We start from the raw sequence: 144,179 nt of genomic DNA on the forward strand, positions 1-144,179 counted from the left end.
CTCTGCCCCTCCCCCACTCAGGTTCTGTTTCTGACTTTCAAAACTAAACACTAAAAAAAAAAGAATTTGCTTTTCATCTTGTTACATAGAAATGACAAAAAAAATAAATGAATGACTTTAATCATGGAGTATGTTTTGGTTTTCTATATAGAGTTCAGGGCAGGGGAGGTGGAGGGAGAGTGGAAGAGAAGTACTGGATTTTGAGATCATGTGAATCACCAAATTCTCTTTTTTAATCTTAGTCTTAAAAAATTCAGGAGGCCACTGAAATCCTTCTTACCTGGGGGTGGGGAATGGGATTTACAAATGCTACCTCTATCTGCTAATGTCATTTCCTCCTCCCCTTTAAAAAAAGTCAGATCCCTTTCTATTGTTCCTTGTATTCATCCTATACCAGAGTTCTCTCACTAATACCCCAAGAGATAAAGAAAAACTGAAGAGGAAAAAAATGACTTTTATCTAGCTGCTACTTCATAATTCCCTGTGGTTATTTATTTATATATTAGTTTTGTTGGGGGAACAGATTGTCCTAGGCATCTAGACTAGCATTTAATTTCATGGTTGGGTTAAATGTTTGTTTTACTCAAATCTCTAAGAATGCTGTTTTATAAGACTAAAGAAACACATTTCCTCTAAATCTTGTAAACCATTTTCCCCAAAATATCAGCTTCTAAGGTGTTTCTTTCCAGTTGTTTCTGCATATTTATTTTCTTGTTGCAAGCCTCTCAGTTGAGACTGGAATTCACAGCATCTCCCCACAGTTTCTTCAATAACATTCATTAAGATACTCTTTTGTCTCATCATGCAGATCATTAATGAAGCTGTTAACTAACACCAGAGTTTCACTGATTCCTGGGGCACGGCCACCAGACACCTCTGTAATGTCACACATCGCCTTTATCCTTGGTTTCTATGTCACTAGACCTCAGCTTTGAGCCAGTATAGAATGCCAGAGTTCAAATCCAATCCAATTTGAATTCATTTTGCAAGTAAGACTTTATTAGATACTGTATTAAGTGCTTTACTGAAATTAGGTTATGTTACATCTTCATTTTCTCTCTCTCTTTTATTAATCATGAAATTCCCACTGCCTTTTTTAAAAAAAGAAAAAGAAAAGAAAAAAAAAAGTAATTAGGTTTGCCCATCTTGATTCAATCTTAAAATCCAGGCTGCTTACTGCCCCTGGTTCCATTATAACCTAAATGCTTCCAGATGCTAACTGTCAGGCTCCCTCCTCTTGCATCTCTATGAAATCAGTGCCGGATCAACTTCTATCAAAACTTCACACCTCCTTAAGCCTCAGTTGTTTTTAGACTGAAAGTCCCACCTGATTAACAATGCTTGGCACTGGAAGTCTCCCCAGAGACATCGAATAATGTGGTTTTCAAAGTGCTTTTCAGGAACTTCTGTTTCCCCAAAGATGCCTTAGCGACCACAAGGGAATGATAAAGCAGAAGCTCAGAGGAGAGGGTTCCATCCCTGCTTTCACGAAAGCAACAGTTTTCGTGTGCCTTATGTATTAGTGTCCCATGCAGGGTTACCTCTAGTTCTTATGGAGCCTTTGTGCAAATTAGAAAATGTCACCCTTCCTCTGGGTGCAACAGAGTGACCATGGTTTTTACAATATTTGATTTCCAAATGGAGGCTCTGCTGCTACGAGTTACTTTGGAGAATGTTTAACCTAGGCCAACTTCTTATTATACCAAGACAAAGACAAAACCGAGACCGACTTTTCATCATTCTACAGCAAGGCAGTGCATTCGGCTCCTTCCATCTTGATTATGTAAATATTTTTGTAATTTTTAGTGGATAGGCAGTGCACTGCTGCCTTGACCACACATTCATGCTCCCAGATAAACGAATTCATTCAGCACATATTTATTGAACATTCACAAAGTCCATGAAACGTATATTCTAGAGGAAGAAGACAAGTAAAAAACAAAATCATACATAAATGAAATGTCAGGTGGTATAATGAATTACAAAGGAAAATGAGGCAGAATAGGGGAGTGCTATTTCAGGTATCCCATAGAACAGTAATCTCAGAGTGGAGAATTTGTCTTTTAATTCTTAATTTTTCTATGTTACAAAGTCAAAAAAAAAGCAAACATATTCCCCTTCTTCACTTAGTGTTCATAATATACTGCAATAATAAAATATATACAAAGCATACAATGATTTTTTATTCATTCAATAAATTTTACTGAGTAGACACTGAAAGGAATACATGTAAACGAATAAGATGTGCAATAAAAACGTATTTCCTGTCCTCAAGGAGCTTGGTGTCTAGTGATAGATTTCTATACATTTAAACATTCCAATGCATTCCTATACATTTAACCAACTGCAACGTATTTCATATTGAAATAATTGTTCAAAGGTCTTTTGCAATGAATTTGAAACAAATATATTGTATTAGTCAACATATCGACTAGTAGTATATTGGATATATAATACAAATATATTGTGTTAGGGCTCTCCAGAGAAACAGAACCAATAAAATGTGTGTGTAGATAATAAATATTTATACATCTATCTATATATATATACTTTAACATATATTAAATATAATTGTATTAATATTTATAGATATTATATATAATGTTATAAGCATATTTAAATATATAAATATATATTATATATGGGATGAATCTATATATTATACATGTAAGAGACAATATTTATCATATATAAATATTTATCATACAATATTTATCATATATAAAATATATGTGGTATATGCACATGTGTTTATATGCATATATGTAATATATATGCCGTATATGTTGTACATATACATGTATATATAACATATATGTGTGTGCACATTTATGTGTATATATAAAACTTGTGTGCATATACACAGATAACATATATGTGTACATATACACACATATATATAACGTGTGTGTACATATACATGTATATATATAACGTGTGTACGTATACGTGTGTGTACATGTATGTGTATATATATGTATATATATGACATGTATACGTACACACACACACATACACACACAGATTTATTGTAACAAATTGGCTCATGCAATCATGGGAGCTGGCAAGTCCAAAATCTGCAGGGTAGAGTGCAGGGACTGGATGATGTCTGCTAGCAGAACACTCTATCTTCCTCATGATAGATCAGTCTTTTTCTCTTAAGGTCTTCAACTGGTTGAATGAGGCCCACACACATTATGGAGGGTAATCCGCTTTGCTCAGAGTCTTAATATAAATGTTAATCTCATCTGAAAAGTACCTTTACAGCAACATCTAGATTAGTAATTGACCAAATTATCTGGTTAATGTAACCTAGTCAAGTTGACAACATGATATTCACCATCAGACATCTTCCTACCATTTTGTTTGTGGTGCTCAATAGATGCTCGGTAAACAGTTTTAGCACTGGCCTCAGCAAGTGACAGGTTTGTGGACAGTGTAAGTTGTAGCCCGTAGCCAAATGATGGGAATGGAGAAAGGGTCTGATATGTTTCAAGAGAAGGCACTGTCCAGGAGCTCAGTACTTCCCAGTCACTAACTTGCTTAGGACATGCCTGGAAATCTTGTTAAATGCAGATTCTGATTTCGTAGGCCTGAAGTAAGGTCCAAGAGTGTCATTGTTGATAAGGGATGCTGATACCATTGGTCCATGGTCCACACTTAGGGCAGCAAATCAGTAGAATTTTCAAAGCTCTAATTTTGGCAAGATGGATGGGATATAGCCTGGGTTCTATAGTGGAAGAGGGGCCCTCTGAATTAGGATTTCAGAGGTAACAACACTTCTCTGTAGTGTCTGTTTGAAGATAGTGGTTATCAGACTGTTATGTCTCATAGTAACCTGGGGAGCTTATAAAATGTAGATACTCTGTGTCCAGAGCTTGTGACTAAGTGTGTCTAGTTTAAGGCCAGGACTCCCTGTTAACAATAATAATCCTAGAAGATTTTGGTGCAGATATGGGACTACCTTTGAGAAACACTGGTTTAAAATTTTAAGACTCAGAAAAAAACCACAAGTATATTTTTTTGGAAAAATCTTTGAGTCATTTGCAATCATGTTTGGTAGAAAAAAAAGTGGAAGGGTGGAAAATAGATTTTGGCTACTTTAGAGTTTTACTGAGGATGAGAGGATACAGAGCCCTGGGGAAACATCAGTCTAAAGCTAGATATATGGAAAAATTTCCTAGCCAGACTGGATGTTGATTCCTTTTCCACTCCATGGCTTACTCAGGGCAAGGACAAGGAATGGTCCCCAAGACTTAGATACAGAAAGTCTCTGGTTGTACTGGTTGTAGTACTCAGGATTAGATCTAGCTGTGATATAATGGTTAATGGTTATTTCTAGCTGAAATAATGGTTACTGAGATCTTTTTTTCTCTCATAGGAGAGAAAAGGAAGGAGAAAAAGGAAGTCTGGCAGTAAGTTGTAGTATGGTGTGGCTGGGATGGGGACTCCAGAAAACTCAGGAGCACAGACTTCTTCTATCCTTAACATATTGCCTCATGGTGCAGTATGGCTGATAGAGAACCAGCCATCACTTCCCCATGTGAAGCAAGAGAGTGGAAGGATTGAAGAAGGGTATATATTTTTGCTTTTAAGAAGACTCACCAAAAGTCCCATATAGTATTTATGTTATAGTTATTTATAGTTTATGTTATAGTATGTGTACGTTTCAATGACTGTAATTATTCAAATGGCCAGTTTAGCTGGAGTATGGGAAATATCTCCCTGTCTTCTACCTTATTTTGGTATTTTCTGCTAAAACTCTAGTATTCTTTCACAAAAGTAAAGGGAAGAATGAACATCGGGAGGCAGCTACAAGTCTTTGCTATAGGAGTTGCTAGAGGTTAATCAGCCCGTAGAGATGCCAGAGGGGTGGGTAGAAGTAAGGAGGTAATTAATGAATCACCTAGGATGGAATAATATATAAAAAGGGATTCTGCAGCTAATTTTGCAGTCATTCTGGCCTTTATTCATTTATTCAAAAAATGCTGATGGAATTCCTTCACCATGCCATGCCCTGTACTTACTGTTCAGTGATACAACCATGAATAAGGTACGGTCCCTGTCATTCAGGAGCTTCATTTCTAGTGAGAATTACTGATAAATTCACAGGCTATTACAGTGTGTCAGTTGCAACATTAGTGCTAAACAATGGTGTGAAAGTGGTCCCTTGGAGTAATATTTAACCTGGTGTTGGGGATCAAGGTTAATGTTCTAGGTGAGGTGAGGGGTACACTGAGAGCTGGGGGGTGAAGAGGAGTTAGTAGGAGTGTGTGCATATGTATGTGTGTCTGTGCTTTTGTGTGTCTTTGTGTGTGTCCGTGTGTTTGTGTGTGTGCACACATGTACATACCTGGGGCTGTTCCAGAAGCAGAGAGGTGCCTTGCACTGAACGTGGAAAGATGCTAAAGGGACCCAGTATGACAAGCTGCGAAGAAAGTTGGCCAGATCCTGAACTGCAATATGCATGTGCATCTAAACCAAACGGTAAGCCAGGGAGTGTGTGTGCTCCTGTGTGCAAGCATGCTCACCTAGGTGCTTTCATAGAAAGGTGAGGTTTAGCTTGGGGTAAGGCTCAGACACACAGTTATTTGCACGATGAAGTAGGTAATCATATTTTCAACATTCTCTGTACAAAATAAAATAAGAAGATGATAAAAGACTTTTCATACATAAGGGATCATGGTCCTGTGATTGTGACAGTACAGTAAAGGGTCAGTGTAGGGAGATAGAGCAAAATCCAAACCTGCAACCTTGTGCACTTTTTTTTTTAATCTTTATTTTATTATTTGTGAGAGAGTGAGAGAGAGACAGAGTGAGAGCAGGGGAGGAACAGAGAGAGAGGGAGACACAGAATCCGAGGCAGGCTCCAGGCTCTGAGCTGTCAGCACAGAGCCCGACGCAGGGCTCGAACTCACAAACCGCGAGATCATGACCTGAGCTGAAGTCAGATGCTTAACCGACTGAGCCACCCGAGCGCCCCATGCACTTTAACATGTATGCATGCAAAAAGGCTAGAGTAGTTCTTTTAGGGTCATTTTTCCAAAAATGGAATTTTACATTCAAAAGAGCAGGAAGAGCTATTGAAATCAAGGATTAATTTCTTTTTAACGAAACCAAATTTGAAAAGTTAAAAATTTGGTGAAAAGTGCTTTAATCATTGAGGTCTCTCTGGTCCACTGGAGTGGATTCATCACAAATCCTAAAAACCTCTGATGGAACTATAGCAAACTGATAAAATTTATCCACAACCCCAAAGATGCTGTCATAATTAAGCGGTTTTTGTTTCTCCTAATGGAGTTTGATGGTCTTAGTTTATCAGCAACCTTTGAATTGAATTAACAACACGAAACTAATTAATCCTGGTATACCCTAGCAATCCACTTAGAAGTGGCATGCAAAATTCAATTAAGTCCCTTTGCCTTTTATGAAGCATGCACACTCGAGAAGCTTCGGTTTACAGCTGAGAATTAGGTAACAAACAAACAAAAAAAGAGCTTGTCATGTTTTTCAAACCCAACTTTTGAAATTAGACAATGGGTTTTAGAATTCTCCCCTGATTTGGAAAGTTGGAATCTAAAAGAACAGAACAAAAACCCTCCCTCCCTGAGCTAATCAGCCCTTTCCTCTCTCGCCTTTCCTTAGATCAGAAGAGAAAGATGATGGTATGTGCCTCTGCCTCGCTGGCCCTAGTTTGTCACCAGAACCTTATACTTCGGGCTGTTTCTTGAATGCTTTTTGCAAACTCTTCTTTTCCTGGCTTCTGGCATGCTCTGTGCTGTCAGTCTTATTGATTAAAACCCTTAGTGGATTTCGAGACCTTCTCACCCTGTATTGTCACAGATCTACTTAAAATGGATTTTCTCTCTTTGCCAGACCTGCATTTCTCAGTTGGTCGAGCAGATGCAAAGCAGGTGGTTCTGAGATTTCAAATAGAAGCTGTTTCTAGTTACTGGGGAATCAATGGTGGCATTATAACTTCTTTTGTTTTCTTGTCTTTTAACATTTTTATTTATCTAAAAAATCTTTATACCTTTCAGTGTATATGGTTAATTCAAATAAGCAGCATTTATTGCTGTTAATAAAAGAGTATTTGGAAGGGGTAACAATCTGGGCTTTGAACATCTGAGGCCCAATGTGAGAAAGATGTGATAATACACTACAAAACAGAAAATGTGTTGTGTGGCCTACTAGGTGCCTGCTAGGTGCCCATCTTTATTTTCCTTTTCCCCTTCCCAACAGTCCTTGGCACTGGAAAAAAATTCATGGAATCTGGTAAATTTGACTTTAGGTTTAGAACCCATGACGTAGGAAAAGTTCGATCATTTCTTCCCCCCGCCACACTGAATGGTTTAGGAACTAACAGTGAGCAAGATAGAATCTAATGGTCCTAACAGAGTGAACCTCAGGACTTTCATTTGGAGTGATGGGATAAAGGCACTCTTCTTCTCTTTTTTTTTTCTCTAGATGAAATATGCAAGGTTAAGTATGCAAATAGCAGGCTCAGAACTTCTCATGCCATTTTGCACCAAGAGAGTGGCTTCTGGCAAAGCTCATATGTGAAAGAGTCCAGAGACCACAGACTACAGAGAGATTTGCAGAGATTTTTCAGAGGACATGCTGAACCTCTGGGTCAAACTGTACTTGAAGCCAGAGCTATCTCTGGACCTTTCCATTTTGGTGAAATAATACATTTTTCCCTTTATGTTTTTAAAAATGTTTATTTTATTTTGAGTGAGAGAGATACAGAGAGGGAGCATGCATGCACAAGTGGGAGAGAGGCAGAGAGAAAAGAAGACAGAGAATCCCAAGCAGGCTCCACGCTGTCAGCCCAGAGCCCGATGCAGGGTTCAGTCTCACAAACTGTGAGATCATGACCTGAGCAGAAATCAAGAGTTGGATGCTTAACCGACTGAGCCATCCAGGCACCCCAAAACAATACATTTTTTAAATGCTTCAGCTGGTTAGGGTCATATTTTATGTTACCTGAAATGGAAAACATTCTAACAATATGGGTCAGCTTTTGCTACATAGCAAAACAGACCAAGATCCAATGGCTTATTAAAAATAAATAAAATAATTTATTAATATGGTACGACTGCCTAAGAGTTGGTTAAGGTCAGTTGATCCAGGCTTAGTTCTGCTGGGCTACTCTGCTGATATTTCCTGGGCTTGTTCATGAGCCTACCATGGGCCAGCTAGCTTGTTCATTCTTCTGAGGATAAACTGGAACTGTGTTTGAGTCTGAGGATGGCTGAGGCCACTTGCTGGCATTTCTCCATTCTCTGAGTTTCTCATTCCCTCGGGACTAGAGGACTAAAAAGCTAGCATAGTTTTGGTGGGGTGTGTGTGTGTGTGTGTGTGTGTGTGTGTGTATGTATGTATGTATTGGCCAAAGCAGATCACATGACAAAACCTAGGGTCAAGAGGTGAGAAAATAGACTTGACCTCATTAGGGAGGAAGTGCAAAGTCACATGATAAAGGGCAGGGAAAGAGGAGTGAAAAATTGGGGCCAGTAGTACAATCTGCCACACTGATACATGATTCATTTATTGCTATCTTGATAGCTCAAGATGGTGAGAAAACTATGTTGTAAAACTATATAAAAAGTTGTTATGCCAGATGTGGCAACCATTTCACAGCTACTCTATGTTAGGTAATCTATACCTATATTTGTGGCGATTTTTCTTTCGGTGAAAAAGCAAATTTAATTTTGAGTTCTGCCTTGGCTTCTATATAAGCTGGTCTCTGTTCAGATGTGAATTAATCATACTCTAGATTTAAAATTTTTATTTTCCCTGTATATGCTATTGATTTAGTGATTGTAAAAACTTTTTTTGTAAAAATGACACTTTTATGTATTTGTGGAGCTCACAGCACACCTTTACATATGTACCTATTTGATTTGTTTTACTGGGAAAAGGCACAGATATTGAAAGTCTTGGAATGAACTTTCACCTTCCTCATTTAGTTTATACTCAATATTCTGCTGACATTATGAGTGAAACACTAACAACAACAACAACAATAGTAGTTGATGCTTATATCATAGCTGTTATGGGCCAGACACTGTCCTAAAGTGCTCTACATAAATGACATCATTTAATCTCACAACAGCCTTATGAAGTGCAATTATTATCCTCATTATACAGACAAGGAAGCTGAGGTACAAAGTTAGATACCTGGTAAATGACACATCTGGGATTCAAGCACAGTTTGTTTCCAGATTTCATAATCTTAATATGATCAGAAATGGCAACTGAAACACTTACTTTTCTCACCCAAATTAGTAACCACCGTCATTAAAGTGATTATTAGAAAATACAAGGCAGAGTGTGTTTTCAAGCATCCATACCACAAATTATACTTCCAATTGAATGCTGTCTTTCAAACATGGGGAGGCAGTCTCCTTAGTCCTAGTTTGCTGCCTGTGGGCACAACATTTTTACATTTTCCTTGAAGGAGATATCACTCTCCCAGACATACATTTGGGTATGCTTGTTAAAAGTCATTCACATTACTTTGTAGTCACGTGCTCGTATTTCATTAAGGTCAAAAGATGACATCTAGAAAAACAAGAGATGACAGAAGAAAAATATTAACTTTATTGAACTAATGAGATGATATGGTGAGCTGAGGGATGTGATAGCAAAACAAGAGTTTCAGAGTATTTCTTAGAGTCCCTAGCTATAGGTCAGTGATAAATATGTCAGTTACAAGACTGGGCCTCATCTGCATTTCGCCGTGAAAGATTGCATTTTCAAAGGACTCTTTTTAGGTGTTACTCTCTTTGATTTATATTCCATAATGTCTAAGTAGGTGGCTTGATAGAAGAGTTGGAAGTTTGCCTCAAACACCTATCATTTTGAAGCCTGTTGCATGAACAGTCTCTAAAAGCAAGTACCGTTATCCTGTGTACCTTCATAATAAGGACATTTTGACATTTGCCTAATAAACTATTGATAAGTGCATTGAGAGATTAAAAGAGCTATGTCACTGCTATTATCGAACTTTAAGCATCTTGTAGTTCATTTTTTTAATGTCCCCTATTATTGTCCTTCTTTAGGTCATAGAAATGATGAGAATTCTCTATGTTCATTAGAATTTGTATCTAACATGGTCTTTGAGCTTTTGGGGCTTCTGTGGAAAGTACCAATTATCAAAGAGAAGTTCAGGACTTTATATGAAATGTTTATTTTCTTTCTCATAACATTTTTAGAGATCCCCCTCTTCCTCACTCCAGAATAAGGATTATATCAAGAGATTTTATTTATTTATTTATTTATTTATTTTCAACATTTATTTATTTTTGGGACAGAGAGAGACAGAGCATGAACGGGGGAGGGGCAGAGAGAGAGGGAGACACAGAATCGGAAACAGGCTCCAGGCTCTGAGCCATCAGCCCAGAGCCCGACGCGGGGCTCGAACTCACGGACCGCAAGATCGTGACCTGGCTGAAATCGGACGCTTAACCGACTGCGCCACCCAGGCGCCCCTCAAGAGATTTTGAAATATAGCTTTCCATCATGATTATTCTTTCAGCTATATCACAGTTCTATATATCATAGTTATTGTTACAACTATGACCAAACTTCCCTTCTAGAAGCTTCCCATTTTTCTCTTAAGCACATTTTACAAATCGTTTTAAGGAACCACCCCCATTTCCTTGTGGAAAACCGTATTCTGCTCCACAGTTGCAATTTACCATATTCAGCCTCTACTTGGGTTTTACCACCATAAAACCCAGGTCCTGGGGATTTAAATTACAGATTTATGTGTCTTCTTATTCATTCTGATTTCCTTTTTTTTTTTTTTTTTTTTTTTTTTTTTTTTTTTTTTTACTGCCTCTAAGCAATTGCCTACCTTGTTCAATGGTACATTTATTACTATGTCTTCTTTTATTATGGACTCACCTTCCCTCACTTTTAGACATTCCACCCCCCCAACCTTTTTTTTTTTAAATCAAGATCCAAAGAATTCTCCTAAAAATGTGAGGAAGAATAAAATCCTCTGGAGATTGAGTGTATACAGGAATTCACCTAATTAATAAATGCAACTTTAAAAATTATAGATGACATGGGAAAATGAAAAAGATTGTTTTCTGTGATAAAATATCCTCTCCCCTCTGACCCCTGTCCTGCCAGGTATATGAGAGTATAAAACAGAAGAAAGAAAGTAGCCCTCTCATCTCAACACTGTCATCTTGTTATTGCCATTTTAGGTTGTAGGTTTGACTCGGACACTGGCAGTCGTCATTATGAAATATGTGGATTAGAGAGAGAGTGACAAGAGCCGGTGAAAAGATTCTGGGTGCATCAAGGAGAGGGGCTTCTAAAAGCTCTGCTGCTCACTAAAAAAGGCTTTTGTTAAAATGGAAATCTCCAGTCATCTTTGAAATAATTGATTGGCAAATACAATGAGTGACCTAGCTGAACCAGAAAGAACTTGAAAAGTACCAACAACAAAATTATATCCTTTTAGCCAAATATGTTTTCTTTTCACTGAAATATGATTGACTCATAATAATGCTAATTATGCCTAATTATCATCTCAATTATTTTATCCTCACAAGAACATTTCATCATTGTGGTGTTTATCAGTTATCTAATAATAATTTATATTCTTTCCACTCTTTTCAAAGAAAAGTTGCATTGGTTTAAACACACTACCATAGTTTGGTGAGATATATAATTATTAATATTGGCTTTTATTCGATTGTAGGCCTTTGATGAGTTAGAACAGAATTTCTCTAAACTCTTCTACAATAGGTTCTATCCAGAGACGAGTTTAAATAGCATAACTGGGCCTCTGTGGGAAGGCCACCTGTGGCTTGACTCGTTAATTGGGAGAACTGAATTATCTTTTTATGGGATGAAAGTGACCAAGGGCCTAATACAGAAGCAATAAGAAGAAAGCATCAAGCCACTACTATAGCCTCAGAATTGCTAAAAAACAAACAAACAACCCAAAAAACAGAAAAAAACCCTCAAAACTTACAGACTATTAAAAGGGAGAATTGCACCTTAACATCTCTGTCATGTGTTCAGCTGGTCAGCCTTTGAACATCTCCAGACTCAAGGTTAAGTCAGTTGACTGAAATAGCGCTTCCCCTCCGTGGAGAGTCCTTTTCTCTGAATAGAAATGCTTCTGGCTCTTAGTTCCAGCTCTACCTCTTGGTGCCACACAGGACACATCCAAAACCTCTTCGACATGACAGGTCTTCAACTTTAATAATGATACTTAACATTTGTAAAGCATTTGCTCGTGGACAAAGTGGTTTCACATACATTATCACATTTAATCCTATCAGCGGCCCTGTGACATAAGCATAGTTAACCTCCAATTCACTGAACATTTTTCTTCTGCTGCTGTCTCATCTTCACTTTCCTCCAAACCTGTCTCACTCAACTTTTGAGTCTTTGAAAGTCCTTCTGTTCTGGCTGGTGCCCTCTGAATTCTTTCTCTCTTTGCTGCTTTTCTTTGTTTAAAAGCATAACTCTGAGAACTGGATGTCCTGCTTTATGCTTAGTGGTCACGAACTGTGATTTTACCTACTAGGTCAAAGACTGTTCTCTAAGACAACATGATACTGCATTTGTGTTTTCGGCAATACCCTCTTATGAAGGATCGATCTGGGCTTGACCTAAACCAGAACTTTTAAGAGGTTTAATCATGTGGCTGCTAAGTCACCTTTTCCCATCCTGTACTTGTGAAGGCTTTTTGTTTTTCTTTTCTTTTGGTTTTAATTCTAAAACAGCACCCATTCATTTCCATGGGATCTGGAGTGAATGGACTGTCCACACTGGACAAGGGCAAGTATAACCTGAGTTCAGGTTTCTCTTGTATCACTAATTAGTTGTCTTTCCATTTCAAGTAACAGCAACCTCATCCTTCCAGTTGCTTAAGCCCAAAAACTAGAAATCAGACTTGACTCCTTTCTCAAAATTCCTACCAGTCTCATCTTCAAACATTCCTAGAAACTGATCATTTCTCACCACCTCCATCATAACCTCCCAGCTTCAGACACCATCCGTTCCTGTCTGGGTTGCCATAACAGCCTCCTGTAGTCTCCCCACTTCCATGTTTGCCTCTCTGTGGTCTATTTTCTTTTTCTTTTTTCTTTTCTTTTCTTTTCTTTTCTTTTCTTTTCTTTTCTTTTCTTTTCTTTTCTTTTTTCTCTTCTTTTCCTTTCTTTTCTTCTCTTTTCAAGAGAGACCCAGAGAGAGAGAGAGAGAGAGAGAGAGAGAGAGAGAGATTGAGATTGAATCTTAAGCAGGCTCTACATTCAGCACAGATCCTGGGATCAAGAATCAGATGCTCAACTGACTGAGCCACCCAGGTGCCCCTCTTCAGTCTATTTTTTATACAACAGCTGGAGTGAGCCTTTTAAATCATGTCAGAACATATTATTCCTCTACTCAAAATTCTCCAGTGTCTTATCATTTAATTCAGAGCAAAAGGTAAAATATTTACCATGCCTCCAAGGGTCCCACAAAAACTGTTCCTTGCCTCCCACTCCCATGCTTCCTTCTTTGTCCCCACTGACTTTCTACCTTGGTCATTCCATCTGGCCCTGGCCTCCTTGTCCTCCTCAAACTCACTAAGCCTGGTTTTCCTTCAGGACCTTTCCACTCATTGCCTCTACGTGAAACCCTCTTATTTTGCTTTCAGATCTCTGCTCAAAGAGGAGCCTTATTAGAGGACCCTTCTCAGACCTAGCTGTATAGAACAGTACCCCCAATCCTCCACAGCCCACTTGATTTTTCTCTGTAGCACTTTTCACTGCCTGCCACATTACATTGTTAAAAGATAAATGGAGGCATATTAAAATTTTTAAGAGTTTATTTGAGCAAAATTATTTCGCTTGGGGCAGTGCCTAACCAAAAGTGTGTGAGGGTGCTCTACCAACAGGTGCTGAGGGAAAGACATATAGAGAAAGTGTGCACCCAAAGAAGGATGTTACTGAATTTGCTATAGCTTATTGTCTGGCTAGCTGTCTTGACTGGTTGTCCTCAGGTTTTGATTTCTTAACTTTGAGGAATTTACAGGCTTAGCTTTTTGGTTGCTTACATTAGTTGCCCCAGCATTACAGCCACCTCAGTCTAATGGCTTCTTGTTTAATTAATTTAGCAACATATTCACTTGGTTTCATTACTTACTGTCTGTCTTCCTCAATTAGAATGGAATCTCCTTATGGCCAAATCTGTTTTGTTTACGGTTGAAGCCCAACATCTAGTATTATGCTTGGTATTTAACAGGCACACAACAAATCACTGTCAAATGAAAGAATTTTCAGAATATTGTTACCTTTCTGACTTTGGCTTCCTCCTTTGTTGAAAAAAAAAAGCATTTGTATTAATTTCCTGGGGTAACAAAGTACCACAAACTTGGTGGCTTAGACAACTGGATTTATTCTCTCAAAGATCTTGACACCAGAAGTCCAAACATCAAAGTGTCAGGAGGGTTGATTTCTTCTGGAGGATCTGAGGGAGAATCCTTTCTGTGTTTCCCTCCCAGCTTCTAGTGGCTACTGACAAGTTTGGTGTCTTTTGACTTGTAGATGCATCACTCTATCTTTGTGTCCATCTTCACATCACCCTCCCTGAGACTTATCCCCTTCTCTTCTAAGAACACTTTTGTCGTTGGATTTAGATTCATCCTGATCCAAGTTGATCATGTCTCACGATCTTTAACTTAATTACATCTGCGAAGACCCTCTTTTCCAAATAAAGTCACATTAACAAATTCTGGGTGGACATATCTTTTGGGGAGCCACCATTCAATCTGCTACAGCACTATTGTGAGGACTACACAAAATAAGTTTTACGAAAGCTCTTCATATAATTTAATGTAGTATTCAGAAGTGAGTCATTATGTTAAAACATTTCATCCTCTCAGATCTGATCTACTGTTCTAGTCTATTGAAATATGTTTCAATACTAATTTTACCATCCAGGGTATCCATTGGCCTTCCTAACTCCAAGTCATTAGTAAACTTGCAAAATATGTTTTCTATATATTCATCCCAGTTATTGATTTAAGAGACATACTGGATGGAACAGAGCCGTAGAGAGAGCAGTGAGGTCTGAAAGCAGACTGCTCATCTAGATTGGTGTGGGTGGGTTAATCAGTACCTTTTGGGTCTAGGGCTTTATCCAGTTATGATTCTTCAAGGTACTTCCATTTGTCTATTTCTCCATATTATCCACAGTACTTTATGATATTCTGTTGACTGGTTTGTAGAAATATAGAGATAGCTGACCCATCCCATTTAACTTATTTATTTGTTGATTTATTCATCCACTTATTCAACTAGGAATCATTGAGTGCCTACTAGGTGCCAGGCATTGAGGAATTGGCAGTGAATACAAGAGACGCTGTCCCTATTTTAATGGAGCTCATCATCACTCATCTCCTGGTTTAGTAACTTGATTCAGCATAAAAACTGTGTGTATGTATTGGGTGAAGGAGAATGGAAATGAAGTCAGTTAGTCATGACTTTTTGCAGCCCATGCTAGCCATCACTGTTCCTTTTATAAGGTGTTTCAGACCATCCCAGTTAACTGGTCTGTCTGGATTCCAGCTTTCTTCTTACCGTGTTTGAAAATTTGATGTGCATTTGTTGTCCTCCTGTCTCAGAGTTTGTATTTAGCTCTCTGATTTTTCAGATTCTATGAAGGTTGGTCAGTCCTCTTGGACATTTCTCTTGGTTCTCTGGGGCACAGTTGATGCAAGGCAGCAGACCCTGGATGCCCTTTATTATAGCCCTAATATAAATATTATTTTAAAGATAACAACGACAGCTGTAATTTATTTAGCAATTCCACCGTGCTAAATGCCTAACGAATATTATCTTTTTTTTTAATCTTCACAAATTTCTCCTATGAAAGACGCATTTACCTCTGCTTATAGAACAAGAAGCTGTGACAGTGAGGGGTTAAGTCGTTTGCTCAAGGTTACACAGCCAGTGACTGTCAGAGCCAAGTTCAAACCCAAGGCTCAGATTCTTTCACCACTGAGCTATCCTGCCCCCATTCTTTACCTTTGATCTCAGAGCTCTTTCACTCCCTCCTACTGTTCTTTTTTACTGATCTATGCTCCACCCCTTTCAGTTTGGAAATCCCTCACTTTTACAGAGCCGCTGTGTTCTTCCTCTTGGTTATCCATCGAATTAGACCACCAGCCCAAGGCAGAAAGCTGCTTATCCCTGTCAACTTCATGTTCTGAATAAAACTATAAAAGCTTCCTTTGTTGTCCCTCACATTTTTCTCATCAAGCCTCAGTTCACTTGGGGCTTTCGCCTTTCTGACATACTTCTTATAAGTCCATGCCTCTTTCATCTGGTTAAGAGCCCTTCTTACCATCTTTTGAATATTTCCATTTGAAAACCTGAGTGTCTCAGAGAATTGGCTTCTTTAGGTACTTCTTTTCTTCCTGATGGGATTTATTTGCAATTGTATGTCAGAATTACTTTTTTTTTTTAACTTCCCACTTTTCTTGAGTAATCTCCTTTTTAGCAATTTATAGTCACAGCATCACCAGCCAAAAAAAGGTGTAGATATGTACCTTGGGTCGAGCACTCTGTTCAGTACAGAAGTCTATGAATCTGGTCCCTCAGTCTCTTCAGGAGGTATTATAATGTGTATGGCATCATATGCTGACATACAGACTAAGTGTCAAATGTGTGTTTAATCATGAAGATGCTGGGGGAGAATAGATGTGGGCTGGAGCAGTAGGAGAAGCTTCATAGAACAGGAAGGACTGGAAGGATAATAATAGAGTATATATAACATAAACCCACTTAATCCTTCCCATAATGCATTGAGTTAAGTATTTAGAGTGTATTCATGTTCCAGATAAGACAGTGGAGGGTACTGAAAGGCTAAAAAAATTGTCCAAGGACACACAGCTTGTAAGTGTCTAAGCCAGGATTTGAACTTCATGAGTATGACTCTAGAATTTAAATTCTTAACTGCCAGCTTTTCTGGGAAGCTTCTCGATAAGGAAAGAGGAGGGAATAAGGCCCACCAGAGGAGGAATGTTCAGGACTTATTTGGGGCAACATTGAGAAGAAGAGTTTTGGTGAAGGATCTTTACTTTTAATTAGAGGAAAAGGATGAGGGTTATGAAAGCATTGTACCTTAATACCCATATTGTAAACCAACTGATCCACAATGTACTCGGAGAAAACAACATGGGATCTCACTGAAGCCGAGTTCTGATAACATGACTAGAGTTATTCTATGGAAAAAAAAAATCAGAGTGGCAAATGACAGCAAGCAGTGTCAATAGATGCCCCTTGCAACTAATCAAATGCATTCAATGTGAAAAATCGTTAGAGTACATTTTGACATCTTGGGCCATTCTTATGCTCACAGATAGCTGTATTGTTAACAACATTGTCATTGAAAAGGAAGAAAAATGACACACGTAACAGGTAAAAATAAAACCATGTGAATGGTGTGGAATTTCTCAGAAAAATGAATTTGGAGAAAAATCAAAGATACCTGTTCCAGCATTCAGTTATTAAACACCTTGAATATAAAAAAAGATGACTTTGAATGTCAGTTCGCTACCTTGTCAGCTGGTTGGACCTACCCCCAATAGGCAACTCTGAAAATACTACTCTTCTTGTGATCTGTCCCATGTTTTTCATAGAGCATTAAGTTGCTTTCTAAGGATTTCTAAATACTGGGTTGCTGACTGGGCATGATTATTAACAATCAAAGAGTCCTGTTCACAAGTGGAAGGGCTGCAGTCCTGGGAATCTGGCTAACTTCCAATTGGGTAATTACATACAGAGAATCTTGTTGAATCCCCGTTGGAGCTCTAGTTATGAAAGCAACTTATAGGGTGATTTGTAATTGTTCCTGTGGCTGGAAAAATAGTGCAATGCACGGAAAATAAAACTAGCAGTAGCCTCCACTGGAAGGAGAGAAAGCAAACTGTCATGCCTACTGAGGAAAGCTAAAGGTCACCCTTAAAGTAAGCAGCAAAGAAAAAGAAAATGATTACTGACACAACCAAAATATAATGCAGATGAGTCCTTTTTTTTTTACGCTTTTTTTTTAACATTTATTTATTTTTGAGAGACTGAGAGAGACAGAGAACATGAATGGGAGGGGCAGAGAGGGTGACACAGAATCTGAAGCAGACTCCAGGCCCTGAACCTGATACGGGCTCGAACCTGTGAACCGTGTGATCATGCCCTGAGCCAAAGTCCGACACTTAACCAACTGAACCACCCAGGCGCCCCACAGATGAGTCCTTTTAACTCTTAGTTTTGCCAAATGTAGTGAGCTACCAAATTATAGAAATATATCAGAGAATGTTTGGGGGCAACAAAGTATTTGCTTTTGAATCATTTATACTAGAGATATTGTTTGTTAAGAGTCAGTTGGAGTCTGAGTCCTCTTAATTATATTAGGGAAAAAGGCATTTTCTTTTATAAATTATGTCATCCTAAATAAACATTGCATCAGGTAGATAAGGATGCAAATAACTTTTTTTTGTTATTAAAAGATTTGATAATTTGCATTACCAGATCCCAAACTCAATTGTATACAGGAATTACCTAGGAAACTTACAAAATTCCATATTCCTAGGTCCCATACATGACCTACTTAGTCAGCAGTTGGGAGTAAGATTTGGTAATCTCTTTATTTTAAAAGCCCCATCTGGTGATTGTGATGTGCAGCCAGGTTTGAGAACTTCTGATGAACTTGACTCAGCTTTTAGACAACTGCTTTCCTTACGAACTAGATGTTTTTAAAAATACCTTTGATGAAAAGAATGCTGGTGACCAGGATAACTTCCCAGTCTAAGGAGAACCAGGAGTCCTAGCAGTAAGTGCTAGGAGCAAGGACATCTGGAACCACAACCTTCTCTTTTAACATGGCCTTAAAGTCATTGATGAAGATAGAAATATTTTTTAAAATATCTGTATCTGATTATTATCATATAATGATCATTAACCATTGAGAAACCCTGTTCTTAAATGCATTTCATAGCAGCTTATTGAAAATGTGCTATTGTCAGGGTGCCTGGGCAGCTCAGTCAGTTCAGCATCTGACTCTTGATTTCAGCTCCGGTAGTGATCTCACAGTTCATGGGGTTGAGACCCACCTTGGACTCTGCACTGACAACATGGAGCCTGCTTGGGATTCTCTCTCTCTCCCTGTCTCTCTGCCTCTCCCCCACTCATGCTCCCTCTCTTAAAAATAAATAAATAAACATTAAAAAAAAGATATAGAAAATATGCTACAGTCTTTTAAAAAAAACAAGAGTAGGTAAAGAATTGCAACATTTTCTGTCAAAGTCTCAATGGGGAAACGAAGTAAAAGTTTATCTATTTTTCTTTCAGGGTACATTGTGTTTTGCTTCCACACTTATAGTATATTTATAGAAGTGATGAAAGCTACCTACCTTAAATTGACTTTGTTTATGAAGAAAGTTTATTTTTTTTGTGGTGTGGAGAAACTCTAGTGTCTTAGTCTGAACCATTGCCGTCTCAATTCATCAGGCCACCTATAACTCAAAACAGTTGTATTCATCAGATTTTGCCAGTTTATTGGCAATGGAAAAGAAAAGTTTATTCATCTTGTTGGATTATGTGATCTCTAAGGTCCTTTCCATCTCTAAAATTCTATTATTCTTTTCTATCCCAATGATAGACAAAGTACAGAAATTCATCACATCTCTCTGGTGTAATAGAAATGAGTAGAATCCACAAGTATTTTAACCCTAAAGTTTTGGTCTTTCTCTTATATTTCACTGCTGATGAACCGTATACAACCTTAATTTTTTTATGATTCAAGAGTGGAAATTCATCAATAGTAGTGGATACAATCAATATGAAGGTGCTGACTGGTGGTAGAAATAAGAGACACATTATTATTCTCTTGGGTCTTATTCCTAGCTGCTGATGAATAAACTTTGATATTATATAAGATCCTCTAGGATATTAAATTATATGAAACCTATGGAATATCAAATAGTTGTGGCTCTATTTTTGGTACTCCTGTATTTTTTCATGTATCTATTATTTATCTCACTATTTTGCATTTTGGGAGGCATGTGTCTGTCTTACCACCTAGACCATAGTTCTTTACATTCCCCAGACATAGTACAGTGCTTAGTGCATTTTTAGTTGGCATGTGATATGATGTCTTTTGAATATTAAATGAGTTCATCTGCTTTCAAATAACTGCTAAACATTTTTAAATGAAGTCCCCAAAACAAAAATCCTTTGTTCCTCCCTCTTTTTATGCTCCTCCAAGCCAAAACATTCACAAAGTTATAATGACTTCTGTCTCCTTAAAAGTTTTTCAGAATGTCTCTTTTCCCTTTACATCACAAGAACCAAATGCCCATCTTCCTTCAGCTAGACTATTTCGCAAGCCTCTTAACTGGTTTCTAGCTTCTAGTCTTTCTCCTCTCCAGTCTGTAGTGCATCCAGTTACCTAACATATGCTCCCCTATGTAAACCCTTTGTCTAGCCTATGAGACTGTTTATCACCTGATTCCTGCCAACTGTCTGTCTTCATTTAGTGTCCATCTCCCACATGAGCGGTTTGCAACAAACTACTTCCCTTTCCCTAAATACTCTGTGCCTCTGGTGCCTCCATGCCAGGGCTAGAAACAGACACAGATAGTAAACAAATAAATGGGCATGGCTGTGTTCCAATAAAATTGTATTTACAAAAGTAGGCAGGGGCTAGGTTTGACCCAGGAGCTATAGTTTGTTGACTTCTACTTTGTGCCTTTGTATTTGTTGTTCCTTCTGCCTGAACTGCCCTTCCATTCTTATTGCACACCTCATTGTCTACACCTCCAATGCCATTTTGAACTTCTAATTTTTCAAATGTTTACTTAAGCACTCTTCCTGTGGGAAGCCATCCTGAATAATGCTCACTCCTAGAACATGTGATGCATACAGTTGATACTCATTATTCATGGTAGTTACATTCTATAAAGTTGCCTCAAACATTGAATTAGAGAAATCTGAACCATTGCTCCTAGGGGAAATACAGCATTAGGTTCCTGTGAGCCTGAGATCACAACATTTTCACCAACCAATCAACATGTAACCTTGTTTTATGGGTGGTTTTTGTCAATAACACCATATTTAATATAGATTGTTGGTTCATTAACAGTGAACTAATGGCCAGCATCAGTGTAACTCATGCCTGAATGAAGTTTATCTGACATGCTTATTTTCCCTGTAAGGCACCTAACAGCCTTCTTGCACGTAGGAACACTAGATAACACTGTAGCATTTGGGGGACTTTTAAACATCAAAATCACCAACAAAAGCACAAAAACATGAAAAATATGGCACTAAATTGACCACAAAAAGGACAATTACTTGCAGTTTGAGAGTGGAAACAAGAAGACAGAGAGTTCTACCGTCAAATGTGCCTATCAGGCAACTCAGATTTTTCATAGCTCTGCACATGTCTGTGAATGGCCACAAAAGCACCATGAGTATTGATTTTGGGGTTACACATACATTTTAGTGAATAGGGAAATTCAAAAATACAAAATTGGTGAGTAAAGAGGATTGACTATGTCTCCATAACAGAATTAAAAGAATAGATGGCTAGATCCTTGTGAACTTGTTGATTTGTTTTCTTCTTCCTGTCATCATAGCCTTAGAGCTTAAATTAAAATTTGAATATTTGTATGAAGGAAGGAAGGAAGGAATATTTGTATGAATTGAATGAAATATATTCTGCTCAATGTTTTCAGTACAGGCTCTGTATATGTAGGAAAACATTAAAAAATTTTTTTTTCAGGATTTACTAAGTGATTAGTAATTCAACTGCAGTACATAGGGAATGATGTTGCTTTTTTCTTATTTAATGTCTTCATTAATGATTTTCAACAGGCAGTAAACAATAAATTAATGAAATCTGCAGATAATACTAAATTAAGAGGTGCTGAAAGTACCAGGAAGAGTACTGCTATAACATAAATGTACTCAGAGAAGTTAAAAATATGAAGCAAATCAGGAATGAGGCAACTAGAAAAATACAATGCAGAAAACCTAGCCAAGCAAATTTTAAATGTCCCAGAAACCTAGACACTTCTGCTTATTGATTTTAAATGACCTGTGTATTTATTAATTTAACATTTATTGAGTGTCTATTATGTGCCTGGCTAGTGCTCTGTTCTGGGGATATTAAAGTGAATAAGACATCAAGAGCCCTGCCTGATGGAGTATATGTTCCAGTGGGGAGAAAGAAAAGAGGGGTGAATAGTCAAGAATCTCTAAGTTTAGTGGGGAGGTGATATTAAAGTTGAAACATGAAGGATGAGTGAAGAGTAAGGAGGAGAAATACTACAGAGAGAGAAAACTCAAAGGCAGAAGCCCAGAGGGGGAAAATGGGTGTGGCAGGATACAAGGACAGAAAAGGAGGATGGCTGGAGCTTACCTTTGGGGTGGCCTGGAGGGCAGAGATGATTTAAAACCAGTGAAAGACCAGGCAAGGCACAGGTTATGTGGTGCCCTGTGGGCATTGCAAAAGAAATTGGATTTTATTCTAGGTGCCAAGGGAAACCATTGAAGAGTTCTGAGAAAAGGGAGAAACATTTGACTCATATTACCCGATTGAAGTAGGGCACATATATAGCAAGGAATTGAATTAGGAGGTTGTGGCAGCAATTCCAACAAGAGAAGATGGTGGCTTGGACCAAGACCTAGAGAGGGAAAGGTGGGGAAGGATGAGAATCTGTTTGGGATACTTGCTAATGGATTGGCTGAGAGTGGAGAAAGGATAGAATGATAGGATTCAAGGATGAGTCCTACGTTTTTTACTTGAGTGACTGGCAGGTTTCAGCAACCAGGAGCTGGAGCTACCGACTGAATTAGCGTAGAAATTGATCCATTGTCGGGGCGCCTGGGTGGCGCAGTCGGTTAAGCGTCCGACTTCAGCCAGGTCACGATCTCGCGGTCCGGGAGTTCGAGCCCCGCGTCGGGCTCTGGGCTGATGGCTCAGAGCCTGGAGCCTGTTTCCGATTCTGTGTCTCCCTCTCTCTCTGCCCCTCCCCCGTTCATGCTCTGTCTCTCTCTGTCCCAAAAATAAATAAACGTTGAAAAAATAAAAAATAAAAAAAAAAAAAAAAAAAAAAAGAAATTGATCCATTGTAGATATATTCGATGTGTGGTGTGTATTAGACATTTAAATAAGATTTCATTGTGATTTTAGTTTGCATTTTCCTCACGACTAAGGCTGTAGAGTGTTTTTTCTTGTGCTTGTTGCCCATTCATATATTTTCCTTTATAAAGTTTTTGTTTAAGACTTTTGCCCATCTTTTTGGGGTTATTTTGCTAATATTTATTAATGATTTTTGCCTCTATAGCCATAGGGAAGTTGGTCTATAGTCTTCTTTAATTGAATGTCTTTGTCTGGTTTTGGTATCAGGGTACTACTGGCCTACAATTTACTTATTAGTTTTCATAATGTATCTTTTGATGAGAAGGTTTTAATTTTAATGATTTCCATTATATACTTTTTTTTATGATTAGTGCTTTCAGGTTCCTAAGAAATCTTTGCCTGTCTTAATGTCACAAAAATATTCCCCCTTTATTAGAAGCTTTATGATTTTAGATTTTTTTTATCTACTCAAATGTATATTTGAAGATGGTATAAGGTTTAGGTCAGGATTTATTTATTTATTTATTTATTTATTTATTTATTTATTTATTTATTTATCAAACAGCCATTTTTCCCAGCACCATTTGTTGAAGACTTTTTTCCATTAAACTGCTCTATTGCCTTGGTTGAATATCAGTTGAACATATAAATATGGTTCTATTTCTGGATTCTGTATATTGTTCTTTTGAACTGCTTAAACTTCCACACACCCAAATCTCATTGTCCAGATTATCATAGATTTATAGTTAATCTTAAAGTTAGGGAGTATAAGGCTTTCAACTTTTTTTTTTTTTTTTTTAAGATTGTTTTGGTTGTTCTAAGTCCTTTGCACTTCTATAAAGATTTTAGAATCAGGGGCGCATGGGTGGCTCGGTCGGTTAAGCCTCTGACTTCGGCTCAGGTCATGATCTCGTGGTTCGTGAGTTCAAGCCCCACGTTGGGCTCTGTGCTGACAGCTCGGAGCCTGGAGCCTGTTTCCAATTCTGTGTCTCCCTCTCTCTCTCTGACCCTCCCCCGTTCATGCTCTGTCTCTCTCTGTCTCAAAAATAAATAAACGTTTAAAAAAAATTAAAAAAAAAGATTTTAGAATCAGTTGTCTGTCAATGTCTGTGGAAAGATCTGCTGGGATATTTATTTGAATTGTGTTAATTTAGTAAGTGTCATGTAACAATATTGAATCTTCTAATCATGAACATTGTAAATTTTTTATTTTGAACCTTTTTTCCCCAGCAACATTTTGTAATATCTTGCATTAATTTTCTTACATTTTCCCTAAGTGTTTTATATTTTTGATGCTATTTTACATGGTATTTAAAAATTTTCATTTTTAATTGTTAGTTACTGTGTATATATTTTATATTGATCTTATATTCTGAAATATCATTAAATTCAGTTATTAATTCTAATAGTTTATGACTTTTTAGGTTTGCTGAGGCTTTCTACATAGTCATGTCATCTGCGAACAAAAATTTTATTTGTTACTATTCTCTAGATAACCTTTATGTTTTTTGGTCCTGTTACCAATACAGTATCTCATAGAAGTAGTGAGGCTTACTTTATTTTTCACAGTAGTTGAAAATGGTTCAGTCTTTCACCACACAGTATGATCTCAGCTGTAGGTTTTTTGTATATTATCTTTATTAGATTGAAAAAGTTTTCTTCTAGGGCACCTGGGTGGCTCAGTCGGTTAAGCATCTGACTTCGGCTCAGGTCATGATCTCACCGTTTGTCAGTTTGAGCCCCACGTCGGGCTCTGTGCTGACAGCTCAGAGCCTGGTGTCTGCTTCAGATTCTGTGTCTCCCTCTCTCTGCTTCTCCCCTGCTTGTGCTCTGTCTCTCTCTCTCTCTGTCAAAAATAAATAATGTTTTTTTAATGTTTACTTATTTTTGAGAGAGAGACAGAGACAGAGACAGAGCATGAGTTGAGGAGGGGCAGAGAGAGAGAGGGAGACACAGAAGCCGAAGCAGGCTCCAGGCCCTGAGCTGTGAGCACAGAGCCCGATGCGGGGCCCGAACTCACGAACCGTGAGATCATGACCTGAGCCGAAGTCAGACGCTTAACCGACTGAGCCACCCAGGCGACCCTAAAAAAATTTTTTTTTAAAAGAAAAAGTTTTCTTCTATTTCTAGCATACTGAAAATTTTTGTCATGAATGGGTGCTGAATTTTAACCAGTGTTTTTCTGCAGTTACTTTGTGATTATATGATATTTTTCTTTTATCTGTTAATGTGGTGAATTTCCTTGATTAATTTTCAAATATTAAGCCAATTTTGCTTTCCAGTAACAAATCACCCTTCATATATCCTTTTTAAATATTGCTAGGATCAATTTGCTAATATTTTAATGATTCTTGCTTCTATGTTCATGAGGGAAATTGGTTTGTAGAATTCTTTTTTTATGATGTCTTTGAATTTGGACTTAGGGAATACTGACGTCATAGAACAAGTTGGGATAGGTTTCTTTTCTTCTATTTTCTGAAAAGTTTTTGAGAAATTGATGTTATTTCTTCCTTAGATCCATCTGAGCTTAGATTTTACTTTTTTATTGTGGTTAAAGCCACATAACATAAATACCATCTGAATCATTTTTGAGTGCACAGCTCAGTGGTGCTAAATACAGTCATGTTGTTGTGCATCTGTCACCACCATCTTTCACTATAACTCTTTTCATCTTGTAAAATTGAAGCTATACTTATTTAAAAAATAACTTCCCTTTCTCCCTTCCCCCAAACTCCTGGCAACTGCTGTTGTATTTCATCTTTATGATTTTGATTACTCTAAGTACTTTATATAAGTGAAATCATATACTCTATGTCATTTGTGACTGGATTATTTCACGTAGTGTAATGTCCTCAAGGTTCATCTATATTGTAGCACATGTCAGAATTTCCTTCCTTTGTAAGGCTGAATACTATTCCATTGTATGAATATATCACATTTTGCTTGTTCATTCATCTGTGGGTGGACACTTAGGTTACATACACATTTTAGCCACTGTGAATAATGCCGTTATGAAAATGGGTGTACAAATATCATCTCAAGACCCTGCTTTCAATTTTTCTGGGTATATACCCAGAAGTAGAATTACTGGATTATTTGGTAATTTTGTGGTTTTTATTTATTGATTTTTATTAAGTTTTTTAAAATTTCAGTACAGTTAACACAGAATGTTGTATCAGTTTCAGGTGTACAATACAGTGATTCAATAGTTCTATTCATTATTCAGTGTTCATCATGAGTGTGCTGTTAATCCCCATCACGTATTTCACCCATCCTCCCCCATCTGACTCCTCTCTGGTAACCATCAGTTTGTCCTCTATACTTAAGAGTCTCTTTCTTGCTTTGTCTCTCTCTCTCTGTCCTTTATTTTTTTTTTCCTTTGCTCATTTGTTGTGTTGCTTAAATTCCACATATGAGTGAAATCATATGGTATTTGTCTTTCTCTGAGTGGCTTACTTTGGTTAGCATTATACTCTCTAGCTCCATCCATGTTGTTGCAAATGGCAAAATTTCATTCTTTTTATGGCTGAATAATATTCCATTATGTATGTGTACCACAGCTTCTTTATCCATTCATCGGTCAAGAGACAGTTGGGCTGCTTCCATAATTTGCCTACTGTAAATAATGCTGCAGTTAACACAGAGGTGCATGTATCTCTTTGAATTAGTGTTTTTGTATTTTTTTGGTAAATTTCCAGTAGTGTGATTACTCGGTTGTAGGGTAGTTCCATTTTTAACTTTTTGAGGAACCTCCATACTGTTATCCACAGTGGTTGTACCAGTTTGCATTCCCACCAATAGCTCATCAGGGTTTCTGTTTCTCCACATCCTCTCCAACACTTGTTGTTTCTTATGTTTTTGATTGTAGCCATTCAGATAGGTGTGAGGTAACATCTCACTGTAGTTTTGATTTGCATTTCCCTGATAATGAGTGATATTGAGCATCTTTTCATGTGTCTGTTGACCATCTGGATGCCTTTAGAGAAATGTCTGTTCATTTCTTCTGCCTGTTTTTATTTATTTATTTATTTATTTATTTATTTATATTAAATATAATTTACTGTCAAATTAGTTTCCATACAATACCCAGGGCTCATCCCAACAGGTGCCCTCCTCAATGCCCATCACCCACTTTCCCCTCTTCCCCACCCCCCCTCAACTCTCAGTTTGTTCTCCATATTTAAGAGTCTCTTATGGTTTGCCTCCTTACCTCTCTGTTTCTAACTGTTTTTTTCCCCTTCCCTTCCCCCATGGTCTTCCGTTAACTTTCTCAAGATCCACATATGAGTGAAAACATATGGTATCTGTCTTTCTCTGCCTGACTTATTTCACTTAGCATAATACCCTCCAGTTCCATCCACGTTGCTGCAAATGGCAGGATTTCATTCATTCTCATTGCCAAGTAGTATTCCATTGTATATATAAACCACATCTTCTTTATCCATTCATCAGATGATGGACATTTAGACTCTTTCCATAATTTGGCTATTGTTGAAAGTGCGGCTATAAACATTGGGGTACAAGTGCCCCTATACATCAGCACTCCTGTATCCTTTGGGTAAATTCCTAACAGTGCTATTGCTGGGTCATGGGGTAGATCTATTTTTAATTTTTTGAGTAACCTCCACACTGTTTTCCAGAGAGGCTGCACCAGTTTGCGTTCCCACCAACAGTGCAGGAGGGTTCCCATTTCTCCACATCCTCTCCAGCATCTGTAGTCTCCTGATTTGTTCATTTTGGCCACTCTGACCAGCCTGAGGTGGTATCTCAGTGTGGTTTTGATTTGTATTTCCCTGATGAGGAGTGATGTTGAGCATCTTTTCATGTGCCTGTTGGCCATCTGGATGTCTTCTTTAGAAAAGTGTCTATTCATGTCTTCTACCCATTTCTTCACTGGATTATTTGTTTTTCGGGTGTGGAGTTTGGTGAGTTCTTTATAGATTTTGGATACTAGCCCTTTATCCAATATGTCATTTGCAAATATCTTTTCCCATTCAATCGGTTGCCTTTTAGTTTTGTTGATTGTTTCCTTTGCAGTTCTTCTGCCCATTTTTAAATTGGATTATTTGGGGATTTTTTGCATGTTGAATTGTGTAGGTTCTTTATATATTTTGGATACTGACACTTTATCAGACATGTCATTTGCAAATCTCTTCTCCCATTCCATAGGCTGTCTTTTAGTTTCATTGATTGTTTCTTTTGCTGTGCAGAACCTTTTTATTTTGATGTAGTCTCAATAGTTTATTTTTGCTTTTGTTTCCTTTGCCTCAGGAGACATATCTAGAAAAAAGTTGCTACACCACTGTCAGAGAAATTACTGCCTGTGCTCTCTTCAATGATGTTTACAGTTTCAGGTCTCACATTTATATCCTTAATCCATTTTGAATTTATCTTTGTGTGTGGTATAAGCCAGTGGTCCAATTTCATTCTTTTGCATGTAGCTATCTATTTGTCCCTACACCCCTTGAAGAGGCTTTTCCCCACTGCATATTCTTTCCTCCATTGTCAAAGATTAATTAAACCATATAAATGTGGGGTTGTTTCTGGGTTTTCTATTCTAGTTCACTGAATAGAAATGTGTCAGTTTTTATGCTAGTACCATACTGTTTTCATTACTACAGATTTGTAGTATAACTTGAAATCTAGAATTGTGATACTTCCAGCTCTGTTTTTCTTTTTCCAGATTGTTTGGCTATTTCGGGTCTTCTGTGGTTCCATATAAATTTTGAGATTGTTCTAGTTCTGTGAAAAATTTGACATTTTGATAAGGATTGCATTAAATCTGTAGATTGCTTTGGGTAGTACGGACATTTTAACAATATTTGTTCTTCCAGTCCATGAACATGGAATATCTTTCTACTTATTTATGTCATCTTCAATATCTTTCATCAATGTTTTATAGTTTTGGAGAACAGGTCTTTCACCTCCTTGGTTAAGTATATTCTTACGTATTTTATTATCTTCAGTGCAACTGCAAATGGGATTACTTTTTTAATTCCTCTTTTTGTTGTCTTATTATTAGTATGCAAAAATGCTACAGATTTCTATACATTGATTTTTTTTATCCTGCTACCTTCCTGAACTTATTTATCAGTTTTAGTAATTTTTTGGTGGAGTCTTTAGGGTTTTCTATATATAGTATCATGTCTGCAAATAGTGAAAGTTTTACTTATTCCTTACCAATTTAAATACCTTTATTCCTGATTGCTGTGGCTGGTAATTCTATTTCTGCTTTTTTGAGGGAATGCCATACTGTTTTCCACAGAGGCTTTACCATTTTACATTCCCACCAACAAAGCCCACATCTGTCATTACTTATTGTTTTCTGTTTTTTAGATGGTAGCCATCTTAATAGGTGTGAAGTAGAATCTCATTGTAGTTTTCATTTGCATTTCCCTAGTGATTAGTGATGTTGAGCATCTTTTCATGTGCTTATTGGCCATTCCTGTATATTATTTGGGAAAACGTCTGTTCAAATCCTTTTCTCATTTTTGAATCAGGATGTTTTTTGTTGTTGAGTTTTAGAAGATGTATTTAGAATATCCATGTATTTTGGATATTAAGCCTTTATTAGACAGATGATACAGAAATATTTCCTCCCTTTCTTTGGATTAACTTTTTATTCTGTTGATCATGTCTTTAGATGCACAAAGTTTAAAAATTGTCACGAAATTCAATTTGTCTATTTTTCTTTTGTTGCCTATGCCTTTAGTGTTATATTAAAGAAATCTTGCCAAATCCAGTGTCATGAGACTCTTGTCCGATGTTTTCTTCTAAGAGTTTCATTATTTTAGGTCTTATATTTTGGTCTTGATTCATTTTAAGTTAATTTTTGTATATAGTGTTAGGTAAGGGTTCAACCTCAATTTTTTGCGTGTGGATATCCCCCTTCCAGCACCATTTGTTAAAAAGACCGTTGTTTCTGAATTGAATGGTCTTGGCACCCTTGTCAAAAATTATTTGATCATATGTGTAAGGGTTTATTTCTGAACTCTCTCTTCTATTCCATTGATTTATATGTCTGTCTTTATGCCAGTACCACACTGTTTTGATTACTATAGCTTTGTAGTCAGTTTTGAAATCAACAAGTGTGAGTACTGCAGTTTTTGTTGTTCAATATTATTTAGGCTGTTTTGAGTCACTTGAAATTCCATATGTATTTTAGAATATTTTCTATTTCTGTCAAAAATGTCACTTGGATTTTGATAGGGATTGTGTTGAATTTGTAGATCACTTTGGGTAGTATTTACATCTTACCCAATATCACGTTTTCCAATTCATGAATATGGGGTGTGTTTCAATTCATTTCTGTGTTCTCTAATTTCTTTCAGCTGTGTTTTTAGTTTTCATTCTTCATGTCTTTCATTTCCTTGGTTAAGTTATTTTCTCAGTATTTTATTCTTTTAGATACTATTGTAAATTGTTGTTATAGTTTCTTTTTAAGATTGTTCATTGTTTGTGTAGAGAAATGCAACTGATTTTTGAATGTTGACTCTGTATGCTGCTACTTTGCTTAATTCATTTATTAGTTCTAACAGTTTTTTGTAGGATCTTTAGGGTTTTATACACATAAAATCATATTATTTTCAAACAGATAATTTTACTTCTTCATTTTCACTTTGGAAGCCTTTTATTTGTTTTTTTATTGCCTACTTGCTCTGGCTAGAACTTCTAACACTATTTTGAATAGAAGTGGTAAAAGCAGGCATCTTCATCTTGTTTCTAATCTTAGGGGAGAAACTTTCAGTCCCTCACCATTGAAGATGATGTTTGCTGTGGGTTTTTCATAAATGGCATTTCTTATGTTGAGGTAGTTTCTTTCTTTTATTAATTTTTTGGCTGTTTTTATGATGAAAAGGTTTTGAAATTTTTCAAATGCTTTTTCTGTATCATTGAGACAATCCTATTTTTTTTCATCTTAAATTTCTTTTCTTTCTTTTTTTTTTAAAAATTTTTTTTTAACGTTTATTTATTTTTGAAACAGAGAGAGACAGAGCATGAACGGGGGAGGGTCAGAGAGAGAGAGGGAGACACAGAATCGGAAACAGGCTCCAGGCTCTGAGCTGTCAGCACAGAGCCCGACGTGGGGCTCCAACTCACGGACCGCGAGATCATGACCTGAGCCGAAGTCGTCCGCCCAACTGACTGAGCCACCAAGGCGCCCCTCTTCTTAAATTTCATGATGTGATATATTACATTGGTTGATTTTTGTATGTGGAATAATCCTTGTATACCACAAATTCTACTTGGTCATGGTCTATAATCCCTTTAATATACTGCTGAATTCAGTTTGTTAATATTTTTTTGAGTATTCTTGCATCAATATTCAAAAGGGATATTGGTCTGTAGACTTCTTGTAGTGTCTTTGTCTGGTTTTGGTATCAGGATAATTTTGTCCTCATCAAATGAATTAGGAATTACTCCTTCATCTTCAGTTTTTTGGAGAAATTTGAGAGGAGGTCTTAGTTCTTCTTTAAATGTTTGCTAAAATTAACCAGTGAAACCAGCAGGTCCAGGGCTTTTCTTGGGAAATTTTTGATTGCTGATTCAACAGTTATAGGTGTATTCAGATTTTCTATTTCTTTGTGAATTGTCTTTGTTGGTTTTATGTTTCTATGAATTTACACATCTTATCGAGGTTATCCAATCCTTTCATCCCTGATTTTAATAATTTGAGTCTTCTTTTTTTCTTAGTCCATCTAGCTAAAGGTTTGTCAAGTTTTTTGACCTTTTTGAAGAATCAACTTTTACTTTCATTGATATTTTCTTTTTTTTATAGTTTACTTATTTTTTGACAGAGGGAAGGGGAGGGAGAGAGGGAGAGAGGAGGGAGAGAGAGAGGGGAGGAGAGAGAGAGAGAGAAAGAGAATCCCAAGCAGGCTCCGCACTGTCAGTGAAGAGCCCATTGTTGGGCTAGAACTCACAAACCATGAGATCATGACCTGAGCTGAAATCAAGAGTGGAATGCTTAATCTGCTAAGCCACCCAGGTGCCCCTTCATTGATATTTTCTATATTTTTCTATTCCCTGTTTCATTTATCTTTGCTCTAATCTTTATTATTTTCTCCTTCTGCTAGCTTTGGGTTTAGTTTGTTCTTGTTTTTCTTGTTTTTTTTAAGTTGTAAAGTTAGATTATTTATTTGAGATCTTTTGTTTTTTTAATGTAAGCATTTATAGCCATAATTTTTTTTTCCTTTATCACTGCTTTTACTACATTCCATGCACTTTGCTATACTGTGTCTTCTTTTTAATTTGTCTGTAAGTATTTTCCAATTTCCCTTGTGATTTCTTCTTTGGTTCATTGGTTGCTTAAAAGTGTGTTGTTTAATTTCCACAATTTTGTGAATTTTCCACTTTTTCTTTTCTTATTGACTTGTAGCTTCATCCTCTTGTGGTCAGAGAAGATACTTTGTGTTAGATCTATCTATTTATTTTTTTCTATTCAGTTATCTATCTATTGGTACTTAATTTGTGGGTTACATTATGGTTTATCCTGAAAAAAGTTCGTGTGTATTTGAGAAGAATGTATATTCTCTTGTTGGGTATTGTGGCCTGTGCATATCTATTAGATCTAGTTGATTTACTGTGTTGTTATAGGTCCTCTCTTTCCTTACTTAACCTTCTGTCTGGTGTTCTATTCATTATTGTGAGTGGGGTATTGAAGTCTCCAACTCTTATGGTGGAACACTCTGTTTCTTCCTTAAATTATGTCAGTTTTGACTTCATGTATTTAAGGTCTGTCATTAAATGTATAAATGTTGTATCTTCCTGCTATATTGGAATTTTTATTAATATATAATGTCCTTCTTTGTCTCACGTAATCTTTTTTATTCCAAGTTGTTTTGTCTGATACTAGTATTGTTGCTCTCTTTTAGTTTCTATTAGTGTGGAATATCTTTTTCTGTGCTTTCACTTTCAACCTGTTTGTGGCCTTGGATCTCAAGTGAGTCTCTTGTAGGCAGCTTGTAGTTGGATCATGTGATTTTACTCATTCTGCCAATCTCTGTAGTTGATTGGAGAATAGGAACTCACCAAATTCCTACTGTGCGGTCACTGGGCTTGGCCCTGGCAATAAAGCTATAAATAAGATAGATAGTCTTTGACCTCAGGGAGTTTATGTGTTCTTTGACATATACAGATACTAAAAAATAATTAAACAATTAACTTCTCATTTTGTACAAATCCTACTAAGGATAATATATAAGGGAATGAGACTCAGAATGACTGCTTGAGATTAAAATCAGACTTTTAAGCCCTAATTAATTTTTTAAATCTAGAGCTGACAAAAAATAATAGTGTAAGTGTTCATCTCTCTATGGCTTTACTTATGTATAATTTTTCAACATGTCACTCTTTCTCCTTATGAATAAAATATATTCAGAAGCCATGTAAATGTTCAGAAATAGACCACAATGGATATGCCAATAATGATAACTTTTCTTAGAAACATATAGTATTAACCTGTTTAATACTCAATTTTATCATGAGACACTTTGTATTTTACTTAGGACTAGATTATAGATATTAGAGGTGGAAAAAGCAGAGTTGGCCACAAAATATCAGTCCTCCCTACTTAAGAAAATGTCTAAATCTCCAGGAGCCACTTTGAATTCCTCCTTTTGGTGTACCACTTTAGAATGATTGCATCAGGTCTCCAGTTGTGTGGGGCAGAGATAAGCACTCCTAAATGTAGGTGACGGAAGGTAGCTATGGTGGGATAGGCTACTTGCCAAAGCTGTGTGATTATCTTGAGAAGTTCAGCAGCTGGCCACCCACAACTTGTCTGATTACTTCCTTCTCCACAATTTTGATTTTGAGTTCTTTTAGATAAAAGTCAGCTTAATTTTTTTAAGTCTCTGAACTTTGATTATATAAATGAATTTAAGTGGATTCAATATCGACAACCTCATTATGCACTATATCAAATCCATTAATAAATTAACGATAATTCAACTTGCTTCTGTGTAATGGAATTTTTTGCTAGAGGTGTTGTAATTGGAAGAACACCACCAATTGCTTGTTATTTAATCTAGTGATTTGTACAGATTTTTTAAAAATACATATTCTAGGAAACCAATTAGCATTAGTTGGGAGTTTCATTTCTCAATTCATTTTTGGACTCTAATAATTAAACACAGCTACCTGAAATAGCTGGTAATGAGCTGAAACATGATGAAAATATAAGCTAATAATTGACTCATCAACTCATGACACAAACTGTTGAGTTAACATATTTTTTAAGAATTTGAAAAAGTTCTCTTTGGAGGAAGAGGGTAAAGGGTGGTCATAGCCATGGATAAGAAACTTTAATTTTCTTTTTCAACATAAACTTTGTGAATGGCTTAAGGTTCAAAAAGTCTAAAATTCAAAAATGGATTTCAATAACGGTGGCGTGTGCTGGAAGCCTGTGTTGTAACAACGCAGACAGATTTTGTCAGGTCCTGCGATTCTATCACAAAAGCCCATGTCCTGCAAAGGAGGGCAGGTTTCCATGTTTCTCTTTTCGTCAGCTCTTTGCATTGTTGACTGATTCACTGTAGTGCTGTTGTCAGTATTTTATCAATAGTCACATAGATCTCATGACTGGCATTTTGCCTTTTTAAAACCATCCCCTTTGCTGTTATAGAGAATTGGGACCTCGAAGCCTGGTGGGAATAGCTGGTCTCCTTTTTATTATTATTTATGAATTCATCAGAAAAGATTATTGACCTCTAATTAAAGGCAGAAAATTACTCCTGGAGTAACTTGCTGAAGGTCAGTTTCTTTGCAAAGAACTTTCTGTGTGTCTCTATGTGCCTTGTGTTACCACTGTTATAAATAAAGCAGCATTCGACCTATTTGTAAAAATAGGTGGAGATGACTAATTATTATATTAGTTCTTGCTTTTAGTATTGAATTTCAATTAAACTTTCCTAATGCTTTTCCTGTTCTTGGTATGTTTCTCTTCTAAGGGTGAGAAAAACGACTCTGTACTAAAAGCAATTAGAAAGCTCCACTTTTTTCTTGAGAAAGGTAATATGTATATTTTTGGTCTAAGAGAATTAAAATGGCACGAATACTTTGATGCTCAATTTCTTAACAAAAGAGAAAGTCTTTCTCCAATTATAGGAGGTTCTAGGAAAAGCATTTGTCTATTTTGGATTAGGAAATCAAAGTGAATCAAAATACTGTAATAATCAAAAGAAATAATCAAAAGAAATAGCCTCACTTGAGATTTTGCCACAGTGAATAGATATTTAAATATTTAACAACTCTTTTTATCTTTACCTGTTCACAAGTTATAAACAGGGAGTTGGAATGAAATGAAAAAAAGCTGCCTATTAACTTTGAAATTAAAGTAGGTATTATGCCCAGGTTTTGAATAACTTCCCCTCTTGTCTATCTTAGTCTTGGGGTTAAGTCAGTTGTGTGCCTGAAGAACTGTTCAGCACGCTATGGTGACGCTGTCTATTCACTCATATTCTTAGATTTTGAGCAGGTTTTGAATTTATCAACTCTGAAAAAGTATCTTGGAGGTGATTTCTGGAATCTTGTATTAAATTTAATAAGTAAATATGAAAATAAAATCTCTCCCTTAACCGTTTAGAGTAGAGGTTCTCAAATGTGAGTGATTCGGGCAATGTCTGGAGACATGTTGGCTTTACAAAGATGGGGGGTGAAAGTGCTATTAGCACCCAGTTGGTAGAAGACAGAGATGCTACTACTGAACATCCTCCGATGCACAAGCTGGCCCGCCAAAACAAATGGCCCAAAATTCATAGTGTAGGGTTGAGAAATCCTAATTTAGAAAAATAGGATGCAATGTTGTCTAAAGGTAAGATTGACTCAACACTAAGATTTCTCATTGGGAAATACAAAACAAAATAATAATGACATAATTTTTTCACCCATTTGAATAGTAGAAATCAGAGGAAATGATAACACCCACTTCTGGAAACATGGTGGGAAGAAGCACACTCATGTGTTGCTGGTGAGAGTAATCTGGCAGTACCTATTAGCGATAAAAGCACAATTTTCTTTTCCCTCAGTAATCTCTCATTTGATAGTACCAATATACAAACATCCAGCCTTTTTGTTGTGGTTGAAAAGTACTGGGAAAAAACTTAAATATTAATTAATAGGGAGATGATTGGTGAGGCATCTATGATATGGAGTGTTATGCACTTATTAAAAAATAAAATGTTAGATTTATATCTAATGACCAAGAAGGATATCCATGATATTTTATTAGGTAAAAATTTTCAGTTTTATAGTAACATGTCTATTATGAGCTCCTTTTTAAAACAAACAAACAAAACTAGCAAATACCCTCTATATATTTGTAAATTTTTAGTGAGCATGTGGAAAACTATTTAGCAACTCTTTAACTTGGTTATTTCATCGAAGGAGATAAAAATGAAGATGGGTGGAGGTTATTTATTTATTTTTTTAAGTTTATTTGTTCATTTTGAGAGAGAGGGAGAAAGGGAGGGAGCATGGGTTGGGTAAGGGCAGAGAGAGAGGGAGAGAGATTTCAAAGCAGGCCCCGCACTGTCAGCACAGAGCCCAGTGCAGGGCTCGAACTCATGAACTGTGAGATCATGACCTACATGGCTAGAGGTTATTAACTTTTCCCTTTTTCTACTTGCCTTTCTATCCAATTTAAATTTTAACGTTGCTTTTGTAATTTACAAACTATTTGACGAAGAAAACCTTAAGAAAAGTTCATATTACTCTTCAGTGACTACTTTATGTCTAGTATCATTGTCTTGTGAACCTCATCGAAATTTACACCTCAGTTAGTCTAATTACAAGAATGATACTGGGTTTTGGTTTGGGTTTTTTTGTGTGGTGGTGGTGTTTTGGTCAGCAAATAATTATGCTGAAATTTAAGGTATTATAAAATGCGTATATATGAATATTTTCTGTATACATGGCAAATATTTTGTTGTCACTTATATATAAATTCTGTATGATAAGTTGCCTGTATTAAGAAAATCTTGACGTGATATCATAATGATAGTGTGTAATGAAGAGGAACAGTTGGGAACTGCAGAGCCGCTCCCTGGCTTGGACCCATGGGCCAGCCATTCGGAGTTGCCCAGCCATTCGGAGCTGTTGAAGAAAGGGCACTGTTGTTTCCCTTGATGTCAGCCTCAAAGGTTAGAAACCTTTCCTGAATCTTTTATTATCTCTACATTATGGATAGTTTTAGTGTCTCAATAACAGAAGTTCTTGAAGGTGTAACTTGATTATTTACATTTTGAGAATAGTGGTGAATTACTTTCTTTTCTTGAAAATTACATGTGAACACTTTGATGCATAAATTATGGTTAAAATATGGCATCGACTAACCATCCAGAAATGGAAAGAACAGTGAAAAAATTAAGGATCAACACCCTCTTCAGACTTTAATTATAATGTGTACTGAAGCTACAACAGGAAAGTCTTAACTGACCCTGTTACTTTGTTCCCACTCTCTCCCACAAAATCCACCAACATTACGAAGTATGTATTACATTTGACCATAGTCTAACCAGTTCATAGGTATTAAATATTTTAATTTTCATGACAATATAATGAGACATATGTTATTTTTTTCATCTTATATATAAGACAACAGACACAGAAAAGTTAAACAACTTGCCCAAAGTCACACAGTTTCTACGTGAGCAAGTCAGAATTCTGGCTAGGGAAGAATTATCCCAGAGATGGTGAAAGTGTGGTGGAAAGCCAGGATTGTGGAAATTGAGGATGTTAGTGTTTTCTCCTGAAAATGATTTTTGTATAGACAAGCACATCATAATTCAACAAATTCCTAGCTTTAGCAATAGGTAATTTGGTAAAGAGGACTATCATGGATTAATTTGAGATTTGGTATCATCTACTGTGGACATTAGCATTTGGTATTTTGCTAAGAACTGCTCACAATTTTAAGTAATAGTGTTTATTTTGGCTCAGAGAATAAATAACTAATGTAATTTCCTTCAACTTCTCCTCTTCTTTAGAATGAATATGTATGTATGCATATACTCCTGTAATTTCCTTGGAGATCAGTTTATAGGCAACACAACCCCCTGTAGATAAAAATATTGAAAGTTTAAACTTTTTGGACCATGATCCAGCTTTTCTGGCCTGATGATCTTGTGTCTGTGGTTATAATGAATGCAGTTCTGTTATCATTTAATATCTCATGTATACATTCAACCGAATTGTGACACCAGTGTATCACAGAATATAGGGTATTGGATGAATAAAAATAAATAGTTTGAGAACACTTTCTCACATTTGAGGTTTAATTCTCTCTCTGCTGGGAGTGTTATATTGAGAAGGACATATTTTGCAGATCTTTCTGCCTTTATAATTCCAGTCCTCAATTTCTGTACTCCCTCCCTTTTATGATTTCCATGTTCCCATACAATTTTTCAACCATAAAGCCTGCTTCTATATGACTGGCTTTAGGGGGTTAATTTTGTATCTAAGTTTTCTTGTCACTGGTGAGTATTTTCCCTTTTCCTTTTATTGCATAGATTTTTCACATAGCACATAAACCACACATCCTAAAGTGAAAATGTTGTGTATAAAGTCCATTTTTAGGATGCTGAGTGTCTCCCCTGCCTGCTCCCTTTTTTTTTGCCCCAAGGAAGAGAGAATTCAAAACATGAAAAACTATAACAACTTATGCACTGTTCTTGATGAACAAACATTTGTATTGACAAGGTGAAAAAATACGTAAGTGTGAAGATCTTCAAGCAAGAAGATTTCTGACAGTTGAGCCTCTCAGAACTGGGAATAAACGAGTGGAAGGTGGTGGAGTCTTTGATTCCTTGAGATGGCTGTGACCAGACAGACAGCTGTAGGGTCACGCTCCCTGAAGGATAATTTTTCATGACGGCACCTACCATGATAGAGGATGGGTAGGTAGTCCTTCTTGGTGGTTTTCTAGAAATGAAATCCAAAAATATAACTAGCCTGAGCAAGAATCAGTATAACTGTATTAATTAATATGCCATGAGGTTCTCTCTAAGTGAGTGGTATCTTTGGGAACAATGTATCCTACCCATCCAGTGTACTTCCATTTTTTCTCATAATGATCTCTTACCTACTAGACATAGAGGGTGAACAAAGTTGAATAAGACATGGTCCCTGCTCTCCAGGGATACAGAATCAATTGATAATGGAGATGAGTATCCCCCATCCCCAGAACTAAGTCTAGAATAAGTCAGATCAATGTAAGAGCTCTTATGAAGTATACAAGTTATGTGAAATTGAAAGAAAAAAGGAGAGGATTGGTCACACTCAGGGATAGGCAATCTAGGAAGATCTCCTGGAAGAGGAGGTGTGTAAACAGGACCTTTAAAATGCATAGGACTTTGACAAGAAGAAAGAGTGGGATGCATGACATATGGGTACAGCTTAATTAAAGGGAGGATAATGCAAGTTGTGCAGTGACTACTTTCAGATGGTTGGAATAAAGGAAATCAAAGAGTCTGTAGTGAAAAGTAAATTTGGGATCTAGTCCCAGAAAACTTCGTACATTTTGATAACTTGAGTCTGAGACCCCTTTAAGGGAAGGAAATCTTGTTTCATAATGTATTACCTAGCACTCAGTAGATTCCCAGTGTATGTTTCTGAGTAAACATCCAGTTCCCTGCAACAGAAAGAGTTAATTCAAATCTGGTCCCGTGCTCAAGTTTATTTTGGCAATTTCACTTCCATCCATTGTCAGTGTGAATTTCCACCATTAATCCAGTTTTAGGCAGTATGTGTTCTGATTTTTACATCTTATGCAGAATGGAGCAGTACCTTGTGACACAGCATTACACACATAGTTGTAAATATGGAATGCATAGCATCTGACTGAAATAGGATTAGCACAGTCTGCCATTTGTTTGACCAATTTGAAGGAGACAAAACCCTTTTGTATCCAGCAGCGATATCCCCAAACACTATAACTCTTGGCATGAAAAAAAAAAAAAAAACTGACGAAAGAAGCCTTGGCTACTCCATCTTTTTTACCCTCTCCATCTTGGATGTTGGATTGAAGGGGAGGCAGCCTGTGAATAAGGCAAAACAAATCATGTCAGCATGATTGATGGAGGCTCTGCCTGGCACACCCCAGGTGATTGTGTTGGGTAGAAGAGTCATCAATTTGCTCCCCCAAAAGGGTGTGTGGTGGAGTCATAAATATTTCACAAAATGTGGGGTGGCATCTGCTTTCTTGTTTACTGAGAACAATGCCTGCTAGAATGTTCCTCCTTCAGACAGTTGTTACCAATTCTGATCTATGGAAGACTTATTTTCCTGCCGATGGGAAGTGTTGCTATTTCTTCTATTTTTCTTTGAGTTTTCATTTTTATTTTTGATAACTGCATATTCTCCAGAGGATGAACTATTTTTTATTATGCGTTTTGTGGGAGGCAAAAGAAAACATACATTCTTGGTTACTGGCTTGAAGTAGCAGTTTCTAAAGGGCAGAATGCTTTTTTCATGTATTGGTATTTTGTGATTCAGGGAAAGAGAAGTTGAGTTCTTACAACATCACAACCAAGAGAGAGATCGAGGTGCACTTAGGAATTCTGGTCGGACGCCTGTTATTGCTTGTACATTTTCATAATACTTTGTATTTTTTAATTTCTTTCATATGTGTAAACTTACCACAACAGCTCTGCAAGGAAGGATAGGAATTTTAATTTTTTTTTTTTTTTTTCAGAGAGGAGCAAACCAAGTCTCAGATGGCTCAGGTACTTGCCTAAGTTTCTACAGGTACTTAGTGGCAGAGCTAGAATTAGAATGGTGACCATCCTTATAAAATTCTTTAAATATACACAAAAAGGAATCTTTAAAATGCTGCCTCTCTTTGCCTGTTAATTATGTATGAAGCATTCAAAAGTTAATAAAGATTTAAGTCATGGTGGGCAGTAGATGTTAGGAGAAGCTAGGGCAGGAGCAGAGGAAGTGAGTGGTTTGCTTGTGGTTATGAAACAAGCCAGCAAGGGAAAGGCTGACGAGGCTGTGATTTTCTTGGCTCAGTGCAGTCGGGTCATGCTGCAGATGAAGTCTCTTCCCCTTAATCCACATAATGAAACTGTGGAGGTGACAGTGTGCTTGTAATCATCCGGTGGGTCTGTAGGTGAACTGTGCCATCCTTTCCCCACGGTCGTTGTGATGTACTAGAAATTCAGCTACACTGCCTAGTGAAGAATTCCATCCTTTGTTAAAAGTACTATAACTCTGAGTTATTGTGAGGCCGGGCTGCACTCAGTGCTGTTTCCAGTAGAGGTGCATTGTTACCGGGTTCCTGACTGTAAGCATTAGCAGTAAGTCCCCCCACCTCCCCACACAAAAAAAGGTCCAAATAAACACCAGAAATATTTTTGAAAAACAGCTGACCCTTGAACAGCACAAATTTGAACTGCATGGGCCCACTTGTATGCAGATTGTTTTTCAATAAATACAGAACAGTATGTAAACTTATTTTCTCTTCCTTATGATTTTCTTAATAACATTTTCTTTTCTCTAGCTTACTGTATTGTAAGAATACAGCATATGACCCATAACGCACAAGGTATGTGTTAATCGACCGTTTTTGTTATCAGTAAGGCTTCTGGTCAACAATAAGCTATTAGTAGTTGAGTTTTGAAGGAGTCAAAAGTTATCCATGCATGTTCGACTGCCCTGGGGGGTTGGCACCTCTAACCCCCACATTGTTTAAGGTCAACTGTATAATTTAATTAGATTTCTGCAGTAGCTGAACATTAAAATGGGTACAAACCTGAGGTTATTTTGATTTTAATGTTGCTTCCTCTCCAGGGTATTTAAAAACAAAATCAGTTTATATTTGTGATAGGATCGTGCTTTCTGTTTTCTCTTCTATTTATTTTTACAGATATTTAAACTAAGTGCTGTTTCCCCTAATTCCAGGGCCTGGGGCCCCCCAATTTTTTTTTGTTTGATAGAAAAAAAATTGAGGCATAATATAAAGGGAGATAGTGTAATATTATTTACAAATTTAATTCCATTTTAATTTTCTTCTGTCCTTTTGGTTACTGACATGTATCTGTCACCATTTAAACTTCGAGAAGGTGTTGAATTCTGTTTGCTGCCATTGGTGGAGGTGGCCTGAGGGGAGATGGGCTGGGGTCTGCCACCAGGACCTTGCTTGCAAAGGAATGTGAAACCTGTCGGTGTTTATTTCTAGTCGGGTTGTTTTCGTGTCTGGTATTAATAGGAATGTATTCAAAGTGATGAATGAGACTTGGGGACCAAGAAGCATGCCAGTCAGGGAGGCTTACTCTTGAGGGCAACAAGGAAAAGTGACTTGATTATTCACCCCACCCTCCTCACCACATTATAAACATAAACCAGCGCAGGGGGCCATGATGCTGATGGCCTGAGGACCATTGCAGAGTCCAGACATCCCTGGAAGTGCCAGGTTGATCTTCCAAACAATGTTGGGACACTTTGGGGGGATGTTCTGATTTGAGTTAGCCTCACTAGGCCAACCCCAGCTAGCTCTTGGGACCCGAAAGTTCTGCAAATTTTTCTTTCATTCTCTGAAATTAGGTTTCTTCTGAGTTTTCAGTTTGGGGCAAACTTTGGCTTCTTGAATACATTTTAGGAAATAATTAGACTTGTCTATGTAATTCATGTATATAGTGGTTTCTCTTTTGGTTCTAAGTCAATAATACAGTTGGTCTAGGTCATGGAAAGTAGAATCAGATGTATTTTTCACCTTGAAATCAGATTCTTGGGTCTGATAGGCAAATTCATTATTTATTCATTTATTTGTTCAGTCAGTCACTCAACAAATATTTATTGAGTGTTGATTACATGACCAACGTAAATCCATTATGTGTCCTAGGCATTGGGATACAAGAATGGATAATAATACAATAATAATAAGTGTGAGCATCTATAGAATGTTCCTGGGACCATTCTAATTGCTTTTTACATATTACCTTACAATAAATAAAATGTGATAGGAAGAGTGAACAGAGGCCAGACTGTGGAAGACATTAGAGAGTTTAGATTTTATTCTCTGTACTATAAAAAGTTTCAAGTATGGCTCTGAAAGTACCTGCTTTATATTTTGGAAAGGTTCCTCTGACTGCTACATGGAGAAGAGATTGCAGACTGCCCAGGGTGGAAGTAGGGACATTAAGCCGAAGGCTAAGGTAGTGGTCCAAGAAGAGATGATGGTGGCTTGGCCGAGGCTAGTAGTGGTTGGGGGGGGGGGACCTTCCGGATCTGGAGGGCCATGGGTCATAAAATGCCTGCTCTTTATTAACCCACTTTCAGGTAGAGGCTATTCACTTTCTTTACTCTAATGTATCTATGATAAGTTCCTGTTTTCAGTTTTTTTCTTATATTTACTTTTGCAAATATTTCAATTAAAGGCAATTTCCTCTATCTTGTGGGATTCAGGGCCAAAACTTTTTTTTTTTTAGAGCCTAAACAGAAGGTTTTGAATATTTCATGCAAAGTGTTATGATAGGGTCACATATCAATTAAGAATATATGTCTTGCCCTCAAGTAGTGGATAGTCTAATTGGGGAAATAAAGCACAAAGACAAAATAAAATGCAGTGCAGGAGGTAGAGAAGGAGATGAGTGCTTTAGGAGAAATATAGATAAAACAATAGGAGAGCTCAGAGGGTAGGGCAGTGCTTTCAAGAGGAAGAAATCAAAGTGACAAAGAGAAAGAGCATAAACTGGGTTTTGAAGGAAGGTAAGATTGAACATGAGGTAACAGGATATAATAATCAACTAATGCACAACAGTGCTATGGAATAAACCACCTCAGAACATTGTTCATTTACTCTCACTCATGTGTCTGTGGGTTGGCTGGGGATTGGTGATCTGGCCTTGGTCTGGCTGAAGCTGGGTTCAGGTCTACCACATGTATCTCCCATCCTACGTAGGTAGATAAGCGGGCCACCCAGAAGCACACATTTTTTTTCATAGTGATGGCAGAGGGCAAATTGCAAGCCCTGCCATGCAAGCACATTTAAACTTTCTCTAATACCAGATTTACTTATTTCCCATTAGTCAAAGCAATTTACATGTGTGAACCAAACGTGAATATGTGGGGACGTATCCTCTGCCCACAGTGGTAGGAAGACTATAGTAAATGTTTGCTGAACGGTAATTTAAATTATCCCAGAAGGGGCACCTGGGTGGTTCAATGGGTTGAGAGACCGACTTTGGCTCAGGTCTGATCTCGCTGTTCCTGGATTTGAGCCCTGCATTGGGCTCTGTGCTGACAGCTCAGAGCCTGGAGACCACTTTAGATTCAGTGTCTCCCTCTCTTTCTGACCTTCCCCCACTTGCACTCTGTGTGTCTTCCTCTCAAAAACAAATAAACATTAAAAAAATTTTTTTTAATATTCCCAAAAGAGTACAGAGCATTCCAGGCTGAGTGTGAGAGAAGAGGTACAGAGGTAAGAAAACTGAGAGTAAGCATTGGGAACAATGAATAGTTTACCTTAAGGTGAGCCATTGAGTATGTTTGCATATGTAGAGAAGAAGAGATTGAAAAGGCAGGATGGGCTATTGTTGAAGACCGTGTGAGCATAAAGTTATGGAAATGATTTTATATCCAGTGTCAGCTAATGAAAGAACAAAGTCAAGAGCTGAAAATAAGCCTTCTTGGAAATAGCTGTCACTTTTTGGATCTCAGGTCCTAGAGTTCAATACCGGCTCTTCAATTTACTGGCGAGAAATTCCTGTGGATTGAATTGTGTTCCCTAAAAAGATATGTTGAAATCCTAGATCTTTGCACCTGTGAATGTGACCCTATTTAGAAATAGAGACTTTACATATGTAATTAAGATGTAAATTAAGATGAGGTCATACTGGAGTAAGGTGGGCCCTTAATCCAATATAACTGATGTCCTTGTAAGAACAGAGGGAGACACACAAAGATAGATGCATACAGAGAGGAAAACATCACGTGAAGACATACATAGAGGGGAAATGGTCCTATGATTAAACGAACAGAGACTGGAGATATGTAGCTATCAGCCAAGGAACACCAAGGATTGCTTGGAAGCCACCAGAAGCTAGGAGAGAGGCATGGAACAGCTGCTGCCTCTAAGCCCCCAAGAAAGAATCAAACATAGCGATACCTTAGCTTTGGACTCTGGCCTTCTGAACTGTGAGAGAATAAATTTCTGGTATCTTAGGTCATCCAAGCTTGTGGTACTCTTGATAGAGCAGCCCTAGGATACTAATGAAAGCAAATCCAATTTTCAATTAATGATTTTTCTGTTTCACCTGAGGGTCATTTTACTTTTTTTTTTTTTTAATCAGGAAAAAAATTTTAATTTCATGAAATATGTAATATTTAATAAAATTATCAAATTTATCTAATAATTTAAAATCATTGTAATGACAAATCAACCCCATGCTAGTTTTGGGGTAAACAATGAAATCCATTATGTTTATTCTTACTAAAAAATAATCTTATACTCAATGTTTAGCTTCAAAACTACAAGGGGTCTAACATATGTTAAGTGATGTGAAATTGTTTAAACAATGAGATAGATGTATATGTGTTTGTGTATTTATCTAAGTATGTATATTTAGTTTCCTTAAAGTAAGAAAGAGAACCTTTCAATTATAAATTTTATGTAATATTACTGGAATATAGCTGCTATTTTCATTGGGAGTTTAAAAAAAATATTGTCATTTCACAAGTAGATATAATACAGTATGGGCATTTAGATATAATGATGACTGCTAAAATACATTAGGTCTTGTGCTTCATGATGTTTTTCAAAAATCAGATGGTGTTTGGGTTTATCCATCCTATTTTACCTTTTGGTTTTACTTGCTTATCACAGATTTCAAGATGGCAGACTGAGATTAACTGTGCCTACAGCAAAGTATAAAGCTATTTGGCCACACAGAGACTAAACCCACAGCCCTTTATCGGTTCAGATTTTCACTTGACCTCTTCACATGTTAACAAGAAGAGTGACAGTAGGCAGGAGAAGAACTTACAGGGCCTCTGTGGTGTATTTTTTTAGAGAAAAACTTAGAACATTTTTAATAAAAACAAAACTCTTTTCTTAAAAAAAAATTTTACCTGGAACTCCAAGGTATAAAACAAATGCAAACTGTGAACATGTTCCTTGGGCAGTTTAAGTCCTCACCAGTGGGAGAGGTTACTTCACAGTTTGGAGAACTCAAAGCAAATCCATGGAGGTTAGAGTTGTGAAGAGCGGTTTGCGTTAACCAACTGCTCAAGAGTAGCAGTGGGCCAGCTGCCACTTTGAGCAGCCCATAAGATCTGTGTCAGAAACGTTACATTCAAGATTTTGTTTAGCCATCACTCTTGTGCTAGAAGACTGGTGAGGAAACTGAGGCATAGAGAAGTTAAGTGACTTGCTCAGGATCAGAGCAGATGAGCTCTGAATCCTGTTCATTAAGCCCCTTTAAAATGGATATGATAAATGTCCACATTTTGGGTCAACATGTAGGGAATTGACTAGGTAACATAAACATTAGCACTTTTCACAATTAAAAAAAAATGTTTGCTGCCCTCTTATTATTAGGAGGAAAAGAACCAGAATCAGAATACCACAGATCCCAGTTTGAGAAAGTGTATTAAGACAGTGCTTCTCTAACTTTAAATGTCGACACAAATCACCTGGAGCTGGTCTGGGGTGGGCCCAAGATTCTAAATTTCTAACAAATTTCCAAGTGATGCTGATGCTGTTGATGCACATGCTCCAAAAGCCATCTCATGTGACTTCTGGTACTTTTACCAACACTACTACCAGCTGCCATATGTTCAGTACCATGGTGGTCATGTTGCTGGGCTAAGTGTTTGACATACCATAGTGGTCCTGTGTTGTTTTACCACGTAGCAGCCCTCTCTCATCTTGGGGCAGCAGTTTCCCAATTTTAGAGTGCTGAACCTGTCCAATTATTAGCTCATGTGAAACTGACTCTAGCATCATAACTCCAGGATGGAATACTTGACTTAGGCTATACCCATTAGTAACTGGTTTGGGGATAGAAAAGAGTCAAGCCATTAAGAGCCAATGATACTCAATCCTGTTTAATTTTTTTTTTCTGAGATAAGGAGAAAGCTAATCTTTTTTTCCAAGTTCTTTTGAAATTATTAAAGGTCTAGAGCTGCCACAGCCATCACATAATCTATCTAATAACAGAACCAATACATGAGGAAGTGCAGAGCCGAATGAAGAGACAAAGGCAAGTGGGTCATGGTGCCAGTGATTTGGCTCCTCCATCAAGCTGTACCTGAAGCCAAATTACCTCTTGCTTCTAGTCTAAAGATAAGAACAGACTGGTAGGGTGCACTGGGGCGTGCATGCCTGGGTGGCTCAGTTGGTTGAGTGTTGATTCTTGATTTCGGCTCAGGTCACCATCCCAGGGTTTGAACCCTGCATTGGGCTGCACGCTGAGTGTGATCCTGCTTAAGATCTCTCTCTCTCTCTCTCCCTCTGCCCCTCTCCCCGACTTGTGTGTGCTCTTTTTCTCTCTTTCTAAAATAAAATCAAAACAAAAAAAAAGTCTGGTGGAATATTTCTCCTATACTTAAATAATTTGGAAATACATTTTATTGTTTTGTCCTTACTGATAATATTGCTCACCAGAGTTCTTCAGCCAATTCATGTGTCTGTCCATCCATGATTATAAAGCTTTTGAGATAGTGAGATTTCCCTACAAGAAGATATAATTTCTTTCCTGTCTACAACTAGTGTAATAGAGAGCACATGCAAGTTGATGACTAATCGGTTGCTGACAGCTCTTGATGAAGAATCCTCACCCCAAGATGTGACCCATTTCTCTCTGTTAATTTCACTGTTTGCATTTGAGTTAGTCAAGAAAAGAAGGGTCTTCTACCAGCTGCCACCCACTTATTTCATCTATACATTTTTTTTCTTCTTAAAAATTAGCAATTTTCCTCATGAGGACACAGATCCATGCTTCATGATGTGTAGTCTCTCCTGAAAATATCCTCCATCCACAATACACTCCCATCTTCTTTACCTATTCACTGGCCTTTTCTCCTTTAGAGTGGGCTTGCTTACCCTACTTTCTGTAATTACTCTTTTCCTCTAATCCCTCATATGGCATTTGCACCATAGAAAGATGTACTTGTATGTTGTCTTATAAATTATCTTAATTGTTACAGATTTACTGAAACATACTTGAGATGGACAACTTTACCTTGTATTTATTCTGTATTCTCCTTTCCCTTTCTGCCTGGTAAAGTAAATAACAGGATGATCACTTGAAATGCAAAATGTAAACAAAAGTATGTAGTGGTTAAGAGGGCAGACTCTGGAAGTAGATGGAATGAAGTCAAACACTGGCCACGTCACCCATTGGCTTCAGGACCTAGGACAGGTTATTTAGCCATTTGGAACCTCAGTTTCCTCACCTATAAAATGGGACTAATTTGGGGCGCCTGGGTGGCGCAGTCGGTTGGGCGTCCGACTTCAGCCAGGTCACGATCTCGTGGTCCGTGAGTTCGAGCCCCGCGTCGGGCTCTGGGCTGATGGCTCAGAGCCTGGAGCCTGTTTCCGATTCTGTGTCTCCCTCTCTCTCTGCCCCTCCCCCGTTCATGCTCTGTCTCTCTGTGTCCCCAAAAAGTAAATAAACGTTGAAAAAAAAATTTTTAAATGGGACTAATTTTAGTACCTATTATCAGAAAGTCATTTTGAGGATCAAAGAGGTAAAAATAGTAACAGTTTAGATCAATACCTGATATGTGGCAGTTCAGTAACATCAGCTATTGTTATAGGTAGTGTTCTGTGATTAATTCGATTAATTAACCTTCCTTCCAGCTTTAAAGTTTTAAAATTTCTTCTTTTTCAGTGGTTTCCAGCCCTTAAAAAATAGAATTCTAAAATAGATTTGAAATGCTTTCTGGCTCGAAGATGACTCTTATCACCCCATGTTCCTTAAAAAATGTGTGTATATGTTTATACACGCCTACATACACAAATATTTTTTGTAGATCACAGTTAAAGATAATGTGGATTTTGTTCAAGAAAAAAATAGAAATAAAGTGTAACATTCTTGCACAAAGAAATAAGTTTGGAATGCATATAGCTGAAAGAAGGTGAAACAAAATTAACCATGCTCTTGTTGTTATGTTTAAGAATTAGTCTTATCACTTTCATCCCTTCCTAAGCACCTCATTTCATTCTCCCTGTAAATGTGTGAAGTCAGAATAGCAAGTACTATTTTTACTGTTTTTCACGGGTGAGGAAATTGACACAGAGCAGGAACTTGCCTGAGGTTCCATGTAAGTGGCCAGGTGAGTATCGTTCCAACTGCCTTTTGAGTCTTATTTTGTTTGGCATTGTTGTTCACAACACTCTTGTAGCTAAGTGTTAGCTAAGTCTTCTAACATCTCCACAAAATTAAAACCAACCGGGACTATACCAGGATTTGGACTGATGAAAATTTTAATGGAAGGCGAGGGCTCACGACTTAGAGAAACACTGATGATCCAGGAACTGCGTGTGGCCATCATTATTTCTAATGTGCACGCTGGCCACGTAGGTATCATTCTTCCCATTTTGTGAAGAGATGAAGAAACATGTTGTAAAAGAATCTAGTCAAGGAAGGTAGCAGAGCTGAGATTTGCACCCAGATTTGTAATTCTAAAGCCTGTCCACTTCCTCCTGCACAGTTCTGTTTCCCGTGCTTATAAAGAATCACTTAACTCCTATTATCAGCATTGCCTTATGCTTCAAAGGGATCATGAGAAGTGATGTGAAAAGATGAGGCAGGAGAAAAAAAAATCAGACCCTACTCCATAGAGACACAAACAGTGCTGCCAAGGAAACAGTTTTCACTTCTTTTTAACCTGTATGCTATTCAAAAATATATAAGGGACAAGGAAAATGAAACCTTTCTGTCTTTCATTTGAAATCTACATATGCAGCAAATTCCCTTTTGAATAGAATGTGATTAATTTAGTCTCTCATTTTGAGAAGTTAAAAAGTGCCATTTCTCTTGATTATTCAATGCTTCTGAATAACCAACAGCAGTATGCAAAGGGCAGAGAGAAAATGTGACTGTATCAGTCAGGTTCCTGTTAATAACATGGATGGCTCCAGAAGCAAGCACGTGGCAGTGCTCTGATGATTTATTTAGGCCTATGCCCCAGTTCTTCATTCTTCTTAGAGTCAAGAGTGCAGTCTAGTGGCATGAGAAGCAGATGTGAATCTCTACACGGTGTGACTGTGGGCAAGTCATTTCTGGCACCTTCAGGTCTGTTTTTTGCCTCTGAAATTATCTACATAATTATCCTTGCAAAGATTTTTTTTTTTTTTTGTGGGAGGGAGATTCATTAAGGAAATTACTACTCATTTAGAAAGTTGCTGCTCAGGCTCACTAAATGTTTCCCCAGTGGGTTTAATGAGCACACAGCCCTCCTCAAAGTGAATGGATCGCCCCTGTTTTCCTGGAGAAGAGTTTTGCTTTACTTCCACCTCACTCCTTGTCTGCGGTGCCCAGGACTAATGGTTTGGTGTCCTTCAGAAGAACATTGACCTATTTACCCAAACTTTAAAAAGAGCTTTGCTTCTGTAATGCCCTCCGGTTTATTCTGACTATTTTCTTCCAGTTCATCCTAGACTTGTGAACATGGGGGCTTTAGGAGCCAGCCCATACAAAGCAGCATTAATACGAGCCCCCTTTGTGTTTCTATAATCGTGGGTGATTATTCACTCTGTAATTTTCAGATATGATTAGTCAGGATAAACACTATTTTGTGCTGAATTGATTTATAAGGGCACAGAAGAGTGGCACACTAGACAGTTCAACGGTATTACCCACTGTTAAGTATTTTATAACCTCCTTGTTTCTCAAGTCATCAGTGAGCGCCAGGCACAAAATGCCAACGACAGCCTGACTTGTTCAGTAATCAGGCGGGTGGTTGAAGATGCCTGGTCAGAATCCTCAGTGAATATTTGACTGTGTGAACAAAATGATGAAGTAGACAGTGTTATTATATTGGAGCTGATGGATGGAAAGACTGGAACATTAGCAATTTGTCTTTTTTATTTTTTTTATCCCTGTTCACTGTTAAGTTCAGGCTTCAACCATACTCCATTCCATATTCTCCTCTTGAAAGAAAAAACACATGAATTATTCTGATTGACTAGGAACATTGGCTGATAGAATATTGTTCTTCTCTTCTATTTCTGGCCCTGCTTGCCCGTCACATAATGATCTCTGAAATCAAGGACTGGGCTGGCAAACACTATAAGCTGAGATTCCTCTGGTGGAAGCTCAGTGTGATAAAAATTTTTGCCTTCATCTTTTTATTGATTTGGGGGCCCTCCTGTAGTTGGCCCGAGGCTCTCACTAGGGGCTACAAAACCAAACCTCAGGTGGCTTTGCATACCCACAAAGTCAACTTTTAGGTATGTTTCCTCTAATTCTATCATTTCTTGACATTTCTCTTACCATATTCCAAAGTCTGTGTGAGGAAATATGAGTTCATTTATTCACGCATCCAACCCGTATTTTATTGAGAATTTCTATATGATGGTATCGATACAACCCTACCTATGGGATAATATCTCCAGTGGTAAGTAATAGGGATACTCTAATGAAGGGAAAGAAAAAGGCCTGGTCCTTGAGACTTAGACATCAGTGAAAACATACAGAAAGACAGTGTAGTGTATGTGTGTGTGTGTTTGTGTGTGTATTAGGAATGGACAGCAGGGAGAGAGACCAAAGGCCTATGGAAGCATTTATCAATTCATCTTTTCATTGAATAAATATGTGTTCTGCGTATTGTGGAAATAATGGTGACAGAGCCCCTACCTTCATTGTATTTTCATTAAGTTGAAGGAATAGTTTTGAAAACTCTACTTCAGAAAATTAATTGAAGTTATTCCAGTGATATTCCAGTATTTGATTTGTAATGGACAAAGGTCCAGGTCTTTGGAGGTCTTTGGGGCCAGAAAGTGGGAAGAAAGAAAGAAATGACTCTTTTCTTGAACCCCTTCTCTGAACCAGTGCCCTGCTAGTGTCTGTACTGTTGCCATCTTGCTCAGGGTATCCATGGTCATGTTGGGTAGGTTGGATCCTCAAATAATTTAACTTCTTCAAATGAAGAAGGAAAAGAAGAAGAACTACCCACATCCAAAAAGGATGTAGTAATTAATGAGTTCTTCTTGATCTTGGGGGCACATTAGAGCTTTTACAATCATTGGTGTCCAGGCTACACCCAGACCAAATAATTCCCACTCTCTGGGGGTGGAGCCCTAGCATCATTATTTTTTGAAGCTCCTAGCATGACTCCAGTATGCAGCTAATGTTGAGAACCACTATTTAAAATGACAGTTAATCTTACGTGGATCCTGAGAAACTTAACAGAAACCCTTTACATGGGGGAGGGGAAGGAAAAAAAAAAAGAGGTTAGAGTGGGAGAGAGCCAAACATAAGAGACTCTTAAAAACTGAGAACAAACTGAGGGTTGATGGGGGGTGGGAGGGAGGGGAGGGTAGGTGATGGGCATTGAAGAGGGCATCTTTTGGGATGAGCACTGGGTGTTGTATGGAAACCAATTTGACAATAAATTTCATATATTAAAAAAACAAAAACAAAAAAAACCCAAAAAATAAAATGACAGTTAAGGTATATGGCATGTATATTTCTTTTTTCAAGATTCAGAATTAAGGAATGTTAGGGCAGGTAGGAACCCTAAAATCACCCAATCTAATGGTTTAATTGTACAAAGGAGGAAACCACAGATGAGATAAGTAAGATGACTGACAAAATTCTTCCAGTTAATCAGGGACAGAGCTGGATGTCTTCCTTCAACTTTGACTTGTTGATTCCTAAAGAAAGGCTTGAATACAGTCACTTCCAAATAGCTAACATGAATGATTACTCTTGGAATTTCATTATACATTTTCTTGAATTTTCTTTTTCAATTGTGGGAGCCATTTCTAAACATATCACGATACACTAATATTTTAGTATTTTGATAGGTTTTTTGTTGAGGTGGTGATCTTTTCTTTTTCCAAAACAAAGAATATCCAGAAGGCGAGGCTAGAAAAGTAATTTAAATTTTATCAAGTTTTTGCATAACTGGTGTATCTTTGCTGTCTCAGAAAAGGACAAGGGAATCAGAGGTCAACTTGAAGCACCTCATTTATATGATAATTACCAGTAAGCAGTGGCCAGTGATTCGTGATACAAATCATTTGTTCCTCTGGGACTTGTATGTTTACTGGGCAGGAAGTATGTGATTATGTCGTACTAATTAGTTTCTAGGTGACAGAAAGAATGTAGCACAATTGAGACTAAGTTTGTTAATTGTGTGCTGTTTAGTTTCTTTATTTACTTGTTATGGAAGAGTTTTTAATTTAATTTTTAATCCACAGGAAATCTCAGGATGAGTACACACCTGGATGACTGGATACTAACCTTCATAGGATAACTCATAGTTTATGACATGCTTTACTATTCTAATCTTATGTAATCCTAACACCCGTCCTCGGAGGCACATATTCTTATTGCTGTAAAACTCTTTACAGATGAAAAAACTGAAGGCTGAGAAGTTTGAATAAGACTTGAAGATCCTACAAGTAAAAATGTACCATATTACTCAGTATTCACATCTCCTTTGGTTAATAATTATGAGGAATGTTGATGAACAGCCAGCAATGATCATTGTTTATCAGTATTTTCTCAACTACTAAGAAAAAGGCTATGAAGAAAGGAGATAGTAAGAAACTATTGTGTTAGGAATAAAACTATTAGGGCAGAATATAAATTTGGAGAGGTTATATTTTCACAGCAAGGGGGAAAGAGCTTCAGTGGGCAAGAGCTGAATTTAAAAACCGTGGAACACTATATGTAGTTCAGCGGAAAAGAGGTCTGAGAATAGGAAGAAGGTAAGAATAAGCTTGGAAACACGGACCCACAAAGAACAACAGCGGTGGATAGACAGGGAAGGACAGAAGAAAGTGAAAAATAATGAGCAAATGCAGTGAAAAAGAAGTCTGTCATTAAACCAAGGCAAGATGGGAAATTAGAATTAAAATGAAGAATAAGTTTGGTTACTGGTGATTTTTTTAACATTTCAGTGGTCCAGAAATATGCATTTGAAGGGTAAACAGAAAGTCGTTATCTGAAATGGAACAGAAAGAATGGGGAGGATCCTCTTCTACCTACAGCACAGTGTTTCCTGCATGTGTCTCCCAGGCATATGTTTCCTGAATATGTATGACAAAGCCTTTCTGACAAATAATACAGAGATCTGTATTGCCTGAAATATGGGAGAAATGCTAGCTAGCTAGCTAGCATGGAACCCAAAAGCCCTCAGATATGGGTGATGTGTTAAGAATATTATCTCTGAGACAGCAGATTTTGCTACACTTATAAAAAGCCTTGGGCAAAATGTAGATATCACAAGAACCTGAAACTGTCATTCTATAGGTGAAGCAGTCTGTGATCTAATAGACAGAGTGGGGCTGCCTTAGAAGATTAAACGTCACAAACTCAAAGGGCATCAAGTTTCATCTAATGCTTTTCTTAATCTCCTAATGCTTTCTTCAGGAATATTTTCATAAATTCACAATCAAAAAAGAGTTTGGGGCTGAGGGTATGCTATCTGTTGCTACCTGTTAGGTCTCCATTCAGTAAGCCTCTATCATCTTGGGCCCTCAAGTGGCCCATCAGGAGAATATCAGAAATATTAGTATTAGTCAAATTTCTCCAGAGAAACCAAACCAACAGGATGTATGTGTATGCACAGAGATTAATTTAAGGAATTGGCTCAGGTGATAATGGAGACTGGCAAGTCCAAAGTCTGCACTCAGGAGTAGATGTTGCAGGTGAAACCTGAAGGTCATCTGCTGGCAGAAATCCCTCTTGTTTAGATTTAGTCTTTTGTTCTATTCAGGCCTTCAGTTGATTGGATGAGGTCCATCCGTATTTACTCAAAGTCTGCCAATTTAAGTGTAAATCTCATCTATAAACACCTTCACAGAACCATCTAGAATAATGTTTTACCAAATAGCTGGGCTCTGTGGCCTAGGCAAGTTGACACATAATGTTAACTATCACAACTGGGCTGGTGAGATTTTCTATGTATTGACTTCTCCACTATCTGAATTCTCTTATTTAAGATCTATGAGGGGTGTGTATGTGTGTGTATGATTACTTTGTTCCCAAAGAAAAGGAAAACATCATTGGCTGACTGGAGAAATCAATACTAGAATTTAGCTTTTTATTGGTTTATGTGGGAAGCCCACTGATGAATGTGTAGGGTAGGACATAACTTTTGACATTAGCTTTGGATGGTGGTATCTACAGAAACTATATCGTATGACTATGTCAGCATTGAGATGTGTATTTTCATTTTAAAGGAACAATCTTCAGGTATGTATAATAACGGAGCGTTGTGAAATTCACAAGATGTCCCAAAGAATTGGACTTGAGTCTCCAAAAGAAGATTCCACTATCTTTGGTTTATAAGGCTATGCTGCCACTGCTACTACTGTTAATAATAATAATAATAATAATAATAATAATAATGGCTAACATTATGCCAAGTGCTTTGCATGCATGATAGTCATATAATCCACAAAACAGACATTCTCAGTCTATAAGTGAGGAGACCAAAGCACAGAATGGCTAAATAACCTGCGGAAGGTCAGGAAGCTAGAAAATTCTAGGAAGTCTTGAGTAAGGAGGACTTTCTCAGTCATGTCGGTTGCTCTTGAATCCAGTGCCTCGTTCCTCCTGACAATAGCCCTGGCAATGGCCATCCTGTTTCCACCCAACATCTCCAGCGACAGATTGCTGCCTACCATTTTTACAAATCAAGGAAGGATCCTGCCGAGACATCTGTGTGTCAGTGTGACCTACATTTCATTCTACACCCTCCAGCTGCAGCTGTGCCCTCCATGCTACTTGGCCATCATTTCACTCAGCTTTGGCTGGCAGCCCTCCTCATTCTGTTTGGCTGTTTCAAACCTTCACCGTGTTCCTCAAGTCCTGCTCCCCCTCATCCCTAGGCACTCAGGGACAATGATTGCATTGGCTGCCTCACTGAAGATGTAGGGGCAAGTGGGTGTGCTCTCACACAGCTTGCCTCCTCTCCCTCCCAAAGTCACCCCATCTTCATGTATCCCTCCTTACATCCTTGGTTACCTAAGGCCTTTACTCTAAACTCATCAGTTTAGGGTCGTGCAGGATATAGTAACATATTTTGTATGAGGGGGAAAAGGAGGATCCTTTTTACCCACTTTATGCTCAGGCTAAGTCTTAAACTTCCCAATATGGTCTTTTCAAACTTTGCCCACCCTAGTTTTGAATTTCCTGATTTCAAGGTTATTTATCCTATATTTTACTCACTCTTCAGATTTGATGCACAGGCTTTTAGTTTTTCCTTTATTCTAATTCTGGCTTCTCTCTCAGTCACAGTGTTGACTTGCCTTTAAAAATTCTTTCTTAGAATACCCATATTGGGCAAACACTCCAGTGGGGCATGCATTGTTGTGTTGGCTACATAATAATACTAGCTAACACTTACTGAGTGCTTACCATATAGCAGGTACTATTTTAAGCGCTTTATGGGGACCTCTTTATTAAAGATAACCTGTCTTGTATCACTAATTCCTTTAAGAACATGGATCCTTTTTTCAGAAAAACTTGTGCTGAGAATTACCCACATACCCTGTGCTCTGTTATCTATTAATGTGAAACAACAACAGTTTGGATTTTTTTTCTTTTAACTTCTCATGATTGTTTGCATTGACAGGCGCTTTTTTTGCTTTATCTGGCATCATACGGGACACTGAGGCAGCTGGAAATTTCAAAATAGCCTCATTCACATTGTTGGCAGTTGGTGCCAGCTACTGGCTTTGGCTGGGGCCTTCAATTCTCTTCCTCGTGGGCTTCTCCATGTGGCTACTTGGACTTCCAATGGTCTGGTGGTCTCAGAGGAGCTGGGATTTTTACATGGCAAGCTCAGGTGGCTTCCCTAAGAACTTAAGTTCTTAAGACTAGGCCTCAGAACTGGCATGGATTCAATTTCTCGGAATTCTATTTGTTAAAACAGATTACAGAACTTTCCCAGGTTCGTGGGAAGAAACAATACAAGGGCATGATATTGAGAGGCATAGTTCATTGCAAACCACCAAAGTTGTAGCCTACTGTGTACACACACAATTTTGTATAATAATTTTGTATATTATTTAATATAATAATTTTTGTATAATAATTTCAAGCAGTATGCACACCCCACAAAAGCCCCCAAGGTGTACATAGACCTCAGGTTAAGAATTCATGACCTAGGATCAAGAAGAGAATCCTTTTTACCCAGTTTAATGCAGAGAAGGCAGGGGACAGCTCTTACTGTAAAAGGAATTGCACACACTCAGAAACATTGGTGAAACCATGCATGGCATATTCCAGGGAGAGTGAGAGATCAGTTAACTGAAAATCTAGGAATTAAGGTTAGAGTCAGATTATGGAATATTTTCAAAGGCAGCCTGTGGAGCTTGAACTTCATTCAGTAGGCACTGGGGAGCTATTGCAAGTTGTTCTTTTTTTTTTTTTTTTTAACTGGTATAACAAGCACAAATGCTGAAATCATTTAGGAGAATTATAAGAATTAAGAAACAAGGAGAATGGTATAGAGGGAATTATGCTAAGGAGCTTTTTAAGGTTGTGGAGTTTTGACTCAGAAATCAGATTTAAAGTCAGGACTAACAAAATCACCCTAATAAAAAACAGAAGCAAAAAAATTTACTATAGAAAAGGGTTTTGTAGTTCATGATGTAGCAAATATGTAACAATATAGAAAGCATTCTATATCTAGTATTATTTAGGTGATTGGATTAGCAAAGAGCTCAGTCAGCCTTTATGGCTTCAATTGATATTTATAAAAAAGAGAGAGAGAGAGAAAGAAAAACAAGCAGGGAATTTTGGGAATTGCTTTCTACTCAGAGTTAATAGAGCTCTTGAGTGTGGCTGTAAAGGATAATGAGTCTAAGACTGAAACATTCTGATTTGGGTCCCTAAAAATTAATAAGACGAAGCCCATGGGGTCAGGGCAAACCTTGAATGTTAGTACATTACTTTCACTAAAGGACAATGTTACATCTACAGCAAAATCCCAAGGGACAGAAAACCATCGGTCATGGTCCAATTTCTGTTTGTCATCCCATAAAATTGAGAAGAGGATCTCTCTGTTTTGGGCCCTAAAATGATACCTGCAATACTATCAAGAGGACATGTACAAGGGATGAAGTGGGAGGGCTAAAGCTCATGTCTATTTCAGGGATGAAACTTGTTCTACAAACTTGAGTCTGCTTCTTGCGTTTTGAAGCCATCTCTGTTGGCCTTCTCTATCATCAAACCTTGACTCTCTCCCTACTTAAAAGCGGCTTTGCCAGGGGAGGGGATGAACTGGTGCTGAGCTGTCCACATTTACACTGGAGTTTCTAAGGTCTACTAGCCAACATTTGAGAGATTGGACAGGATAGGATTGGAGTGCCATCTACGTCTAGGGGTGTGGAACTCATCAAAGTCAAAGGGCAGCAGGGATTTCTCAATTCTGGTGTTTCTTAAACTTAAAAAGATTGCTGGTGTCTGGTATCTCACTCCAGAAATTTTCATTTAATTGGTCTGGGATGCAGTTTTGGAATGGGAAATTGTGTGTGTGTGTGTGTGTGTGTGTGTGTGTGTTGTTGATTTTTTAAAACTTTTTTTTTAACTTTATCCAGGAATAATTCATGAATATAATTGTATATATTTGAAGGATACGACATGATGATTTGATACACATATACATTGTAGAATGATTACCAAGATCAAGATAACTGCAAATGTGTGCCCTTTGACCTACATCACTGGAATGGGGAATTTTAACAACCTGTCCAGGCGATTCTAATAGGCAGCCATGCTTGGAAACCACTGCTTTATACTCTTTGCTTATTAGTATGGGGCCCTTACTTACTGAGCTACCCAGCCATGGCTCCAGTTGTAAGTTTTAAAGATACATGGGATAAACTCTTATCGGGCACCTCTCAGAAGATGTAGGATGATAATAATAAGTGCTGTATCTATATAAATTATTGGCATGGAAAACGAAGAGAATACTAGAATAACGTCTTAGAGGAATCTTGGTGTTCTGCTTTCCTAACAGGTCTCTGTGGTGCATGCCAGGCAAAAAACAACCTGGTAAATTTAGTGGCCACAACACTTGCCCTAAGAATGAAAGGAAAAGAAAAAAAAAATAAACACAGCTGTTAGATTTTCACTTAATGCTTCCTAGTTTTGGTGGGTTGTATGTTGTGTGCTCTTGTACTTGATCCCGGGAGTTCCATTCTCTCTTCTCAGCAGCACATTATCACTTCTGGATTTCTATCCTCTCCTTAGCTGTTTATAATTATCACTTTTACCTGTTGCAACGCGTAGCTTCTGGCCCTCGGTCTGCTAATTGTACTTTTAAGCTCTAATTCCATTCTGGCTGTTCTGCACTGAGTCGGGCCTTTCACCTCTCAAATCTGGGTTTTCAACACAGTACCCACCAGCTAGCATTTTATTCAAACAATCTCTCTCTCTTTCCCTTTCTCTCTCAATCCCTACTCCCTCCCCATATAATCCTATTTCATCTCTCTGTTTCTAACTTTCAACAATCCAAATACAGCCTCTGAGGCAAAAGTCACATTCAATAACTTTATGTTTCCATTCCCTATATTAGAGTACACTTTTTTTTTTCTCACTTCAACAGCAACAGCTTTTATGCTGACATAGCAGGAGCTTTGTTCTCAGTATGCAAAGAGCTGCAAATAAATGTGTCTGTGTATGTATATACATAGCAAGAGAGGGAAAGAGAGAGGGTCTATGAGCTAAAATATGGACAAAGATAAAGGTCTGTGCTGGGCTCGAAAACTAGTTAGACAATCTGTCTTGACTTGACTTGAAAACTTTTCGTATTGAATTGCCCTCTTGGGGACTGAATCTATTCAAATTGATCTTTTCTATGAGTGGGCACATCATTTTAGAAATGTTTCTGTGAAGATGTGCTGTTTTCATGCTTAGAGAAGCACACTGCGTGCTGAGTGAGACTGAAGGAAATGCCAGATTAATTCATTATTTCTGTGGCAATGTTCTTTTCCCAGGAAAGGACTGCTTTAATAAGGCAGGTGGCTATGTGTGCCATGGCGTGCCTGCCTCTGTAGGAAGCTTGGTAATCCTCTCCCTGGAAAACTCAGCTCTGGTGTTTGTTGTTCGAGGTTCTTGAATGTAATATTAGTTTACAGTCCCACTCCTGGCCATATTATATAAACAGTGGGGGAAGAATGACAATGGAAATTATAGCAGAGAATGCCTTACTTAAGCCTTTCAAAATGGACAGCGTTGTGCAGGGCTGTGGGTCTGTTTTCAGCACCCTGCCTGAGAGAGTGAATGGCTGCTGTTTCCAGCCAAATGCAGGCGACGTTGGGGCCACTTCAAACCATCAGCTTGACAATGTTATCAAGCGGCTGAGTCCCTGCTTCTGTCAGTAAGCCATCATTATTCCTCATGAGCCAACTGCAGGAGAGGGCCACCGCGACAAATACACTATTATGTTGCATTTTAATGTGTGCCAATCAGCTTAATTCCGGCCCTGACATTCGTCTCAGGTACTGCTCTTTTCCACAACAGATGCCTGTGTGCTTCCTTCAGTTGCAGTTCCCGAAGGCTTCTGAGAGAGCAGATAGGCACTGTGAGAGGTCACCTCCAAAGAAATAGAAAGGAACTCCATCCGTGGGACAGTTGAGCTTTTTCCAGTTAAGTTCCATGATATATTTCAAAGTCCTATTAACATTGGTGGCTGAGCAATCTGCATGTTCAATGGTATATCTGGAGATCAGATGCTGAGAATACCTATCCAGACATAACAACATCTGCTGTCAGAGTTCACCCAAGAGTCTGTTGATCTTTGGGGACTTAGAAGTCCTGTAAGGACTTAATTTTGTTCTTCAGGGAGGGGTGTAAAATGTGGATGTGATGTTTGCCATCGCTTGATATTTTACTCTTGGCTGAGGAGACCTCCAGAGGTTATTTCCTTTGAGCTTCCATACCTTGATCCAAGATGGCTGTTCCCTAGGCGCCATGGTGGCTGAATTGGCACTTCTCGGTTACAGTAATCTGTGTTCCCTGAAGAAGAGACAACTGGGTCCGTGAACATTTCAGCCAAAATTCTATCCCCCCTATCTGTGGGGAAATGGGGAAAATTTTTGTTAAAATATCTGAGTGTGATAATCACTGCATTTTAAAAGGTCTGAATGTACTTCAAAACAAGACTTAGACATACATACTTTGGTAAACTTCTTGTTTATCTCCAACTGTTGTCACATATATCTGAATCTTATAAAAAATCACCTTGAATTTCCTAAGCGAGTGGAACCTCCTTGGTGGTGTTCTAGGCAGCCTTATGTCAAAAATCTCTTAGCTCTTGCCCTATAAGGACATCTTTTTAGCCCAAAGTTCTCAAATGCTGTGATGATCTACAAAGAAAAGAGAAAAATATGGACAATGTGGTAAATTTTTCTTAAAGACAGATTTATTGAAACTAAAGTTCTGTTCTCTATTTTGGGATTATAAGGTTACTACTCATGGTTGAATTGTCTTTTCTTTATGAAATGACAATGACAACCCATGGTGGTTTATTTTTTAAATGTTCCAACTTGGCAGAGTGAAGTTTACCCTCTGTGGCAGGATAGTCAATCCATCTACTCAGCAAACTACATAAATTTTAAACAATTTTTATTTGTCCTAGTTCTTGAAATCCAGAAGTCTAGGAACCACTGTTTTACTAAATGAATCACAAATTTTTAAAATAAAGATTTGAAATGTCTGTGGATTCTTCCAGCTGTCAAATGATAACAAATCAAACCAAAACAAAAGGCCAGTTTTGTAGTGATGCAAGATGTAAATCTGTAAAAGAATCTCATTGGTTTTTTTTTCTGGTTAGCAATTCTCTACTCAGTAGCTTCTCTATCCTTGCTGTTCTCTTACCCATCGAGTATCTAGCTAGTAGATGTTGACTAGTTAATTTACATCAAGTACAGTTCTTATACTTGGTCACTAAATGCTTGCCTTTGTGTTATATGTAGTTTTAGCACCTTTTAAAATGCTCAGACTTTGACATAGACATCTGACATAGACTTCTAAAGTACCCAAATTACTAGCCTATTCTAAACTTTACTTTTTGAACACTGTGGCCAAGGTTTCAAACAAAGTTATAATGTGATTTTTTAATAATGGTTGTCTGTACTATCAACCTTCTACCTGGTATTACATAAGTCATTCATTTTTTTTTTTTTACCCTCTTCACCTATTTCTCCCATTTCCCACCCCCCACCTCTGGCAACCACCAATCCTTTTTTTGTATCTATGAGCTTGTTTTTGTTTGTTTTTGTTTTTAATATTCCACATATAAGAGAGAGAGATCGTACAGTATTTGTCTTTCTCTGACTTATTTCACTTAGCATAACACCCTCAAGGTCCATCCATGTTGTAGCAAATGGCAAGATTTCATTCTTTTTTATGGCTGAATAATATTCCTGTGTGTGTGTGTGTGTGTGTGTGTGTGTGTGTGTGTGTATGTGTGTGTGTGCTTATGTATCATAATTTCTTTATCCATTCATTCATCCGTGGACACTTAGGTTGTTTCAATATCTTTGCTATTATAATAGAACTGTAATGGACGTGGGGGTACATATATATTTTTGAGGTACTGTTTTCATTATCTTCGCATAAATACTCAGAAGTGGAATTGCTGGATCATATGGCAGTTCTGTTTTTACTTTTTGAGGGATCTCCAGACTGTCCCACCAATAGAGCATCAGTGTTCCTTTTTCTCCGCATCCTTGCCAACTCTTGTTATTTCTCGTCTTTTTGATGCTAGCCATTCTAATAGGTATGAAGTGGTATCTTATTGGGGTTTTGATTTCCATTTCCCTGATAATTAATGATGTTGAACATCTTTTCATGAACCTGTTGGCCATCTGTATGTTTTTTCTAGAAAAATATCTGTTCAGATCTCCTGCCCATTTTTTTAAATTAGATTGCTTGTGTTTTTGCTGTTGAGTTCTTTCTATGCTTTGGATATTAATATCTTAGCAGATTTGTGATTTATGAATATTTTTTCCGATTCACTAGATAACCTTTTTATTTTGTTGAGGTTTTCCTTTGTTGTTCATATGCATTTTAGTTTGATGTAGTTCTCCTTGTTTATTTTTGCTTTTGTTGCTTTTACTTTGGGTGTCAGATTAAAAAAAATAATCACCAAGATATATGTCAAGGAGCTTACCACCTTTGTGTTCTTCTAGAGGTTTTATGGTTTTAGGTCTTAAGTTAAAGTCTCTAATCCATTCTGGGATAATTTTTGTGTGTGGTGTAAGGTAGTGGTCTAGTTTCATTCTTTTGCATGTGGCTGTCTAGTTGTCCATCACCATTTATTGAAGATACTGTCCTTTCTCTATTGTATACTCTTGATTCCTTTGTCATAAATTAATTGACCACATATGTGTGGGTTTATTTTTGGGCTCTTAATTCTGTTCTGTTTATCTACATGTTTGTTTTCATACCAATACCATATTGTTTTAACTACTATATATTTGTACTAGACTTGAAATCAGGGAGGGGAGTGCCTCCAACTTTGTTCTTCTTTCTCAAAATTGCTTTAGCTATTTGGGGGTCTTTTGTAGTTCTCTATATATTTTAGTATTGTTTTTTTTTATTTCTGTGAAAAATTCCATTGAAATTTTGATAGCCATTGCATTGAATCTGTAAATTACATTGGGAAGTATGGACATTTTAACAATATTAATTATTTCAATCTATGAGCATGGAATATCTTTCCATTTATTTGTGTCCTCTTCAGTTTCTTTCCTAAATGTCTTGTGATTTTCAGGTCTTTTCAGCTCCTTAGTTAAATTTATAACTAGATAGAGAAGACATTCTCTTTTTTTTTTTTTTTTAACATTTTTATTTATTTTTGGGACAGAGAGAGACAGAGCGTGAATGGGGGAGGGGCACAGAGAGAGGGAGACACAGAATCGGAAACAGGCTCCAGGCTCTGAGCCATCAGCCCAGAGCCTGACGCGGGGCTCGAACTCACGGACCACGAGATCGTGACCTGGCTGAAGTCGGACGCTTAACCGACTGCGCCACCCAGGCGCCCCTAGAGAAGACATTCTTAATCTGCCCAGCATGATTACACGAGCTTCCATGATGTGAGATTCCATCCTGAATATTTGAATCACAAAGTTGGTTCTTTTGACAGATATGTCTTAAAGTCAGCCATTAGAAAGAATCACACAGATATTCTTTAACATTTTATATTTGTTATTCATTGCTGCATAACAAATTATAACAAACTTAGTGACTTAAAACAATACACGTTTATCATTTCAGAGTTTCTGTGTGTCAGGAATATGGGCATAGCTTAGCTAGGTCCTCTGTGTCAGGGTCTTTTATAGGCAGCCATCAAGGTATTGGTCAGGGTTGGGTCTCATCTGAAGGCTCACATTGTTGGCATAATTCTGTTTCTGGAGGGTTGTTAGAACAGGGCCGCAGTTCCTAGCTTATTCTTCCTTGCAATGTGAGCCTCCCCAAAATGGCTACTTGCTTCAACAAAGCAAGTAGCTGAGAAGGCAAAAAAGAATCAGCTAACAGGATAGAAGTCACACTTTCAGTAACATAATCATGAAAGTGGCATCCCATTCCTATGCCATAGTTTATTTGTTAAAAACAAGTCACAGGTCCCACCCACACTCAAGGGAAAGGAATTACATAAAGGCATGAATATCAAGAGGGGTAATTGGGGGCCATCTCAGTCTGTCTGCCACACATCCCTGAACTTTAGAGATATGAAGCCTAAGAGCCATACTTGGTTCTTTGTTTCCATCCCTTCTTAAAGAAAAGAGGGGCTTGAGTTCATTTGGGGGAAGTTAGTCTGAAAGGTCTATAGAATAGTATAATGGCATGTAATTTGGGGCGCCTGGGTGGCGCAGTCGGTTAGGCGTCCGACTTCAGCCAGGTCACGATCTCGCGGTCCGTGAGTTCGAGCCCCGCGTCAGGCTCTGGGCTGATGGCTCGGAGCCTGGAGCCTGTTTCTGATTCTGTGTCTCCCTCTCTCTCTGCCCCTCCCCGTTCATGCTCTGTCTCTCTCTGTCCCAAAAATAAAATAAACGTTGAAAAAAAAAAAAAAAGAATAGTATAATGGCATATAATTTTGCTACTTATGGTAAAGAATATCTTAAAATTAATGCAAATAAAGTATTATCAAGAAAAGTTCCTATCTGGCATTCCTTAATAACTGCATGATACTCATTTATGATTATCATTTTCTTTTCATTCCAGTCAATAATTGGGAAGTGTTTCTTGTGTTCTTTGTGATAAATGTGGTGTGGAATACAACCTAAGATTATGACAAGGTTTGCTCTCTTAAGAGATTTGTATTTAGAAGCAAGGGGTGGTTAGAGGGAACCAAACATACACCATTATACTGGAGAACAAAATAAAATTATACAAGCAAAGTGCTCAATGCATTTAATAACACCCCCAACTCTGTGGTACAGGAAACAGAGCGATCAGTGTTGGGTGAAGTTACTAAATGCTTTCTTGAGGGGAAGTAGAACTCAAAAGGTGAGTGGAGCTTGGATAGGAAGTAAGGAAGAAAGGAAAATATAAAGAAAAAATAAAGGAAAGTAGAAGAGTCTGGAACTCTTGGGAAGACTGAAGAAACTCTGCAGTGAAGTGAAAGGGAGCAATGAAAACTCAAGCCAAAGGGCTATGGGGAGTTTGGTGTCTGAAGGCTGTTGAAAGCTGGGGTGCAGGGAGTGACTTGACAGGCCCTGGAGAATCCCTCTGGATTCTTCAGCAGGGTAGAAGAAGTATTCAGGGGAGTCTGTTTGGTGGGTGTGTGCATGATGGATAATATAAAGAGAGCCTGGAAAAGAGGCTTGGGGTGACAAAAATCTGGGCTAGCCTGAGAGCCCAGTGGAAATGATAAATTAGAGCAATATTTATGATGAGGAAACCTACAGTTGCAGAGACTGATTAGACATACTGATAGCAGCAGAGTCTGTATTCACCGCTGGCCTTGGCCAGCCTCTTCTCTTCATTTGAAATGAATAGCATTTAGGCAGCTCAGGGCCTAATTAGGATTGCCATTGATCAGTTGATTGCACTATTTGGTATCTCTTGGCTTTGATTCCATGATCATTTGTTTATTAAAGAAAGGCTCAAATGTTCTATATGTTCCTCAAATCAAATTGTGTCTGTAATGACATGTAGGCTGCAACAGGACTTTTTGAGGTGTTCTACAAACCCATAGTTTCGATAGTGCTTAATAGGTTTTCTAAAAACAAACAAAAAACAACCAAACCATATGTGTGTTATGGAAAGGCCCATGATCAAGTAAGTTTGGGACACTATTTTAGAGTTCAGAAAGTTCAAAAGGCCCAATGTTAATGAACTACCAAGGGGAATGTGGGAGGAGCTATAATGAAGTGTTTCCCAAACTTCTTTGCTAATGGAATCGTGTGTGTGTGTGTGTGTGTGTGTGTGTGTGTGTGTGTGTGGCATGCATGCGCATCATCCTTGGGACTAGTATTCTATCCGACATGGTTGAGTAGATGTCAGGTTAACAAGTTTTCAGTGAAGTCAACAGCTTTTTAGGAATTAACTTTTTGGCTTATAGGTCATTAGGTTTCTTCTTGCTATAACTTCCTTTGGTGTTTCATATAGCTGCATTTTAGAGCTATTTCTTTCCCAACAGTACCTATGCCAGAAATTGGGCAAGAAGTAAGAGAGAAAAAGATAGAGGAAGAAAGAAAAGAAGGAGAGAAAGAGAAAAAAGAAAGAAAGAGAGAGGGAGGAAGGAAGGAAGGAGAAAGAAGAAGGAAGGGAGGGAGGTAGAAAGAGAGAGGGAGGGGAGGAGAAAGAGGGAGAGAGAAAGAAAGAAGAAAGAAAGAAACAAAACTACTTTGCTTGGTGTTTCTTGTAAGTGTTTTGAGAAAAAGGCCCAGGAAGGAAGATAATTCAAACTGAGATTGCTTACCTGCCTGAGATGTCAAGTTGCTCAGTTTTCAAAGATCCTTTGCTTTTTTTCTCTATCCTATACAACAGGCAGACCTGGGTTTAAAGCCTACCTGCATCATTCTCCTGCTGTGGAGCTTTGAATAAGTGACTCAACCTTTCAGCTTCCCCCATAGTTTTCTGTTGTTTTTTTTCTCCCCATTAATTTATATTTTTTCTACTCTGTGAACTTTGTTTCTTAGAACATTCCAGAGGAAGATCAAATAAACCTTTAAACTCATAGTTTGAAATGTATTTAAGTATTTAAAAGAAAAAACCTCCTTTGAACTATTTCCCTAAATTTGGATTCCAGATTACTGACTGTAGCATGCTAAGAGAAGCAGTTATAAGAGGTAGTGGTTTGTAAATAGATCACTGTTGGCCAGAGGTCTTCAGTTGTCTTACTTTAGTAAGCATTCTCACCTGCTTTTATCATTCAAAATGTCCTATTTTGTTTGCAAGGTCAGTGTCAGAGTAGAAAATGTTTTATGTGTCTGTGTCACATCATGTTTATGCTTCATTTACAAGGTTTCCAACATGATTTAGGTCATTTAACTTGTGGTCTATGTCTAGTCTCAGAGGATGGTGTGGGGAGAGGTGGAGAGAAACAGTTATTGGTAGGATACTAAAATGTTTATGGTTTCTAATTTCTATGTCCTAAATGAAAACTTGCTGCCCTGTAACAAGACCTACAAAATCCTTCAGGCCAAGCCCACATAATGTGGGTTGCCATTGTCATTGGAACTAGTTTTATTTTCCTCATTTGGGTCTTGCATAAATCTTTGAAAAACAGAGCTCATAAGTGGTATTCCTGTATGGTTTTGTTTGGAATGTAAGCATTTGAACATTATTCTAACCATGTTATAGTTGACAGTAGATGAGGATGACAATGGATGACTAGGAGTACTGTGCATAGAGAGTGGGTACTTGCATGTTGAATGTGAGCTCTGGGAGTGTAAATTCTCTATAAGACTCCTAGTTCAAGACTCTTTTTTTACATAGCCAGATTTGTTAATATCTAGAGAGAGCAGTCCTGACACATAGAAAGCTGAACCCAGTAAATAATAACTCCTATTATTATTATTTATTGACCACCTTCTGTGTGTGAGGTGGTAGAAACGCAGCAGGGAACAGCAGTGCTAAGTACAACACTGCTTTAGTTTCGAGAAAAACACAAAAATGCTATTCCCTCAAGACACACATACTAGGTTCTCACTCATCTTTCAAATACTGACTTTCAAGACGTCTAGCTGTCCCTGGGACTTACAGTTGATTGTGCATTTCTATGTCTTGTCATCATAGAAGTTTTAAAAAATATCAGCCACTCAAAGGACTAAGGTACTTTATCCATATCTTGTTTATTCATGCTATGCTTTTCCTCTTCCCATTCTTCTTGACTGTTATTGAGCTTAAATAGCAGTTAGTTGTCCGTTAATATTCTCTTGTTTAAGGTTTCCTTGTGCCTCCCATCCCTGACCTTTTAGTACGAGTTGAAATGCACCTTCACTTATAAATTTCTAATTTATTAAGTTCAAATTCTATCATCTTATGAGGCTACCTCTGAGAAACTTTCCCTGACCTCCCACCCACCCCAGATGGAGCCAACCACTCTCTCCACCATTCTCTGCCTCTATTATACTCCTATCACACGAATGGCATTTAATTATTTAGATGTTGAACTCACAGAGCACAGGAGCTGTATATTAATCATCTCTGTGTTGCTATCACATAGCACAGAGTCTGAATCATAAATATTAGTTGAAGTGGACTGAATAGGCACCAAAACCAAAACAAAACAAAAAACAACAACAAAAATAACACTGCCAGGAATAACAGATAGGAATGTATTTCTGTCTATTATTTCCCTTGTCTCCAAGTCACCATATACAAAGTTGGGAAGGGACCCAGGGAAGAGAAAACTCATTTGGGAAAGTCCAGTGAATGTAGCCACAGCTGTTAGAAGAGGGAAGATCTTTTTTTTTGCTTCTTTTAATAAATATTTACCAGGAAAACTTAATAGGCAACCGTTTTCAAAGGTTTGCACCAAAGTAGGAAATTTTCAGTGCATTTAGTGGCTTGTAAATATTTATTTTTTAATCATATGAAGACACAAGTTGTTGAATCTCACTGTGTATGCTGAAGAAATGCAGAATTTGCCCTTCTGACAACCTGCTGTGAATTTTAACAATATTTGAAATATTTTATTGCTAATTAGCCAATTTGATATTTGGCTGCTGCCTTGGGGAATTTACAATGACCTATTAACAGCTTAACATTAGGCCAATTAGGTAAAATTTTCAGCTTCCTGAAAATGCCTAACTATGTGATAGAAGGAAACTATGACATCATATTTGGGTAACTTTGGTTAACCAGTATCCTCCTCATTCCCACCTAGGGGATCTGGAGAAACTTCCCAAGAATCACAGGGAGCGTTCATAGCCCTCCATATGTGGCTGGGAGTGCAATGGTAGTAGTGGGCATTGGTGGCAGTTGAAGGGAGTGGTCTTACTTACTTCCGCCTATATAGCCTTCCTGCCTTTCTCTCCCTCCCTCTCTTCCTCTCCCTCCCTCTCTCCTTTTCCCTTCTTCTCTCCCTCTCTCTTCCCTCCTTCACCTTCCTTTTTCCTCTGCTGAATACCATGTTGTCCTGTAAATTTGCATGAAACTCAGGTCCTTCCTTGGCTTCTTAAAAAATTCCCTTGAACCAGAGTTTAGTAACTTCATTAAAGAGTCAGAAAAAGGGGTAGAGGAAGAAAGAGGATTTGGTTATGGAGGATGTGACAGTTTGCCTTCTTGTTGACTTCCCCCTGTAACTCATCTTCCTATGTTATATCCTCCAGAGTAACTGAGTTTTTCCATTTCCCTCATATAGAAAGTTCTATCTACATTCAGAGCTCAATATCTACTCTAAGTTGGCTTATCAAAAACTAGTTTCTGTTAGTTTTATTTAAAGGTATATTAAATGAGTTTTTTATTTTGGTGTAACTGTTCTTGGATTGAGGTGGGGCAGTGGTAGGGAGTGACCTGGACTATCAGAGTTCTTGAAGCAGCAATGCTTTTAGCTCTTCCCTATTCATTTTAGTATCTGCTTATTTATTTATTTATTTAATATTCTTGACACAACTGGTTGTGAGGACCAATGAATAGTATATTGGCTAGCATTCAACCAGAGGAGTGTGTGTGTGTGTGTGTGTGTGTGTGTGTGTGTGTGTGTAAGAGATTTATCATAAAGAATTGGCTTACATGAATGTAGAGGCTGGCTAAGCAAATCTGAAATCTGTAGAGTAGGAAGGTCATAGGTTGAAACTCTTGGCAAGGGCTGAAGCTGCTGTTCACAGACAGCTGCTTCTCTTTTTGGGAGAAACTTCAAACTTATTTAAAAAAAATTTATGGAATAGTTCTACCCATATTATTCAGGACTAAATCCTGAATATTTTTAGACTTTATGAAAGGTCAGTTGGTTAGGGGCTTTAATTACATCTGCAAAGTACCTTCACAGAAATACCTAAGTTGTGTTTGATAGAATAACTGGGGACTGTAACCTAAATAAGTTGTCATATTAAAAAAGTCATTACAGATGAATAAACTGAATAAAATGTTTACCAAGGAATGATGATTAGAATGCATTCTAACCAGTTAGCATCTAGTGCAACAATGATTTCAGGAGTAGATTCCTTAGTGCCCCTTACCCATTTAGCCCATTCCCCCTCCCACAACCCCTCCCGTAATTTGGATGTAAATTTTAAAAAAATAAAAAATAAAACAAGTTAATAAAAAAAAAGAATGCATTCTAACCAAATTTCTGATAGTTAAATAATGACAAAAAAGGAAACATACAGACCTGAGAAATCTCCTTCTAGCATATTAAAGTCTTAACTGAAGTACTTTTTCTAAGGAAGCATTTAAGAATATTGATGACAAGTGTATAAATTAGAGTTATTATGATTTGCACTGGCAAAACTATGCTTATTTTATTTATTACATTCCAGAGTTCTACCTAAATTTGTAATCATGGCCTGAGAAAGAAAGCACATGAGATTAACTCCTTTTTTAAATGGACCACTAAGATTTTTCATAATACAGAACTCATGAAATCAATAAATCCATTCACTCAATAAATATATAATATGAACACAGTATATGGCAGACACTGATTCTATGGATAAAATGGGAATAAAAATACAAATTAATCAAATACTGACAAAAATAATTCTCACAAACTATGATTGTTTCTCTGAGTCTGCAGCTCCTTCCCTTCTCTGGGATGTCAGAAACTTACCCAAGGACAGATGTTTAAGCTGGGATCCAAAGAATGGGCAGAAATTATTTGGGTAAAGATAAGGAGGGAGAGATTTCCAGGCAGAGGTAAAAACCTACTTGAAGAGCCTGACCAAGTCTGGGAAGGCTGGAACACAGAAAGTGAGGGGGAACGTGGCAAAGACAATGCTGTAGAAGTTGGCAGGAGCTGGCACCGTGAAAACCACAGTAAGAACCCTATTTTATCTTTATCTTCAGAGCAATGGAAGCCCTAAGGAATTTTAAGATTGTACACAAGGGAGTAACATAATCAATAGATAATTTGTAGCAGGACTTTGCACGATAAAAGTTCTTCTTTAGCCCCTAAGGCTGAGATAGCAGAAGTTCAGCATCTATATCTGTAAATCCTTTTGCCTTATCCATGGCAGGCATCACTAGTCGATCATGGCAATTTTTTGTCTCTGACTAAATGCAGACTTAGTCTCAGAACATTCCAGACAGCTAATACCAATCAATGTGATTCGGCACTTAGGACAGACCCTATTTTACCATTTTTTTTTCTTTTCTTAATAAAAAAACAAAAATTTTTGGGATAAGGTTGCCAGATAAAATACAGGACACCCAATTCCATTTGAATTTCACATACACAATTTTTTAGTATTAACTATATCCCATACTGTATTTGGGACATGCTTATACTAAAAAATTATTTCTTGTCTAGATGAAATTCATATTTAACTGGTTATTTACAAAATATGGCAATCCTCATTTGAGGGAATTAGTTGAAATAATATAAGTTGACAAAGCCCAGAGGACAGTACCAGCCCATAATAAATGCTTAATAGATGTTCATTTATTCAATCAGTTCATTTGTTCTGAAGGTATAACTTTAGAACAGCACAAAAGTATTGGTTTCTGACTTAGCTTGATTTTTACAATTTTACCTTAATAAGCTATAAGAAATAGTCAAAAGGTTCTGAAACTGCTAGTGGCACTCCCATAAGGGAGTGCAAAAACCCCATAGTCCATCTGCTCCACCCATTTCCACTTTTTGATTTAAAAAAAATGGTAAGAACATGTCAGTGCGTAGGAAGAATGCTCTAGAGTTAACCCAGCAACCTATAATAAACTACCTTGATAAAGATAAAAATAAATTAAATAGAAATTAAAAATTTTTTTCCCCAGTGTTTATTTATTTTGAGAGAGAGAGAGAGAGACAGAGCATGAGCGGGGAGGGGCAGAGAGAGAGGGAGACACCGAACCCAAAGCAGACTCCAGGCTCTGAGCTGTCAGCACAGAGCCTGATGCAGGGCTCCAACTCAGAGACCAGGAGGTCATGACCTGAGCTACCCAGGCACCCCGTAAATTAAATAGAAATTTTAAATTCAAAAGGAATAATGACAGTTATTTAAATCATGGCCAACTCTGGAAAGTTCTTGATACAATGAAAACAAATTACCCTTCCTCAATTTTGTGGTATTTCCAGTAATCTGCGAGTGATCATACACAGTAGGAGGTTTTCATCCCTGCCAAACGCTGTGTAGCAATCAGATATCTTAGAAGAATATTCAATTATATTCCTCAATAAACTCTAGGAGCTGCCTAGTTTTAGTTTATGAATGCCAAATTTTAGTGACTGCCAAATGATTTAGGAATTTACTAGAAAATAAACCTTGGCTATTTGTATAAACTAAAGCCTATGGAATGATGAGTAATTCACCCAAAAGAGCTAGAGCAGAGACCCGCAGTTGTTAGGGTTATTAGGTGGCACCATGTGACCCACACTTTGAGAAGCACTGATCTGGGCAGAAGTGCTGTCTTCTTCTAGCTTTCAAACTCTAAAGTAGATGATAGATATTACAATGTCTCAATCTATAAATTCAGTAAAACTTTATGAAATAGACACAACATTTTAAGACTTCTGGTTTTATCATCAGGAATGGGGGAAAATGTGAGTTAATAAAATATATGAAGCACTTGGACTGCCTGGGTCCAAAAAGCATTATTAAAGGCACATTATCTGTTATTCTCTAATTAATTCTAATATCTTAGTGTCTCTAAGCTGGAATTGGCATCACCTCTCTTCTGAAAGCGTTTATATTATCAGCTTAACCACCATCTTTCTTCATGGGATTTGTCCTGGGTTGACGATATTCGTATTATATTCAAGACTGATTCACTTGGAGCTCCTTTGCGGGCTCGCCCAGATTCTTTTCAATATAAGGGTCCTGTAATTAAGGCTGGGAGGTGTGGTTTTGACTGAGTGCCCCACAGATTGCTCATTAACATGCCATCTGAACAATTTAATAACCTTTTTAATTAATCCAAAATTGGCATGTCCCCCTTCAGGCTACAGTGCAGCTTTTGCAAGAGTTGGTCTCTTGGTAGTTCTCAATTTAGCTTATTATTTGAAAGCTAAATCTGCCCAGGCTAATGAGCGTGACCAATTCCTCTTACCAAGACCACATAGGAGTCTCCATCTGCACTTCACTAAAGGATGAGAGGGCCAGATGTCTTGGGGTGATATTCTGGTTCTTGATATTCTGGCTTTTTAAAGAAGTTCCCACCAGTCTAGAGATGAAAGAAAATAATTTATAGCGTAGTTGAAAATCACTTTTTACTTTCACTTTTGTTATTATTATTATTATTATTATTAATATTAATAGTATATCACTTTCAGGTTTGACATTTCAGAACCTTTAGTCTCAATTAGTCCTTCATACTTTGGTGCCAGATATAATTTAAAATAATTTAATCGTTTTTGGTAATTTGATATTCTGAAGCCTTAGTACTCCTGAAGAGAGAAAATTGCTGTCCTAATGGATTTGAAATATATTTTTGGCAAGGTTGAGCTTGTACTTACGTGTTTTTTTTTGAAACTTGGGAAGGTAGGACTTGGGGACACTCACCCTTTAAGGTCTGGAAAAGTGTGTGTGTGTGGGGGGGGTACGCACGTGCACATATGGGCATGTATTTTATCTGGCCACAGTTGCCAGCATTTTGAGCTTCTTTCCCTCAACCAAGTAATTACACTCTTAAAATGTGCCCCCATTGTTTCTGCAGGCCCATCAAGGAATGCCTTGCATAGGCTTGCCCTCTTCTTGCCTGTCAGTTGCATTCACCATGGTCTATCCTCTTCCTTCTCCATTTTCAGACTTACTTGTCCTGCCAGGGACAGATGCTCGCAGCTGCTATTGCTAAGGATCCCAGCCATTTCTTCATACAACAAACATTCATTGAGTACTTACATGTGCCAAGTGCGATGCTAGAAAACATAAAAATTCAGTGTCTTTGCTGGTGCTGCTATCTCCATACACTTATCAAAAGCTTATCTTTGCCAAGTTCTCTTTGTAGATCTTCAGCCTCGACCGAGGGGCAAAGTGCCCTCTCCCCACTAGCACCTGTTGGCACCAGCACTTTATTCTTTTTTAATTTTTTAAAATGTTCATTTACTTATTTTTGAGAGAGAGAGTGTGCGTGCGCACAAGTTGGGGAGGGGCAGAGAGAGAGGGAGACCCAGAATCCGAAGCAGGCTCCAGGCCCTGCGCTGTCAGCACAGAGCCTGACAGGGGCCTCGAATCCACAAACCACAGGATCATGACCTGAGCTGAAGTCAGACACTGAACCGACCGAGCCACCCAGGCACCCCTGGAACCAGCACTTTAAAGCAGCCTGGTTTATTCCTTCACTTTCATAAAAATCTCTTAACAATAGCCCCTGTATCTTACAAAACAGAGGAAGGTTTGCAATATAGGTAGGTTCTCCTGGTTATACTCACTCCATCAAAGACGCTAAGATTTTAGGACAAGATTTGCCTTCACTTTAAGCTCTTAGCATCCTTCTGGGTGGTCATCAGTGGAGAAGAAAACTTGTCCAGGACCACTGCCTCAGAATAGAAGCTTGACCTTATGATATGGCAGTGGGAGGTCCACCTCCCCGTCCCACACCAATCAGTTTGCATATACATATATAATATATAAGTATAAATATTTTGTATCTGGGAGCGTTGAGTCCTATCAGAATTTAGCACAGGCCCATGCACGACCATCTCCCACTTGACAGAAGCAGAAGTCTAAGAAAGCCTCCCCCATTATTCACATTAACATTCCCCACCAGGATAGCACATTTATTGCAATTGATGTCCAGCTGAGGGAAGGTGTGCATGTGGGGGCAGGGGTTGTGTGGGAAACCTCTATACCTTCCTCTCTCTCTTGCTCCCAGAATCTCCCGTAGACCTTGAAGAGCAGGCCAGGTGACACCCCAATGCGAGTGTCCAGCCTCTGGCCATTCGTGTCAGCCACCATCATGCCCTGGGCTCCTGCCCCCAAATACAGATGCAAGTGACTTCACAGAAGGAGGTGGATGAGGACAGCCTGGCTGATGGTGGAAGGGACAGTGGGGCTCAACACTGCTCATAAACAGGAAGGAGCCTGATTCCACCTGAGCCTCGTTGAAGCTATCCATTTTATATTCTTTTTTTTTTTTTTTAATTTTTTTTTTTCAACGTTTATTTATTTTGGGACAGAGAGAGACAGAGCATGAACGGGCAAGGGGCAGAGAGAGAGGGAGACACAGAATCGGAAACAGGCTCCAGGCTCTGAGCCATCAGCCCAGAGCCCGACGCGGGGCTCGAACTCATGGACCGCGAGATCGTGACCTGGCTGAAGTCGGACGCTTAACCGACTGCGCCACCCAGGCGCCCCCCATTTTATATTCTGTAAGATTAAGTTAATGGTGCTTGAGAACCCCGAAGAACAAACCGTCATTGTAAAAGACAACCAATGTACTCACAGGCCTACTGACTGCCCACATTTCACATGCAGCTCCAAGTGAAGAACCACATTCTTTGAACCACATTCCAAATCCTGATGCCCCTTCCACACATGCCCCATTACCAGGGATGAAGTCCTCAGTGCCACCATAGAGCCTCTCTTAATGTTGCTGTGGAGTGCTGCTCCCTTCTGGTGAATTCCTCCATTCTGTCTGTGAATGGGGAGTGAGCAATATAACTGACAGCAGAGAGTGCTAGAGGCTATGTTAGATAACAAAAGACAAATGGAGGAGGCCCTTTTGGCATATCTTTTTAATTAGAAGAAAATGTAGGCCTTTGATAACAATATTTGTTACATTTCCCTAAGTAGAGCACTAAAAAAAAGCCCAACAGGTATATGGAAAAGTGTATGGGTGTTGAATCGCACATGTCCTTGGGTGAGATATTTAACCTCGATGCACAGCAGCCCTGTCTATGATATGAGGACGTTGGGCTGTTGTAGGATTAACTGCGATAAAGCACACAGTTCATGAGATATATGGTTCTCTTCTTTCTCCTTTAAAGGTGAGAAAGAGAGAGGTAGAAAACCCTCAGCTGAGGGCTAACTGTTGATCTCTATGGGGGAGGAAAAGGTTTTCCTTGACCTCTTAAGGTCCCTGGCTGGGCCTGAAAATTAAACTGACAAAGATTAACAGGAGAAAAGCATACAAATTTATTTGTTTTTATATGACACAGGAGACTTCCTAGAGAAATGAAGAACAAAGAAACAGACCTGCTATTTTTACGCTAGGTCTGATGAAGAGTGGGCAGTCAGGGAGGGCTGTGATAGGTTAAGGATTATGAGTAAGTATAGTAAACTGGAGGAAATTTAGCAAGGGCCTATTTGTTCAGATTCTTTCTTTCCTCTGGTTATAAAGAGGGCATCTCTCAGAAGGGTTTTATGACCTGTTTCAGGGGAGAGGGGTGAGGCAGGGGAGGAGGTCAGAGTGACCTTCAGCTTGCAGTATTCAGTATGCCAAGGTGCCGTATTTGGGAGTAGTGTATCCTGAACCCCATCATCTCCAGTGACTCATACCTAAGAATTTGTGCACAAAAATGCTTGCTAAACTGTGCATGGTGAAGAGACTGTGTCTTTTCTCCTTTAGTCCCTTACTCCCGGTCCTCAGAAATTCATTTACTAAAATCTACTTTTGGGGGTGTGCGAGGAGATGGGAGGGGTCACACTTGGCTAAATGTCAAGTTGACTTCCGTACCTCTGTTTCTGTGGGCAGAAGCCCCGCTAGGGCAGGCCTCCACTCTGCTGAATGTTTTTCTGTCATTATATAAAGGAGACCAGCAAAGATGCAAATTGCTGAGCCTGCTCAGGGAGATGGGCATACAAAGAGGTAATTCAGGAGGACAAGTGTGTGGGGAGCAGAAGGGGGCAGAGGGAGGGGGGTGAAGGCAGGGCACATTCTTCGGGTTCTTTCTTCTGCCTTTTGTTAGCGGATTTATTGGGCTTGTTAAGGACTAAGAAAACACTGTGAGGCTTGGTGGCCTCTGGGCTTGGGAGGCCCTTCGTAATTCTAAACTCCAGGCATCTCGGGGCTTGCTGCCTTTTAGGACCCCCTGAGAACCCTGGGAATGGGCTCCTTAGAAATGCAGAGTTGAATCCTATTTTTGTTCGAGGTGGCAAGAATAGGACACACTACCTGACTCAGGCAGGTAGAAGTCACAGCCTCCTGGTGGCTGACACAAACCCCCAGTTCACCCCCATCTCTGATCCTGTCCTCTGTCCCTCCCCACCCTGACCCAGTCTTCTTTTCAGCAATAGGCCTGCCTCCTCCTGAACCTGAACTGTGCCCCCTGAAGGAGAAACCCAGCCAGGCTGCAAAGAGTGAAAACCCTATTAACTGCCATGAACACCTTTCTCCTCCACAGGACCTCACATGGAACCCTGCAGTGGGTGGGGTTTGGATTCCAGCAGGGGCAGAGCATGATGGTGTTCGGACCCCCGGATTCTGGCCCCAGCCCTAATTGGCCCTGTGACTTTGGGCAAGTCACTGTCCTCCTCTGGGCCTCAGTTACCTCTTCTGTAAAACGAGGGGGTTGGGCTAGGATCTTCAGAGCATTGTCCTGCTCTGACAGGGGAACCCTCAGTGGCTCTAATTGCCTCATTAGAACACCAAGGAATGCCTTTCTAGTAATTGTCTCCCTGACTCCTGTCTTACCCACTCCCTACTGGGCTCTGCCTCCAAGGAGACAAAAGCAGCTGCTCTCTCCTCTGGGGCTTCCTTGGAACTGCCAGCCCTTCTTGACAGCGTATGTGTGCAGGCATTCTCTGTCTCTCTCCCTCTGTCTGAGGGCGAGAAGGGGGGTGCCCCTTTTGAGCCTGGCTCTTTCTCTTTTCTGCTTCTTTGGCTAGCATAGCTGGCCTCTGTCCCAGGTGAGATCAAAGTTTCCTTTATTGCTCTCCACCCTGCACATGGATTTGACAGTGGGTGCTTTACAAATAACCATGTGTTACAGCTGCAATCAAGGCACTCAGAATCCAGGTGAAAGCTGAAATGGCTCAGATGCCAATGGCATGAGTCAGTGGAGAAAGTTAATCTCTTGTAACTGTCTTTGAAGAAATATACATTCAGAGATTCAACGGCTGTCCTTAAAGAGATGGTCTCTTTGCTAAAAACCAGGATATTTCATTTTGTGTTTTAAGAACCAGGCACAAACGATGTAGATAGTGTGGTTTTAAACTTTGCTAACTGAGCCGGCCCTATGAATCTCTTACAAAACTCTCAATATGTTTAGGAGTGTGTGTGTTTCCCAGAGGTCAGGAAACAGTTTATGTGTGTCCTGCTGGGCATGTGCAGGGCTGGCTGGGCAAGAGATCAGAGATGCGGGAGGGGCTCGTAGGAAACTCAGGTCTAGTTGGAGACCAAAGAAACAAGCAAGTCTGATGGAATCCAGAACATCCAAGGTGTACGGAGAGAGCGAGTCTAGGAAGGCAGCTAAGGCAGGAAGGCTCGAGCACATTTGGGAAGATTACATCAGGGGGTGGGGGGGTCTAGCATCCAGCAAGGCAGAGAATGAGGCACCAGCAGATAGGAGACGCTGTGTGATTTCTGATCCCAAAAAAGAGCGACTGCTCTTTGCCTTTTTGAAGTCTCCCTGGAGGGTGGGTGCTCATGGGTGCCAGGTTTGTGCCCCAGGACAGAGTTTTGTGTGTAATAGCCGTTCCCGATATATCCAACAGCCTTCTTTCAGTCATGTGGCATGAGATTGAAGAGTATGGATTCTGGCTTTAAACAGAATGGGTTCAAATCCTAGATCTGCCTGTTTACTATTTACTAGCTCTTTGCCTCAATTTTCTTATCTACAGACTGGGAGTAATAATAGTGATCACCTCTTAGGGTGATTGAGAGGATTAAAAGTGCCTACTATAGTGCCTAATACGTTGGAGGGTTCAATAAATGGCAAATGCCATTATTTTGACCTTTACTTATTTTTAAAATTTTTTTTTTTATTTTTTCAATTTACATGCAGGTTAGTTAGCATATAGTACAACAATCATTTACTTACTGAGTCCTCTAATAAGAGCCAGAGCACAGAAGGTTTCTTGAGATATTTTAGCATGCATCAGAATCCCTCGGAGGACTTATTAAAATGCAGGTTGCTGGGACCCATCCCAGTCAACACGGGGTATGGTTCATGGAACATAGTCTGAGAATCACTGCTTTCTATGCTATACAGAAGACATGTGTCTAATTGAGATCATTATTTAACAAACACCTAATTACCCTTTACCATGTGTCAGACTTTGTATATATATACACAATGCATAGCATTACAAACATTGACTCATTTACTCCTCTAGGGACCCTATGAGGCAGGTTCCATTATACCCACTTAAGAGATGAGAACACTGAGGCACTCGCCCAGTTTGATGTGAGTATTTCCCAGGTACTCTCCACTAGTAAGTGACCATTTTGTAAAACTGAATAAATGCCACAAGAGGTGCAGAACCACAAGAGAGGCATAGAGATTTTAGGGTTTTCAGGGAGTTTTCAGAGTTTCTAGACTCTACAGTGCCTGGCTAGATCCTCACTGTAGCCCTGTGGGAAGGCCATGTAGGTGCAGTGAAAGGAGTGGAGACTGGGAGGCAAACAAGGGTTAGAATTGTAGTGTGGCTGGCCGTGTTTGAGCTGTGTGACCTTAAGCGAGAGGATTCATCTTTCTGTGCCATTTTCTTTTTCCAAAAGGAGATGAGAAAAGGATGAGGCTCACACAGCTTACTGGTGGGGGTTTGTGGGGAATGAAATGAGGAAGTTCCCATGAAGTGCTTGGAAGACAACAGACGCTCACTGAAGGAGAGTCTCACGTGTTTCCCACAGGTCACTGGCCCTGTTTCCCTGTGCCACCAGGAACGGCTTTTGCTTGATGGTGATAAGTATTCATTTCTCTCCACCCAGATTACCTTTTCCTCAACTCAGTTTTACTTTCTCTTTATCAATTTACAGCATCTTAGAATGATAGAACTAGAAAATACATTGGATCCTTTATTCCTGGCTGTGTATATCCAAGTTACTTGGGGATTAAAAAAATACAGTTTGTTGGCATCCTGTGCCAGATTGGGTTGTTCTTCAAAAGTATTCATCTTTCGTCCTAATTTCCATGGGAAGAACGTACTTGTCCCCTTTGATGTTAGCCTAGACTTTGTTGTGTTCAATTGAATATTCCAGAGACATGAGGTAGTAAAGGCTTGAAATGAGCTTGTGACGCTAAGCTGGCTCCTTTGCGCCTCTGGTGTTGCCATGAGAAGACATGCATAATGTAGGACGTCGGTCTCTGGAGTAGGATAACGTGCATACACACGGATCAGAGCTGGGCTGCCCCAGCAGAGCCCAGCTCTCATCAGGCAACCTGCGGCTGCCCCCCGGATATGACTGAGCCAGCCTGGATCAGCAGAGCCAGGCAGCCCAGCCCAGCCAAGACCAGCTGACCTGCCCACAGACCTAATGGCCCAATGTCTCAGTGACATAAGCCCCTGAGACGTTGTGGTTCTCTGTTAAGGGCCTGATTTGGGCTCTATCTCCAGATATTCTGAGTGATAGGCTGGGGAACCCAGGAATGTGTGTTTCTAAAATCCACCCCCCCCCCAATGTGATTCTGTTACTCAGCTGGATTTAGAAACCATTGCTCTCTGATCTCCTCCTCTCCTGGAGGGAGATGTTGAGACCCAGAGAGGTAAAGGGACTGGCTTGCCCGAAGTCTAAATACCTGGCAAGGGTAGTGTTAGTTTCCTTGATATTCTGTATTAATACTCCTTCTAGTCTATCACACTGTTCCCATAAAATAATTTAACATGGAAGAAGAAATCCTTCATGTCCCCATAACTGAGATGCTTTGGGCTGAAGTACTTCAACCCTATACTGACATCAACCCTTGGAAACCTATTGATGAAAGGAAATAACACAATAGAAAGAGTATATTGACTTTGGTTGTAATTGTATTTACTGTGCCAGACGCCTCAGCTCAGGGTAAAAATGCGGTCACTGGATCGTGGGTTTTAGAGGGAATTTAAAGTACAGTATTCTTTTTCAACTTGGGAAAGTTTATACGATTTCTAGGCAATTATTTCCTGTAGGAATGAAAATATGTGTTACTCTTTCATCCTATTCCTCTTGCTGTACTTTCTCCTCATTAGTGGTTTCCTTCCTCTTGAGCTGCAGTAATGCCCTCAAAGTACTGAATCTATTACAGCTGAAGTTGGTCGTTGCAGACCTGACAGAAATGCAGATTGGCAAACGGAAATGTCTGTCTTGATTCAGACTTATATTTACTGAGCACCTGTTATGTGCCCTGCTCTATGCAAACTGCTTTCGCACACACTATTTTTATTAAGCGTATAGGAATTTACAAGGAGTGGGTGTAGACTGTGTAGAAGGAAGAGAAAGGAGACACTTATGGCTTAAGGCTGTTATTGCAGACTCTTTACGTGACATTTCTCTATTTGCCAACACTCTCCTGTTCAGTCTCCCCCATCTGTTAAGCAGTGAAGAATCATCTCTTTCCTGTATCACCCTCTAGCCCAAACATCACCTTTTCCCACTTGGTTTACTATACCAGGGACTACTTAAGTAAATACAGCCAGACAAGGTGCTAAATATTTCCTGGCTGAACCAGGCAAGAACAGGGCTCCTTCTTGGTCTAAGCCTCTTCCTGCTTTTCACGTGGCTCATCGCAGTGCCCCTTAAGTGTTGTTGCACCTGTTCCCCCCTTTATAATCTCTCCTACCCAACTCAGCTGTCAAAATGCCACACCCCCATATCGCAGCTCTGAGAGGAGTCCATTATAGGATCTCCCTGCTAAAATCCTTCACTGTCCTTCCTTTATGCCGTTGCTTGACTCCCATCTGATCTCTCCACTCTCCTCCAGACAGTGCCATCACTTACTTCCTACTCCTCTCCTTTTTCTCTTCTTGAAGTGGAGTGCACACACACACACACACACACGCACGCACGCACGCAACATGATAATCTCTTAAGGCCTTCATACCTTTCTTCATGCTTTTCCCCCAGCCCGAGAATCTCTGCCTCCATGAGCAGTCTGTTTCCCACAGGGGCCATGCAGTGTAAATAGGTGATGCAGCTGGGTGTGATGCGGCAGGGAGTGGTGGGGAGCATGGAAAACTGGGGAGGGCACAGCTGGTCTGAAGGGACCCATTGCTACCAGGTCCTAGTGAATGGATGCCGTGTCTTAGTGTGGCTCAGTACTGATATATCTTCTACATTTTTAGAAGCTAGATTTTGTGTCAAATCTCTAGAGTTTTAAAGGTGTGGAAGGACACTAAAAATTTAAAAAGCAGCTTTTTGTGTGTGTGCCAAATAAGCAGACCTGCTCTGTACCTTTTGTTTATTCAAATCCTACCAAACCTTAAAGTCCAGCATAGGCCACCTCTCTCTCTCCTGAAGCCTTCTTTGATGATTTGGGTGACTGTATTCTTTCCTCTCTGACTCCCGCCGTACAAAGAGACCTGGATAGTTACATATGTATACAGGGTCCAGAAGCACAGTACCTGGAAACTAAACCACCCACTGGCTGTGCAGCCTTGGGCAAGGTAATTAAGCCAGAGAAGCCCTATTTCCTTATCTCCAGAAGACAGGGATAGCCACAGTCTGTTTCATAGGCAGGTGATGAACACGAAAAGAGAAGAGGGATATAAAGTACTCAACATAATGTCTGACGTACAATAAATTCTCTGTGAACATTAGCTATTATTACTTAATTGTTCTTTTTTAAAAAAATTTTTTTAACATTTAGTTATTTTTGAGACAGAGAGAGAGCATGAACAGGGGAGGGTCAGAGAGAGAGAGGGAGACACAGAATCCAAGCAGGCTCCAGGCTCTGAACTGTCAGCACAGAGCCTGACGCGGGGCTCAAACCCACGGACCGCGAGATCATGACCTGAGCCGAAGTCGGACGCTTAACCGACTGAGCCACCCAGGCGCCCCTACTTAATTGTTCTTAAGTGTTCCACAACCGTGAGCATCATCACATAGTGGTTACAAAGCAAAGATTCTAGAGCCTGATTTCCAGGGTTAAAATCTCTACTCTTCCACTTTCTAGCTGTGTGGCACCTTCCGTGCCTTAGTTTTCTCATCTGTAACATGGGGATAAGACAACTTACTGAGTTATTATGAGGAATTGCCTCCTGAGTCACTTTTCCCCAGCTCTCTTTGTGACATGGTTCTTTCTAATGTTGCATCAGTTCTCAGGGCACAGGTTCAGCTCCAGATCCAGTCCTGTTCTGCAATGATGGACACTAAGCAGAGAGCGTTCTATTAACCATTACCAGTAGAGGGTGCCAGAGGAGCACTGTGGGGGAGGACGGGGCTTTGCCTCTGGTTCTTGTGTGATGCCTTTTCCTTCTTGTTCCACCTGTTTGGTCCATGGCGGGAGGGCGGGGCAAGGGGGTGGGTGTGGTGGTGGTGGTGTATCTGTGTGCATCAGAATGTGTGTGTGTGTGTGTGTGTGTGTGTGTGTGTGCGTGCATGCGCGTGCTCGCACTTGCTCTGGGGCTGCTCTGCCCAGCTGTGTGCCCAGAGCGTGCAATCCTTTGGCCAACTTGATGGACTGGCCTGGGCCTGGTGACCACCTTGTAGATGTGGTATCGGTGATCCAGGGGACCACCCCTCAAGATGCAGACAGTGCCTGCTTTAGGCCTGTGCCTACAGACAGCAGTGCCCACTTCCCTCCCTGTGCCCTCCCCCAGCATTGACTCACCTGCACCTGGTGGGCTGGTGCCTGTTTGCTCTGCAAGCAACCAAGGGCCAGTTGTAGCTCAGGTAGGCCAGCAACTTCTTGGCCATCCATTTCCTCCAGGGAGGTCTGGTCCCCAGCTGGGGGTACTCTCACTCATCTTTGGGTACGCTTTAGAGAGCTCTTTACATCTCTTTATTTACTCCCTTATAATAGCTTAATAATTCTTTATATTAAACTGCCTGTGTTTAAATTGCTGTGTGATTTCTGTCTCCTGATTAAACCCAGACTGATACATAATCTTGAGTCCAAACCTATCCCTTTACAACTCAGACATCCTGCTTGTAGGCTTTTCTCCGGATCTGTTGACACTGTGTCTGCTTCCTTTCCTTCCAACATACTGTTAGGTGCTTAAGAGGTGATAATAAGATCTCATATACCTGGATGAATGTATGTTTACAAAACCCTTTAACCAAAAGAGACTAATGTGGGCTGTGAGCTAGACTGTTTGTTCTCAACGTGCTATATGTGGCAGAGAACCATTTTTAACACTTAATTTCCAAACCTGTCATAAACCTATACTTCTGCGAGGTATAATAAAAACGAAGTACTGGAAACATACGTTTTTAAAAAGACATACAAAATCTAAGCCTAATTTTTTCTAGTATTCGGTCCAATAGACATAATTACTCTACGAAACTGCTCTGAAAGTTTCTAAATACTCACCGTCGATATTGGCACTTGTGGTGCCATAGGTGATGACACAGTGGACAGAGTCTGCCTTCGCCACCTCTGATCCGGGCTCCTCACCACTGCTGGTGGTGACACAGTGTTCTCTACTGACTTTCCCACCTAATCCTCTCACTGCACCTTCCTTGCATTTGGGGGTTTGCTCTACTGTTTCACAGAGACAGTGACAAGACTCTCGTCCATCCTCTGGTCCTGTCCGCATGCCTTCTCCAGCACATGCTTCTCCTGGGTGTCACCTGCAGGAGACATCCTTACTTACTGCAATGACTCTGCTCTCTTTGTCGGAGCCACGGTCTCTCTTCAATTTATCGGGAGGTGGTAGCTGTGGCAGTAAAGTAGCCTCATATTTCCCCGGGCTCTAGGCCACTGAACTCATCAACAGACACACCACCACTCTTCCTCCCACCCCCCACTATGTTTGTAGCAGATAAGAGCCAGAATCTGAGGGATATTTGCATATGTGACTTGTCTTGATAGCATGGGATGCACCTACCATTACAGCCAAAAGCCATGTGGCAAAGCCTGAGTTCAGCCAATCGGACAGGAAAATACAGATGAACTGGCTAGGATGTCCAGCAAAAGCACCATAATTGCAGCTTTAAATGTTAAAATGGAGGCTAGCAATAGTACCCGATCTCCTTGTCCTTCTATTCTGATGTGAGTATAGCATCCTCCTATCTCTTAATTATTATCATTATACAAGCCTATCTAAAACTATATTTATAAAATTCTTTGTAATTCATGGTAAATCCACTGAGTTTATTTCCCCATCTTTCCTCTGGGTGTGTGACCTGCCTTCCCAGCTCAGTTTGTCGGCCAAAGATTTATTCTGCATTCAGTAGAGCTTCCATCCCATTGTTGGTGCGCACTAGATTGTAATAGAAATGCCAGGCCACCGAACTGTGAGTCGAAGCTGTATTACAATGATACTGCCCCAATTTTACAGATGCCACCCAGTGCCAAAGAGCTTTAATAAAATGCTCAAGGTCACAGAGCAAATCCAGTGTAGAATCAGGGGAGGGACCAGCTGTTGTGAATTCTGAGCCCAAATCTCTTTTCATTGTATCAGACTGCCTCTCAAAACCACACGAGATACTCTTATCAGTGTTGTTTGGTGGGTGTTCAGTTCACTGCGGCCGATACTGTCAAATGAAATCTTCAAATGCCAGAAGTATGCTGTCAGACCCTCTTCACCTTTATGAACTCTAGCGTTATAAGCAGCAGCAGCACAGACACAACCAGGAAATCTATAGCCACAGTTAATGCTGGTTGTTAAAAGTATGTCTGCTTGGAAGTTATTCTAGGGTGACAGTGATCAATGCTGGCATTCATTAAAACACCAGTGACAAAAACAACAAAACCCACAGCCCACCTAAAATAAAATATAAACTACTAGGACAGCGTTCCATGGCGGCTCCTATAGCGGAACTAGAAATGTGTCCCTAATAATTCCCATAATCCCATTCAAAATAATGGTTATGTTGAATATGCTTTTTTCCAACACTACTGTTTCCTCCTTCCTTCCCAGGATATTCTGATCACACCCCAATCATTGGTATTAGGTCAAGGCCATTCGACATATAAAACTGGATTCAAGACGATTTTAGGGGCGCCTGGGTGGCTCAGTTGGTTGAGCGTCTGACCTCGGCTCAGGTCATGATCTCACGGCTCGTGGGTTTGAGTCCCGCGTCGGGCTCTGTGCTGACAGCTCAGAGCCTGGAGCCTGCTTCAGATTCTGTGTGTCTCTCTCTCTGCCCCTCCCCTGCTTGCTCGCTCTCTCTCTCTCTCTCAAAAATAAACAAACATTAAAAAAAAAGAGGGAATTTACTATAAATTGCCAACACACATTCTAGGCACTTAACATTCATTGTATAACTGTAAAGAGAAAATGCTGTGGTGCATGTTTTACTTACATTCACTCTAATTCTTATATCAGTCCTATAAGGTAAGTTTTATAGATGGGAAAATTAAGTATTGGAGACAGTAATTTGCCCATGATCTAGATGGTAAGTAAATAGATTTCAAATTGGGTCTTTCTGGTTCTAAATTTTATCCTTTTTCTGCTCCACTCTGCACCTTCCCTTTAAGAAATGGTAAGTTACATTAATTAATGGCAGTGATTTATTTATTTATTTACCTTTAACAACAACTCGTTGTTGGAGTTGCACCAATACTCAGTGTGAACTGTTCAAAATCTAGACAAACTCTGGATACTGAAAGCAGAACAACTTCAAAATATTAAAAGTCAGTATTCTGACTCAGATTTATAGGTTCTGTTTTATTTTATTTTATTATTTTAAGTTTATTTATTTATTTCGAGAGAGACAGTGTGGAGGAAGGGCAGAGAGAGAAGGAGAGAGAATCCTAAGCAGGCTCTGTGTTAACAGCCTGGAGCCTGTCTCAGGGCTCAATCTCACGAACAGTGAGATCATGACCTGAGCTGAAAGCAAGGGTTAGACATTCAACCAACTGAGCCACCCAGATGCCCCATAGGTTCTGTTTTAGATTACCAGTTGCTAATCATAAAATCAAAAGAAAATGATGAGAAAAGAATCATAATTTTCCTGGGACTCAGAGATTTGTTATTTCTCACTTTAAAGCCTAACTATTAGGGGGCATTAGAAGGAATTTGGATTGGAGACAATGAGGCTTTCTGTGTGAGATTAAGAAGCGTTCTTTGTTCTACCAGCATTCCCTACCCTCTTCCTAATTCCATATGTGTCCCCCCTCAACAAAACTTTTCACTTTTTTGACTAAAGTAGACTAGCTAAAACAGTTTTAAGAATTTATCTCATCCATGGAGTTGGTGGATGTCTGTGATGAAATCTGCAACTAATTTGGGATAATGCAGAAACAGTAATAATTATAAGGATATCTTGAATATATTTGACTCTTTTTAGCTTTTGCTTTTTAGAGGGATTTATCACCGGAGCTGAAGTAGACTCTCTTTTTTTAGCTTTATTAAGGCATAATTAACAAATAATATTTGTATATATTTAAGGTATACAACTTGATGTTTTGATATCGTATTCATCATGAAATGATCACTACAGTGAAGCTAATTAATGTATCCATCACCTCACATTGGTTACCATTTTTGGTGTGGTCTTGGTGGTGGTAAGAACAGTTAAGGTCTGCCCTCTTACTTAGCATCTTTAAGGTATACACTATATGGTATTGCTAACTGTAGTCACATGGCTCTGTTAGACTTCCAGAACCTATCCCTGTGGTATAATTGAAACCTTGTAGCCTTGGCCAGCATCTCTCCATTTTCCCTTTCCCCCAACTCCTGATAACCAGCATTCTACTCTGTTACTATGGGTTCAACTGTTTTAGATTCTACATATAAGTGAGGTCATGCAGTATTTGTCTTTCTGTATCTGGCTTATTTCCCTTAGAATAATGTCCTCCAGGTTCATCCATGTTGTCTCAAGTGGCAGAATTTCCTTTTTTTTTTTTTTTTTTTTTTTACAGCTGAATAACATCCCATTATATATATATATATATATATATATATATATATATACACACACATATATATACACACACACACATTATATATATATATATTTTTTAATATAATTTATTGTCAAATTGGCTTCCATACAACACCCAGTTCTCATCCCAACAAGTGCCCTCCTCAATGCCCATCACCCACTTTCCCCTCTCCCCACCCCCCATCCACCCTCAGTTTGTTCTGTGTATTTAAGAGTCTCTTATGGTTTGCCTCCCTCCCTCTCTGTTTGTAACTTTTTTCCCCCTTCCCCTCCCCCATGGTCTTCTGTTAAGTTTCTCAAGATCCACATATGAGTGAAAACATATGGTATCTGTCTTTCTCTGATTGACTTATTTCACTATGTCTATATATATAATCATCTGTCAATGGACATTTAATTTCTTTTCATATCTTGGCTATTATGAATAATGTTGCAATGAACAGGGTAGTGCAGATATCTCTTAGAGATACTGATTTCATTTCTTTTGGATACATAACAAGAAGTGGGGTTACTAGATCCCATGGCAGTTCTATTTTTAATTTTTTGAGGAACTAATCTTTTTGGTAATAGCCATTCTAACAAGTGTGAGGTGATATTTCACTGAGGTCTTGATTTGCATTTCCCTGGTGGTTAGTAGTGTCGAGTACCTTTTCATATATCTGTTGGCTTTTTGTCTTCTTTTGGGAAATGTTTATTCAGGTCCATCTTTAAATTAGGTTGTTGTTGTTGTTGTTGTTGTTGTTGTTATTCTGCTATTGAGTTCTTTATATATTTTGGATATTAGCCTCTTATCAGATAGACGGTTTTCAAATATTTCCTCCTGTTCCACAGTTTTCCTTTTCATTCTGTTGAATGTTTCCTTTCCTGTGCAGAAACTTCTTAGTTTGATACAATGGCACTTGTCTGTCTTTGCCCTTTTTTTGCTTTTGTTGCCTGTGCTTTTGGTGTCACATCCAAAAAAAAAAAAAAAAATCTTCCCAGACCAATGTTTGACTTCTTTCTTTATTTCTAGGAGATGATGGCACTCCAAAGGCTTATTCATAGAATATATTGACAGTTTCTTGGAATTGATAGGCAGCAGTTAATGACTTCATTCTGCACGTGTCAAGACTGAGGCATATGGCCACATTAAAAGATTTGTCTGAGGGAATGCAGTCAATGATAGGGAATAAAAGCCAAAATCCAGAACTTCGAATTCCTCATTTGATGTCAATTTAACAACACATTAGATGTTTAGGTATTGCTGGTGTTTTCTTCATTGCAATCATTTTAATTTCATAACAAATTTCTGGCAGAAATATATAGAAACACCATCAAAACAGCGTTTCTATAATTGAATTCTAACACTGTGCTAGTCATACTCAGCTCAATAAGCAATGAATATGTGAGAACGTTCTAAATGACGTCAAACAGAGTGTTGGGTCCTGGGAGGACACTAGGAAAATATGAGACATGATCTTACCTTCAAAATGCCCAGAGTCTGATTTGAGAAATTAACCTCACTCCTGCAGAGTCATCACAGCTGAAAATATGTGGTGCTGACCAAAATAACAAGAGGAGTCAAGGGTACAGAGAGTTTGACTGGAACCTTTAGCATCCATGGAAGACCTAACTGTTGAATCTTAAATGGGGGATACATTTCAACCAGGAGAAGAGGAGAGGAAAGAGAACATCCCATACAACATTTGCATGCTGCCTTTTACCTGGCAAAGTACTTTGATATTCATCATGAGATTGATCCCGACAGTAACTCAGAATGAAATGTTACTGTGATTCTCATTTTACTGATGAGGATCCTGAAGCTCAGAGAAATTAAGTAGACTTTCTGAGGTGACACAGCTTGTAAGGGGTAGAGCCTAGACCCAGATCTATGTCTGATGCATGCTCCTTTGTGTCAGATTCTGGAAGGTTATAAAACTAGGCAGAGGGAAATTATTGTTACTCCTAGATTATGTATCTAATATAATAAAAATGGAGTGCAACAGAGCTGGAAAGATAGGAGACAGGGAGATAAACCAGGATTCTCACCAGCCATCAATGCACCTGTGTTACCTCTGTCATGTATTCATGACATTCGGTTATACGCATCCATTTCTGGTCTAGCTTTTCCTTCAACTCTGAGCTCCTGGAGGGCAGGGCTTCATTTTGATTTCAATATAGTCCAACATACTGCCTATCTAGTAGGAGGTTGGAATGAATTAACAAAATAGGTACAACTTTGATCTTGGCATGGGACAGCAGTGGAATCACAGCAGTGAAAGTGAAATAGAAAAAATAGATAACATTTGATGACAGACTTGATATTAAGGGTAAAAGAAAAGATATAGGGGCACCGTTGGTTAAGCCTCTGACTTTTGATCTTGGCTCAGGTCATGATCTTGTGATTCATGAGTTCAAACCCCGCATCGGGCTCCGTGCTGATGGTGCAGAGCCTGCTTGAGATTCTGTCCCTTCTTCTCTCTGACCCTCACTTGTGATCTCAATCTCTCTCTCTCTCAATAAAGAAACTCAAAAAAAATTTTTTTAAAGAGGAAGATAGAACAAGAACAAAGCAATTTCAAGTTTATTAGTGCAACACTTTTAAAGAATGGTTGCCTACCAGAAATAGGACACTTGGAGGCAGAGGTGAGGTTAATTTTTGACATTTTCAGGGAGCTGTGTGCCTGTAGGTTAAGGCCTTGGAACCACTTCTCCAGCCTAGGGAGTCCCTTATTCCTTTTGCTGGTAGGCCCCATGTCCTGGGGAGTTGACTTACTTCCCTTTCTTCTTTCAAGTACCATTATCTGCTTTACGTTAGGGGGCTGCTCTTCATCCAAAACAGACTTGGTAGCCAAATGCTTCCTTTTAGCCCCTCTCTTCATTAATGTCCCCACCAGATAAACTCATAGAGACAATTTAGAGACTTTAGTGCTGACTTCTGTGGGACTATACATAAAGGTTAGCAAAAATTAAAAGTACTTGGGGAGTTTTAAAGTTTGCAGAAATCTTACCAAGTTCTGTAACAGTACAAGTCAGCATTCCTGTGTTTTTTACATTGTATTCAGAAGTCCCTTTTATATTGTCCTAAGAGCCTCTCTTAGATGATTCTAACTGATAGTCTAAACTTTTAGGTATGTAACTAATAGTGGTTGTGTGCTTATAATGTGCCAGACAGTCTTCTAAACACATGACATATTTACACCTAACAAAAATCCCTACACTTATATAATATATATATATATATATACTATAATTATAATTGTTATATACTATTATATCATACTGTATACATATAATTATATACTATAATATGCTATTATATTCTAATATATATACTATTATTATTTCCGTATACAGATGAGGGGGAAATCAAGACATAGAAAATGTAAACACTGAGCACTAGGTCACAACTAGTAGTGGCAAAGTTGGGATTTGAACCCAGACAGCCTGATTTGAGAGCCTGTGTCTACCTGTCTTTTAGAGTATACACTGCTTATGTATAGCCTCTGGAGGGCTGAGGCCGGGAGCTTTGTGAGGTTTGATGCAATCCATGGTTCCTTCCTAAATCTCATGGTCCAAAGATGGACCAGTTGTGCTCAAGTTGCAATTTCCTCCCTTAGACATTCCTCTCCTGGGTTTTAGACTCTTGTGCAGCTGCATGAAAGGTGCTTCTCTGACCTTCCTCTGGTTGGCCCCAGAAATCCGGATCTTGTCCCAGGCTCCCTCTCAGGGAAATCTCTTCTCTATCTGGTTTCTACAGAATCCTCCCCCTGGGTTTTGAAATCATTCTGCGTCGACTTGAAATTGTCTTTCCTTCATCCTTCATTCACTTATTCATTCAACAAATGTTCAACATTTATTATGCGCTAGGCACGGTGCTAAGACTCTAGGGGATATTTGGATAAATAATTCATCACCCTCATTCTCTAAGCTACTCACAGTCTGAAGAGATATACATGTATATAAATAAATACAGTTCACTCTAGTGAATGATGTGGAGGAGGTATGGGCAGACAGTAAAGGGAGTACATTTGGAAGTTAACCATGTTGAGGAATAGGAGGGTTTTACAGTAGAGATAACTTTACTTTGAACGGGTTGAACTTTTGTAGATTTAGCAGTATGGAGGAAGGTCATTCCAAAGACAGAAAAAGCTCATGCATAATTCACAATTATAGAGAATCACGAATGTAAAGTTTAATTCAGTGATTCATTCACTCCACCATTAATATTTTCTGAGTGGCTGTTTTGTGCAAAGCTCATGCTACATGCTGGTGATGCCCTGTAAATGAAGAGTTCATTGCCCTGGTGGAAATTTCTATCAAGCACTAGGAAAGATCTATTTCCTTGACTTTTCCAGCATCCGGAGGCTTCCTGCATGCCTTAGCTCACGGCCCCTTCCTCCATCTTCAAAACCAACCAGTGTAGTATTTTCAAATCTCTCTCTGACTTTTATCCCTCTCCTGCCATCCTGTCTCCTTCTCTGTCTCTATTGGCAACTGGGTGGTTCAATAAATACCTTTTACATTGTATATGTCCCCAAGGGTCCATGTGTAAGACTTTTTTCAAGACCTTTTCTCTTGACCTTCCAATCTTTTTATTTCCAGGCCCCTAACCAGTATAGCCATTCATAACTGTCCCAGTGTCTGTGTATGCTTTTACCATACAAAGCAGATGGCCAGATAAGCCACCCAACGGGAAGCTTTGTCCAATGGGAGGATTTTTTTCTCACTGCTGTCTTTCAGGACAGCACAGTCTATTTTTGATTTGTATTTACACAAACCGAAAGTCATTTGTAAACCAATTTATTTGTAAACCAAGCTCTGTATTTTTTTCTTTTTCTCCCAGCTGGTTAACCTCACACTATGAGACCATAGGTGTGAGGGAGGCAGTGGTGCAACAGTAGTGACATGGGGGTCTGGACCACTTACTAGTACAGCTCACTTGTGATCTGTGGCCCTTCTTGTGACTGATCCCTAATGTACTGTTTCCATGTTGTGATGGATTATTATTGGGCTGTTTAGCCTTATGATTTGGGCCAGCTCATGATCAGCGGTTCCAGCTGCATAGTCACATGATCCCTGGTTTTGGACACTCATCTCTAAGGCCCAGTAACTGTTTTTTTTGTTTGTTTGTTTGTTTGTTTTTAAAATATAATTTATTGTCAAATTGGTTTCCATACAACACCCAGTGCTCATCCCAACAAATGCCCTCCTCCCTGCCCATCACCCACTTTCCCCTCTCCCCCCGCCCCATCTACCCTTAGTTTGTTCTCAGTCCTTAAGGTCTTTTATGGAGGTGTTTTTGACTAGTGTATATTTTTCCAATGCAGATGTCATGCCCTTTTTCCAAAATCCTAAGGGGTCTGCATTGTGGTTCTCCTATTGGACCTTGTCCCATAGCTCCGTGCGAGGAGATTAGACCCCCTGCAAAGTTAGAAGGAATAGCGCACCTACAAGATTACCTTCACTTTTGATATCAACTTCATGTCTTTTTTTTGAGGGGGGAGAGGGAGGGTCTAAAACTATGCTCAGTTTTGATAATTTGTTAGAAGGACTCACAGAACTTATGGAAAGTTATTATACTCACAGTTATGACTTTTTACAGGGAAAGGATACAGCTTAAAATCAACCAAGGAAAAAAGTACATACAGCAGAGTTTGGGAAAGTTCCAGATGTGGACCTTTGTTTGTTCTCATTCTGAGGAACCCAGATGCATTACTTTCCTAGCATTAATGTGTAACAATACGCACACAGTATTGACAACCTGGGGAGTCAAACTCAGTGTTCAGAGTTTTTCTTGGGATCCATTAGAAAGACAAGAGTGATTGATTGTCCACATGCTTGATCTGTCTCCAGGTCAACTGATAACAAATGAGTCAAAGCCCTCACTTGAAATCATATTGTAGATCTCTGGGGGCATAGCTAGCCTCTACCCCAAGGTATGGCCAGCCCCCACTTGAAATCACATTGTTACTGTCTGGCTGGTCTAAGACCCCGAGCCAAACAGAGATTACCTTCCAGGAGGCAAGGGCAAAGGCCAAACTTCTTTTTGTACAAGATTAAATTCTTTACTACATACTCCACACAATACTTTTTCCCACTACAGATATCTCTGTTATCTTAGGGACTGGCAGGTTGTATGACCCAAGAAGCAGGTTGTATGATCCCTTGCACTGCAGCCTGGACCAGCTTGGACAGCCTTCCATGTCATTTTGTGGATTAGAGCAGAATATCCAAGTATAGACTATGTTGCCTCTAGAACCCAAAACACTGGGGTTTTCCTTGACTGCTGGCATTCAGGTTATCCATCTCCAAAATGCTTCCTTCTTAGGGGTGAAGGTATGGTATGCCATAATTTGCCCTTTATTTTGGAGCAGATGCCCTGGCATGATACAGGCCACTAAACTCCTAAAATTTTCACTAAGGCACAGAGCCCTTAAATCCTCATAGTTACTAATACCTCCAGTCAACTTACCATATTGTGCTCATCATTACCAATTAACATAATGTCATTGATGTAGCTGACCAATAAGATATTCTGAAGAAAGTCCAGATGGTTCAGGCCCCTTCAGACTGTGTTATAACTGAGGATGGGAGAGTTACATAGCCCTGAGGTAAGATCATGAACATATATTGTTTTTGTCCCCTGTGAACTCAAACTGCTTCAAATCTTAGTGCCTGATAGGATTGGGAAAAACACATTCAAAGCTATGTAGACCTGCTCTAGCAAAGACATCACTTCTGGGCATTCCTGCAGGCTCAAGATGTTTAAGGAAATCTGAAGACTCAAGATTTTCAAGTGCATTGATCCAAATGTCCCTGTCCCAGGTTGTGGGTCCCAGTTCTTTCCAATTAGGTCCCTGACCTTAGCACAGCAGACTTGCTGGGGCTGAGAATTCAACCATTCCTGGAACTATTATCTCTTTATCATCAAGTCCTTGCCTAATCCTCAGCTCCATCTGCTAATGGCTACTAGATTAGAGCCTTTTCAGATGCTGCCAAGGAGGCCCTCTGGCTTTCACAACTCACCCTTCCATTGGAGATAAACCATCCTCAGACTTTCATTGTCTTTTTCCATTGCACTGATAGCACCCAATAAGAGCCACTCACTTCCATAGTCCTAATTATCGTTTTCCCCAAACCTTTCAGACTCCTCAGATACTGCATCTGCCAGTGGACACTGCTACCCCATTCTGTTTCACCATCAATGAAAATTTTAAAAATCATACTACTGTAGCATGCCCCAGGATATCAATCCCTACTTAGCAGAGACTGATGGGGCTTTCCCAATGCAGGTGATCTGTCTCCAAAGTCCTATGTTAGGGTCAGCTTCCTAGGATGTCTCCCATACCAACTCTGTTAGGTCTCATTTCCCAGGGAGACTGAATCTGAGGCAGGGATTTGCATGCAACCTTTTTATTGGTAGGTGTGCTCAGGAACAACACCTGTGAAGAAGTAAGAGAAACAGGATTGGAGAGAGTAGATGAAATTGTTTTGCAACGGAAGACTTGGACAATCCTTTATGGAGCTTTGGCATGGGGATGGCCCCCAGAGTTGTCCTCATTTGGGGAAAGGGGCCTGGCCTTTATAGCCTAAATTAGCCAGTTGTTGTATATGCAGGCTGCCCTTGGGGAAGGGCAAGTCTTGGGAGTGGCATCTCTCTTTCACTGAGGGCCATGGAAGGCTTCAGCCCTAAACTGCAGCAGTCAACACTCCTAGTCTCTGCAGGAATGAGCACCTCCACCCTGGGTGAGGACTCTAGGAGGTGTACCTCAGCATTTTTCACATTCAGCTGTGTGACCAATAACAATCTAGACATGGAACTTCTATTGGACGGAGTCTATCAACCTGAATGACCACATGTAGCTAAACCATGTTGGACATGTTTCTCTGTGAGAGAGAAATAAACCTTTGTGCTTTATTAAGCCTTTGAGATTTCAGCATTCGTTACGTCCTGAGTATAATCCAGCTAGCCTTTTCTAACCAGGAGAGCCTGTATATATAGTCATGATTATCTTCATTGTTATTTCCAGCACAGAAAAGTTAAGTGACTTGATTAACATTACAAGGTAATTCACACAGCCAGGATTCAAACTCAGGTCTTCTTTAACACAGCTTCATACCCTCTCCCTCTTTTTTTTTTTTCTTTTTCTTTTTTTTTTCTTTCTTTCTTTCTTTTTTTTTTTTTTGCAATACCACACTCTCCTGTGTGCTGGAGTACTTCATTACAATGTACCTGTTCAAACTGAAGATGTCTTTGACAAGTGTTATTCACTTAAATCTTAGCCAATAATACATAAATATATTTATCCATACTCTCCTGAGAACAGTTGAGAACAAGTTTTGATACAGTAGGGGGAAAAGACATGCCAATGCCTAATAACTAAGGGGAAGTAGGAAGTATTCACATTATAAGACATAAAAAGACAAGAGGAGAGGCCAGAACCTCATATAGCAGGTGTCACCTACTGTGTGTTCAGGATTCTGGGATGAGGTAAAGGGTTATTTTGGGGATCTCAGGATAAATAAGGGATTCTTAAACAAGAACCCTAAACAAAAATCCTAATACTGATGGATTTGACTAAATCAAAATCAAACATTTGTGCGTAACTCAGGACATATAGACAAAGTTGACAGTAGAAAAAGGTGTCTGTGCTGTCTAAAACCAACAAGGGGTTAATTATCTAGAATTAAGCAAGAAATTACAATAAATCAGCAATAAAGAACAGGAGAATAGAAAATGGGGATAAATAGGTAACTTCCAAAAGGGAAATCTGATTGGCTAATAAACAAATGACAAAATATTCAACCTTGCTGGTAAATAGAAATTAAATTAAAATGAGATACCACTTTAGACCAATAAATGGGCAAAACTTAGATAGCCAAATCATATCAAGTGCTGGCAAAGTTGTGGGGATGCAGCACCTTCCATGCACTTTAGAGTGAAACATGATTAGAGCAGCCATTCTAGAGAGAGTGTGGCTGCATATAATGTAATTAAACATGAGCATATATCGTAATCTAGAAATCCAGCTCCTGAGAACAGACTCTGACAAGCTGGCTCAGGGCCATATGCTGGTTCAATGCAATGGTGTATGTGGAATACACCATTGGTGTATGTGGTGTATGTGGAACCCTGAGTAAGCTATGTTTGTCACTAGGGGAATCAGTAAGTAAAACGAAGGCAAATAACTGAAAAGCTCCATCTCTCTCTCTCTCTCTCTCTCTCTCTCTCTCTCTCTCTCTCTCCCCCCCCCACCCCCTTTCCTTCCTCCCTCCCTCCCTTTCTCCCTCTTGGGCACATTGAATCCTTTAGCATGGAGGTGAGGGAAGATGAGTATAGTTAACTTTGTGTATCTGAGATCTTAAAAGAAAGGGAAAAGGAAAACAAATAGATTAGCTGTAAAATTGGTTCATATCTATAAATTATTAATCCATGAACCACTAATAACCTATTATTTAGAGTTACATAGAGACTGTTTTCAGATCCCCACTCTTAATTTTATCCAGTAAATGACTCTTTTCATGGGGGCTATTTTTTACCGAGACTAATTACCACCAATTACCTCTCATGAGGATTTCACACCACTGAGGAGTGAACATATATGTAGTCTTTATTGTATAGTTGAGGGAAAAGTCTCAGAGAGGTTGAGCAATGTGTCCAGGGTTGTGCAAGTTCTCAGTGGCCTGGAATTAAAGTTGATCTAACTCCCAACAATTACATGCTTTCCTCATCATCTGGTTTGGTTCGAGGGTCTGCGGAATGCTGGACGAAAGCAGTTGCAATTCTTGGGTTTTCAGAATCCTTACGTTGCTGACAGGAAAAAAAGTTGATATTATATATATATTTTTTTTTTTTTGAGGCAAATTACAACCTTACAATGGGACTGCAGCCTCTCCAAGGCTCAAATATCCAATGAACCACGCCTGGCAAAGTTCAGACTTGATCTGAGGAAAATGACTTTCTCTTTGGAAAGCGCTACGGTTGGCCTCTCAGGTTTAGCCTATTTCTCTCCTCAGGAGCTCTCCATTAAGAATTAATTTACTGGCATAGAGAAATATAATCTTCATAATCTCCCCAGTGTCTAGCAGTGTTGTCTCTGTCTCCTTTTTATGTCCTTTCTGTACTTTTCTCAAAACACAGATAGAATTGAACTTGGCTAGTGATTTATCAAATACTGTTATGGGAACAACAGTAACTCACATCTGCCTAAGGCTTTACAGTTTACAAAACCCTCTCCATACATTATGTCACTGCATCCTTGTAACTGTCCCTGGAGGTGGCCCTCTCCACAATATGCAGAAAAAGGGATGAGGATTCTAAGAGGTCATTTAGATATTTCACCTAAAGAGTAGAGCATGGGTTTGAAGCTCAACTCCATATTGTGTTAGTTTCTATAACCATGTCTTCTCTTATAAGAGCCAAAAGAGTTTTATCATTTCCAAAGTCCCTTTCCATATTCGCAGACACTACTCCCATCTGAGATATGAGATACAAATGCTTGTAGTGGTTCAGTGACTTGTCCTATGTCAGCCCATCAGCTGGGGTGTGGGAGGGTGGGATTAGATCCCAAGGATTCTGCCTCCACACCCCTCATTTTGTTCACAACTACAGAAAAGAATACTCCTCCAATTTATGTGTGATTTCTCTAATGTTAGTCGGAGATTGTGCCAATAAAATCCTGCCTTAAGGGTGATGAATTGTGCTACCCCTTTCTGTGAGACTCTGAGGGTGAAGCGGAAATTTCAAGAGAGAAAATAACCTGTTGTAAGTGACTCAGCAGGGCTGGAATTGGAGCTCAAAGCCCCCAGGCCCAGCCCCTTTCCCAATGACTGGTAGGCTGTGAAGAACAGCCTGCCGGGGAGCAGGAAGTAGGCTCTAAGATGGAGCAGCCTTGCTGAAGGTCCCCACAGAGCTCTGTAAAACAACTGAGATGTGAAAGATGGTCCAAGAGATCTGGATGAGTCAGGGGATGATTAGTCAGTGGTGCTTTCTACCAGCCCTCACCTTGGTTCTCGGCCTCTCCTGGGGCTTGCCTGCCCACCCTCTCATCCAGGTTTTCATTGCTTATTAGCACTTCCAGCTGAGGATGTCAGAGGAAATGAATGCGGGAGCTGTTGGATCCCTTGCTTGAAGCAGGTGCATTCTGGAGTACCAAGGAGTTCTTCCTCAGACCTCTCGAGTCATTAACCCAGCATCCCCAGAGCAGATCTCCCAGATTCTGGGAGGAACAAGTTGCAAATCAGGTTCTGATTAGTGAGTTTAGAACTGTGTCTTCCCAGCGAAGGCCTGGCTTTTAAAGGCAGTGACGAAGAGATGGTTCCTGTTGGACTGGGAGTCAAAGGTGAGATGGAATCTCATATAGAAGAGATATAGAAGATGGTAGGCTAGTTAGCCTAAGAGCATAGACTCAGGTCAACTATGTTTTTCAGCTGTTCCCACTGTTCCTAACCTTGGTCTTTTCTTGATAAATGTGTGTAGATCATAGGGAAGCTTGGTAGTTGGAGTTTGAATGACTCAGGGCCTCTGTTGTCACCCCTGGTGGGTAAACACCCCTGAGCTTATGTTCCAAGTGCACGTGTGATGTGCTGCCTCTGCAAAGGGGCAGTCCTGCTGGATCACTATAGTAGAAACCAATTAGCAGATCCTTCTCTCGGGTGAAATCTCTGCCCTGTCCCTGGGGTCTGTTTGTTCCTCCCCATTTCAACAGCCACCATAGAACCTTCTATCTAGCTACACTCATGGGCTCTTGCATGGCCCCTGCCCCCTGCCTCTTTCCCTGGAATCTACCCAACCGAAGGCATTCAGATTCTTTTTTCTCTAGCATGGCTTTCTATGTGCCCACTTAGCAGTGATGAATCTTCCAGGAGAACAATTCTTGCATCCCTGCCTCCTCTGAGCTTTTAGAATACTTGGTTTTTACTGTTACAGAGAGAATTTCATCTTGCATCTTTTTCAAGCTGTTTTATAAAAATGAATGGGCACAAGAGTCTCTTTCCTTACATGATGGCCAGCCTTCATCTGGCGAGACCAAAAGAAAAAAAAAAAAAAAAAACTAGCCTAGTGCATGGCCCATAGTAGGGACTCATCATTTGACTGAAGAATCAAAATGTTTATTGTGAATTAAAATATATCTACACAATGTCTTGTTGCTTCTCCTAGAGCAGGGGATGGCAAATTATAGTCACCCAACCAACTACAGCCAAAACAACCAACAAACACCTATTTTTACAAATAAAGTTTTATTGGAACACGGCCACATTCATTCATTTACATATGCTTATAGGTTCTTTTGTACTATAGAGTTGAGTAGCTGCAACCGAGATCACCTGGCTTATGAACCGAAAATATTTACAATCTGACACTTTGGAAAACTTAGTAAATAAGTATTCTGAGGGAAGGAATTGTGCTTTGTTTTTTGGTTTTTTTTTTATATCTAGTCTACTTAGTAGGAAGCACAATAAATGCCTGTTGAATAAATTAATCAATGAATCAATATTTGATGGGGAACTTAAACCCAAACACTTGTCCTTTCTCTTTTTTTTTTTTTTTTTTTTTTTTTTTGAGATGAACCATGATGGCTAACTTTCTGATGATGGATCTGTTCTTTTCATTTATTCACTTGCTCACTTAAAAATTTTTGAATATCTTCTAAGGGTCAGACACTATTCTTGGTGTGGAGAGAAATAGTGAGTAAAGCTGACATGATCCCTACTCTCATGAACCTTAGAGTCTTCTGAGGGAGACAAACATTATTCGAGTGTCAGGTATATTGTGTTTTTATAGTAGGAAGAGAGGAGTGCATGGGATGCTGAGATCCTGGATTAGCTCCTCATGGAGTTCAAGATTTCTCTGAGAAAGTGGCTATGGAACTAAAATCTGAGGGAAGAGTAGGGATGAGTTGGCCAATAGTTAAGAGTGAAGACCCGACAACTTTCAGCTCTTGGCAGAGCTGAAGAACAGCACACAGAAGACCGTGTAGCAGAAGGGAGCTGGGTGAGTATGAAGAACAGTGAGTGGGGCAGGGTGGTGCAAGTCCAGAGAAAGGCTGTGAGCTGCAGGAGGAGGCAGGGTCTGGTAGAGAGCCTTCAAGGAGTTTTCTCTCTCCTGGGAATAATGGAAGACCATCGAAGGGTAATCAGGAAAATGCTAGTAGAAGAGAAGTGGGAAGAGATAGATTTTAATATAATTTGCATTTTACAAAGATCACTCTTTGGAACAAGATTTTTCAGTGACAGCTGCTTTCAAATATTGAATGCATATTTCTTAATAAATCAGACTCAGGAAAACGACAGTCATCTTCTTATTAAATATTGTGATAGTAATTGATAGTAATACCTTGCACTTGTTCAACTTAAAAAAAAACAACCCTCTGTTCTCACGTGTACTCACGTGTGATACTGTCTCTCTTAGTTAAGTATTGCACGTATAGTACCACGAAGTAGAACGTTTGAGCACAGACGGTGGCATCAGTCTCCCAGGAGTTGCACACAATGGCACATAACAGAGGCCTTTGGACATTGGTTTTTGTTCCACGGCTGTTTCTGGATGTGTTTAAGCTGAAAGCCCCTGATCTAGGCTAGCTGCTTGAAGAGATTGGGTTCCAGTGCCTATGACAGTCTCAGTGATGGCAACTTGCTGGTGCATTTTGTTCTTGGGTTCAGTAAAGCTTTGGACTGGCTCTGGTGAACCACTCTTTCCTAATTGTTCTGTAGTGAGGCATCATTCCAGTTCTCTTGCCTTCCTGTTTTTTCCCCTTACCTTCCTTTCCACTTAGTCATGATACTTTCTCTCTGCTGCCTTGCCATCCTTGCTCTTCCAAATTTCCCTTCAGTTCTCAGCTGGAGCGAATGCCTCCCTTGCTTTTCTAAGTGCTGTGGGGTGGCTGATGAGGCATTGAGTGGGGGACACAGTGGCTAGAAGCCACAAGGAAACCTTTCCCTGAGGAAGGGCCAGGACAGTCAAACAGGACAGTCAATCCAGGGTGGCTGGATGCTGGGGGATGTCACATAAAACCCCAAGAAATCATGTTGGTACCCTGGGTCTCCTGACCATCCAAGAAATCTGGGACGGCCCCTGGAATCTGGAAAACACTTGGTCAGCACGTACTTTTTTGGAGGCAGCTGGATAATTAAGAAGACTTTCATGGTTTTTTCCTTGGTGTCACTCTATATCACATCATTTATTTGTTATTTGGTTAAGACATTTTATTTTTTTAATGTTTATTTTTGAGAGAGAGAGAGAGAGAGAGAGAGAGCGGGAGAGGGGAAGAGAGAGACCCATAGAATCCAAAGCAGGCTCCAGGTTCTGAGCCATCAGCACAGAGCCCCACACGGGGCTCGAACCCACAAACTGTGAGATCATGACCTGAGCTAAAGTCAGACGCTTAACTGACTGAGCCACCGAGGCGCCCCTGATTAAGACATTTTAATGAAACAGCAGCCCTTCTTTAGAAAGAAAGGGGTTTTACTGATTTCTGAATTCGGTTGTCTTTGCCATACCTGACTCATCTCATAATTCCAGTCAAACCTAGAATTCGTTTAGGATTTTATTTGCAATTAAATGTAAACTTAAAAATTGTGTCAATAAAATGCTGTGAAAAGATTTTTCTGTTTGAAAGATTCTCTTTGGGGTTAAACTATCTCTTTGGAGGGTTTCTTTTCTTTTCTTTTTTATTATCTGTAAGTGTATATGATGCTCAAATGTGATTGCCAGATCTATATTTCTATTTGCCTTCCCTTTTAGGCGTATTTTTTTCTCTCTTTAAATTTTTTTTCTTCGAAATTTATTTACTCATTTATCATCCTTTGGTTCACTAGGTTCTTTTTCACTTTAACCACGATTCCATTAATCTCTTGGTCCAGAATGCAATAGTTGGCTGCAGAGAGAGAAGGGAGAGAAAAACAAATTCAATTGGGGAGCAACCCTGATGATCAAAGAAGAGATGAGGTCTCTGAACCATGAAAGATAAGAACTCAAAGAAGTCTGATATTCATGACCTTGCTCTATGTTAAGTGTCCAGAGTGTCATAGTTAGTAAAATTACAGTAGGCATCCTCCTGTTCTTACCAAAACAAAAAAATAGATTGAAGGAAAATATTATTATAGAATAATTGGATTACAAGACTAAGACTAAAACTATTTTAAAAGTCCCTTAGATTTTTCTTTCTTTCTCTAACCAGAGCTGATCTTGAATTGATGACATTTCCAATATCTCTCAATGTTACTGAAATAAAAACACATTTGCCATTTATTTTCATTTAAGGTACCATCCAATAAAAGTTAATTTGGGATTACATAAAAATATAACTCGGCCTGTTTGGTCTGATGTGGACAGAACAAATTGTTCCATTCTTTATTTCAGAGGTAGCGGGGCCAATTAGCGAGGTACCATTAAATTAGCCACAGACAAAGTGCTGCAACCCCATGCAAGGTATTGGGATAGAAAGTAAGACAAAGAGCTTTTCCCACCTTCAAGTAGGTTGGGATCAGCTGTTTGAATTATCCCACAGAGGAGCGAGAGTGACCGACTGACTCACACGTTAAAAAGAACGGCAGCGAATCCTTGGAGGATGCCATATGCTCTGTGCTTTGCCGCAAGCTGCTGACAGTGCGTGACAACCACAGACCTGAGGTGCCGCACCACCCCCAAATCCAGTGGACAGGAATTTCTCCAGGCTTTTTCATCACTAATGGAGACACACTCCTCCATTTCTGATATTTATCACAAAGTGAATTAGTTAAAATGCAAATTCTCTCTGCCTCAAGAAGTCTGTATGTGGACTGAATTAATAAAATATTATTTTTAAAGTACTGCGTTGAAGTGATGGTTAGAATTCATCTTGCCTCTCTGTCACTGTAGCCGTGGACATCCTAACATTCTGCAGTCTTGCCCCTTTAAACCTAACCTATTTGATTGCAGCCTGGATCTAAAATGAAGTTGTTTTCCAGAAGCTTCTTTATACATATTCATTTCAAAAGGCAAGGGTGACAGTGTTATAACAGGACAGTTTTGCATACAAAACAAGTGTATATGGGCCTGTATTGTTAAAGGCACTTTTACTTCCTCCCCCCCCACCCCCCCTTGCACAGGAAATTCTCGTGCCTGTAATTACTGGCTAGTAGCATTACTCCTGCAACATGGAGCGCTTGGCCTGTTGTATGAGCCATGATGGATGTGTACCATGTGCCCGTAGAAGGAGCATCTCCTGTAACAGGCATGGTTTGCTGCATATTTATTATGTATTATTATAGTCTTCATTGTAACCTGGCCTAGAGTGAAGATTGCAGTGTGATTTCCATTGTAATTTCTTATTTTCATTCACTCATAGCCCTGAGAAATGAGGTGAATTCTTTCAGAAGGGCACTAAAAGACCCTTTAGTTGTACTGTGGCTGTTCACCTAGCTCCATCTGACCCAATGAATGTAACTATAAAGGCACTAATATGTATTTCCAGGAGATGGAGAGATGAATTCATGAGTCAGTGATATTTGCTATGGCTTTTGCATTTTATTCACTCTCCATATTTTTACTGCTGATAGATCTCTCTATTAGCATGGAAGTTTATGTCATATTACAGCGTCCTATTTAATGCCCAGTCGAGATCCGACCTGCCTGCTAATGGTTGAGCAAAGCGACAGGCCAAAGGAGGGGGATCTTAATTCCATGTTAGAAAATCCAGGTTTTGTGAGGCCTTTTCTGGCTGTTCTCGGTGAAACTCTTCTCATTTGATCATTGCTTGGCTTACTCCCATTGTCTCTTTATGATTTTTCATCCATTGCTCTAAATTCAGTGTTCCAGAAAATTTAACTCTGTTATAAAGCTGTTGAACTTAAGATAAAAAAAATTCAACACAAACATTGAGGTGCTGGACAGGTTGGTAGGAAGCAGAGACATAACCAGTAAAACATTTAATAACATGAAGATGAGGGCAGAAGAAAAATAATGGGATGACATGGGCCTTGATTAAAATATCAGCAGACTAACATTATTAGATTGAGTTCCAGCTACCCAGAATGTGGCTTGTTGAGCTCTAAAATAAAGCTCTTTTGTCCCCCTTCCCCCCACATCTGGCCATGGTGTTGTGTTGGGTGTGTAATTCAAGCTTTGGTAGAGACCAGTGGTTCACAGAATAGGTCCCTGAACCAGTAGCAGCAGCATCACCTGAGAAACAGAACTATAGATTATTGGGGCCCACGTTAGACTTACTGCATCAGAGACTTTGGGGACGGGACATGCAATCTGTGTTTTGTTTTTTTTTTTAATTTTTTTTTTTCAACGTTTATTTATTTTTGGGACAGAGAGAGACAGAGCATGAACAGGGGAGGGGCAGAGAGAGAGGGAGACACAGAATCGGAAACAGGCTCCAGGCTCTGAGCCATCAGCCCAGAGCCCGACGCGGGGCTCGAACTCACGGACCGCGAGATGGTGACCTGGCTGAAGTCGGACGCTTAACCGACTGCGCCACCCAGGCGCCCCACCAATCTGTGTTTTAATAAGAACTTCCGTGTGATTTGGATGCAGGCTAAAACTGGAGAACCACTGGCCTAGGGGCCTGGACACAACATTTTAATCTGCAGATGTTAAGAGACACTTAGACTTTAGTACCCTTGAGTTGATCTCTTATTTATGATTTGAATGTTGTATTACCAGCATTGGTCAAACCAAAGGTGGGGAACTTCAAATATCAGACTTCTCTTGGCTATATTATCTGGCTAATGGGTGACTTGTAAATTAGAGATGGGGTGGGTGGCTCTCACAAAATATGATTCTGATTTTGGTGGCTATATTACCAGTAGGAAAAGATGAGGATTTTTTATTTCAGTTTTTGTTATTGGTCGTTCGTACAGTGACCACGGAGTGCACAATTTAGGGAAAACTGCTTCTTCCCTAGCTCTTTTGCATTTATTAAAATTTGGTAATCCAGTGTACCTGTTAATAGTGACCTCTGCTGTCCAGAAGCAGTACTACGGCCACACAATCAGCGTAGGAATTAGTTATTGTTTAGTAAGAAGAAAGTAATGGATATACTGAAGTTATATAGGAAGGGAAAGAGGCATGGCTCACTGCAAAAATTATTTGGCTCTTCCCAAATGAAAATGTGTTGCATCTGTCTTGAAAAGAAAAATTATATGGTTTTTCTTTCATTCCAGATTACCAAACTTTACCTTTGAAGGCACTCTTCAATAGAATAGGAAATTACTAGAATTCAAAAAGGAAATCAATGATTTCCTAACTACCATGACAATTCTCAGTCTTTAACATGTGACATCATTACTTAGCATTAGGTTATTATTTCTGGTCTGAAATACAATCTTACAATTCTCAAAATAAAATAATTATTTTCAAATGCCTTAAAGAATCTTAACATGAGTTGTATTGGTAGGACAAGGGTTCCTGGTACCCAGCAAGTGATAAGATATTTGTCGAATGGCTACCTAAAGACAAGTGCTACAGAGTTAAGGTGCTGCATCTGCTGCATCTAAGGTAATCCTGCTTATGGTAGAGAGAGAATCAACATGGTTGCTTGCTTCTTTACAATGTAGGATCTGACTTGGAATTGAAGGACCTTCATTCACATCCCCTTTTCTCTGTGTGTAAGCTTTTGCAATGAATAACTTAAGCCCTTTGGGATGGGTATTAACTCTTCTAGGTCACTTGGCTAATATTTTATAAATTGAGCCTATTGAATGCAACTCTTATGTCAATCAATTTAGAAAACTAATTGCATAACTTGTATGTGCCTACTGGTACAGTAGTATAGTAGAAGAAGTTTGGGCTTTGGAATTAGACACATTTTAGCACTGATAAGTGATTCTTCTCCCTATTTGTGGTCTCAGGCAAGAGACTTCACTACTCTGAACCCTGGTTTCCACATCTATAAAATGGGGAGATACATTATACTTACTGTAAAAAAAAAAACCAAAAAGAAAAACCACTTTCAATACAGGAAATCAAGCAGAACATAAAGTGATCTTTTAATGCCATGCCAGGAACATTTTCTAAAAAGTACACCTGAAGGACATCTGACTAGGTAGGGCAACAAATGTGCACAATGAATTACAGTTCAGATATTTTCCAGTTCCATAAAACTGATAAGATGTGATGACATACATTTCTGTCCAAGAGATAAGATAGCCCCCCAAATTATAGTTGTATTGTCATGTAGGATATTAACTAGTTTTGCAGCTAAGTGGTACTTTCTCCATATTTCTTTTTCTTTCTTCCCCTGCTCCCTTCTCCCCTCCCTCACTGACTACAATTCTTGTTTCTCAGAATTCTTGTGAATGGGTTTGCCATCCGCTAGTTTCCTTAATAATGAACTAAATAAAATTTGACACATTCTCACTCTATATTTGTATGAGAATTATATTTTTAACATTCATAAAATTATGCTTTGACATATTACCTTAAAGAGTTTTTGTCAGAATTGAAATGAGAACACATGTGGGAACCCTCCTCGCACAGTGGTTGACATACAATATGCTTATTTCTTTTTCTCTTTCCTGGGTTAAAAATGTTTACATGTTGTTCTTGCCCTTGTGGAAGTAAAACTCTACCTAGAAAAACAAAATGATCACCTAAGAGATAAGAGGAGAATGCTATGGACAGACTGAGCTGTAAAGTACCCACTCTGAGGGCGGAGCTTAGAGAAGGAGACTAGGGGCTTCAGTAAGTTGTTCGTGGATTTGGACCTGATGAGGCTGATTCATAAAGCCACTGCATGGCTCACTGCATTTTAATGTATTATATTGTGCATTTTAATGTATTATATTGTATTTTAGTTAGTTAGTTAGTTAGTTAGTTAGGGAGACAGAGAGAGAACACGCATACACAGGCAGGCCGGAGGAAGAGGGAGAGAGAATCTTAAGCAGGCTCCGTGCTCTCTTCAGAGCCCACGTGGGGCTCAGTTCCAGGACTCTGGGATCGTGACCTGAGCCAAAATCAAAGAGTCAGGCGCTCAACCAACTGGGCCGTCCAGGCGCCCCCGTAATCTGCATTTTAAACAAATCTCTCCAAATGATGTGGAGTATAAGAGTTTAGAGGCAATATAATTTAGCAGAGGGAATAGAGATGTTAAGAAGACTCCAAACAAACATTTCAGAAGTGGCAATATTCAGTGACAGAAGGGCTATCAGTATTGAAAGAGGATGAAGCATGTAGTCTGTTATAACAGACACTGGCTGTTGGATTAGGGAAGAGGAGTTAACAAGTATGAATCTCCGTGCAAAATTTCCAGTGTGCAGGGAACTTGTGTTTATTTCTTGATAACTGAATTTAATTTCTATTCAGAGCTGTCTGTCTTCCAGGAGGCAGAAGTATAATCCCTGACAATAAGAGATCCCTCGCAGTTGCCTTGAGCTACCCATAAAGCTACAACCTTCACAGCCACCCTGGTTGTCTGTCTGTCCTGGGTGTACTCACTGAGGGTCTAGGAGCTGGGCCAAGCATTGACTGGAGAGGGAGCTGAACTTTCTCTGGTGTCCTTATCCACCAGGGCTGGCATCTGCTGCAAAAATCTCACTAGAAAGGTGGTTTCTATTTTGGTTTCCTTAACCACTAGGGGTTCACAAACCTAGTCACAGAGGGCTGCTGGCCTATTTTCAGTATTTCCCAAAATTTTCCTGACCAGGCGTCTATCTCCCTTCTTTCTGTGAACTGAACTCTTTCTCCCAGTAATCCAGACTCTGTCCTAAAGTTCTTAACTGAGATCTTCCTACAAATACTCAAGAAGTCTGAGTCCGTTTTCCTTTGAAATGTAGATGTAGCTCTCAACAGTCCTTTGAGAGCTCAAAGATTTAGGATCAGCATCTCAGAGTGCCTTTGTTTTCCTCTTCTGCATTTAAAAGTGAAGGGTCCACCTGGGGCTGGTGCAAATGGTTTAGGTGGGGATAGAGTGTGCTTTGGAAAATGTAGAACTTTCATTTTTTTTTTTTTTTACACTGTCCTCACCCTTCAGTGTAAAAGATTTAAAAGAAAATCATTAGAAGCAAGTGGGGTAGAATGAGGAAGGTAAAGTAAGTTGGCTTCCCTAGAAGTGGGAGAGATGCTTGGGAGAAAAAACACGTTCTAGTAACACTTTGGATAAAGAGGATCCTGGCTACCAGAGTTTCCTTTGTTTTTTCCTAACACTTTTTTCCCAGCCCCTGTCTCCACAAGTGGCTACCTTTGGCACACATTCTAACTTCTTCATTTCTAGCCCCTGTCCCGTTGGGAGAGGGAGCTCATTCATTCATTCAGCACATATTAATACGCATTGAGCACAGAACAATGTGTGGGACAACAGGCTCTGACAGGTCGTCATAGCTCCAGTGAGTGAGACGGGTGGGAGGATCCTTGCCCTCCTTTGATGGGGGACCCTTCCTAACCCCTTTTTAAGAAAAGGGAAATGTTACAGGCCTCCCAAGTTGGAATCTGTAAGTACTTTGAACCTTTGCAGATGTTGTAAGTTATCCTGAGATGCCCTTTTCTTCCTTGATCACCTGAGACATTCCTAAAGCCTCTCTGTGATGCCTTCTGTGCTGTATGTATGTGGGCAAGGGGTGGGGGTGGGGGATGCCTCTCCCAGTCTCAAGACTGAGAGAATATCCCTACTGACTTTACAGTCTCTGCACTTCTGGAACACCTCTGCTCAAGCACTTTGTTCTCTCATTGCAAATATTAGCTTATTTCAAAATATGTTTATTGAATCCCTACTGAAACATACTAACTATAGAGTACAGAAGTCCCCCCATCCCCATCTGTGATTTTGCTTTCCACAGTCTTAGTTACCCACAGTCAATGTGGTGTGGAAGCAGATGATTTATAGTTCTTCTGAGGAGCCGTCAAAAGGTCAATAGTAGCCTCATGCTACATCACAGTACTGATGTCATGCCTTCACGTCATCTCATTATGAGGACATTTTATCTTGTCACATCATCACAAGAAGGGTGAGTACAGTCCAATAAGGTATTGTGAGAGAGAAAGATCACATTCACATGACTTTTATTATAGTATATTATTCTATCATTAGTTACTGTTGTTAATCTCATAATGTGTTTAATTTATAAATTAAATTTTATCATAGGTATGTAAGTATAGGAAAAAACAGTATATATAGGATTGAGGACCATCCACAGCGTCAGGCATCCACTGGGGATCTTGGACAGTGTCCTCCAGGGATAAGGGGGCTACTGGAGTAGTTAAGAGTGTTCTGGCTTTGCATTCAGACTCCTTGGGTTTGGGTCTCACTTCATCACTTATTAGCTGTGTAATCCCAGGTAAGTTGCTTTATCTGTCTCAGTTCCCTGCTCTGTAAAATGTGGGATCATAATAGACCTAATCCAGGGGATTGCTATGTATTACATGGTGTAAAGTTTGTCGAACAGTATTACATGTTTAATAAATGTTATCTACTACCCTGTGCCAAATATTTTATATTTGAAATCAGGTCTATGACTTACTCATGTTTGTATCACCAGCTCCTAACATATATACTGAATAAATGAATCAGCAATCCACCATTAATCTTCCACTCTACCTAAGACACTGTGGGCTCCTAATGACCTTTGACTTTTTAAGAGCTCTCCCCCTTCAATGCCATATACTTTTTATTTAATTTTTAAATTAGAGTGTTGTCACTGAGTCCATGATCACAAAAAGAGCACTCAACTAAAAATCAAGGGATCTGAATTTTTATCTTAGTCCAATCAGTCATTATCTGGATGACCTTAGACAAATCATTTAACTACTCTAGTCCTTCATTTCATAATTTAAACATGGGATCATAATCCTCTTATTGAAGCTTCATTGTTGTTGGGGGAACAAAATGAATGATTTAATACACATATCAGCATTTTGAAAGAGATAAAAACACCATGTAAATTAATGTAAACTTGAAGATGTTTGGTTTTGTTAAACCAAGATAGAAATCATGTATTCACTTATTCCTCTGACAGTCTTTCAGAGCCTGCAATATGGAAAACATTGTTGCAGACATTAGCAGGATACAAAGACCCTGGTGGTTTATGGGGTGGTAAGCAGAGAGAGGGAAGGTCGGTACATAAAAACTACAAATGTAGGCATAATGGCAGCATGTCTTCTGAAGATATAAGGCACAAGGTATAGGAGAGAGGAGAAATCCAGGGAGGGCCAGAGGGCTTGGAAGTGAATCCAAAAGATGAGTGAGATTCCTGCGTCTGGAGGTGAGAAGGTCAGAGAAGAAAGGAATTAAATTGGGGATGGAATTCTATGGCCAGACCACACATGCAGCAGGAGTGATTTCCCTTGTCTGGAATCACTGATGAAACAACAATCAGTAGAAGAAGGAGAGGATGGTTAGGAACTTTATGATCTGAATAATTCTTTTTTCCAGTCCAAGGATTTTGAAAAGTGTTTTGAAATATACTTAGCCTTTCTGCTCCTTATCAGTAGACAGCTTTGTGCTGTTGTAGGAATAATCAGCCATACCTTTTTGGTTTTGGAGTTCTTCTGTGCCATACCTAGGCCATGATGCCTTAAAGGAGTCTACATGGGCAATACCTAGAAATGGTATCAGTTTTTACAAAATGGCAGAATTTATAAGCAGTATTTAAATAAGTTTGGTCAAGAGAGACGATCATGAAAGGAAAGACTTTGTTAAGAAGGAAAAAGAATAAGAGATATATAGAAAGGATGGGAAAGGGTTTATAAGCTCACTTTCTTCCCTTCTGTTGCCTTCATAAAATGAGAAGATAATTGGAGACAAGTAAGCAATGTGTTAGGTTAGCTGGTTATAACAAGAGGGAGGTAATAGGAGTGACAGGAACCTTGGTGGGCATAGTCCACTAGCGAGTACAGCCACAACTTGGATCTGGGCTTAGTCACCAGGTGGGGGAGAGTGCATGCAAAATGGCAGCAGTTGTCATGCCTCCCAGTATCCGCTCCTCTTTGCACGTCCTCCTATCAAGAGGTGAAATCTATTTCAGTATCTATACCCCCATAAATCCCAGATTGGCTTTGTGAATTACTTAAATAGAATACTATGGAAGTGACAAGGTGCCAGTTCTTGTGTACTCCCTCTCATTGTCTTGAAACTCTGCCCAACTGCCATATGAACAAACCCAGACTAACCTACCTAAAGATGAGAGGCCATGTGGACCAGAGTTAAGTCAGTCCTTGTCTAGAGATGTGATGGTGCCCAGCCAAGATCAGCAAAGCCACCTGCCAGCCTACAGATGACTAGAAGGAAGCCCAGCCAAACTAGAAGAACCACCCAGCTGAGCCCAGCCTAAATTGCCAATGTGCAAAAACTTTGAGCTAAATAAATCATGCAGGCCAAACAAAACATGTCTGCAGACTGAATCCAGCCCTCAGGCTATCAATTTGTATCTATGATCTGCCCTTGCATATTCTCCCTAAACTGTCTACAGACCTGGATAGAATGTAGTTAGACTGACAGCTTGTCCTTCCTTTCTCTTAGGAAATTAACACTTTATAGCTATTCTGTGGTCTCCCTTCTTGTTCTCCCACTCCCATTGCCACTGCCCTTTCCCTCTTTGTTTTCTTATCTGACATTGTCTCTGGTTCCTGGATCTCTAGTCTACTGAATAGAGTGATGCTTACTGTAATGTAGGATTTGTCTTCCAAATCCAGCCCTCTGCTTTCCATCTCCCCAACAAAACCTCTGATGCTGAGCGTTCTGGGACCATAGATGTCACCATTTTATAAGTAACAGCTGGAATGGAAAGCTATGTAGATAGATAGAGTTATCGTCATTGGAATGCTTCTCTCAATAGTCCCCGGAATCTTCCTGCAGAGTGAGAGGGCACCAGTAAAATGTGTTTCAGTTACGAAATTGTTCCTAATAACCACTTTAGATAAAATGGCTGTTGGCATTCAGACATTTCAGACATTTTATACCTTATCCTCCTGCTTCCTCTCTTTCTTATGCTTTCTCCCTTGTTTTCTTGGCTATCAAGCTCTTATTAGATGTGTCTGAGTGGTCTATATTTGTGTTCCTTTTTCTAGTTTAGTAATGTGTCCTTTTTATATGTGTTCTGCTCCGTAAATCCTTTCTCCATACATTCTTTGTTTGGTTTGGTTTGTAAAAAATATCCCAGCATCTGTGATAGAACAGTTTGCAAATAAAGGTGGTATGTGTATGTGGTATGCGTGTGTGTATGTGTGTGTGGTGTGGGTGTGTGTGTGTGTGCACAATACAATAAAGTCCTAATTCTGGATGTCCCCTTATTAGCTTTCTGGACAGTGTTTCTGTGGAGAATTACATTTTATATTGAATCTGAGAGTGAGTGCTCTTCTGTTCTGAAGCTCATGTCACTCTTCAAGTGATGCCTCCTGTCAATTTGTAGGACAGACCATTCAAAGTTTGAATTTTGTTTTAAAGGCATATCACCTTAACATGAAATTGTTATCTCTTCTTCAGTGGCTGCTTAAAATAAAATTTAGGTTGTAGTTGAAGAAATGTTATGATTGTGTTAGCTGATTAGTTACATATTTAGACATGACTAAAATTAGACACATTATGACAACGATCCTGATTCTCACGAATGTAGCAAACTTGTTCCCAGGATGCATTTGAAGGGATGTCATGACAGCAGACAACTACTCACTCTGTATTACTCATGTTTTGATCTTTATTAACAAAGAGTTAGTCCCACATGTTCATGCTAAGTTGATTGGCTTATTCACCACCCCTCCACCCCAACATTTCAAGTCTTTGTGTTGGAGTTCTGTTCTTAAAAAAAAAAAAAAGGTGTTTATTTCAGCTCCACGAGACTGAAAACATAGGATTTCTACCAGTGTGTGAGGCTTCCCCCTACCCCAGTACTCTCTAAAGAGGATATATCTCTGTTGTCTGTATTTAACTTGCTCCCCCTGAGATAAGAAGGACCTCTCCTCCTGCAATAGAGGAAAACCACCACATTCTTGGGTTAGGTCAGAAAGGGGAGATACAAACATTAGACTCTTGAAAAGCTCAGATAAGCATTCACAATATGACTTTAACGAGAGCAACCCTCTTCCTTTATGTTAGGTTTAGATGAAAAAAAAAATACTGTATTGCATCAGTTATGTGGTAAAAGGGCCCCAGAGGCAGGTGCATAGAGGAAGCCTGAGGGCTGTGAAGTGGTGGTCTGTAATTGTGTTGGAGCATATGCTGTTTGGGGTCGGGGGGAGATGATGGCAGGTTGACTTGAATAGGGGCTAGAACATGGATTCTTAGATGTAATTTTCCAAATCTTCCCTATTAGTGGGACCAGCCCTGTTTCCTACAGTTCTGGGGAAATGGGAGAGTTATTGGGCTGTGTGCGTTATTGACTAGAGACCAAATGGGGCCACAGATGTCATAATTTCCCTATTATCACTTTGCTGAGCGCTTCCTGGCCTCCCTTCATTATCTTGCTCCACATTAGCAGTTATAAGTAGCTTCTTTATAGGATCCAAATGCTGTTGACTCCCTTTGGCAGTGCTTCTGATTGTGGGACCCAGTGGGTGGACGTGCAGGAGCACAGCCCCTGGGTTTCCAGAGTGGTTTAACGTGGAATGCTCTGCTCACCTCTGTCTCCCAGCCGGAGGGACATTTCCTTCCCCATAATAGAAAGACAACTATCTCTGTCCTTTTCTTTCCAGGCCAGAAGAGAAGAGCATCAACACTGGGCAGTGGGAGGCACAGACGAGGGCTGTGTGTGTCGTAACAGGAAAGGTTATTATGGATTGTGTCCAGCCCTTCAAGGGCCATGTGCCACCCAGAATGGCTTCCCAGGTGCATGTGCCCAGGAGGTCCAGGTGGCCCGGCTGAGCAGGTCAGACAGTCGATTTTGCGTTCATATTCTGAGCTTCTGTCATTATTTTTAGCGGTCCCTTCTCTGAGACTTACTAAACAGGGGCTCAGAAAGTTATTCTTTCACGAAGGAGGCTATACCTGACACATAAGGCTGAAAATTCAAAACACGGATTTCTGACAGAATCCTTGGTAACAGTGCTACGTGTTTCTTTATACTTTTCATGTTATTATAGCACTGGGTTCTGTGGACACTAATGAAGATGATCTTAGTTTTCTTTCCTCTCGTCATTGCTGATGACACAGGTTGTACGTAGTTGTATGCAACTTCTTGCTCCCTTAGCAAAGAGATCCCATGGACTCCAGGGCCTAGAACAGTGCCTGGCTCGCAGTTAAGCCTCAAAATAAATACTGTTGAATGGATGAGTGAATGAACTTAACTCCACTGGATACTAGCTGGATAAGCCCCAATTTCCTCATCTTTATGAAGTGTGGATCATCAAAGCAACTCTATATGGCTGCCCTAGAGAGTTAAATGAAATTATGTATATAAAAAACCCCTAAGGGTGCCTCCTTGTAATAGTCATTTAAAGTTGGTTTGGTTTTGTTTTGTTTTTCCTTTTTCTTCTCTTCCCTCCTCCTGGGCTTGTTATGAGCTGCTAAGGGAATAATGGGTGCAAATGTTCTGCAAAATCTACACAAAAACACCGTGGTTTTATCGGTGTCTGGTGGGTCCTGATGGACAAATGTGGAAGCACATTGGCTACACGCGTGGCCCGTTTGAAAGACTTCCCGTTCTCCCACAGGCAGATGAGCAAGAGGAACACGGTGAAGTCTGCCTAATGGAACTTTCATCAGAGTAGGCAGAAGAAAGAGAAGGAAAACTGGGCACATACAGGTGTTCATGAGTTTAACTGGAGAGTCTCAGAGGCCCGTGCCACCTGAATCACTAGTGATATTTCCTTTGAAAAAAGATTTGATTGGCCACCTTGAGCATCCAGGACTGTACAGGTATGACCTGCATCCTCTCTAGAAACCTATGGTCTGCTAGAGATGAACCAGCAAGCACGCGGAGAAGAGCACATTTGAACAGAATTGCATTTTTCAAAGGCTCTTGGAAGAAGAAAAGCTATTCGTTTCAGTCTACATTCCACCAGCATGCTCCTAGAATATTTAGGGTGAGGAAGTGTGTGTCTGCATGTGTTCTGTGCGTGTTGGTGGAGAGGAAGGAGGAGGGAGGAGAAAGTTTCATTCCAGGGAGAAGGAAGGAAAAAATCCTGACCGGAGACTGTGGGACTGGAAGGAAGAACCGGAAAGCCCAGAGTGAGATCGTGCCCGAGGCCGAAAAGAGGATCCAGCTACATAAAGGGAGCCGTGCTGAGGAATCACAGAAACAGAGAGCGATGGTGGACCCGTGAACAGCGGGAGAGCAGAGAGAAAGGCATGGTGGATGCGCACAGCAGGGGGATGTGGCAGCCTTGTGGGGCAGTGAGAGAGCTGGTGACAGTACTGGAGACGTCCTCTGCGGGGGGGGGGGGGGGGTGCTGAGTGTGTGACAGGCAGCAGATGCACACAGCGGGGAGCAGAGAGGCTTCGCAGAGCTGGGGAAGCACAGAAATTAGGGATCCAAAAGACCTGTTAGGTCACTCCTGGCTCCCCTCTGCTGCCTGTGCCTCTCGGGTTCTTTTGTCTAGCATATATTCTGCAGTGTCTCCTGGATGACTGCACCCACTCCTTCCCCTCCAAATGCTTGCAGAGGATGAGGTTTCTTTCCACAGCCCGTGGTTTCTGAATATACACATAGAATACATGAAGAAAGACCAGGAGAAAAATAAAAGAGAGAGAGAAGTCGTGGACGCAGAAGCACACACGTGTTTGATAGTCACGAAGGGAGCATGATATGTGAGGAGTGTACTCTTCCAAAGGCCTTGTCTGCAAAAATAATGGTCCACAGACCTCCAGGATGTGATTTAGCAAGTGGTCTTGCTTTTCAGGGGAGAAGAGGCAAGCGAGAAGGAGTAAGAGGTAAAGAACATGAAGTGGGAATAGGAGGACGTGGGGAGGAGATGGAGAAGAGGTGTGGGACATGGAAGAAGCCTTACTCCTAGAAGGAAGAAAATGGAGGGGCACAAAGGAGGCGTCAGGGTGGAGAAGGAGAATGAGAGAATATTACAGACTCATTCTGTAGTTCTCTTTGAGAGTTTAGAGACCATGACTTCTTGTCAGAAACGTTTTACAGCTAGTAAAGCTAGTCCAGTGGTTCTCAACTACGGGAGGCTTTCCTCCCCAGGAGACATTTAGCAATGTCTGCAGACATTTGAGGTTGGCCCAGCCGGGTGTGGGGGCACTATGAGCATCTTGGGGAGGCCAGGGATGCTGCCAAATATCTTAACAAAGCGCAGGGTCATCCCTCACAACAAAGAAGCATCAGGCCCAGGATGTCAGTAGTGCTGAGGGGGAGAAACCCTGAACTAGTGCGTATTAAGTGTGCACACGTAAGTGAAATGAAGTTTGCACGAATAATACCGATCCATCCTTACTATGTGTGATGCACTCTGATATTTGGTGTTCTAGGTTATTCTATTATGTCATTAAGGAATGTCGATCACCTTTTTTCATGTTCCTTACCGCCTCCGGCTTTGGCTCTCTGTCTGGGATGGCCTCTCCTGGTGTGGCATAGCCAGTTCCTTCCCAGCATTCAGGTGTTATTTGTACAATTTATATCTCTGCCCACCAGAACAAAGCTTCTGGAGAATGGGGGATCATACCTGTCTTGCTTATCCCTTTATCTCAAATGTTTAGCATAGTGCTTGGAATGTAGCAGTCACTCAACAAATAATTTCTGCAAGCTTCTGAATGAATGATCAAATGCCTTCTGGACAGTGCAAAATGAAACTCTGCCATGCAGTATTATATTGAGATCAGAATATTTATGCCTAAAATATGACTAAAGTGGACCCAAGTGTTACGGTTAATAGCTCTTATTCTTGCCTTTTCTCCAACATCATCTCTTTCTAAGGCACATACTTCATACACTGTTTGAAAGGAAATGCTGGCCCTTTCTATTCCAGAAGCACCTCGAGAGGGACTGGCATTTGCAGTGGTTTTCATCTTACCTGGTACTGTTGTGATACAAACATAATTCATGGATCTGTCTTACTCCCTTAAAATCAGTAAGATGGGAAATCCTGTCCTTCTCTGGAGTGGATTTATATAAGACTTATTTAGACATTTGACATGGCTGGTGCCTGCATTTGAGTAGACACTAGCAATTGATCCCTTGAATAATAAGGGGGACAGTGTCACAAGTCTTTATTTTTTTTATTCAACTTTTACCACTGAGTTATTGCATTTAAAGTGGAGGAAAGTCCAAGCAGATAATATGGTCGGACCATCTCACTCTATGGATGAGATGACTGAGAAAGGGCTGGTATGTTAATTTGGATAGATCTTACAACCACCTTACAAACGAGGCTTTGTTATGTCTAATCTTAAGATGAGAGGACGGGACATTAAGAGTTTGTGACATCCTCAAGCCAGAGAGCTGATAAATGGCACATCCAAGATCCAACGCCAGGTTTCCTTCTGACTCAAAATTTAAGGTGCAGAGATGTAGATTAGAGAAACATCAACATTTATGTAGTGCCAGAAGCCATGGCAGTGGAAGAGTCCATCAGGTCAATTGTGTAGCATGAGGAGAGAAGGGAGCCTGGGAGAAAATCTAGCGGATGCTGTTTACATCCAGGCAGAGGAATGTAGCCTGCCCAACAAGGGTGACTGCGAATGAGCAGTGGACACAGGTTGGGGACAAGGAGGAAGGAGAGCGTGATATCACAGAAGCAGAGGGAGGAGAGTTTCAAAAGATAGGGATGATCCAGAAGGTCTAATCCTGCAAGAGATTGGATCAGAAGTATTCTGGTGGGCAGTGTCCTAAGGATCTGGCAACACAGGAGGAGTAAGGAGGTGTTTGATGACCTTGAAGGGGACTATTTGAGTAGCCAGATTTCAGTGGGTGGAGAAGTGACTGGGAGGTGAGAAATGAGACACAATGAACACAGCTGGCTGTTTGATTGAGAGGAAATGGGGGGGGGTGGATAATTCAAGATCAGTATGGGTTGTGCTTGTCTGTTGGCTTGTTTTGCAGATAAGAGAGAATAATGTAAGGTTAAGTGCTGTCAAGAAGGCCCCAGCAGAGAAAAGAGGTTGAGAACTTAAGAAAGAGATGATCATCAAGAGCTCAAGGCACTAAGTTCAGGAGGGGTGGGTTTGCAATCTCAAAATTAACAGGAGTTGAGGGTGACATTTAGGACACAACAAACTGAGAGTTTCAGCCGGATGTTAAATATCTACTGTTCATTCTCCATGAAGTCAAGTAACCCACATTCACATAAACCTCACCTTTTCTGGAGAGACCATCTCTATGTATTTGTTCCTTCATAGCATTTATAACCTTCATTTACTTATCTTTGTTTTCTTATTTTTGTCTCTGTTCTTCAGTCAGATGTTGGATCCATGGGGTGGGGCCTATACCAGAGAAACGGTCTAAATCTTTAGGAAACCTTCCTCTTTGAAACAATCCTATTTGGAAGCTGGGGTAATGCTAAGACATATCTCACATAAGAATGCCTTAAATTTATGTTGGAAAGTGAGAAAAAAAATAGAGACGTCGTTAAAAAAGTTGTGTGTGCGTGGATTTGGATTGCATTGCATTGAACAAGTAATAAACCTAAGGGCACATAAAACGAAACAAAAAATTCTCTCTTGAGCATGCAAGGGCTCTTGAAGTAAGCATACAATACAGCTTTTCTCTCCACCTTTGCTTCTCAGCTTGATAATTTTCAAATTAGAAATTGTTAATACTAATTTTAAAAACTAGAAGATCCTCAGTGGGATTCTTAAAATGGAAACTCTGTTCTCTTTATCCTCCCTCAATTCTCTCACCTGTCTCTCACTCTCTGTCTAGCTCACCCCCATGTGCAGAATGAACTTGGTGTTGCCTGGGAGAAAACTGGAGTACACGCTGTCTCTGGCCCTATTTGTTGATGTGATTCAGACCATTGAAATCTTCCCCTCAGCTACCGGGGACAGGTCAGAAAGCCTTCCAATATTTCCCTTTCGAGAGGAACTTTCTGTTTTACAGACCACACACTGATCCTTGAAACCAAATAAGAAGAAAATGCTGCTTCTCTTCCCAGCTCACAGAGAGATGGGTGCCTTGGGACTATGCGGGAAGCATGGTGAAGGAGAGGGCATTGGGCACCATGCAGACAGCAGGGCACAAGGTCTCAGTTTCTAATTAGGTGCCAGTAGCATAAGTGGAATGCTCAAGGGCGTTTAAGGAGACAGGGCTGGATTTAAATTCTGCTCTGTCACTTGCTGGTGACCTTGGCCTGCACCTTAACTTCTCTGAGCATTGGCTTCCCCATCTGGAAGATAGTGGATAATTATGCCTTTGTAGAGCTGTGAGGATTAAATGAGATCATCTGTGAACACTACCCATGGAGAGCCTCAACAAATTTTAGGGTTTTCCATATTTGCATTCCATTTTGCACCCTGGATTACTCCCCTCCTCCAGTTTGGTTTTGAGTGGACAGTACTATGAAATAGGTATTTTATTTCAGTTGTGTGGTGTGGTAACAAGCATGAGGTGAGGGAAATCAAATGAGAATAAGGAGGCAGAGGCAGGAGGTGAGTCCAGTTTGGGGCACATTAGTTTTGAAATGCCTCCAAGACATTTAAGAGGGGAACTGGCACTCAAAACTTCTGGAGAGGTATCAGTTTAGAAGTTATTAGCATATCCGAGGTGGTTGCTGAAAAGAATGAAGGTCGTTTCTTGAACCCCAGGGAGTGCCATAGGGCTGATGTGAGAATGACACATTCTAGGAGGTGGAAACAGGTGGCGCAGGGGAACCAAGAGAGACTGTGGCACACGTACCACAGGAAGAGCGAATTTGAAATATCACAGAGCCGTCCTCTTTGCCAGGTGCAGCAGGGCAGCTTGGTAGGATGGTAAGAAGTGTCCCTTAAGATACGGAGCTCACCGGTGAACTTGATGGAAGTACTTCTGAAGAAACAGAAAGGGTGGAAGCCAGAACGCTGGGAAAAATGGAAGGTGGGGAGGTCGAGATAATGAGTGTCGACTACTCTCTCAACAGAGAGGGACACAACTGGAGAAGGAGGAAGGGTCAAGGGTGAATTTTATATTTCAGAATGTGCTCACAGAGGGGAAGGAAATGAAAGGGAGAAGAAGAGGTTGAAGATGTAAGAAAAGGAGAGCAATTTGGGGAGAGATTGAAGGACATGAGAGACAATAGGATTCGGAACAGCAAGAGAGGGTGCTGAGCAAAGAGTGGGGGTACCTTGTCCTCTGGGCAGTGTGTAGGAGGAGAGGTTTGAGATGAAAAAGGGTGATGGATTGATGGAGCGTACTGCTAATCATTTACTTTATCTTTACCCATCCAGATGTGGTGAAGTTTTGGAATGCTTATGCTCATATTGCCTGTGTCCTGCAGTGTAAGGGAGGCCTTCATGATGGCTGTGTCCCACCATGCTATGGCCCAGTCTTCTAGGCTATGGCTTCTGCATCCTTTACCTGTTTTGTTCTTTTGTGGCCAACCTTGATTGAGCATTCAGGGATGAGAGCTCCTTTGGCTTTCCATGAACAGCATTCATTCAATAGCAATTTATTAGCCCCTTCTTGGGGTTAAGTTGGTGAATGGAATCACATAGTCTCAGTTTTCATGGAGCTTTCAGTCTGGTGAGGATAATAACAAAGCTAAATGTAAAGTACTGATAATGGGAAGGTCTGTGAAAGTAAAGCATACAGTATGATGACAGGGGATTACAGGGGTCCCAGATGAGTCTGCAAAGTCAGGAAAGAAATCCTCATTGAGGAAGAGATGTTTGACAGGAGAACTGAAGAGGCCTAGGAAGTTGCTAGCTAGGTGAAGCTGTGTGGAGTTGCTAAAGGAATACATCCCAGGCATAGAGAACAGGTTGAACCATTGTCCGAAGTCAACATAGAGCATGATGCTTTTTTCAAAGGTCAGTCATTTGAGCCAAAGATAGTGCAATAAAAGGGCATAAAATTGATTGAGAGAAGCAGACATAGGGCAGACCATGCTGAGCCTTGTTAACCATATTAACACCTGTGAACTTTATGGTGAGTACGGTGAGAAGCCATCAAGGAATTTTAAGCTATATATGGGGCTGAAGATAAGGGTAACATGATCATATATGCTGTTTAAAAAACAGATTGTGGGGCACCTGGGTGGCTTAGTCATTTAAGTGTCCACCTCTTGATTTTGTTCCAGATCATAGTCTCATGGTTTCATGAGTTTGAGCCCTATGTTGGGCCCTGCATGCTGACAGCACAGAACCTGCTTGGGATTCTCTGTCTCCATCTCTCTCATCTCTCTCTGTCCCTCCCCCACTCATGCTCTCCCTCTCTCTTTCAAAAAAAAAAAAAAGATTGCTTTCGTAACCTTATGGAAGACCGTGAAAGGGAACCAAGACTAGGAGGAGAAGCAGGGAGACTAGGAAGAGAAGCCATGATTAGCCCAGTGAGAGGATGCATGTTTGGATGAGGGTGATGATAGGGGCTGTGAAGAAAAGAAGACTGACTTCAGATCTATTTTTGGAGGTAGAATCAACCAGGTTTAGACATGGTGTTCCACAAAAGAAAGGTATATGCAAAACATCCTCCATAGGGCAAAGAAGCTGTAAAACAGAAGAAGGCCAAATCCAACTTGACAAGAAATGGCTTATTAAAGGGACTTAAGCAGAGAAGCATGCCCTGGGTGGCCGCAAGATGTGTAGATCTCTGCAACCCCACTTCCCATCAGACCTGCCTTTATGGCCCTGGAGGCGAGTGAGTATATGCTAGGAGGCTATCCAGGAGAACATGTTTGAGAACCAGTGGTATCTCCAGAGCAGATCAAGGATGTTACACCCTAAGTGTATATTTAAGGGTGTGGTTAAATAAAAAGAATATGAGAAGTGGGGGGGCTGTGCTCAAGAAAGCTTGAGGTGAGAGTGGTCACCATGGCAGATTTGCTCAAGATGGTGCTAGTCTGGTTACACATGGGCATGAGAGAAGGTGCTGTCATGGATGATTCTCAGGGTTCTTTCTCCACTGAATTCGACTGACCTAGATAGTACTTTGACACACCATCACCCTCTAATAGCGTGATGTTCTTATTGGATAAGTTTATTGTTTATGAATCTATTTTTTGGACTCAATTGTATATTCCATCTGAATTATGTCTTAATAAAGGACATATGTTTCTTCCACTGTGTTCTCTCTCAAACTTCAGGAAAATACCCATTTTAACTGTCTAAGACTCATGAAAACAAGCCTTAAGTCGTGTTATTCCAATTCTTTGCAATCTAAATTATTTCATTGTTGTGTGGCCTTAGGCAAGTCATTTAGTCACTCCAGCCTTAGTATTTTCATCTATAAAAAGAGAAATTCCTGAGTATAAATTTCAGGGTTCTATTGAGGATGCACTAGTATAATTAGTAAAGTTGCATTTTATGAGATTGTATTCTAAACTCAGTGCTTAGAATCACCTATGAAGTAGTCTTGCATCCAATCAAGGGTATAGATCTAACCTTCTGGTTACAGGAAAGTCGAGACAACAACAAATTAATTAGTGTTAAGAAACGATCAGATAAATTCAGCATGTGGGATAGTCTGTAAGATATTGAGCCTGGTCTCTTAAACAGTCAATATCATGGGGGTGGGGGGAGAAGAAAGAGACATATCCATTAAATGCAGTTGTGAAATTTGATTAGATCTTGATTTAAAAAACGAACTCTAAAAGTTGCACTAGAGACAATCGGGGAAATTTGAATATGGATCACATGGATCGTGAGCATCACACTGTTGCTTTTGTAAGGCATGATAATGGGATCATAGTTATGTAAGAGAACGCCCTTATTTCAGGAGCTTCATTTTGAAGTATTAGAAGTGAGTGACAATGATGTCTGTATCTTTGTAATGGTTGTAATCAAAATAAGGATGGCGAGATGGAGAGATTGAGAGACAGAGCAAATATGGCAAAACGTGAATCCTTGCTATACATACTTGTTACGTGAGTTTTCATTGCCACTTTATTTCAACTTTTTTTATATACTTGAAAGTTGCAGGTTGAAAATTCCACACAGAGGGCAAAAATTGAGTATGATCTGTATTGCCAGACGAGGAAGTTGGTTTCTATTTAGACTCCACATTGTATGAAAACCTGTACCTTTGAGCACTAGACACATACTCAGCTGAGGATGACCCCAACACTCTTTGAAGCCTTTGGGCACCTGGGAAGCAGGGACCAGCAGATCTGGCCGGGCATCCCACATCACGCTCACATGGAGGCCGACGCTCATGGACAGAAACGGAGGGCAAGGGTCCTTGTACTGTGCATATTGCTAATCTCTTTCTTTGCAATTTGTTTTGCCTAGCTGGCAGAGTTGGCTTGCCTGTGGATGCCATACATGCATGTGTGATATAACTACAGTATGACTTATTTTGGGGAAGTACTCATCACTGTGTATATACATATGATGTCAGTTTAACAGTGTAGTCTCCCACTATGTCAGACCAAAGAGGCCCTGGGTTTATATATTGTTCCCACTGACCTGTCCAGCTCTTGCCATCGGCATCTACTTCCCCTTCTGTCTTCTTTTCCTTAGAAACCAAATGCTTTAGTTCTGGAGGAGGGAGGAATCGAACACATATGGCTGGTTTCTAGGACAAGTTTCTAGGACAAGTAATCATGGGCTAACTCTTCAGACTTTCCTGAGGCAAGGGTATACCCAGGTGGGGACTGAAGTTTTGAGGGGCTCTCTTTAAGAAAAGGGATTCACAGGGGCGCCTGGGTGGCTCAGTCGGTTAAGCCTCCGACTTCGGCTCAGGTCATGATCTTGCAGCTTGTGAGTTCGAGTCCCACGTCGGGCTCTGTGCTGACAGCTCAGAGCCAGGAGCCTGCTTTGGATTCTGTGCCTTCCTCTCTCTGTGTCTCTCCCCTGCTTGCACTCTGTCTCTCTCTCTCTCTCTCTCTCTCTCTCTCAAAAATAAATAAAGATTAAAACAAAAAAATTTTAAAAAAAGGGATTCACAATTAAAGACACAAAAATTCCTAGGAAAGTGAATGAGAAAATAAATCACAAATTCAAGTTAAAAAAATTTGCCAAAGTCCATAGGTATCATAAGATAGAGAAAAATGGATAATTTCACTAAAAAATACCTCATTGCCTGACATATATCTATAATACTTTTCCCCCACACATTTTGGGAGTTGTATTCTTTAACTCTTAATCTGACAACAATTTTGCAAAATATCTCTGATGGAAAAAACAAAAAGATAATCCCATATTTCCCCTAGTGATCATTGTTGAAAGGTTTCTAAAGCTTCTCCCATATTAAAAGCTTGCTATCGGTAATGTCAGATACATTATTGGAACTATTGGTGAATTTGTGAGAGTTTCTATTAAGTTTCTTTCAGAGACGAGCTGTAAGACTTTGGTCATTTCAAGTTTTTCATGTGCAGTGACTAATCACAAATTCTCTTGGAATTGACAACATTCATTAACCAGTTTTTCATCAATGTCATGATGAGTTTTTTGTTGGCCCTGAAATTTTATGTCTGTGGCCTGGGTGAGTCAGGGCATGGGCAATAGGAATATTTCTGCAAGTCATTCCAATATTAGGACAGCCAGCAGTACCTGAAATATACACAGAAATGTCAGGAAACCATAGAAATATATTTTACTAAACCAAACGAAATGTATCCTCAACTCAACTTCCCTCTGCTGCAAGCATCTCATACCACACCACCAGGCACAGGGCGAAGTATGTATGATGGGAAGTTAGAGAACGAAATCGTAGTGGTAAAACTCTATGATTTTTGGAGATTGTATAAAAACATATGAACATAGTAACAAATTGCTAGAGTCCCTCCCATGGTTTTGGGAGCAGTCTGTGCAAAGGAAGGTTCTGAAATTTAACTCCTCCGCTTTCTAGTAAACCCTACCATGCTTGAGGTAAGCTTTTCTCCATTTCATATAAACTTAAAACATCTGGTGGGGGCACCTGGGTGGCTCAGTTGGTTAAGTGTCCAGCTTTGGCTCAGGTCATGATCTCACAGTTCATGAATTCAAGCCCCACATCGGGCTCTGTGGTGACAGCTCAGAGCCTGGAGCCTGCTTCGGATTCTGTGTCTCCCTCTCTCTCTGCCCCTCCCCTGCTCATACTCTGTCTTTCTGTCTGTCTCTCTGTCTCTCAAAAAAATAAATAAGACATTAAAAAACATTTTAAAAAAACATTTGGTGAAAGTGTCACTCTTACAGTGAGCTCCTAATAGTTGTTCAGTTTAAGTTGATCTGGGGAGAAAAATTTTACATATTATTGTACATGTTATTTGGAGCCTCAAATAAAAGAAGTCATGAAGAAAATATTCCTTAAATATTATTATTGAAACCTTTCTCTCTATAACTTATATATCTATAAAAAATCTTCTGGTATTGTGATTTTTCAAATCTGGCTGCATTCTAGAATCTCCTGGGATACTTTTAGAAAAATACCAATGGGTGCAATATGGGCAATGGTATTTTTTTTTAAAGCCCTCCAGGTGATTCTAATGTTCATCCCGAAATTGATATCCACTGTTCTAATGAGTTGAAATTCCTTTTATTTTTTATTTTTTATTTTTTATTTTTTTGCTTAAATGTCAAAATATTATTCTAGTTCTCCCTGGACTCTTTCAAATGAAATATAAGGGTATGAGATTCAGGAAATGTGTTGCACATGCATAGCACAATAGGCATTATGTAAAATGTATCTTTGCTAGAAGGAAACTCTTCTGGTAAAAATTCCTGCTTGTGGAGAATGCAGACCATGGTGTGCTGGCAGGGTGAGATATGAACCAGACGATGTGAGCAACTCCTAATTAAAAATAAAATTAATTTTCTACCAAGCATTCTCCATTGTACTTGAAGGCAAAAGCTTTTTTTTTTTTTTCATATAATAAAAGGTCCCCTGAAGGGGGTCAGCTACAAGGATATTTCAAACAGAAAAGTGTCCGGCATGATAAATCCATTCTAGTTCATCAGACACCCATGCTTTCTCACAGTGGCTCAGGTAACCTGTGGAGCTGGGTCGAGCTGCCACCTGGCCGCTCTTCTCCCGTCTTTTGTCCAAGCGGACTGTGCATTACAAATGATTAATATCTGCCTGTTCAATCTATCTCCACTGAATACGTTGTCCTTAGTTTTCCTGAAATGGCTAATTTGAGGACTATAATATTCTATGATGATGGCGTAACATGAGAATAAGAACTTGTTCATAAGTGAGATATTTGATGCTTTCAAAAGTATTATTTGATGCTGCCTAAATACAGGCTTAATCTTTATCTTTTCTTAGAGCTGTTTTTTAAAAAATTAAATTGAGAAAATTCTACATGCCTACTGAACTTCCAGTGATTTCACTTAAAACCACATTTATCAGTAAAAGCATTTTTGTATGTACATTTAAGGCTATATATTATATGTACACAGTCTTCTCTAATCCTAGAAAGTAATCTTTAGTATAAAGAACTTCCCTCAGATGTGCAACTGGCCCGTGATGGCTTGATTTCATAGGCTTATGGCTGAGCAGCTTAGCTACTGAAGAGTTTGGAAGTGGTTTCTAGCCCAAGAAGGATTTATAACATGGTAGAAGGAAACAACAACATAAAGAATGTCAAACTGAAATAAATTCCATAATAAAAAAAGGAGGCATTTTAACTTTCTCTGTGCCAGAGCCAAAGCATTTCTTTCTGTTTTGATCTTTCAAAACTCTCTGGGAAGGGGGGTCTTAAAGCTGTAATGAGAGCATCTCCCATCAGACGTATATTTCTTAGAAGAGTAAATAAGACTGCAGAGTACATTCTTAACCAATCAAGATGGACAGGCTTCTCAATCTGAGGGGAAAAAGAAAAGCCAGAAGTACAATTTGATGCATCAATAGCAAGTATTCCAAGAATCCAACAAGAAAAGCTGGGCACGAGCAAGGGGAATTAAAAAAAAATTTTTTTAACTTTTATTTGTTTTTGAGAGACAGAGCATGAACAGGGGAGGGGCAGAGAGAGAGACACACAGAATCTGAAGCAGGCTCCAGGCTCTGAGCTGTCAGCACAGAGCCCGACGCGGGGCTCAAACCCACGAACTGTGAGATCATAAACTGAACTAAACCCGTCTGTTTAATACACTGAGCCGCCCAGGCGCCCCAATTTTAATTAGGTGTAAGAAGGGATTTCTGAATAATTGCTAAACTGCCTCTAACTTCTTTTTTACTTAGAAAGATAGATGGCCTGGTCAGGTCAGACTCTCAACTTCTCTACCATGGCCCAGAGAAGTCTTCCTAAAACATAAAACCTGATCATGTTAGACCTCTGCTTAAAACCCTACGGTGACTTTCCCTAATTTTGCTAATCTGTTTAAAACTCTATGGTGACTTTCCCTAATTTTGCTAATCAAGTGCATGAAATGAAGAAATGCAAGATTTTAAAAATGTAAGCCCTCTGCCTTCCTCTCCAATTTTATTTTCTCCCACTGCTTTCTCAATGCATTAAACTACTTGCAGTACACACAGACCCACATGCACATACACAGACCCACATGCACACACAGACACATGCACAGACACACATGCACATACACAGACCTACATGCACATACACAGACCCACATGTACACAAAGACACACATGCACACACACAGACACACATGCACACACATACCCACACGCACATACACAGACCCACACGCACATACACAGACACACATGCACACACAGACACACATGCCTACAAACACAGACACACACACACATACACAGACACACACGCACATACACAGACACACACGCACATACACAGACCCACATGCACACACAGACACACACGCACATACACAGACACACATGCACATACACAGACGCACATGCACACACAGACACACACGCACATACACAGACCCACACGCACATACACAGACACACACGCACATACACAGACCCACATGCACACACAGACACACACGCACATACACAGACCCACATGCACATACACAGACACACACGCACATACACAGACCCACATGCACACACAGACACACACGCACGTACACAGACACACACGCACATACACAGACGCACATACACAGACCCACATGCACACACAGACCCACACGCACATACACAGACACACACGCACATACACAGACCCACATGCACACACAGACACACACGCACATACACAGACCCACATGCACATACACAGACACACACGCACATACACAGACCCACATGCACACACAGACACACACGCACGTACACAGACACACATGCACATACACAGACCCACATGCCTACAAACACATCATGGTTCTTCAGCCTCCTCTGCCTTTGCATATTCAGCGTGCTTTTTTTTGGTTCATGTGGCAAACTCCTCTTCCTCCACAGACCTCGAGTAGGTATTGTCTCTACGTGAAGTCTTCTCTAAACTCTAACTCACAGAATTAATCAGACTCCAAATCAGTAATCTTATGAATTTCGAAAGTTTCGTAAGTTCACCTCTATGATTTTCAACTGTGTTCTAATACCACAGAGGGTGAGGACCATTAGGGACAAGGCCCATTTTGCTTTTTAGAGATCTTCAATGCATACCATGGACCAGCATGAAGAGGCAGTCACTAATTGTTCAGTTAGAGGACTGGAGTGTATTATTCCCTTCACCATCACTCATTCTATTCTCTCATCCTGGGTGAGCCCCCAGGATCACAGAAATGAACAGACATTTCTTACACGAGTCCATTTGATTATTCATAATTTCACTTGGATACCAACATAGCCATAGCGGGTGTTATGTAACTCTGAGCCCTAACTGGGTATATATATCGTTACTTTTACAAAATTATTTCACAAGAAGTTGGTCTAGAAAGATTTTTGCAGACTCCGATGTATTAAAGAAGGCTATCTGTTTTTAACCACTACTCCCATTGAGAGGGAGAGTCTAATTCTTCTCCCCTTTAATGTGGGCATGCCGTCATGGCATTTTTGACTAATAGAATATGGAAGATACATTCTGAGGTTTCTAAGACTCAATCATTCCTTGAAACTTCCTCCTCAACCCCTTCAGACATGATAAGAACCCTGAGCTGTCTTGTAAGATGCTCACCTACCCTGAGACCATTGTTTCAAGGAGCCCACATGTAGGTGGCCTGACAGACCCAGCAGAGCCCCATCCTTTGAACCATCCCTGCCTACGGGCTAACTTGTGAATTAATCCTTCTTAGATCCTCCAGACCACTTCGTCTGCCCGGTGAATGACTACTACCTGATGACCTCTGTCAACACCACATAGAAGAATCAGTCAGCTGAGCTCTGCCTAAGTTCCTGACCTACAGATTTATGCATTAATAATAAAATGGCTGCCGTGTTAAGCCACTAAGTTTTGGAGAGATTATACCACAGTAGATGACTTGCACAGCCTCCTTCCCCCAACATCCTTTTGATTGCTCAGCACCCCTATCAGCTAAGTCAAATATAGAAGGATTCCTGCTCTGAGTCCTTCCACTATAGGATACATTTACTTCCGCAGGCTCCTTTTCCCTATCGCTGGTGAGGGATATATTGTATTCCTTTCTCAGATAACTCAGACTCTCAGTCTGACTTATTCTTCAAATTTTCCAGCTGTCTGTAGTGTTATCATTCCCTTCATTTTAGTCTATCCTACTACAGTCCCATCCCTATTGTGTCATTCTTATGGACTTCAGTAATCCCTGAACCTCCTTGCCTTTCTTTTCTAAGTAGCTCTGTTGAATTATCCAGGAACAAAAGTGGTAATGAGTATTTGAATAGGCTATTTTTAAAAAAATGTTGGCAATTCTACATCCCTGGAGGACTTTAAAATAGGATAAGCAATACGTAATCTATTGGATGGGTGGTTTAAAAATTCCTCATGCCAGAAATCAGAGGGCCTGAATTAGACAACCTCTAGTAATTCCTTTCTGCCAGACGACTCTATAATAGATTCAGAGGCATAGATCCAGTCATAGCCTTGAAACATGTAAACTATCAGTTTCTTGATAGCATAATTTGATTGCAAAATAAATAACTAGTTGAATCATGTTTTTGATATATATTGGAAGAATTTCATTTTTTGAGAACATGTTTTATATTTTGAAAAGAACTGTAAATATGAATTTCTTCCAACTATAATCAATGTTTATCACTATATTGATTTCCTTTCTTGTATTTTGTAGTCCACTGTAATTTTTATTCTCTGAATATTTCTAAACTCGCTCTGCAATTTTCCACTTCTGGTGTATTTAGTGCTGCTCAAATGTGTTTTTTAATTTTCTTTTTAAATTTTTTGAATTTTTGTTAAAATTCCAGTTAGTTAACAGACAGTGTTAGTTTCAGGTGTACAAATAATGATTCAGTACTTCCATACATCCCATGGTGCTGATCACAAGTGCGCTTCTTAATCCCCGTCACCTATTTCACCCATCCCCCCAGCCACCTCCCTTCTGGTAACCATCAGTTTGTTCTCTATAGATAAGAGTCTGTTTCTTTGTTTGCTTTGCTCTTTGTTTGTTTTTATCCTTTGCTCTTTTATTTTCTCTCTTAAATTCCACATATGAATGAAATCATATGGTATGTGTCTTTCTCTGGCTGACTTATTCTCTTAGCATAATACTTTCTAGCTCTATCCATGTTGTTGCAAATGGCAAGATTTCATTCTTTTTGATGGCTGAGTAATTCTCCATTGTGTGTGTGTGTGAGAGAGAGAGAGAGAGAGAGAGAGAGAGAGAGAGAAACTTCTTTATCCATTCATCAGTCAATGGATGCTTGGGCTATTTCCATAATTTGGCTATTGTAGATAATGCTGCAATAAACATTGGGTGCATGTATCCTTTTAATTAGTATTTTTATATTCTTTGGATAAATAACTAGTAGTGTGATTGTTGGATTGTAGGGTAGTTCTATTTTTAACTTTTTGAAGAACCTCCATACTGTTTTCCAAAGTGACTACACCGGTTTCTATTCTCTCCAACAATGCATAAGGTTTTTTTCTTCACATCCTCACCAACACCTGTTGTTTCTTGTGTTGTTGATTTTAGCCATTCTGACAAGTGTGAGGTGATATCTCATTGTAGTTTTGATTTGCATTTCCCTGATAATAAGTGATGTTGAGCATCTTTTCATTTGTCTGTTGGCCATGTGGATGTCTTCTTTGGAAAAATGTCTATGCATGTCTTCTGCCCATTTTTCAACTGGGTTATTCATTTTGGGGGTGTTGAGTTTCATAAGTTCTTTATATATTTTGTATAAAAAAACCTTTATCTGATATGTCACTTGCAAATATCTTCTCCCATTCTGTAGGTTGCCTTTTAGCTTTGTTGATTGTTTCCTTTGCTGTGCAGGAAATACATTTTATTTGATGTAGACTCAATAGTTTGTTTTTTGCTTTTGTTTCCCTCGCCTCAGGAGATATATCTAGAAAGAAGTTCTATGGCCAGTGTAAAAGAGGTTACTGCCTATGTTCTCTTCTAGGATTTTTATGGTTTCAGGTCTCACATTTAGGTCTTTAATCCATTTTGAATTTATGTTTGTGTATAGTGTAAGAAAATGGTCCAGTTTCTTTTGCATGCAGCTGGCCAGTTTTCTCAACATCATTTGTTGAAGAGATAGCCCTTGGGGCGCCTGGGTGGCGCAGTCGGTTAAGCGTCCGACTTCAGCCAGGTCACGATCTCGCGGTCCGTGAGTTCGAGCCCCGCGTCGGGCTCTGTGCTGACTGCTCAGAGCCTGGAGCCTGTTTCCGATTCTGTGTCTCCCTCTCTCTCTGCCCCTCCCCTGTTCATGCTCTGTCTCTCTCTGTCCCAAAAATAAATAAACGTTGAAAAAAAAAATTAAAAAAAAAAAAAAAAAGAGATAGCCCTTTCCCCAGTGGATATTCTTTCCTGCTTTGTTCAAGATTAATTGACCATATAATTGTGGGCTCATTTCAGCGTTTTTTATTTGTTCTATTGGTCTATGTGTCTATTTTTGTGCCAGTACCATACTGTTTTGATACTACAGCTTTGTAATATGACTTGAAGTCTGGAATTGTGATGCCTCCAGCTTTGTTTTTCTTTTTCAAGACTGCTTTGGCTATTCAGTGTTCTTGTCATTCCATAAAAATTTTAAGATGTTTTTTTCCAGATCTGTGAAAAATTCTGTTGGTATTTTGATAGGGATTGCATTAAATGTGTATGTAGATTGCTTTGGGTAGTATGGACATTTTCATGATATTTGTTCTTCCAATTGATGAGCATGGAATGTTTTTCCATTTCTTTGTGTCATCTTCAATTTCTTTCATCATTATTTTATAGTTTTCAGAGTATAGGTCTTTCACTTTTTTGGTTAGATTTATTTCCAGGTTTTTCATTATTTTTGGTGCATTTGTAAATGAGACTGATTCCTTAATTTCTTTCTGTTGCTTCATTATTCATGTATAGAAATGCAACAGATTTCTGTATGTTGATTTTGCATCCTGCAACTTTAATGAATTTGTGTATCAGTTCTAGCAGTTTTTTGGTAAAGTCTTTTGGGTTTTCTATATGTGGTATGTCATCTGCAAACAGTGATGGTTTTACTTCTTCTTTGCCAATTTTTATGCCTCTTATTCCGTGTGTGTGTGTGTGTGTGTGTGTGTGTGTGTGTGTGTGATTGCTGTGGCTAGAACATCCAGTACTGTGTTAAATAAAAGTGGTGAGTGGATACCTCTAGCTTGTTCCTGACCATAGAGGAAAAGCTCTCAGTTTTTTCCCATTTAGGATAATATTAGCTGTGGGTTTTTCATATATAACTTTTATTATTTATGTTGAGGTATGTTCCCTATAAACCTACTCTGTTGAAGGTTTTTATAATGAATGGATGTTGTCAAATGCTTTTTCTATATCTAATTGAAATGATCATATGGTTCTTATCATTTATTTTATTAATGTGATATATCACTTTGATTGATTTGTAAATATTGAACCACCCTTGCAACCCAGAAATAAATCCCACTTGATCGTGGTGAATGATTTTTTTTAATGTATTGTTGGATTCGGTTTGCTAGTAATTTGTTGAGGATATTTGCATCTATGTTCATCAGAGATATTGGCCTGTAGTTCACTTTTTTGGTGGTGTTTTAATCTGGTTTTGATATCAGGGTAATGCTGGCCTTATAGAATGAGTTTGGAAGTTTTCCTTCCTTTTCTAGTTTTTGGAATAGTTTGAGAAGAATTAAGTATTAACTCATTTTGCAGTGTTTGGCAGAATTTGCCCATGAAGCCATCTGGTCCTGGACTTTGTTGGGAGTTTTTTGATTAATTGATTCAATTTCTTTGATGGTTATCAGTCTGTTCAAATTTTCTCTTTCTTCCTGTTTCAGTTTTGGTAATTTATATGTTTCTAGGAATGTATCCGTTTCTTCTAGGTTGTCCAATTTGTTAGTGCATAGGTTTTCATAATATTCGCTTATAATTGTTTATGTTTCTGTGGTGTTGGTTGTTATTTCTCCTCTGTAACTTGTGATTTTATTTAGGTCTTTTTCTTTTTCATAAGTCTGGTTACAGTTTTATCAATTTTATTAATTTTTTCAAAGAACCAGCTCCTGGTTTCATTTATCTGTTCTATTGTGGGTTTTTTTTAAGTTTCTATATCATTTATTTCTGCTCTAATCTTTATTGTTTCCTTCCTTCTGCTGGCTTTAGGCTTTATTTATTGTTCTTTTGTTAGCTCTTTTAGGTGTAAGGTTAGGTTGTTTATTTGACATTTTTCTTGCTTCTTTTTTGTTTACTTAAAAAAATATTTTTTTAATGTTTATTTTTGAGAGAGAGAGAGAGAGAGAGAGAGATAGAGAGAGAGCATGAGCAGGGGAGGGGAGAGAGACAGTGGGAGACACAGAATCTGAAGCAGGCTGTAGGCTCTGAGCTGTCAGCCCAGAGCCTGATGCAGGGCTCAAACTCACGAACCATGAGATCATGACCTGAGCCACAGCTGGATGACTGAGCCACCCAGGTGCCCCAGATATTTTTCTTTATTCTTGAGGTAGGCTTGTATTGCTGTCTACTTCCTTATTAGAACTGCTTTTGCTGCATCCCAAGGGTATTGGACTGTTGTGTTTTCATTTTCATTAGTTTCCATGTATTTTTTTTTATTTCTCAGATGTGGTTTTTATCCACTTTGTGTATAAGGGAGAACTTTACATATTTGCTTTGGTGACTGATCCCTGCACTTCAGAAATGAGCAAGTTTAATTTCCTCAGTTGATGGCAAGATGGTTCTCTTAGAATGTGGGGAAGATGTAGAATTCTGCTTTGTCTCTTCTGGTCTTCTCCTCAAACAAGTAGGGAGAAACAGCACTACCAAGAATAATAGTTTAATGACTTTTTAAGTTGACCTTAAAATGTGCCTAGTTACCCCAGTAAATAATTTTTGGTTACAGCAACCAAGGCAGCCAGTCATTCCATATCCTCCACCCAAAACAGTGGATATTGTCAATGTGATGTGCTGAACAGCCAATGGAGAGCTATGGGTTGATTCATATCCTAAAGCAACAGAATAGAACTAGGACACAGGATAGGAGTGGGGGAAAGCATGCTTTAGAAGGCCCCACACTTGCAACACCTGCCAGTTCTTGCCAGTATGGCAAAATATGGTTGCTGTAACAGAGACCCAACAGCTATAAAGATCTTACTTTCAAGTGTGATTCAAGGCGGGGTTGGAATCAGGTTGGAACAGACTCACAGAGGGGTTCCTCTCTTTATCAGTGTTTCAGAGGGAAAGGCAATGTCATGTAGAGTCTAAGAGCCAGAAGCAGTCACCTAAGAAGAGCAGCCAAGCGATGCACTGCAGAGCTGAGAACAGCAAAAAAGTCCCAAGACTCATGAAAGAGAACAGGAAACAAAAACTGTACCTTAAGATGGGAGCATGCCCACAGGTGAAGCAAGGTTGACAGAAGAACTACAAATAGATCGACTTTAACAAACAGAAGCTAGACAGTGGTGCCACTCTTGTCCCTCTACTAGTACATGCTTATAAATGTTTTTATTTGTGTAGTTCTTAGAACTCAGTAAGTCATTTTATTGATTATTGTATAAGATTCATTGAGTTCTCTCTGCTATTTATATTGTTTTCTGCTTTCTGTATGTAATTTATAGATACTCAGTTATTTGGTTGATAATATTAACCTAAGACAACTATAAAACTAGATGCTAAAATTAATCAAATTCTTTTGTTTCAACGGGAAGAGAAGCCACCTGATGATTTAGTTGTCTCTGCCTACCTAATAGCCTGATAGCTAAAACCATAAAGGGGAAAGAATCAACAGAAAGCTGTAAATAAACTTCCTAAAGGGTATTTTGCTCTTTTAACCTTCTACACAATAGACCAAGTAAAACCTTAGACATACAGTTCCTTTGGTAGGGAGCCTTTTAACAACAGAGGCAAAATGATTTTTCCCCCAGAATGTTTAAAACTAGTAGCAGCTTCTTTTCCAATTAAACTGTCAATGCTGTGAGACCAAGGGCAGTATGGATCACAGTCATCTTATACAGGCTTAAGGTAGAATATATAGTTGCTGGATGAAATTTTTTTCTGCTCTGTCATTGTTTATTGAGCGTCTATTATGTGGCAGTTACAGTGCTCAGCAATGAAGAAGGCAACCAAAGTACATTCCCTCACAAACCTTATGTTCCAGGGGGAAGATAGATAATAAATAAACAAGCAAATTGATAGTTAAACAAGAGAATATTATAAGTTTGTTCAAACAATCAAATAATGGATGGATGGATGGATATGACTGCTGCGGAAAAACACATAGCAGAGCAAATAGGGAAAGAGTGTTGGAGGCTGCTGTCTTAGTTTTGTGATCAGTGTCAACCTCTCTTAAATGATAGTTCATAAGAGATCTGATCATGAGAGTGAGACATGATGTACCTGAAGAAGAGTGTTCCTGGGAGAGAGAATGGCAAATTCAGTGACCCTGAAGAGGAGTGAGGCTGGGATGGAATGAGCTGAGGGGAGCGTAGGTAGGAGAAAAGGATGGGGGTAATCAAGGACCAGATAATGTAGGGCTACTCAGGTCATGGGAGCCACTACAGAGCTTTGAGCAGTAGAGTTGAAACGGTCTGATTTACCTGCAAAGGTTCACGCTGGTTGTGTGAAGCATCCACTTCTAAGGAAATGGATGGATGATGAATTGCAAGAGTCAGAGAGTGGCTCAGCAGATCCTAAGGAATGATGTTAAATACCTGGTTGTGTTAACGCTCACGTGGTCAGGCTCTTCTGAGTCAAGAGCAGGAAGAGAAGGAGGTAGACCTTTTCTGAGAAATCTGCTAACTCTTCCTAAGTGGTATGGCCCTTGAAATTTATGATTTTTCTTTCCAGTTTCCATACAACATTTTAGCTATCTCTTTTGAGTTTATTGGTAGGATAACATATCATATTATAAAATATTATAATATTTTTTAGTTCATCTAGTAGTGGAGCATTTGCATATCATTTAAATAAATCTAAAGTTTGGATCACTGAGCTCTTAACTATGCAGGAAGAGTTAAAATTTGTTTATATTAACTGTTACAGTTGCATAAAAGTTATTAGCTAGCACTTACCAATCACCTCCATAAAAATTTGCCAAAATGTGCTTCACTAAGAGATAGAAGAATAAACATAAGGGAAGAAACCTGACTGTGCTTTAGCATTAAAGAGACTGAGATTGCCCTCTCCCTCACTCTGTGGGCACTTTAGCTACTCTCTAGGACTGTGGAATATGTAGTACACCCTAAATTAAGTAGTGAAGGAAACTAATGTAGCAGGCTTCCGTGAACTATTCCTTTAAGTGTGGGTCTATTTGTGGACAAATTTCAGCTTGGAACAGAAAGATATATTCAGGTACCTGAAATCATAGTTTCTAATTGGAATGCATCCTTGTACAGTAAGAAATCACACAGTTTGAATATTAACTTATGTGGCCTTATATAAATCACCAACCTCAGTTTCTCCATCTGTAAAGTGGGACTATTAATTCTAACCCTGTCTACCTCATGTAGTATCTACTGCAGGCTGTGTCTTCGCATCAGGCACTCTGCTAGGTTCTGGGGATATTGAGTAAATAGTTTTGATACCAGCCCTTAAGAAACTTAGGGGTTTTTTTGAGAAGAAGGTAAGTCAATCAAGAATTACCCTGTAGACGGTTGAAGTTGGCAGAAGTTTCTCTGGGAATTTAAGGAAGTGGCCAGGGATTTGAATAAGAAAGCTTTTGGGATGAAGTGACATTTGAAATGATTGTTCAAAGCAGGGATAAGGGAGGTTGGAAATAAGTGGGAGGAAGACACATCTTTGGCACATCAACAAGAAACAAAGGAAAGCACAGAGTTCTACTATAGGAGTAGCATTAAGACTGTGTGTGTATGTGTGTGAGAGAGAGAAAGAGAGAGAGATAGGGGAGAGAGATGAGCAGAGAGAGTGATTAAGAATGGACTACGATGTTTTATTTGTGAATGCCTATAAACCTAAAATAGCAGAGGCTTACACAAGATGGAGGTTCATTTCTTTCTCATATAGAAGGTGAAAGTAGGTAGGGCTTAAGTCTAGTCTGGCATTTCACAGTGTCATGGACACAGATGGAGATTTCTTCCATCTTGCTCATGTGGCCTCATTCTCAAAACCACCTTATGGCCCAAGATGGCTGCTCCAGCTCCAACCATGAAAACGACATTCCCAAGGGCAAGTAGGAGCAAAGGAAGGAAATCAGTCTTCCTAATCCCTCTGATAGCATAAACCAATTATACTTATATCCTGGGACCACATCTAGATGGAAGGATGATGTAAAAATATAGTCTTTATTCTGGGTAGCCATGTGTGTGGATAAACGTGGTGATTGCTATAACTAAAGCAAGAAAGACTAATCACTGGGAGACTGTGACAGTGTGTGTGTGTGTGTGTGTGTGTGTGTGTGTGTGTGTACATGTACGTACACACCCATGTGTGCTTATGCCCATGTAGGTGTGTGAGTCTGTGCACGTGCCTAAGTGGCAAGAGGGAGGGGTGAAGAGTGAATAAGATATTTAAGAAGTTACTTTGCAAATGGATAGAGGACTCTACAAAATTAAGGAATTACTCTAGGAGAAATATATATTCTAGTGGTTATACATTTAATATATTTTTAAACCTATCCAGAGTTTACAATACATTGACAAATACATGTAAGCTAAATAGAATTGGCTACTTCCTTGTTTATGTTCCTGTAATACTTCATACCAATATCATTATACAACTTACTTTTCCTATTAATCGTTTATGTCTCTATTTCTCTAGACCCTAAATTCTCTAGACAATAAATCATATTTTTTGGTGCAGGCCAATTTATTCCCCCTGATGTTTCTTTCCACGTGGGATGAAATCCTTTAGTGTAATTCCTGTAGACTTTCTCTCCACCTTTTGGAATAAGGTTGAGGATGGGAGATGAATCACTTAACTGGGAAGATTTAGAGTGAGGAAATGGATGTGAGCAGCCATACTCCCTCCTCTCCTCTCTCTCTGGGAAGTCCTGTCCCCAAGAACCATATATTCTGCTGTGCTCCTCTAAATAAATGTTTTAAAGTTTGGGGAATGAATTCAGTTCAGGGGTATCAACACCAGGAGTACGGCAGAGAATATTGAAAAAAAAAAAAAAACAAAATTAAGTTGGAGGAGGAGTATATATAAAGACAGATTAGGATACATTGCTTTGAGCTTTAGGGAGGAGACTGGATTCCTGGGAATCTTGACCTTGACAGTTTCAGCAGCCTATGGTGCTTTGCACCCAGCTCATTCTTTTCTCATTTCTACTCACTCTTTCATCTGGCAAATTTTTACTTAGTGTTTGCCAGCTTCCAGTATTGTTCTGGGCACTGAGAATGTTGCAGTGACCAAAGCAATAAAAAAGCCTGGCCCTCATAGAGCTTATATTACAGCTGAGAAGATAATTAATAAACAATTATATATTTTTTTATAATTGCAAAATAACACGTCAAGTAGGAATCAATGATTTGGAGAGAAGGTAAACAAGGAAAGAGGGTAGGGAGTGCTAAAAGGTATGAAACCTTCCAATTTTTATTTTTATTTTTTTAATGTTTTTATTCATTTTTGAGAGACAGAGAGAGACAGGTCATGAGTAGGGGAGGGGCAGAGGGAGAGGGAGGCACAGAATCCAAAGCAGGCTCCAGGCTCTGAGTTGTCAGCACACAGCCCAATGTGGGGCTCGAACTCATGAACCATGAGATCATGACCTGAGCTGAAGTCAGATACTTAACCATCTGAGCCACCCAGGTGCCCCAAAGCCTTTGAATTTTTAAAAAAATGTTTATTTATTTTGAGAGAGAGAGAGAGAGAGAGAGAGAGCACACGAGTAGGGGAGGGGCACAGAAGAGAGAATCTGCACTGTCAGCTCAGAGCCTGATGCAGGGCTTGATCTTGTGAACCAGTGAGATCATAACCTGAGCCGAAATCGAGAGTCGGCCACTTAACCAATTGAGCCACCCAGGTGCCCCTGGAACCTTTTGGATTTAATGATGGGGGTCAGGAGAAGCATTTTTGATAAGGTGACATTTGAGTGAAGACCTACAGGAGTTCAGGGAGTGAGCCACATCAAAACTGGTGCAACAGCAAGTGTGAGTTTAGTTGGTATACAGCTCTGCCTAGTTTGAAACCTTTGGGGATCAGTAGCCCTATGAGTACCTGCAAAGGAGCAGCGTGTGCTGGGGACGGAGGGGGTCTTCATGCATGCAGGGATATCGTTTGCTGACAGTGGCATCTCTTTCTTTCAGGAGGAGACCCAGAGACCCTGGTTAGCACTGAAGCCCAGTGGGACAAAAGAGTAAACCTCTAGGGTATGTTGTAGGAGGGTGGAGGCTCTTACGCCCCACTTCTATACGTCAGTCCGCTTCAAGGAGCGTTGCTAAATGTGACACTCCTGGCCTTGTTCCAGCCCTTCACTCCCCTGGGGGAAAGGAGTGATGAACCAGATTGATGGAATATAAGGAACTGGGCATCCATAGCTCTGCCCTTTCCTCCGCATTTTCTCTTAGGACGGGGTCTGTAACTGTGTGCTCTGGATTGCCCGTGGTCACGTGGTAGACCTTGCAATTCACAGGGGAGGGCTGTGGTCATTTGGAGCTGTCTGTGGCTGGGTGGTAAATTTCCCTACATCTGATGTTTGGTATTAAGAAATCCCATTGTCTGCATATATGACACAGTCTCCTTTAGCAGTTTTGTCAGAAAAAAAAAAGTGATCTTCATTTATTACTCCTTTTGTCTTATTTCTCAGTTGACAGAGAATTGGGTGAGGAAGAGAAGTGCTATGTACTGGGAATCCTCAAACCCCAGTATTGTGCATGTGTGTGTGTGTGTGTGTGTGTGTGTGTGTGTGTGTATGTGTGTGTGTTCCATTCTCTATGGAATAGTCAGTGAATGGTTGGATGGATGGATGGATGGATGGAAGGATGGATGGATGGGGGACAGTTGAGTTTGTGCTCTACAATTGGCCTTGAGATTTTTTCGAACTTCAGCATCTAGCAGAAAGGGCAATGAAATTTAGATGAGTGGGCAAAGCTCACTACATAAGATACATTAAAAAAGAGAGAGCAAGGAAGGGATAGTTGCATAGAGCCAGAATTTTTCATTTTGAAGGGTGAAATTTTATTTTCACTGACACACTTTTCTGTGGCATTTAAGTTGGAAAGAGTGGCTCCTTTAGTTGAAGTTGCTATAGGTGAGTTTTTTTACATACTTGTCCGGATCTGCCCCCAGTGGGAACATCACACCCTTGGTCTTTGATGTTTTTGAAAGTTTCACTCACTCTGTCAGACCACTGGTCTGAAAAGTCCCTGAAAAGTGTAGTAAAATCTGGTCAGTGTTCCTTTCTGACACCCTCCCCTACAAGTTGGTCTGTCCTGAAACTGGAACTAAGACTTCACTTTGTCCTTGGGAGGAAGAAAGGAATTAAGGAGCTGGATGTTATGAAAAATAATGGATGCTATGATTAAAAGGGGACATTTTCTAAGCTAGATAATAAGGGGAGAACCTGCAGTTTTTTTGAGAACCTGCAGTTGTGAGAGATTGCCAAACAGGGTGAATACCTGAAGAGGGGTGCTGCCCAAAAGGTAGTCGGGATACCACGTTCTCGTGTTACCTTAACACCTGCTCTGTGCATTCTTGGCTTTGGATAGTTTCTTGACTACATTAAAAAAATGTTTCCCCCTCTACATAGTTACTGATGAGCCTAAGGGCTTAGACGATAATGAGAAAGTCAAAACAGGAATGGTGAGAAAAACACTTTGCTTTTCTTTTGTATTTGCTGAGCATTAGAATTATGTTTCTGTTTTTAAGTAGAAATTGCAGCATAAAGAGATACCATAATACACATTTTGGTTCGTTTGGGTGGTTGAATTTAGGTATAATGGGATTTGCTTATATTCTACTGGCTGACAAATGTGACACCATAAACCAGCCTGGAGCTTTCTTGTGTAAACAAAAGACCAGAGAAATTAGAGTTAGGATGAACTGCATTTATAACAGCTATTAGCTTTTGAGGTAGACTTAGATTCTTTTCTCTAGATTGTAAAAATCCTCCGCTTCTGTCTCTTTTCTGCTCTGTTATCTGCTGAATTCAATGCTATGAACACAGAAGTGCTCAATAAATAAAACCTGACAACGACAGACTCGGATATAAAAGCAAAATAGTACTCAAAATTGCTAAAGTAAGTTGGGTATAGTTAGAGTTTTTTAAAGGCCATGGTGGTGTAATTTGGTAGAATTCCCAGCCTCCCTTAAATGGTGACAAAAGGTAGCCAGTGCTGTCTCTGTGCGGCCCCTGGGTGTCTAGAATAAAAATGAATTAGAAGAAAGGGTCCAGGAGCACTTTGTCATGATAGGAGGTAGGGTGGCATAATTCTCAAAATTCTCTGTGAGGAATCCTCTCCATTGATAAGCTTTCCTCCACTTCTCAGAAAGGGCACAAGTAGAACAGTATTAACCTACTGTATGAAATAATGCATGGCCTTGTCACATCTGGCACATTATAACTGACTTGGTGGGCTTTACCGATGTGCCTTCTGTGAAAATTCATCTTGAGTGCTTTCTGAATGACGGCTGGACTCTGAGACTTATCACAACCTTAGTTATATAGAGTTGGTAATCCATAAAACTACCATCCCTTTAAAAAAAACAATCGCTTTTGAACAGATTTGTGAGAAAGGGGACCTTTACTTTTAAACTGTGAAATCATCTGAATGTGAGTAGGGAGAGAGAAGAAAGAGAAATCATCCTGAAATATTATTACCTCGGTTCCATTTGAAGATTGGAATACTAAGAATATTGGAAAAATAATGGAATGGAAAAAAACTAAAAATAATTATACCTAACACACTATTTAGGAATTCTTTATTTTCATAGAAATTTGGCTTAAACTAAGGAAGAACCTAGGTAGAATTTTCCAGGCCTGTGCTGCAGGATTGCATGACTGGTCCCTCAAAAGACATGAGGTTGGTTTAGTGGCAGTTTATGGTTGGACTTTCATAGCAAGCATGAAATAGTTGAAGCAGCAAATGATTGGTAAGTGTGTATGACGGGTAGGGTTGGG

This window comes from Lynx canadensis, chromosome B4 (genome assembly GCF_007474595.2).
Source record: "Lynx canadensis isolate LIC74 chromosome B4, mLynCan4.pri.v2, whole genome shotgun sequence".
Taxonomy (NCBI): domain Eukaryota; kingdom Metazoa; phylum Chordata; class Mammalia; order Carnivora; family Felidae; genus Lynx; species Lynx canadensis.